This window comes from Anser anser, assembly GCF_964211835.1.
Source record: "Anser anser genome assembly, chromosome: 5".
NCBI lineage: Eukaryota > Metazoa > Chordata > Aves > Anseriformes > Anatidae > Anser > Anser anser.
Window position 1 is genome coordinate 14,737,588 of NC_139725.1, and position 144,179 is coordinate 14,881,766.

Below are 144,179 nucleotides of genomic sequence, written 5' to 3' on the forward strand. Positions count from 1 at the left end.
CGTGCAAAGAGCTTGGTGTGGCAGGGCAGGCGACAGTCAGCATTTGCTGTGACCCCACCGAGCCTGTGTGGCCAGACGGCAAACAGGGGCCCTACTTCTCTAACCTGATTAGGGAGGTACACATGGCGCTTTTTGCTACACGAGTGTGTGCATCCCTCCACAATTAGGGACCTCTACAGGTGCCGTTACGCCACCTGCTTGCACAGAAAACTCTTCCTCAGCTGACCCAACATGCAGCTACATCCCTGTGCCACGAGACAAGGCGCAGACCTTGCTGCATCTGCGGAGGGTGAGAGCAAGCGGGCCAGGAGATGCATCTGGCGTGTGGGCTGTAGATCGGCCACCCCGGTGTTAACACCTTGCTTACCTGAGTCACGTCCTGACCTTTCTCTCCCAGCAGCATTTGCAATCCAGGTGGAGAAGCAGGAGAGAAAGCAGATTGCAGATGCTGTACATGCTGATGATAAAAAATTCACTTTTTAGCAAGTGTTCTATATTCCCAAACAAGAGTCACTAGGCTGAAAGCCAAAACGAGCCTAGTCAGGCCTCAGCTTAGTCAGCAAGGCATGCTTTAGACAAGCCTCCAATTGGAAAGGTGAGGGAGAACAACTGTGCATGGTCTCTTCCGACACAAGAAACAGGAAACATCACTCGCAACTGGCAGGTTCAAAACAAACAGATGATTCTTCACTGCTACTTCTTCGAAAAGGAACCTGAACTCTGGAACTCCCTGCTGTGGCTGCTTATGGACGGGATGCTGAAATACCTGCAAGTTAGAAAATGGGCATACATCGTCACAGAAGGAGACCTGGCAGTGTCACACAGCTGCGTTTGAACGCAGCGCGCAGGCACCCCAGCCTGTCGTTGCGGTGGGCACGTCAGGCACCCCGCAGCACTGCCCTCGGCACCGGGGCGCTGCGCTGGGCTCCAGGGCTCTCCGTGCTTGTGCTCTTCCCCCAGCACCTGCCCCCGAGCTGGCTGGGGGAGCCGAGCCCCTCTTGCCCTCCCAATGGCATGGGGACTGATGGCACATCTGAACACACAGAGGGCTACACAGCACCCGCTAATGGCTTCTCGTATGTCCTTCTCCGACTTCTCCAGACAGCCAGAAGAAACCAACCACGCCATTCAGGGTACCTCTTTGTCCGGTCCTGCAGCCAGCAGCAGTCTTTTATGCTACAAAGGCTGACCCCTCGGCCTCCGCACTCCTACCTGGGGTTCTGAGAGATCCCCCTGCTCTTAGAGTCTCACCGCTAAAACCTGGTTTCTTTTCCCTGTTCCCACAGAACACTGTCCTACCTTAGCTCCTGGCGTGGCAGTTGGATAAAACTGGCATCCTCTGGGCTTCCACCATCCATTTATTTTGTTAAGATTGCGCCTGCCCATGAGTCAGTGTCTTTTAATGACTTTTAAATATTACTTCTTTGCCCCTCAGCAGCACACGGAGCACAAGACAGGCTACAGCAAAAGGCAGTCATAAGACATAATGGTAACTCATGCTATCGTACTGTAATTTGCAACTGCAGCAGCTCTGAGATTTATTTTTTTAAACTACAGTAGAATTAGATAATTATAGAGAGAGGACAAGACTGGATTTAGATCAAAAAAAAGAGTCAAAAATTTAGGTTGAAAGTTTTCCATTACTGTATTAGAACGACGACTGCTTGGCTTGGCAGACTGCTGTGTTCTGCACAGAGAAACGTGGATTGCTCAAAGTTTGAAAACAGCAGCGATGTCACCGTGACAGGACTAGAACCAGCAGATATGAATGAACAGCCATCTAAACCTTGACCGCGGAGTGAACTCCACAGGCAAAGGCTGTAACCATTGAAAGTTTACCGTGGGCCAACGTCTGTGACAGTGCTCTCTTCAGAACTGAGATTGTCTTGTCTGAAACACCTGGCCTGCTATGAGCACAAATAGATACAAATAGCAAAACTCTATTAGGCTAGAAATAACCCGATTCTGAAGGACCAAAAATGGAAGGAACAGTCTGAAACTAAATACAAAAATAAAAACCAGAACACCTGTCTTCAGACAATCCTCTTGAAAATGCCACAAGGCTAACTCACGAACACCTAAATTTGAAACTGTTCCTTCTGTGGCATGGTTATTGTTCCTCCTGTGGTACTATTGAACTTGGTTACTATTATTTTTGCTCTAAGACCCAAACACAGATAATTAGGATAAAAGGTTAAAAATCAACAGTTAACAGAAGTTGTGAGGGTTGCTGTTTCACGGGCTCAGCCTTACCTAAACGCTGTTCCAAATCAATCCTGCTCTTTTCCATACTACTTAAATCTGAGAAAAGCTTTAAGTACGAGAACCCTCTCATTTAATTCGGCAAGACTCCACAGTTAACGTTGTATGTACAGAATATAGGTTGTATCAATCTTGTCTAGATTTCCTAATAACAACGATAAAATGCATTTAAGCTCACTGCCTGGCCTTTCCTGTTCGTCGTCTGCAGGACAGCCTTCTGTTGGCTCTCACAGACGACCAGCCATCAGATGGCAACCAGAAAACCACAAATTGATAGCAAAGCTTCATAAGCCTCAGCATTCACAGACCCATTTGTTTTGTTTGAATCAATACTGGCATGCTTGAGTACATTTGGCAAATTAAAAGAGAAAATCAACAAGATCAACCCCCCAGGCAACAAACCTTACTCTTTGGGGACATTTCTTTGAAATGAGTCTCACTGGCCAGAACGTGGCCAGCTGGTCCTCTTAAGAAATCAAGGCAACCTGCAACACTCCAGAAGGACACCTCTAGTGATGCTTGAGATGGAAGGACCATCTTGAACCTTCCACGCAACATCCAGTAGTTCTGGAGATGAAAAGGAGCTTGCATTTTTCTGAATGCCAAAAGAAGTTCTTCTAAAGCATTTTCACTCTTTCAATGCTGATACAGAGACTATTAAAGTCTTCCCATTCCCCACTTCATAGGTCTCCACACAGTTGTTTTTAATTTGTGCTGTTACTATTTGTATTCCCTGGCACTACAACTGTTTCTCATACAAAGACATAAACAGCAGCGATTCCAGCTCCAAAAACCCCATATGTTCTAAAAAGACATCAGACAACGCGTGGGAGGCAGAGAGGTACAGCGAGGAGGGGAAATGCCTCGCCTAAAGCCATGCAGAAGGGCAGCGACACGGCTGGGAACATTACTGCTCGTGAAGCAGGTCTAAACACAGGGGGCTCTAATTTGCTAACCAGACAAGTTCATGGCAGCTACTGAAAGCCGCCCATAAGCAAAATGCCACGAGTCGCATCCCAGTTCTGTAGTAGAGCTAGTACAGCACCTTTGGCTACCGTACAATTGCTATGGAGAGGTTATGGGGCTTTGTTTTTATTCTCCTTCCTCTTAGTTAAGAGAGAAGGTAGGAGGGTTAGAGAATGGGGAAAAAAAGAAGGTTGTAAGCTCCATCAGAAAACTTTTCAGATTTGTATTTTCGGTCTATTACAAAAATTGGTCATCACAGGTGATGCAAGAAAACCACAGGCGATGGAAATTAAGATCCCAGCCTCTACTGCATTGTAAAACCTATTGTTTCAATGCAATGCTATGGTCACACTGGGTGCCACAGCACTTTGCATTTTTCTTCTTTGTAGGGGATCAGTGCAGCCCTGATCAGTACAGCTATGCCATCAATGGTGAATCAAAGCCACCACTCCATATACAGAAGCATCCGATTCTTTTCCTGCAAGTTGTGCTCTGAAAAGCCCTTTGATATCAGGCGCATGATGCCATCTGCAAACAAATGGAGACTTTTTCCCATCTGTACTTCAATTTCTGTGAACGCTCTGGAAACAACGGAGGGAAAAAATATATATTTTAGAAAAGAGGATTTTCCTGTTTACCTATGATTTTGTCATCTCTAAATTAGACTACTTGGGAGACACACTTGGCAGAGCTAGTCATTATGAAATAAGTCACTAAGTCTCATTAGAAATCATGTTTAAATTTAGTTGGTCAAAAGGTACTCAATGGAAAGGACTAGGCAGTTTGAACAGGCAATTTGTCACAGGGAGGGTGAATCACCCTCTGGAGATAATCATCTTCTCCATCTACTGAAGATGGAGCCCAGACAACTAGCTTAGCTAGCTTATTTTAAAATGGACTAAATGAAGATGGATTTCATCCTTAAATAGCTAGCTCATCCTGCAGAGGACCACACCTTTGCTCCATAAAATGCACTGGCTTCCCTTTCAACACGTTGTCCAACTTGTCTCCTGCTTCTAAGCTAAGCATAATTAGTTTTTGTTTGACTGACACTTGAACACAGTCAAACCAGTCAAACCCCCCATTCTTTGCATTTATGCAGGAGGGTTTCAGACACAGAAATGTGAAAGAAGAGCAATCCATCTGCCTTCTCCAAGGTGGGAGCCAGTGTTCCCCAGTAGATTCATCAGTGGGTGAAATTTTTAGGACACATGCTGTACTGCTGGCGTTAGCCCAAGTTTATGCTCAAGTAGATCTCTCTGCTTCTCTGCATCAATTTTATGCACTGCTTATGCACTGCAAGCAGCTGATGGAAATCATTATAACGCTTAAAAGAATTACCTAAAATTTATGAAAAGACAGTTAAGAGGGAAGCACGAGCTATTTCAAAATTAGTTGCACGGCAGATACAGCATAGAGTAGCCGATTAACAAGTGAACAGCTGTACAAACAACTTTAATGGGAGTAAGGCAGTACACGTTCCCTTAAAACACTTAACTAAGATTCAGAAAAAATACATGGAGCCAGACTACTGCAGTTCTGAAGAACCATTTATAAGGTGCGAGTTCTCTGAAAACGCACACAGATCAAGAAGATAAATAGCCTGCTACTCCTTAGTGGTAACACCAGTTTACAGTATGGCCATGCACACAGCAGTGTTCCTGCCTTTTGTATGACGTCTATATACAGTGCACCTCACTGCAATTCTAAAACAAACAAAAAAACCCAAGTGCAGTAAGCAAGATGTAAACTGACAAGAGTATTAATGGCTAATTTTAAGTGTGCACCAGTGCTGTCTATGAGCATAATACTCGTTGATCCAGAAGAGGTCTATTTTAATTCCATCTATTGACACAGCCAGTGTTGACCACCTGTGCCCCTCATATGGCTGCTTTAGGTTCTTATGGAGCTGCCTTACTCTTTACTTAAATCCTAACATTGCTCATCATCAGTGAGACAGATGCAGTAGAAAGCTCAGCATGTAGCAATCACTTGATTTGACCACGATACATTAGGAAACTTAAGCTGTAAGCTGGATCCTCTATCCCAAGTAAGAGAGGTTTGTGCATATTACGTTTTAAAACTAGCACATGAAACATAAAATTTGCCAAATACTCCCAAGGTTTTATCAACCACTATGAACGTAAAGCAGATCAGTAAAAAACAAAACAAAGAAGAATAAAATGCTGCCTCTCTTTGCATTTCTTTAGTTCAAGGAAAAGCCTTTTGCTTTAATATTTTTCTACCTCGAATGGAACTTGTTTCCCTTTACTTGCACCTACCTTACTAGGTTCTCCTCCCAAACATCTGTGAGAAGTCTCTGCAATTCATTAACCCAGTCCATGATTCTTTGGTGATGTATCAGACTTTCCAGAAAGTGATCTGCCTCCTCACACTAGAGTTTATATAGATGGATCTCCAGTCAACATTATGAGGCTTTTGAGTAGCCTTGGGAAGAGAATGAAATTTGATATGCTTTTGTCTCTGTTGACCATCAGAAATTCAACACATTGACCCATTTTTAATAAAAATCTACCCAACAGTAGCACTTGCTTATACCTCTTTGAGGCTTTCTAGATTAATAGAAATTACTTGCAGTAAAACAGAGGTAAACATTTGCCTTAGAACTGTTCATCTTCAATTATATATAAAAATATTCAGGATCCTTTTATGAAGTAATAAAGTAGATAAAAAAAAATATGTTGATGCCATAATTTCCACCACTGCCATACTTGCTCTTAATTTGCGTCACTGAACGAAGAAACATTAAAAAGGAGCCAGGCACAGAGGTACTGAGAATTTTCCATGGATATGTAGAAAATCATTATCTAAATCAAGGGTGTTAAAGGCCCTCCTGACTCCCAGCTCTGTTTGCTACCAAAGAAAGGCTGTAGTTCCCCAAGCCTAATCTCCTTCAAATGGCACATGACACACAGATTAGAGGAGACGCTGTGTTTTGTTCATAAACAATTTATTTTATTTCAAATATGTGCCCTTGTTGATTCAACAATGATGTCTGGAGAATCATGTCCTCCACCAAACAAAAAGAGAACTGATTTGGAAATCTTTCACCTGACTCATTTGCTGATGATACCTTGACACTGCCTCCCTGCTCCTTCTCAGCAGCTGAAAGTATGGCTCAGAGTGAGCATAAACTTGCACCTTACTCTGAAATGACTAGAAATACAATGAGCAAAGAACCAGTAAAAACAACCATTCAGGGAGGCAGAGGGCTATGAATATACAGACAAATAGAAAACATCTTATTGGGATTTTTACTGTTTTTTTTTTTCTGCAAGTAAGTTTAAAAACCACTTTAACTTTAGTGTCCTGCTGTTTTCCCCTCCTCATTTCCTCCTCATCCCCCAACAGAAATAATTCCAAAAATGCTAGATGTTCCTAACACCCCCCCCCCCTTTAAAAAGAAAAAACAAAAACGAACAAACAAACCATTTGAAATTCTGTCCCCCTCCTTCCAAAAAAGCAGGCAATGTGGGATGGAGTAAACAGGACTGGACAAAGCATGAGTTTCACATGGATGAACTGCTGATTATCTCTTCTTACTATTTGGTATGGGTGTTTGCTTTGCATTTCTATTGATGTAGATTATAAGACATGAAGCAAGTTATTTTGGATGCTGATGCCAATCTGAGCATTAAGGAAAAACTAATGATGCCTGGGTCCTGGCATAGGTGGTCATGGACTTATGGAAGTTCCTTGGTTTAATATTTACAAGGATGTTTTAAAATTATGGTCTGTGAAACATTTTCCGAAGATGTTCCTTTATCTGATAAAAAATAAAAGAACCCTTGATCCAAATCCCATCTCTTTTTAAAAGTCTTGTTAAAAATGTTGATTCATCAATTTATCTTAGCACACTTAAAAGCAGAATAGTGAATAATGACTTTAAAAAAAAAGAGAAACATGCTGATCTCTACGGAGACCGTCGCTCTTTTTTCATAAGTAAATGACACTGAATGGTGCGGATTCGATTCTTTGCTGGGGCAAACTCCGGCTGAAGTTTTAATGTTGACTCATACCATTTCATCGCCTTTTCAAACTCTTCCTATAAAGGAAGAACAAAGATCGCATTAAGTCAGATTCTAAAAACAGCGGACACTACCATTTTCTATTTCCTCCCGGTTCTAAGTAGTTAAGTAGCATGGTATACACAGAAGTAACCGAACCATCCTGGTGGTTTAGTGGTTTTTATTTTTTTTTCCTCCAAATAACTCTGATATTTTCTTGGGCTTATATGACCCAATTTTGCATAACCCATGGAAGAGAGTCAAATCACTGTTAAGCATTACTGACCAATTCTCTTACCTTTTTCCTTTTAATAGTAGATATATGCATTCTTACTGGGAGATAACTTTTAAAAAGCAGATTTCATCCAGAATTTACATAGATCAAAGCTTTACACACTCGTGTACACTGCAAAAATATCAACTTTGCTGAAAAAGGTAACTTTTTTTAAGAACAAACTTGAAATTAGTACTAAAAGAGTACTCAAATTAAGGAAATTAACAAAACAATCTAATAATTTAAAATCATACAGTAGCTAGACAATTTCAATTGATAACCTGGGACTCCAGAATGATAGTAAGAAGCATTCATGGTGTAGTAACATTTATTTTTATAGTACTGAAATCTAATTATCTACACCACCCCACTTTTTTTTATTTATTAACCAGGAAAACATGCCAACTTCCTATAATGAAGAAAAACACAAGAGGAAAAAAAACAGACATTGTGGGTTTTTCAGTCCATTTCTACATTTTTTCCTCCTCTTTTCTCCTTAAAGGAACTGAGATACTCCTATGACATATTTTTGGGACTGTGAACGAGAATTTATTTATTTTCCAAATCTACTAAAGGGAACTACTAAAAGAGCTTTAAAACAGATGCTGGACTTGGGTGGCTTTTCTCTTAAACAGCATATTCAGTATTTCCTAGGGCAAGACTATTGATGAACTACTGGTAAAGAGCTAAATTAACACTGCCGTGTGAAAGCAGACAGCACGCTGCACACTGCCTCTAGACTTTGAATTTATTTTCTTTCTAAGTTAAAGAAGACAGAAGTTTGGGAAGATTGCTGGTTCATACTTACAACTCCCAGGATCTCACTCTAAGCATTACCTCAACTTCAGTCGAGTTCTGTTTCTCAGTAACTATTTGTACAGTCCAGGTAACATTCATCTCTAGCCACTTTATAGTGGCTACCTAGATCAATGAGTTGTAAAGTTGTGATTTTAAAAAAGTGTATTTTAATACAGTTTCAACAGGAATTACATTGAATATCCCATATTAGTTTATGGGAGCACTGACAAACAAATGAAAACAAGAAATCAGATTTTTCTGTTTTTAGATGTAATCATTTCCTTGCTGTGATCTGATATTAATTTGAAGTTCCTTTAGATTTATTTCCCACAGCATTAGTTTCTATAGCATCCATCCAAAGTTCTCAGTCCTTATAATGGCCAACAGTTTCTGCTTTTTAAGGCACTTTGCTGAAAAGTCTTGCACATAAAGGAATATTGGCCTCTATAATGCTATACTATTAATTAACATGCTATCTTTTACAACCTGGTTGCCAGGGTCAGCTCTCAAATATAGTTTATTTTCTTCATATTTAGCCAGCTAACTTTTCTTTATATCAGTGTAAGCTGATCCAGAAGATAAGTTTGTCCTGTTGTTAGTCATTTTATATTATGAATATGCGGCTTCATTGAGAAATCTCTCATATCCAGGCGAATAAAGTTATTCTTAGGCCCTGTTCTAACTTGAAAAAGACATTCAAAACTCAAGCATCAAACTTCTACTTCATTTCTTTCTACTGTCAGAAGTAACACCTTAATAGAACAAAGTTGTTCCTTTCTTCACTTTGTTTGCACTGTATGTTTGACAGCACTGTGCATTCTGCTCTTTTGAACTCTGATAGCCACAATACATGACTACCTGCTCAACAGGTCCTGTCCTGCTCTATGACAAGTGCTAAAAACTGGCAGGGATACACAGGAACACACGTAATTGAACATACTTCTGAAACAGATGTAGGTATTAGCTATGTTTCAGTTTAATGGTGTCTCTCTTACCTTTCAAATATACCGGCCCTGTTAAAGATGAGAATAAAACGTGCAAGAACCAATCCAGCCTTTGATACGTAAAAAGAATGAACATTTTGCATTCACAGGAAATACTGAAAGCTGACTTGTAGATTAGAATATATAGGCAGTATGAAGAAATTTGAATTAAATCTGTAAACTATTCTGGGTGTTGATAGTTTAGATACTGAAGTTAAACACCCCTTGTGTTTGTTCACTGCAGCAGCAATCTGTGTTTTACTAATTATGTTAAACTAAGCTCTTCAGGATAAAAACTCAGCTTATCATTAATTTTCCAGTATTACAAAGATATCCTGTGTTTAGATGGGAAGACAACCAAAATTATCAACTGTTTGCTATTGTCTTAACAAAGCTTTGCAGACAGCATCCTGAAGCCAGCTTGTAAGAACACTGGCCTTCAAGAATTAAATGAGTAATAGAGAGCTTTGATGGTCTTAAAAGTACATTAAAAAAAATATATTCTCCTACTGATCCCTCCCTTATTTTTGAATGTTGCTCCATCAGAATTCCAACTTGTGGAAATAGGATTTGTATATATACTTTACCGAAGACAAGACATAGACAGGGGCAGCACACTCACCATTGCTACGTAGACATTTGCCAGCGTGAAATGATTAACCACAAAGTGCGGTGCTATTTCCACTGCCATGGTAGCTACGATGATGGCATCATTCCAAAGTCTGGCATTGTGGAAGATGTTTGCTAGGCTTATTAGTGGTACATCCTGGAAGAGAAAGCGATAAACAGTGAGGTTCCTTCCACTGAAATAGTTTCAGGATCAGGAAGACAGAAGGCTCCACCACCTGGCCACTCCACTACCTGATCACTTTTTGAAGGTGATGAATTAGACTTATTTTACTATAAAAAGGGCATTTCAACAAGAGTTATGAACAAACAAACAAACAAAAACCCCTCTAATAAACACATCTGCTTGCAAAAGTGACAAACATGACTGTTGCGTAGACAAGTGATTCGAAAACTAACTGACATTAAATGTCCTAGCACATACATTTAGTTTTTAGATGCTGCTGCATTAGTTTTCACCCAAAAGATGAGATGCAGTCTAAGAGACGAGAGAAGCTGTTAGTCTAACCCCCCTCCTTCAGCTGTTGCATAAAAGGGGAAGGAATAGGAATAAAAAGGGAAAGAAGGGACGTGAAAAAAAGGGTCTAACCATTAGTGCAGCTGACACACAGTTTTCTATCCTGCTTCTGGTAGAGAATTCCTGTAAGATGCTGAGTGACAGCTATAAGTAAAGTTTTCTCAGGTAGTCACTGATGTTTTTATTTTCTGAATTTCCAGACTGTGACCGTGTCTGACTGAAAAAATTGTGGAGCCCTGACAGCCATAACAAACTCTCTGGGAGCTTCACATCTACAAAGGACAAAATACTACTCAGAAGCAAGTCTTAGATGCCCTCAACGGAAGAATACAAAATTTTGGATGTATTTGATCCCTGCCACAGTTCTGATACTATACAGATACTATGGAAGTGAGAATCACAAAAGAAGCCCACAGGAAAATTAATTACTTTTTATTTAGATGAGAAAAGGTGAGATAAAGTAGAGAGAGCACATAAAGCCAAGGAGGAAGATTAAACAAAATAGTAAATAGCAATTCATTCAGTGTTAATTCTCACTGAGTTCAAGTTGCAGCTCAATCTTTACGAACAAGACCCCCAGTTTTCTCTGGAGGCATGGGGGCAACTTCAAAAGGACAAAAACAAAGCACAAATTTGGTGTGAGCCCATCCCAAGCAACACTGTATCACACCACTAGAAAACAGTCAGCCGTACCTACACCATAAAAGAAAGGTAAGTAAATAAAATAAACGAGCATGTTGTGTTAGACCTTGGCTCCAACCTTGTTCTAAGAAGACAACAGCAAAAAGACAGAATTACAGGAGACAAAAGACACTCAGGATGTGGAGTCGGAATAGATTAACATTTCTTAGCTGAGGTATTTCTGCTGTTAATGGCTAAACCTCCTAATAATACAGACCGTAAAACACTGTCTTCTGATTTTCAGAGAAGGATTTAAGACCAAGGTTCAAAAAGTGGTTTGCACTTTGCAGTGTTGCACAGTTTGTTGTTCAGGTCCCAGAGTGAAGTCTTCAACGTTGAGTTAGGGGCCTGACTGCATTTACCAGTTTGCAAGGGGGAGCCTGGCGTCTAAGAACAGACATCCCTGCTCAGCATCTCATGGGGCAGGGCCAAGGGTATACGAAGCACTTCAGTCAACTGTAACACTGAACAGGAGACTGTCCCAAATACTGCCTTTTTGGACTAAACCACAAAACTGCTGCACAAAGTCAGGCACTAGTCAGACAAAACACGCTTTAGGCATTTATATTATTCCTCTAGAACTTACCACTTCCCCCCTTTAAAAGCACAATGACAAGACATACTTCCCACATTTTAGGTTAGAAGACTTGTACAGGCAGAGGCTGACAACGATTCAGTCCTACATAACAGAGGGGAGTTCAAGCCTGTATTGCCCAGGGAGGCGTCAAACCCGCTGAATTGCAGGAAATTCCTCTTTTGCAGTTGCCCACACTCAACACATGGTGAGGGTCTTGAGGTTTCACCACAACTAGCTGATGTCCAACACATTACAGACACTTGATATGCACAATTCTGGCCTTAATAGTTTGTGAAAACTCCATATGGCTGTTACACAAGCAAAACATGATTTCATCCATGTAGCAGGCAGATGTGATGCGTACACACCTTCATGTGATGGGGTGCATAGTGCAGCGCTTGCCGTAAGCAGTCAATTGCCTTCTTTCCTTGGCCTTTCACCCTCCAGTAAAGAGCAGCCATGCTAGAGAGGACCCATGAAGTCTGATTCTGGCAAAAGAAGAACACAAAACCCAGTCATGCAAACACCTGTAGTGAACAGACTCCTTGTCTTTCACTGTTTGAATTTACTTGATATATTGAGGGTGGAGGGTGTTACACTTAACAACTGTTCACTGGAACAGGCTCCCCAGGAATGTAGTTAAGGCACCAAGCCTGTTGGGAGTTTAGGAAGCGTTTGGACTGCGCACTTAGTCACATGGTCTGAATTTTTGGGTAGACCTGCGTGGTACCAGGAGTTGGACTCAATGATCCTTGTGGGTCCCTTCCAACTCAGGATATTCTGTGATTCCATGTTTCTATTCCAAAGCGTCAGAATGAGTTTATCTAACACATATGCAGCAGCCAGATCAATGAGACTGCCATATGAAACACAAATTCCAAATGCAACATAATTTTCTTAAGGGAATAGCATCTTAATAGCTTTATACAGCAACAGCAGTTTCAGCAGTCACAACAGCTTCTAACCAGCTGCCAGGTGCTGAGCATTCAGATGTGTACATGCATTACCCTCTATAGATCAACACTCTTAGCTGTGTTAGCTGACTGGACTCCTTAGGCTCTCGGTAGTCACTGGAAAGAGAAAGGGTGCTCTGGGATGCAGCCCAGGGCAGACGCCTGTAAAGTCTAGCAGACTGAGTTGTTGCCTCTAGTTGGCTGACTCCCATGTCACGTGTCAGAAGGGAAAATACCATGCGCTTGAATTCTGTGGACTCAGACACTTTAAATGAATGTTTATGTTCACATATGCAATTAGATAAGTAGCCATCTTGATTTGTTTGATTAGCTCTTGTGAATAATGAATGAGACTGGTACACAGTAAAACTGCATTTTATTTGCAGCACAGCTAGCCTTAGTGAGAATTTAGTTCCTGGTCTGTTAGTACTAAATTTTCAGCTAATTTGGATAAAGCTTGCTGTCTGCAGGGGGAAGTGTAGCTTGTAAAAGAAAAGTTGGTATATCTGAAATCAAAAGGAACTAAGATTTATAATGCAAGCTTAAGGGTAACATCTTCACTTTCTGGGAACAACAAAGGTATACTGGCTTTAGTTTCAAAGCATATTAAGTTCTTTTGATGGCCTTCCAGAATAGACTAGGGGCACCAAGCTGTTTCGGTTGAACTCTCTTTTGTATGATAGTTTGGAACATCCTCCTTGCACTGTAAATACACAACAACAATCCCTACATCCCTATCCACCTTGTATATCCTGAGAAAAATATGTTCCTAATCATCTCTCCAGCAAGAACAGGAACTGCAGCCTCACACATGGTGCTATACCTCTGCCTGAAGGCATCTGACACTTCAGTTCAACACTGCATAAGGTAAAAGGAAATCAGTAAGAAAGAGAGGAAGTCCCTGCCTGTCAGCTGCCTGCCTGCCAGAAGTGCAACTGGAAGAGTTGAGCCATGGCTTAACTCTGACTTTCTATAAGCTCCAAGCCAATGTTGCATCAACAGAAAGAGGAGGATTAAGAAATGTTAAAATAGTTTAATAAATATCAGCAGCTAGCAATACGGCTCAAAGCAGGGCTGGTAATACACTGGGAAATACGATATGCTTATGTTTTAGTAGAAACGTAGGCAAGAGACCTGGCAGCGGGACTCCCATCTGTAAGCAGAGGATATAGCTCAAGAAAGTACCTGTGAGGGCCTTACAGAAGCTGAATAGACACAAATCTCTGGTCCGAATACTACTGCATTCCTTGACTGGAATGTCAGTCATACGGTTTGAGACTGCATAAACTGCACCCAGACATTATTCTTTTTCTCATTTACACGTACCTTTTCCAAAGCTTTGGCTATTCGAGTACCAACTTGTTCTAATGACTGTGGTGAGTACTGGTCTTTGCCAAGATTCTGTAACACCTGTGAAAGAGGAAAAACACATCCTGAGAGGATGGAACCTGGTAAGAGATGCCCTTCACTTGTCTGCTTGTTTGCTGCTTTTTTACCCAGCCTTTTACAAATGCTCTAACTTGTTCCATCCCAAATGTCACTGTTTATCTTGAGTTAGTACTACCTGTATCATCACATAGTGTTTTAACTCCATGCCACTGAATACCAGGAATGCTAGAAGTTTATTGCATGCTTAATTGATTTTTTCTACTATTAATTCATCAATACAGAGGCACTAATGGTGTTTTAGGATTTCCCTCAGCCCAAATCACAGAAGGCTAGGAAAACAGTCTGGTAAAATATTAGTTGCATTGTTCTTACAGTTTTATCCAGGCGTTCACTCACTGAAGATACTTTCAGAGACAGGGCACTGAACTAAATGTACCTTGAATCTGCCATGGTATGGCCATTTTTGTGTGAGAACCTTCACCTGTGGCATACCTCTTTAAGTTGACTTTCTCCAGTGTAATGCAAGCTTGCCCGACTAGAGACACCTTGCAGGTGGTCCAAAGTATGCATACTGGCTGGTAGGTTAGGGTTGCAAAGGGGCTCCATGGCTGGTTCTTGCAGCTGCGTTGCAAAATCGATGTGTTCTGTAATGCTACAAAGGTAATAAACTGAATCAGTCAGGAGAAGAAAGGGAAGAGTCATCACAAAGTTCCCCAGTGAGTGTAAACTGCCTAGAATCTGGCAGAATCTCCTTTGAGTAGCTGAAGAAGCAAGAGACACTGGATCTTCAGTCTGCAGTTGCACTTTTCTTTACAAGTGTATTAATGAAATAGCACATAATGTTTTCAAACTTCTTTGAAATTCTGATAGCTCTTAAAGAACTTTCAGTTAATATATACTTGAGGCCATACAACTGTCTTCCTTTGTGTGAGTGACTTGCAGTCCACATATCAGATACTTACTCAATGTTTTTAGCAGAAACAGCAAGCCACGTGCTGGCCACAGTGGTAAGCTCTACCCTACGGAGTTTCAGGCATTCATCAGGACTTGGCCAGCCAAGGCTACGATAGTCACGCTTTTTTCCTAAAAAGGGGTAAAAAAAACCAAACAAAAATTAAGAGAAATTCTCTTGAAGCAAAAAGACATTCTGCTTTAGTACAATGATTTACAAAATACTTCATAGCAGCAGATACATTCCCTACATTATAAAAGTCACAGTCCTGCAGCCAGATTTGTTTAAGAACAATCCCCAAACTAAATACACTTAATTCCACAGAATTGGATGCTATGGAAGACACATTTGTAGGTGAAGTCTCAAAAAAATGTTTTATTATAATTTTTCAATAGCTACAGATTAAGAACAATCACTGTTCTTGTTTACACAATGTCTCTACCTAAATGTCCTTAAAGGAAGTTCATAAGTGAGTCATCATTTATGTTCTACACCTACAGTAAGAACTAACAGAAGTTGAAAACTCCATCTTCTGACAATTCCAGGTGAAATATACTGCCATTTCTTATCACTGAATATTAGGACAGACACTAGCTTTTATTGCATTCTTACACTCAAGACAGCAACATTTCTGAAAACTACTAAGCAATTACACTCCAACTCTCCTGTTTTGCAAGAGTTAACCAAGGCAGGTAATGGTTAAATAATTTACTTTATGCTAGGAATCTGATTTTCAGATTTGATTCAAACCCTACTGAAATCTTCTCCTCACGCGTGGTGGATATGGTACCAGATCCTACAAACCTGGATCCTACGTGTTAAATGCTAGGAAACATTTTTCTCTTGCATCAGAAACATCTGAACTGTTTTGAAGGTAAGATTCATCGTAGCCATAAATTTTCAGAGTGGGAGGCCAAGTTCAACAACGTGCAGCTGTCTCACCAGGTACACAAGCAGTATTTCAGCACCTATTTGTGGTTACCTAAATTTTTGACCATTTGGATGCAAACCCTATTTACTTCAAAGAAAGTGTTTCTGTTTCACCATAATTTTGCAAAACAATGACAAAGCCTGCAATGCCATATCTTTTGTAAAATATTCTGACTAAAGGAAAACTAACTTTAACTTTGTGAAACACTGGGAAACCTCAGAAGGAACAGATCATTTCTTGTCATCAGCACCTTGCACTATCCGATTACAACTTAACTATGTGCATGAATGGCAAAAGACAGTGAGAGGTATGGAAATGCTACGCAGGGACAGATAAGTAATCAAAGCACTAGTCAGATACAGGACAGATAGCTTCCTTTCCCTGCTCTCCTAGGAACTCCCCAGGCAACCTCCGATGTGTTACTTAAACTTTCAGTGATTTAGTTCTCACGAAGAGGATGTCAGCAGACCTTGCCTCTCAGGGGTGCTAGGAAGTTAATGACTTTACAACTGAGGGATGCTATATAATATATGCATAAAAGTAGCTCGGGGAGAAAAAATACACTGAGGAGAGGGAAGGTGTGTGTTCACAAATGATAGTTTGTTTTCATGTAATCTTCCCTATTTAAATATTTAATTCAACAACTTACCTTTGTCAGCTGCTTAAAAAGGAGCGTGTTAAAGATTTAATGTAAAAGCCTTCAAAACGTGAACTCACATTCTAGCCAACAAACTGTCAATGACTAAAATGTAGCAGAGAACACATTTTCGCTTACACATCAACCCTACAGCATTAAGATTTTACGTCCTTTGAAATCAAGGTAAAATGAGAAGTATGGGGGAACCATTATTTTGGCTCTCCTAGTTGGCATCACCAGGTTCCAGAAGTTCCAAATTTTATTCTAAGTAACCATGTGCTGATGACTTCTACCCACCTCAACAGACCAATGGAACTAGCATGCATTACCTTAATAGCTCTCCTCTCTGGTACTGGTTACTTAAGTTGCAAAAATTCCACCTCTCTCTGCAAACCTCCTCACCTACGTTGGTGCAAAACTGTGCTCTTCTGTAGCTCCAGTCTTCTGGAAGACAGCATCTAAATTTTCTCTTCTAATATCACCAGATGAATCACAGCAGATGTAAAACTTCATATTATTTCTACTAGACCAAGTTCTCTGCCTTTTGATTTGCTTTTGTTATATTTATATTTTGTTATATTTAATCAATTAAAGATATCACCCTGTATCTGTCCCTGAAGGTCTCTCTCATCTGGTAAATAAAGTAACTTCTCTGCCCGTTCAGTTTTAGAGGAAAAAGTCATTACTTCCACCACCACCCCCTTACTACTTCTACTGACATTATCCACATCTTTCGTTCTCTACTTTTATCACTTCATCCCCAGAAGTTCTGGCAATTAACATTTTTCTTTCAGCCAATAAAGTTATGCTGTGCTTCATGAAGAAGGTGCTGATGGAAGAGATTTCTTAAAAATCCACATTCCCATCTAGAAGGTGTATTTCGCTATGTAGTATTTGTGATGCATATTTATGATAATAAACCAGTGTAATATAAAAGCTGCAAAGAAATAAACCACAGTATTCCGAAAGCTGCAAAGGACAGCTTTCTCTAGTTGCAGCAGGTTACCTATTGGTCCAGGAGAAGGTATCTTTGGTCCACTGATCTCCAGGGCAGTTTGGTAGAAGTTTTCATTTTCTCCGTTAGTCCCTTCTTCTCCGTTTCTCCCAACTGGCTCCTGGAGATCCAAACTATCAGCTTTTGGTTTCTTTAAACGTTTGACCTGAAAAGTGATCTACCAAAAAGACAACATTGTCAAGGTTAACATTAAGAAGCATGAACATTATCAGCTACAACACACTACCTGTTTTAGCCCAAAGATTTGATTTTGAAGATGTTACAGATTTCTTTCCCTTCCCATCTCACCCCATTCTCTAAGCCTGCTCATTATTCTCACCGCATCACACCACACAAGCACAGTACACAACTACTACCTCTAACATAGCAGAAACCAATTTAACTGCTGGAGAAGTGAAACGCATTTTTCATTTGTTTGTAACATGATGACAACAGGTATTGTGTCGTCTTCATGCTAACCAGAACTTTTGCTTAAAAACCTGTCGCCTTTGCAACTATAAGTAAGAAGTTTGAAGGCACCCAACATCATTCAACACCTAAGCTCTTGCTGTTGATAATTAACACCAATGACATCAGTTTTAGTGATGTGGAAGCCTTTCCTTTAAGAGAGATTGAAACTACTTGTTTATTTCACACAAACCAGCTCTCTCAGACCCACAGATGAAGATCATGAAGATTCCATCTAAACCAGTGTTAAAACCCACAAACTGTCCTAGTCTTTCTCTCCACAACAGTAAGTTGGTGCAAGACTTTTACAAACCGATCCAAACTTACCCATTCAGCTTCGTCATCGTCACCACAGTCCCCAAAACAGGAGCTAGCCAGTCCATCCTGAGCTCCCTTTTTTAGGACACGGATTCCCTGCAAGTCCATCCGACGACCTTTTACTTCCAGTGCCCCTTCAAAAGCTTCCTGAGGCCATGAGTTTTCAAACTCATCCACCAAAGCCAGCATCTCTTCAGACATGTGATCATCATCTAAACCCTCCATTCCTTCTGAATCGTTGCTTTCTGGAGTAACTGTGTCTAAAATGGAAAACCACAGAAATGTCAAAAATTCTTTACTTACTGCATCCATGAATTGTACAAAAAAGTTTTGTTTTTTTTTTTTTTTTCTGTGACCTATCTCTTCCACTTGCATCAACTGAATACTCACTGCATGCCGCAAATAGAGAATGGGACTGGAGAATGCAGACTTGCCCGATGCAAAAAAGCACCAACCGTTGCTTCAGAAATTAACACCTCTAGAGCACTTCCATCAGTTTCCTTTCCAGACCAAAGTTCTGCCCATTCAAGGGGGCAGACAGGAGATGATTTTTGACATATATGCATTAAACACCGAATAATGCTCTCTGTACCTTAACCACAGAGACTGCATTCCCTCACTACTGTCTGGCACAGCTGATACAGAATTTACTAAGGTACAACTTACATGTCTTTGTAGAGTCTTGCAGGAAACTATATCCTTTACCACGGAAAGCATCTTAACCTTTTATCTCATGCATTTTCATGCCAGGCTTGGATAAGAACAGTGAACAGAATGAAGTTTTAAGGGTTATTTTTCACTTGAGAAAAAACGTAGCTTTCTTGGAAGGCAGCTCTTTGAAAAATCTAGAAACTGATTCACCTGTCAGTACCAATTTTGTTATGCTGACTTACTTTCCAGTCTCAAGATGGAGGGTTCCCTTGCTGAACCCTGAGTAAGGACTTCTGGATCATCTGTACCTCCCTCAGAGTGTCCTTCTGCCACTGCTGTGACTGACTCATGGTGCTCGAAGTATTTCTCCTTGTCATGACTGCCATCTAGATTTTTCTCATGACAGTGACCTGAAAGAGAGGAATTTATTGATATACCACATAAAACTGCTCCTCTTAGACACAAGGTGCAGAAACTAGTCTTCTGGTTTTCTACATACAGATTAACAGTACAATTCCACAAGGTAGCAAAGACATTGCTGAGAAAAAACAAAACCAGAAAACCTGTTCTGCCTCTTCACAAGGCAGATCACCTGAAACAGTTACTGATAATGTATTTAGATATATACCGTGAATTACCAATGAAAGAAAACTCAGGTATCTTTTGACAGGAGGTGGCACAGTACCTAGGAAATCATTGTGTGTTGGTAGCAATTCCAGTGAGTGTTCCCAAAGCATATTTTCAGTGACACTGGACCATGGACCATACACAGGGGTTGCCTGCCGTGTGAACCTCGCTAGACACTATAATGCTCACAGTGCTTACGTTCAAGAGAAAAAGGGCCAATGCAGATTGATGTGGGATTGCCTGGCTCTGATCTCCTGGGCCAGCAGCCAACAGTAACTAGGTAAGAGTAGCTCATAAGCAGGCAGACAAAAGCCATTGGTACTAATCTGTACCAAAAATCAGCTGAACATTTAACTCAGCACCTAAGTCACCTGCAACTTTTTAACAAGATTTTTGATCTCAAAGCCATTTTAACTCCAGACCTCAGAATTTCCAACAGTAATTACTTGTCAGCCTTCCAGGTGGGGTTTTTAAAGAGCTGTTCCCCCCGTGACTCCCCCGGGGCTCCACAGGCACAGAAACGTGCATTCCCCCCGTGGGGCGAGGGGCAGGGAGGTGCCCCTCACTTTGTGGCACAACTACAGAGCGGACACACAGAGCAGGGGCCGTGTCTGCAGCCTCAGCCTGTCACCAAGGAGGAGAACAGATATTCTGAGCACTGAGCTGTTGCTGCTCTAAAATCCCTCCTTCCTCCTCTCCATCACCTGTGAGTGAAAATAGCTTCCATACACAAGTGAATTAAGAAGCACATAGTGAATCAAAGAGAGATTAAACTAAATGAAAGATTATCAAGTGTGTTCCCCGGTCTATCCTCACGAACTCTAACTGTATTGCTCAATTCATATGGAAAGCATTATTTTTCCAGCTGGCAGTGTGAACTACGAAGAATATGAATGAAGCAGATCAGTGACTCCTTTTTCCTCCACCCAGTGATCCCATGTTCTCGAAGAATGTTTTTAGGCCTCGCTCTTCATCAGGCCGGGAGGAAGAGAGGATGGCTGTAACTCTCAGGTAGATGTCACCTGTTCCACCGCCTCCCAGCGGAACCGAGCCGCAGCTTTTTACTGCATGTTCTGTACTTTTGCAGCTGCCAACACTCGGGTGACACCTCGGGAGGAGAAACAGACCGGTATATTCATAGGGTTATTACCAAAACCAAATATATACAACTGTACTCATAAATCCTCCGTGAAAACTATTTCTTGCCTTACCTTTTCTGCTATATATAAAAAGTCAAACAAGGCTATTAGATGAGTAAACGTTCAAAACAGAAGCTGTTAACTTCAGAAACTGTTCTAACATCTGCCATACAATTATACTGCCTTTCCTACTTATTCTATTAGTCACTGTCTCTTTCTTTAATCCTCTCCTTACCTCCCCCCCATGCTGTCAATAAAAAATTAATTGGTTTCATTAAAAAAAAAATCTCTCTTCAATATATGGAGATCCTCATGATTAATTCATGATGAATGGTGTGCACAGAACCCTGAAGATGAAGCTAGTCCTTCTGCCTGACATCAAAACCAGCCTGATTTTGATGCAAGTCAGGTGCTTCCCAGCAATGCGATGACCACCATTCCCTTTGCTGAAGGTCAGCTCATCACTGAGGTGTGTGTACGTGTGTGTGTGTGCGGGGGGCAGCAAAGGGGCTCGAATACAGTCAACTATTTTTAATTGAGATAAAAACACCAAAATGAGAAAAAAGCTGGAAATAGCAAGCAGGAGGAAAAAAAGATGCAGACGCTTAAAATTCTACTTAAGACTAACCTTGTTATTATTAATTTACAAACACTGACAGCTAAAAACAGATGATGGGAGTGCTGGCTTTCTTGGGATCTGAGAGCTGCTATATATAGAAACCTGAGTGGCCTAATTTTTCCAAATTACTGCTTCCAGTTGCCTGATGTCACAGGAGAACAAAAAAGAAAAAGCTGGTAGAAAAGACAATGGAAGTTTAAGATCTTTGATGAACTTACCATGAATCTGGTGGTACCAAAACATTGCAAATCAGAATTTTACAGCTTGTATCAGCTGCGTGCCTGGAGAACAACTGGGAAGAACACCAGGTACGAGTGTCAGACCAAGGGAACAACGCAGCCCTACACTCCAGAAACATTCCCTGGCGGCAAAGCATTGCTTGCGTCATTTCAACACTTAGTGCACACTAGCTGTGTGAAGGACAGCAGCAACTGCAACCCTAGAAATGCTCAGCTAAATAGGATTTATTCACATATATTCTGGTTATCCAAATGCGCACACGAATTTTGGCTGTAAAGTCCTGACATAGTGATTACAGGTACAAAATTTAAAGTCTACAACTACTTCACAGTAGCTGATCAATTCAGCTTACTCCATCCTGAAAACTTGCTAAAGAAGGATCACTTTCCTGCTTGTTTGTTTTCTGGGAGCAGCTGCTATAACTCTTTCCTGTTCATTGGAAAGAGCTAAGAAAGTTCAGATAAAAACAGAGGATCAGCCTCTGTTCTGCCTTGTGTATTACAAGATCTAGTTACTCCGGTCCAGTCAATGGAACAAAGATGCTAGAGACAGGACACAACACATATGTGGCTTTCTGCACCTTTATTCAACTGAAGGAAATGAGACAAATAGTTTGTGCCTGTCTAATGTAAAAACTGGAAGGAAAAAGTGAAAAAAGTTCCTAAGATACACAGCATATCCATTGGTTAGAAAAAACAAATACAGACTCTAGACTGACGCCTGGCATTTCTAAAGATGAAAAGCAGAAAACTCTATTATATATTAAAAGGTCTCTACCTCTCACGTCATTTTAGCCTGTAATTTTTTGGGCCAATGTGAAAGCACTTGGACAGCTACCACAGCATAGAATCATTGAACACTTTGGGTTGGAAGGGACCTTAAAGATCATCTAGTTCCAACCCCCCTGTCATAGGGGGGAAGGGTGTGTGTGTGCGCCTTACACTCTAAATCCAGAAAAGCTCTGCTAGATCTGCCTTTCCATCTAATATTAACCATCTGCTTGGTTTTCAGGACTGCTCTCGAATTTCCACCAAAGCTTTAGTACCTACTACAGCTAGTAAAGCTAAAAAAAACAAAAACAAAAAAACAAAGCAAGAAGTTTGAATTCACACTTGTTTTCTGGTGCACACTCAAACCTGTTATTCCGCCAAATGAAGTTTAGTAGGTGTTTTTTTTTTTTTTTAGTAGCAGGAATGACGTATCACTGAGCTCAATGGAGAGAGGTTTGATTCCCTGAATGCAGGTGAATAGCCTCATCTATAGACACTTCCAGTGCAGCGCACCAATAAGTAGTCTTCTTTTTACTTTTGCTAGTCACTGCTTATGCAGATGCAAAAAGACATGAGTCAAACAATTAAAGAGGGTGGTATATTATCACTTTAGCTATGAACATGAATAATAACTAATGCACTTATTAGATCATGTGAAAATTTTGGGGGTGCTTGCTGCTTGGGTGATACTACCTATTTATAATTAGACTAAAATACACCCATTAGAGAAATTGAACTGAAGAAACTGTCACCTATCACTTTTACAGGACAAGTCTTGTTCAGTGCTTCAAGTCCCAGGCAATACAATTCACCAGAATTTACAAAAATAATTTGGAATTAATAAACTCACCTACCAGAAGCCTTCATGTATCTAAAACTACTGGGATCTCAGTCACCAAAACGTGTGCCAAACTATCATGTGAGGAACTGTCTTAACGTCCTGCACCACTTCACTGGTGACTTCGCTGCAATATCACCTCCAGAAAGCCAGGGTAGTGTTATGGGGAAATGCTGTTTGAGGGACCATCCTTCAGTCAACATCTAAAACATGGGCTTTGACTTTCACAGCAATGTTAACTCTGGTGATTACACACCACACATCCCAATTACCTTGACGTTTCAAGGTGAACAGATCATTTTGTAAAGATCTTGTAAGCTATTAACAACCACCGTGTTATTCTGATCACATATGAGTGGATATTTGGTTGCAAAAGAAATTAACATTCTTTAGAATTACACATTTGCTAAGGGGAAAAAAACATGCCAGTTATTTTAAGATTACTTTTAAAAGCAATAGCATGAGCAGAAACTAAAAAAGAGACCTATCTTTAGCAGATCTTGCTGCTCTGCTCACTTTAATTATAACTTATTGTGCTTTTATTAAGATTTTTTTTGCTCTGAAGTTCATGCCTTCCTTTTCGTACTGTTTTGCTTTCTTTCTAATTACAGAAAAAATACATATTTGCACTTCAAAAAATAAAATCACGTAATTGAGCTTTGAAAGTGGAAACTGCAAACCACTTCTGACGGAACAAGACTGTCATCAGGAACCTGCCAGAGCTGCTCGAACTGCAGGACTGAACTACACTCCAGAAGCAGTATCAAAGTAAATTTTGTGCTTACCACACACAGGAGTGTAAAAATAACGAAACATAACAAAGGAGTTCTCAGTTTCTTTTTAGTAAAAATGATTAATAGTGACAATTGGAGCAGGGAATTAAAGACAGAAGAAAAGTAGAAGTTCTTAATTACAATTACCTCGCTACGCACTACTGACATGTGAACGTCTGATAGGTCTATATTTAACTGAGGAGAAATACACAAGTCTTGTGAGATATTCACTGTGTACTCCAGGGCTCAGAAAAGATACAAAGCAAAAGGACAGGCTACATCTGCAGAAGCAGAACAGAGAAGCCTTGCTGCAGACTCTAAAAGCAAGCCAGCCCACCAAGAGGTGAGTCTTGCTCCCCCTGAAGCCAGTAACTTGACCAGTAGTTTCAAAGCATGACTAGGCTTTGTAATAATAATACAAATGTACCTCCGATATCTTTTACAGTTGGAATGCACTGGGTAATCACTAAAAATCGCATCTGCTGCTCTCATACCATCATAGCTATTCTTTTAGAATAACAAAGGACAGAGTGTATTAAGTTCCCTCTCAAGCTTCAAGTATTTTTACTGGAAGAGAATGATGACTGTAGTGCCCTAAAATTTAGACTAAGATTTTGGTATGTTTTCTCCCCACATGAAAGCACTGCTCATTTTCAGCATTTTTCCTTTAATATAAACCCTCCTTTGCAAAACTAAAGGTTACAAGACAAAAACTAAACAAACGAAACAACAAAACCCACAAACAAACAAAAAAACAAGAACAAACATTTTCAGGGGCATACGGCAGGACATTTTTCTAACCAAAGAATTAAAGACCATGAATAATGAAAAGTAGTATCAAGCATTTTAAAAGTTTTCATACATTCCTACCTCATCTTAAATTCCTCCCTTAGATGAGCAGCCAATGGCAACTTCTTCAAAGATGATGAGGGGCACACTCGAAAGCAAGTAGGCATACAAGTTCACTACATAACAAGCTTTGGTTTGGTGCATAGCAAACAACAGTATGATTTGCATGGTCAAAATTTAGACTTAAGCACACAAAACGAAGCATACAAGAGTTCATTCTTTCATTATTTATTCCAACAACAGGTTTTCAATTAAGAGGATTATATTGTAAAACAACTGTTCTCACTTGTAGGGAAATAGTTTTTAATGTGATTTGTAGCCAAAAAGATGCCTCTAAATTGGCTTAGCTATAGATTTAAAGATTATCTATGTGTCTCATTACAGCAGTTGTGATTAAACCTTTTAAAACACAGATGCCAACCATTTATAGCCAGATTTCTTGTTCATATTAACAGACAGAAATGCCTCAGCATTGTGTAACAGACTAGTCCCTGACGCAGACTGACAAAAAAATTTCTCCTTACGAAATATTAGGAAGCGATAAATAAAACATGAAAAAAAAAGAGGCAGATAAACCTATCTAAATGTGAACACAGTGCAGGTTAATAAGGGACATGCATGCAAAACTTTCTGAATTCAGCAATACTGTATAGCAGCATAGAAATCTTAAAACAAAACAAAGCAAAAAAAAACCACAACAGAACAAACAACCCCCAAAACAGCTGTTCCATAATTAAAAACAAGGAGGGGAAAATCAAGGAGGTTGACTATCTGAAGCCTTCACCGTCCTCCTTCGTCGCCACCCACTACAATAGGAGGTTGTTTTATTATGACACGTGTCTAGAAGCAATAACTTGCTTTGTGATGCCTGGGAAGAGTGCCCAAAACATAGAAACATCTGAATTTAAATTCTCAAATCCTGCCAGCAGATAAGATAGACTAGAAATGTCTCTTTCAGGGTACTCTGGGACTACATATAGAGCAGCAAGGTAAGCAGCACTCCAGCCTGAATTTCAGTTTGTGCCTCAAAGATAGTTTTTTTTTTTTTTTTTTTTTTTAAAGTTTTTGTTCTGGAGAAAGACAGAAAGAAAGCAAGATAAACAAGCACACGTAAATTTCAAAGACAAAGGCTTGTCCTCAATGACTCCTCCAGCATGCTTGATTTTTTTCTCCCCTAACATCAGATAAAATACCTACTTAGTAATTTCTTAACATTGAATACCCGCCTACACTGGATTGCAGTATAATATATGCTGTGAAGATTGAATGGCTAGTATTTGGTTCCTTGACTTCACACAATACACTTCAGAAATATGTTTCTGATTAAGCCATGGGAATTCTTGCTCTAAGTACCACTATGAAAGTAAAGGCAACAGTGTCCCATGTTTGTTTCGCTTTTTTTTTTTTTATCTTCCCTCCATCATAAGCCCCATACCTCCTCCTATGCTAAACATTAAATATTCTGCAGGACTCAAGTTTAAAAGGGGCTAAATACAAAAGCAGCCCATTCATGAAAAACAAACCCTACAACAGCTAACACAATGGAGCTAGCTAACTTTCCATTTCTCTCAACATACACAGAGACGCTAGGAAGCCAAGTAATGACCTTATCTGTGTAGCTTTTGACCACAGTTGTCTGTAAGGTTTGTGCTATATGGGTGAATTTAAACGGTATTCTGCAGTGATCTGATTTTGTATATTTTTAAAGAAAATATTTTTGATAGCCTTTGTTTTACATTCATCTGTGTATCTCTTCGGTATATTATACTGCTGAGCCAGAGCAGATTAACAGTCAAAATTGATCCACAACAATTGTTAGATTTGTTTGGGACAAAGATTTGAGCAATATTCCTCCTAATTGAATACCAAAGCGAAGAGACACTGTCACAAACAGCAAAAGAACGTGTTAACTAGCCAGGTAGGTATGCCCCTTACTCATTTAAGATAGCTTTTAAGTGCTTAGTTGTTTGTCTGATGGGCTACATTTTACACAACACCATTAAAGAGCAGAGTTGTTCCTGTAGATAAAATAGACAAAAATCAATTCTAGTTTTGAGGGAGCAATGAAAAACAATCAAAATCTGGATTAGCCTTTTCTACAGCCCGGGTAGGGAACCCCTGCTGAAGGTTAGGTCAGGCAAGAATACTGCCAATCACCCTAGTTTAGGATTCAAGAGGAAAATACTCTCCTCCTGCTGCCAGCGTTGTACAAAGCTATAGAACAGCCCCTGCAAAAACGCATGGATTTTTGGAAGAACTTCCTATCTCTCCAAAACTGCTGCATTCAAGAAGCATCTATCCCTTCCTCTAGGGAAACTTTGAATTGTCCTAGTTTCGGTCACCAGTAGCCAGAATGGATGATATATTTCAAGCTTTGAGGACAGCCAGAGCACAGCAGATTCTCACATGAACCAGGCAACCAGCCTTAAAAGGAAAAACAAATCAATAAAGTAGACAGATCAGGGGTAGTTAAGTGCCTGGCACTCCATGGCTCAGCATGCAGTGCTCATTTTAATCTGAGCACATGGCATTGCATGCTGCTTTGAGACAATCTCAACATGACTCATTACAGGCTGAGGCTACACATCACCACTTTACAAGTTCTCAGATTCAAGCGAAGTGAGCACAGCGTTCAAGGTCTTGGCAAGTTGTTAATGAGACCAAACAACGTACTGTCAGTTCGCCCATACGTGGGGGCCACACGTTCTTTCTCTTCCAAATATGCTTTAACCAAATCACTAATTCGGTCTGCGCAGATTCACTACAAAGTTGTTTGTACAAATACAAGCCCGTCAAACATATGCAGTTGTTGGACCTTTTTAAAAAGGTCCAGCTCTGAGGAGAGCACACCATGCAGGATTAGTACGAAATTTTAGCAGCTATATGCAAGAAATCACCATCGGCAAAAACAGCCTCCTAAAAGAAGATGAAGACAGAAAATAGCAAGTGTGTCATTTTCTCTACATTCCTACCACAAAAATGGACCAGGAGCATTGCAGAGAAACGTTAAGACAGAAAGAGAACCTTCTCACTTCCATTCTAAACCCTGATGATCCTCCTATTACATATGTATGCTGAAGTAACTGAAAGATCCAGATATGTATCATGAAGAATCATTTGCACTACCAAGGCAGATACAAATGGGAATTGTCACACTATATTTAGTCTAATACTGTACTACTTTTCCTTTATACGTTAATAGTTTTGCATCAGTAAACTCTTGCTGAACTCTCCATCATGCTATCTCTGTCTCCTTAGCTCTCCCACAGCTGAGGCAATGCCTTCCTTCTCCTCCCTCTGCCAGCCTGTGGCCTTCTGATCCAGGGAAAAGACAGAATGAATACAGACCGCTAAATATTGCGGGTACACAGCTCTTAATCAAATACGGTACAAAGTGAGACTGATGACTTCTGGGAGCAGTTTTAGGTACACTGGCATGCTGTAAATAAGCAGAGTAAGTACATAAGCTAGCAAGACAGACCTTGTAGGATGTACAGAAACTATCTAATGTTAGCACAAAAGAAGGCTGCAGACCAAATTCACCCACACCACTAGCATGTTTGACAAATGCAAAAGAGACTGACATTTAAGGAGCACGGTTATTCTTAAAACAGCATGCTCAGAAACTTTTAAGATGCACCATGGCTTTCCAACAAGTGTAGCTTGGAAACAGCACGCATGAGCAGTGGGCTATGCAGACTTTGGAATACCGTTGTAGCTAAAAATGCAATGTTTAATGTAGCAGTACATTCTTTGATTCTAAATATCTTTGCACAGTTTTGAAAACAAGAATACATGGAGTGTGGAAAGGAAAGAAAGACGTGTTTCCAGGTGAACTTTGCAAGGCTTTTCACTTTCTTGTCAGGGCGAGATCATTCACTTTCAACTTTCTTCAGTAACTGGAGAAGCTAGACAAAGACTTTTCAGGGAAAGGTCTGATTTACACAGCAGGCACCAAATCTAATAGTAAAAAGTATCAAAAAGCCTACAAAGAGAAAACATGCTTCTTCATGCAACAGTTTATGAAGTTAGAAAAGCGTGTCATCCTCTGACAACAACATTTCTAGTTAACTATCTTCCAGCACTGAAACCGTACCAATGCTGTGATTATTGCAGCAAAGGTGGATGGTAGGAACTGCTTCTTCCCTGGCTGGGCTAGCAGAGCTGAAACTCTCACACAAAATTCGAGGAAAAATTGTGTCCCATTACTCCTGTAGAGCACATTCTCTTGTAGTATTTCCTGAAGATCTCCCAGTCCAAGGTGTGTCTGACAGTTTCAGACACCTCCACTACCTAGGAATGTCTGCCTCCAATAGGACAAAAAGCAGTCCTCCTCCCCTGTATCTCCTATCTGCCTGCATTAGGCAAGATGTTTTCATTCTACATAAGTACAATTTAACCTCCTCTTACTCCTTTAGCATTGCAGAGCCCGGGGAAGGTGACCTAGATTCCACCTGTGCAGCATCAACAGATCTTTCAGATGACCTGACACTGCATGATTTCCGTTGCCAGGGATTCGGGAAAGAATCCAGCTCAACTTTCAGCTCCCTGGTGAAACTCGCAGGATGGACAACGAGCTCACGTGGAAGAGATAGAGTGTGGGAATAAGCAACTCAACATTTCACTTCAAATGACAACAGTTATATTAACATTGCTACTGTTTAAGACAGAACTCGCTTTCTCTGTGGTGTTACCTGTTTATTAAATAACACAAACATTTGCCCTGATGTGTTTCCAAGAGCTCTGACAACCAGTTTGTGTGCTTGATGGAATTCTGCTTGTTTAAAAGACCCGCTTTGGGGACTATTCCTTTTGCACCAATGAACTTTCCTGTAAGGTAGTGGAGAGACAGTAAAAGCAACACGGAAATGAATCGTCACAGACCCAACCCTTTTCATTAATATACTCAAATAAATAAGAGCACTAACATTTCATGGTAGTCTGTTTCAGGAGCACTCAAGAATTCTGCCTTTACATGATAAACAAGACAAAGAAAGAAAAAGTTTAAACACGAGGTAGCGTTCAGGTCAGAATCCCATGCAATTAGTGTAGGTTCTGGACTAACACTGTAAGTGATGAGCATTCCTTGGGGCAGCAAGATAAGGCAGTTTCAGAAGGAAGCTAAAATGCCTGTGATAAAAATGTCTAAAAGGACCTCATGCTGTAGCAAACAGAAACAAAATTTAGCAGCCCCTTACCTGGGACCAGTCATTGCTGGCTGGGGATCAGTGAGTAAATGAAAGGTATGTTTAAGAATGTAAAGAGCAAGTATTTCACATCTCTGTGTTTTAACACACACTACTGTAAAGGAAATGTATGCTTGTTTTGTTGTATGGAGTGCTTTTGCTTAGTGTTTGAGTAGCTGAAATTGCTATAGGGAACTTGAAATGATTGTAGCTATTAAGTTAAAAGTCAGAGGCTTCAATTGTGATGTTGATTTAAGTAAGTAATTTAATCTGTCTGTAAAAATACTATCAGAATTTCAAGCAGAGAAATTCACCTTTCAGGTCAACCTTTCTTTTTCAGGTCAACTTACTTAAAGGTCTAAGCTTATTAGCTTTGTAAGAGTTTATGTGCTGGGGGAGAAAGGGAAATGTATACACTTATGAGTGTAAATACCTTTTCCCCATGTTTTATTTTAAGAGGAAGCAAATGAAGTAAACCAAGACTCTTGATTTCATGTGGTATGGGGTATTTGTACCACAAGAGGGCACTGGAACCATACTTAAAATGGATCATTATGCTACTGTGGAATGCATCACAGGACCAAATCAGAATATGAGGAAGTCTGCGCTGCTTTCACATACATACATACTTGCTACTTAGAAGCATTTGGAGATCTTGATACTACAGAGATATTCATAATGTACTCACACTGCCTATACCTCCAGAGGAGCAGCAGGAAGCTTTCTGTAAAAGCACTACCCTGCCAAGTAATAAGACAAGATACTTGAAGCTTAAAACATGTCATTCTTCACCTTTTGAATACCAATTTATTAATAAGTTTAAGATTTTGAATTTAGATCCTGTCTAGAAGAACACGAAGGGCACGAGCTCTTCTTATATGCATGAAGTGACTTGGGTTTGAAATAAAAAAATTCTACCTAAAACAGGTAGTTAGAAAAAACAGTATGAGGCAGCAGTATAGACAGGAACATAAAAGTAAGCATCCAAAAAAATCAGCACTAGTGTAGTGCACTTCCAAAGTCCTGTACTAATAGCAAGTGTCCCAACATGCTCAAAAAAATTCCAATCTCACCCATATGGAATACACGACACCCTGTAATCTAATACCAGGCTGTAAATGCAAAATTCTGATCCTATATTCCATGCACTGTACCATGCATACAACTGCCACTGACCATTTGCTGCCTTTTGCTGACATCTCATGGCAGCAGGGCAAGGAACTGTGTGTCTTGCTAGTTAGTGGGGTTCTCGTGAGGCTTTTGACAGGCCAAACAGACACACCTATCACAGAGGCCTACGGTCCCAAAGTAGGGCACAGGCAGCCCTGCTGCCATTGCTTTCAGAAATACTGAGGAAACGCTTGTCAAAGTAAGTTTAGTAAGAGGCAACATGTGACATTCCAATTTTTAGGTGAAATTTTCAGCATACCAGGTACCGCAGGATAGCTATTCTGTAGCTCTGACACTTCTCAAAAAAGATGGATGTAAATAGTTAACAACGTGCTATCAAGTGCATAACAAGAGGACTAAGTGCCAAGTTCCCCCAAGCAGGAACACACGATCTATGGGCCATGAAAATCTCCCAAATTAATACACTGGTGATCCTCGGATTGTCAAGCACACGTTTGAACCTAGTATTGACATATGAGCTGCACTAGCTCTGTATCTAAAGTCCCATTCAGAAAGGTGTGTGGAAGTATTGTTCGGATTGCATCTTGTTGTCAAAATGTGAATTCCGGTCTGTCACGGAACCAAACAAGAACAGATCAAGTTGCTCTATGAATCTTTCAAGTCTACATGATATGAACATACTAAGGAATGCTCTAAGTGCAACGGGGAACATTTAATATTAGCATCTAAATATAGTTTGCATTTTTTTGAATACTAAGTGGTTGAATAATTGCATGTACTAATAATAATCTTAGCAAAGGTTTGTATTAAGTATTTAAGGTAGAAATTCAAAGTTATCTCTTTTCAGTTGTTTTCTTTGGTCTGAAGGATGAACTGAAAACTCCAAAATTTCAGGATACTTGTAAGATTGAAGTGTGAGTTCTGTGTATGCATTCTTGAATTAATTCTGGTTTTGGAGACAACTTCACTTTCATGCAGCCTGTCAAGTTTCCTCTCAAGTCTGTTGAAGTTTACAGCAGGAGAAAAACATTTCCCCAAACCTTATGGAAATAAGATAAAAAGTGGAAAGGTAGATTTGCCTAACTCTGATTTTTGATTTAAACCACAAATCTTTATCAAAGTTGAATTAACCAGCATGTTTATTTTATGTTCTGCAGAAGAATGAACAAAGAACCTTTACACTGTCAGGTTCATGCTTTCAGGTTTCTTGCACTCAGATAGAAGACGACCTAAAGGGTATTACAGACAGAAATGGAAGAGAGAGAAATATTAAGACAGGAAGAGTCCCAGGAAAAGGCAAAAATACAGAGTAAAATACTTAAATACTAAAATTCTGACATATAATGATCAAATGAATATGCTAAGGCATATTCAGCTTTTTTTTTTTTGAATGACCAGCTTTACAGATTCCTTAATAAACAATAAAAAAACCACAACCTACCAGACAAATATATTCACGGTCACTTTGTTAATCTGTGGCCATGCTAGCAAAAAAAAGAAGGGTAACACTTCTTTTCATATGGGTTCCTCCTCACATTTGAGAAACACAAACTTCTTAAACTGCATATGCACTGATACTCATCTTCAAAATGAACATCATTATCATTGAAGATAGTCATCTTCAAAATGATCCTGGATCGTGAATTAACGCAAACAGAAGCTAAAAATCTGCCAAACTACAGGAGTACACTTTTAGGTATTACAATAAGATTTAAGGAAAAAAAGCACACAAAAGAAGAGAAGACTGTAAAAGATTACTTTGTGGTTCAAAACCAGCCATTGTTTGTTAGCTTCTCAGTTCTGTGAACGTATCTTTAAATTACTCTTTTGGCTAAATTCCAAAATAGAGTTGCTTTCATTGAGGTTTGACTAGAACAATTTTAACTTTGTGAGTTACAGGCATTTTTTTTTTTAAAGATCTTAATAAAAAGTAAACAGACACTGATTTTTTCTTCCACAATAGCAAAAGAGACTCTTGTGATGAGAAGTTCAAGTTCTACTACTTCCTGTGGTATCAGGATATTTAAGAGAAGGACAACGCAGTGTTAAGGGATGAAAGGTAGCAGTGTACAAGCTGATGTTACGGAAGTCAGTAAGAGACCCACCAGATGGGCCTTAATACCACTTCCTACACTACATTTAGCCAAACAGCATTCAGTTATCTGTACAACTGGTGTGCTGTCAATCAGCAAAAATGCAGAAGACCGTAAAAGATAGTATTATTCTGACCACATAGTCCTGGAATGTCAACTACACTGGAATCATCCATATCATATCAAGAGGTATGGATAGCCTCTGGTCTATGCTTAGACAGCGTAATTCTAGATGTTAAATCAGATCAGTTTTTTCCATGTTTTTCCACTAGAGGTGGAATTATAAATAAAATAAAATCATAAAAAAATAATCAGAGAAAGTCCTTGCAATACTAAAAATCAAAAGCATTATTGTCAAGTGAGGTTTTCATTTAAAAACAAAAGAAAGATTAGATGAAAAGATACCTTAGTGACAATTTAGGAGAAATCTGGGATACCAAACATGGTAAGTGCTTGTAAAGGGCTTATTCAAGTAGCCACTAACAACAAAGCACTGCATCTCAAATATTTTCCAATATTTTAGCTGGGAGAGATTAGGTTCTATGGTTCTATGTTAACATTCTTGGCAGATTTTTGGGGGGTGAAAAGCAGTGACCACAGATCCCATATAAACAAAACAATATTGACATTATACAGCCTATTCCATAAAGACTGAATACTAGAAAATGACATACAAAGTACTGAACACACTGAAATGGTAAGAATTAAAACTAGAGCTGCTCTTTACCAATTTCTTTAGCTTTAAGAAAACAAATCCATCCAACTGTAAAATTTGAAGGGATGTACAAAGGGGCCCTTGAGTAGCCTAGCAGTAGCAGCTGTGCACTTCCATAAATATTCAGTCCAGCATTCCCCATTTACCAGTAAGAGATATCAATCAGGCTGTTAAGGTATTACTGACATACTCAGGAAGTAATTTGCACTCAGTGGTAGCTTTCTAGATATTTAAGAAGTCATCCTCAAGCACTTCTTAATGGACCATAACTTTTCCGTTAAAAGTAGTGCCTCAACCCTGGTCCTCATGGGGAAAATACACTACAAAGCAAAAGGGAGGATCCTTGGAGAAACAGCACAGTAATCAGGAATTTCAGGTGCAACACTCACGACAAAAGGACACTATTTCATTTGTGGTCCATCTTTCAGCAGTTGCTTACCGCTGCATACAGAAGAGGTGATGTTGTAAAGAAAAGGATAAAACTGCAAACAACGGATCATCTTCAGGCTGCTTTCACACTCCAGACACTTGGTAGTCAAATCCAGTGCATGTCTGAAGGCCTGCAGGGCTCCACTGATGTTGTTCAGGGCCAGATAAGCATTTCCTAGGCTCAAAAACGTCAGAGGCTACAAAGAGAAAAGCAATATACCTCAGCGTAAGTATGTTCACCATTTAAAATAGAAGCCGACTAGGAAAAACCCCTGTCAATCCACACCCTCCCAAACTTGGTACACTTTCTCAATAGGGATTGCCTATTCCTCGAATGGAGAGCTAACAGCTTGATGCACTGGTGCTAAACAAAGCTGTTCTGACATAAGGTTGTATTCAGGATTCCAATTTTCAACAAAAACTGCTGTTAAATACACACTGAGATGAACCATCATGAACAACGCTCACTGCACAGAGTAATAAAGAACTAAACTGAAACATCTGAGGATGTTTTAGAATGATTAAAAGTCAGCACAAACATAAAAATATTACTACCATTCCAGTAGTACAGATAAATTTGATTTGTCAACAATGTTCAGCATTTACTCGAGCAGACAGAGGTTACTGAAAACACCCATTTCATATTAGCTTAGGGATGTACATTTATTTTCAGTTCTTTTTAAAAGCTAGTGTTTTTGTCCATTGCTTTTGGCCAGTCTCCATATAATATGTATTTTTAAAGCACAAATCGAACACCTTTATTACTGGTTAGAACTGAATCAGCAAATACAGGCACATACTAAAGCATTACTTTTTCTTTGACTGAAAACAGTCCTGGTACTTACACAAAGAAATTTGCTACAATTAATATAATACGAGAATAATTACTATAATATTGTGACATGGCAGTCATTTTCGCCCCTTTTGAGGTAATTTTACGTACATTATCTGAAAATTTGGAGATTCACCAATAGCATCAGATTTTTCAAACTCTCCTTGCATTATTAAGCATCATTCAGAAAAAGTTGAGCAACTGGATTCAAAAGTTTAAGCTTTTGCTCTCATAGCACATGCTTAACTCCCTGTAGCTGTAATTCAGTTTGATTTATATTTACTTCCCATTGTACTCCAGAAAGTTTCATGTAAGCACAATTTTTCCTGCCAAATTTTTTTTTTTGAAACAATAATCACTACAGGACTGTAAATGCCTGAAAAAATAGGAGCAGGCATTGTTGTACTGAGGCAGGACTCACCAATACTGTTGAAGAAAAGTCCTAATCCATGCAGTGTGGTCCTAGGTTAACCTTCATGGCTGTGTTTTCAATTGTTCTTCTTAAGGCATGTCACTTACGTGTAGTTCTTTGCATAATTTGTTTTTGCACTTTTACCTGTGACCCACATTGGCCAGATTCTTTTCCAACAAGTGCAAAATTGTTGCTGAATGTTCTATTAAAAAAGCTTATTCTGCTTCTTGCTTTAAGTGCTAGGTGACTGGTAGCCTGGCAGGTGTAAGCCCTCTGTCTTATCTAACTACAGAGGTGCAAGCACAGGAAAAAGTTATTTCAGCTTCTTACTGAAGCATTGCAAATTTAACTTCTAATACTGAAGCATTGCAAATTTAACAATCTAACTTCACGTCCCATCTCATTTTAACTCTTTTTCCCCCTCCTTTCCTTTTCACAATTGTTCTGGCTAGCTCAGTAGTTTAAACAGCTTATAGAGTGACTTTTCCCCTTAGATAGGTGACAATCTACAAAACATTTATAATGTTACCATTCAGAAATGCAAAAACTGTTTTAAATCTATGGTTGGAAGTGAAGTCAAAATAACTAAAACACAGGTTCACATCCAGGTATGTACATTAAATCTAGGGACAAATAAAACAGTATATAGAAAAAGCAAAAACAAACAAACAAGTGGCACAGGAAGATGTTCACACAGTTGAAGACCTTACTGACATGTCTGCTATTTAAAGGGTTTAAAAATCAAGATAGAATGACAACAGCATTACGAATCTCTCTTTTAGATGACAATGTTGCCAAAATATCAGGAACTGGATTCCTTGAAGCAACTGGAGACACAGGCTTTGGGAAGCAAAAGTCTGTCATCTATTCCAGAAGCATTTCTGTTCCAGATGCCTACATTCTTAGCAACCAGCATCACCAAGCTAGATCAAGAATGCAAATGAAAACTAACATCCAATCCAAACCACAGGTTGGAAGCTGAGCTGCATGCTTCAGGTAAGTAAGCATAAATACCTAACATTCCTGATCGAGTATAGGAAAGGACAGCCACTACTGAACCAACACAAAAAAAATCTTACCTCAGAGGCATTGATGGCCAAAGCCTGCAGCAAGAGCCTGCTGGCATCCAAATGAAGACCATAATGAATCAAGAGGTTAGCAAGATTGACCAGAGGGATATCCTGATATTCATGTGGAGCCAAATTAAATGCTTTTTGCAAACAGGTGATAGCAAAGGTGCTATTTCCAACTGCACGCCAGTACAATCCAGCTTCATTAAGCACAAGCCATAGAGAATCTTCAGGCTATAGGAGAGTCAGGGAATAGGTTGAAAATATCCACAAAAAAGGTGTCTCAGGGAGACAGAAGGGCTCAGTTTGGTGAAAAACAAACAAAACTCACCCTTGCATACTATCTTACTAGATAGATACACATCACACTTCACTCTGCTCACACATTGAGTTTTATCAGTGCACAGCAGATTGAACAAACTGATCTGCACTGTAATTTAGTAGGAGCTGTTGCTCACACACTTTACTCATATGTCTGCCTTATGACATGGCAACAAAATCCCTTAAAATATGCAACTGATAATGCTTAGCTCACTTCAGAGCCTTAAAATTACACCAACACAGTTCTATGTAAAAACGTTACCAATTTGAAGGTCAGGCAGTTTCCAGCCACTAGTTAGATGTCCTTCCTCGTCCTATACCCAACATCAAGACTGTCAATTTAAGGTTTCAGAATTGCTTTTTCTTAGTTATCTATTTATGTTTTATGAATAGATGACAAGGTGACAAGATGATGCATGAGATGCTGTTTAAAGATTATAAAACAGCAAGCAACAAGTGAGGGCATGTGGAATAACGGAGGAAGTGTCAAATACACCTTAAATATTCCTTCCTCCTCTTTCACCTAGAACAGAAAAAACAAACACTCATCCTAGAGGAAAAATAGCAACATTTTAAAATCCTGTCAAGTGGGCAGACCTAAGTAAAACATCCTCTTTCAGATGGAGCAGATGGAAATGCTTTAGAAACATCTATGTTCTAGTTTTTTAGTATTTTCAGTGCTACCCAGTTATATGAAGAGCTTAAAGTATAAAAGCATCAACTAAAATTAATGTTTGTTCCAACCTACATGTCTGAAGCTCAAATCCACACGTGAATAGGAAACATGCAGCTAGGATTAAAGAAGCAAAACAGATAGGGATGTTTACAGTAGCGTTGTATTAACAATACAGCTGGCATTACAGAAATGTGTTGAAAAAGTTAACTGATACAAAGATTTTCTTCAAAATTTTAAAGACAACCTCACACAGAAGGGCTTTTCCTATGGTTCAAGATGTACAGGAAGATATCAACAGGATATATCAACATAATAGCCTATAATTGTGAGATTATTTATCACCCTCATTTTGCAATGCACATAATTACTTGCATGTTATTAGTGCTGAACTCCTCACTGAACCACTCTCCATACACAGGTCTTAAAGTCCTTTAACTAAATCCTTAACAAGTTATTAACACTTTGTCTGTCCCAATACAAAGATACCAGCTGTGGCATTCGTGCTCTAGAAAGCTGATCATTAGCAGAATAGGCGTGACATAACACTGTTCATGCATCAGCATATAACTGATGAAGAAGTTCAGACTTTTAGCATGAAGGCAACAGAATACAACAGTAAAAAACAAAATAGGTACACACTGCAGCAGTAAGATATTAGACATATATAGGTTTGTTCCGAACAGCATAACAACAGGAATCTACTCCTACCTTTAATTTTTCTACTTCTGTAAGACAGATGCACATAGTAAATTGTACTGATTTTAGACTAAAACCAATACATACATACACTGCCTTGACACAACTCATACGAGAGAGTTAATTTGAGAAATAATCAGCTTGAGATGTCAAAAAGAGCCAACCCCTATCTCAATGCTTCCTGTCATTTGACTTATGATGACTCTCAAAGGCCCCACGCAAGATGGAGGTGGCATTCTACAGGGTGTTATACAGATGTACACGCTTTGCCCCAGAGTGCTAATTATCCTGACAGAAGACTGGCAGTGGGTTGGTTGTCTTTTTGGGGGTGGGGAGGGTGGGGGCAGGCTAGTGGGGAGGAGGAGGAAGAGCAAGAGGCAGACATGCAGGAAGGGGTGAAAGATCAAACACTACCAAGTTACTTTGTTCATTTAAATTAACGTCTGCCAGGATTGGCTAATATGTTGCTGCTCAGTGTCCTGCAGTCACAACAAGAACAAATAACTACACCCAGCTAAACGAAATGGCTTTTCTCTTTATGTCTGTGCTTCTCTTACAAGCCTGGATTTTCAAGTTAGTTCCATCTCACTCACAGGCACAGCAAATAACCTTACTTCTTGAACGTCTCTGACTGACTTCATTAAAAGTACAGAAACAAGCCTCAAGTAAGAATTCTTCATTTATCTCATGCTATAGTTTTTGACATACCTTTTTCATGGCATGATCAAGAAATGCTCCCATATTTTCCTGTGTAATAGTTTGATTGTTGATACGAGAATGCAAGATCTAGACAAAGAGAATTTTTTATTTTTAAAAGAGAAAATACTTCAATGACCCATGTAGCTATATATTGTAAAATTTCAAAGGATTTGAAATTTAGTTAAAAATTTAGTTAAAAAAAAGACAAAATGTCTAAATTAATCATTACATTTTCACATTATTTACATAATTTAAGCAGCCAATCGACAGAAAGCAATACGATGGACTAATCTCAGCCTAAAGTTACCAACTTGGTAGAATACAGCAGTTACTGGAAATCTCAAGAAGATGAATCATTTCAAGTGACTTAGAAGTTTTAAAATAAAATAGTAATTTAAAATAGTAAATTATTTTTCTTATTCTATGTGCAGCATTTAAGGGAGGTCAGACAATAGCCTTATGCTGAATGACAAACTCTCCCTTTCTCCAGCAGTATTAGGAAGCACTTGCTTTCCTTTTTTGGACATGTGGTATCAAGTCATCTTTTAAATATCAGAACCTTTGATGTCCTGAATAAGGATTTTAAGGCAAAAAAGAGATGAAATTTAAAACAGAAGAGAACCACTGAGAACGCATCTCTTACTTGTCTTGCTTGATCATCTGGCATCTTAAATTTCAAATCTAGATTACTGTTTAGTTCTTTGACCAGTAGGAACAGAGATTCATTGTTACGAGCATCGGTAATGGAAGAACAGTCTGGTGCCTGGGTTTCTCCATGCCCAACAGATTCTCTTGCGGTATTTAGGATTGACTGGACTCTAGGAATAAAGAGATCCAAGACAAATCAATAGCACATGCTGCATATCACTGATAAATAAATGTAACAATCAGCTATGAATCAACTGACAAGTCTTCTCTGTGGACTGGAAATGATCTAGAAATGATAAGAGTTCAAGCACCATCCTCCCTTGACAAGCATTAATGGATGAGGTTTTTATTTCCAACTTTTAAGCTCATAATACCTGTAAACAATGAACTATTCAGTAGAGTCTAAGACACAGAAGGTCCTAATATTATGCTAACAAGGGCTGTATGAAGTTTAGGATTAAATAGGTAAGTGACAAGAAAATGCAAAATTATTTTATAACTAAAGTTTTATTTTGAAAACATCATCAAGAAGTAGCCAGATTATTTCAAAAGAACATTCTATTTAAGGTAACACCATTTTTCCAAAGGAAGCTTCAGGGCATTTGTGGATGGGAACCTCTGCTTTAACAAACGCTCAATACTAGAATCATACTGACTAGGAGAAAAAAAGCATCCCAAGTATCAACACTGTAATGTTAAGTGAATAGAATATTATGAAATTACCTTGACCCACATAAGATAAGCAGCGTAGACACACTTGTTTTACCCTATTTAATAACAAATACTGTTGGCTATTCCATAACTAAGCTGGTTTTGTACCTCTGTCCCAAAGGAATAATCCAAGGCTTTCCACTCCTAATTTTCTGGTCTACACAGCTTGCCATTAACTAAAGCTAAGAGGATGTCCGCAACCTACAACAGTTAATTATGCTTATTAGATAGAGAGAACAGACTTTTTTCTCTTTCTCTTAAAATATACTCTAGAATATGTTCATACCTGCACTTAAACCTTCATTCTTTTAGTAACACCGTAGATAATTCACGTATTCACCTTGCACTAAAAAAAATGAAGGATGGAATTTGGTCTGTTACAGTTACAGCAAAAAAACAGTAAAGGAAAATCACTCATTCACTTGGACAGCCAAAGGAAGAGATCTGAATACATCTGTACCGTTGATTACTAATTGTATCCGTCCTCTCCAGAGAAAAAATGGCCATTCATTAAAACTTTGTGTCAAAATTTATAAATGTGAATTTTTAAAATCAACACTTGCCTGAATCCCCTGTTTTCTGGTGGCAGGAAATAAGATGGCAGCTCTTCTGGATCAGGAATTTTGGGGAAAGATTTCATGCACTCTGATCGCTGAGGCCAAAGAATATGCTGTTTGTCCTAAGGGGAAAAGGCATTATTTTGATTATTTGATCAACATTTTTAACATTCTAATTAACAATCTAATAAGAAATAAGGAATAATCTGGAGGAAGAGTAGAGATCTTCAGAACTATGATTTTTTATCTTTTCTGGAACAGCATCTCAGTTTCTATTTTTACTCAGCTGTACTGCTTTACTTGCACTAGATTTTTGCAAAGGTAGTGAATAACAACCACCCCCCTCTGCACTGTAGTAGAGTTTTAAATTACTGGAAACTGGTATGCAGAAACCATATAGGCATAGCATAATAAAGAAATGCTACAAATTTTCACACAATCAAGGACAAGATGAGATGCACACTTTCAAAACTCCTCTTTGAAGCAGCAAAACTTATCCTGTTCACTTACTCTATTGGATTCTACACTCCACACTGAAACGATGGAACGAGCAACAGGGGAAGACCGCAAGGACTGGCTGTGATCAGTCTGGTTTGTATCAAGATCGAAATTCAGAGATGTCATACTAGAAGTTGAAGAGTCCTCACCAAACTAGAAACAGAAAAAAACCAGTATTTCATAAGGAGAAGAGATGTTATATTATTGGCTGAATTTCTATGCGTTTTTTCCCCACTACTTTATGTAATTAATCTTACTGATGATCTGAAATTGAGTAGCAGAAAAAAATGGAAATTCAAGTTTCTTGATCCACACACACCACGGAAAAAGCAATATCCATGGTGTAAGTCAGTAATGAAAATACAACTACAAATCACCAAATAATGCTAAAAGGTATCAAGCCAACATTTCTAATAGACCACAAGCTATATGTACAGATATAGACCACGTATCTCTAGTTCAGGTCAGAATTCATGGCTTGCAAAACAACCTTAATAACCTGAATAGGAAAAACATCCAAGAAGAAAACATTGCATAGTTAAAAATTATTATTCCTGTTTTCTTAAATTAGTTAAGAAGCTCCAGAACACATTCCACATTACAAAATACATTAAAGGATAATCTTTATCTGTAGTTCTAACACATCAGCACGGCTGCTTGGGTTTTCAGTGTTAGCATATGCTCTGCTTCCAGCACTTCTCATTATTCCTGTATCAAATTTCCTTAGTGCACTGTCTAGTTCAAGATACACAATTAGCAAATGCTCATGAAACCAGGCTAACACATTATTTTACGGCTGCTAACACACTATTTTAGTGCAAAAAGCACACACTAGATTCACCACAAATGAGCTCTACTCTTCTATCTGTTAATTGGGTATTGCAGTTTTGTGCTCCTTCTGGCAGGAAAAAAACAAAACAATAAATTTGAAGGAACATGCAAAAGTTACATAGTTTGAGTCATATTGATAGCACAATAAACAAAAGAAATTTCAATTCACGGAGGCTGTAGAGACAAATGATTAATACAATATTAAACATATTTTTGAACTATTTTAATGGAAAGTATATTCCTATATAGCGTAATTCTCATTCCATATACCACTTGTACACTTGAAAAGAAAACTTGGAAATCTTTGCCTCTTCATTAACTAATACTTTTCTTGTCCTCTTTGATGGATAATGAATTGGAAAATTCAACTTGTTACGCTCCTACTAGCATTCCTGAAATGTAGTATATTTAAGTGACAGAAAGCTGTAATTCCTCAAGTTAGGAATTTCTGTATTTCCTAGAAATAAATGGCTGTCTGTTCTATGCAGGCTGAAAAAGCGAAGGAGACTACAGAAGTGGCTAGTACCTCACACAAAACTAAGACTTGGGAAAAAAATAATGCATTTAAATTTAAATAACTCTAATAGTTCTCTTTTCTAAGTAAAACAAAGCCTTATTTAATAACAACTCTACAATTCTATAATCCACTGTTGATCTCAGCTTGTATTACTAGCAAAAGAAACTAACATTTAGTACTTTAAACTCTCGTAAGGGGACTAAGCTATTCCTCACTATAATTATGACACCCCAAAGATACCTCCCTTTGTTAAACCTCTCGAAGAAAAAATAGAACAAAAGAACTGCAGGTTAGAACAGTGGTATCAATTCATAAACAAACCTGAACATATTCCACATTTTCAAAAATGTCTCCACGGTGATAGCGAACAGGCTGGTCCCACTGGCAGTGCAAGCTATGCTGCTGGTTGCCCAGTCTACAAATCTGATGGTTCCCTGCAGAGCACAAAACATGTTGCTCTACAATGTAAATGAGGTTTTCAAGAAGAGGAGAAGAGTATACAGTCAAAAAAAAAACAAACCGAAACAAAAAAAAAACACAGAAAAACCCACCTTCAACCTCTACCACTTTTTTTAAACCAGCTCAAAAATTTCATCTTTTAAAAGACTCAAAAAACACCTACTCAAGAACAGGTCATAATCACTGGTTTAACAGGTGAAACAGAACAGCCACTAAAGGCCATCAAAATATACAAATAAGTTATGCCCTGACATTAGTCTGAATGCATGCAATTCTTCATTGCTATAATCAAGATTAACTCTAAAAAATTGTACCTAATTGAGCTTCTTTAGCCATCTGGGTCTCATGAATGATGTTCCTCAGGATCTGTTCCTCCTGGATGAGCTTGTACTTGTCTAAAACATCTTGTTGCCTAAGGTAATGGTCATGCTGCTTCTGATATTCCTTCAATTCATTCAAGGTTCGCTGAAGTGATCTTGAAAATTTAACAGTAGAAAAAAATTACTTTTATTGCTTTTTAAAATATAATTTTTCCTATAATACTGTACATTTTCAGCTTTGTTCTGGATTGCCTTAAGTATTCTTATGAATAACTTCAGCAAATAGACAAAGAAATGTAGAAATTAAAAACACTTATTCTATTTGAAATGTAACGAAATGCTGCAGCAGGACAATAAATTGAGATTGCATGAACTTCCACTAGGGTGCTTCTTCTGTTACCTATGTTGAGCTTCCAGTTTTTGCTCAAGTTTCTGCTGACATAGGACAGCATGCTTCCTTTTCACAGCTTGCTCAAAACCTGGCTTGGCCTGTAGAGCATGATCATAACACAGGACTGAGTGGTTGTACTCCCCAAGCATCTAAAGAATGATGAAGAGACAACGAATTAGCCATTGTTCTGTAATATTTTATCTTTTTAAAAATTATTTTTAAAGAAATCATTAACTCAGATTTTAACCTGTGGTAACAAGCAGCCTATCTTTTCAGAAACTCAAGCCACTATATTTGTTAAAGGGAGGCTGTAGGATGAAAATATTTTCATCCTACACACTTAAACATTAAGTGTGTAATGCATGTGGAACACAGGAACACAAGATACACTGTAGAAGACTAAAGCATTACAGGTCAAGCCAGAAAGATTAAATATTTGATTTCCTATGAGTCTTGAAAAATAAAGATAATATTTACTGCGTATATATTTCCCAAAGTGTAGTAGCTGGTAAAGAAGTCGCTGTAATCCAGAGCTGCGTGGACCACAATAGCTGCATCTGCAGAGAAGTGAGCTCGGTGCAGAATATTTGCCAAATTTACCAATGCAATATCTTTATTTTGCCTAAAAACAAACAAACAAACAAAAAGCAAAACCAAAAAAAGGAAAGGAAAAAAAAAAGATTAAAAGAAGGTTAGGCTGTATAAGAATCATGCAGAAGAACACACTCATTCTTCAGTCACATATTAAATATGCAATTTGAAAGAAGAATCAAGTGTCTGAATTACATACATGCCTCATTTAGCACATAAAAACTAAGAACAAGTTAAATTCTTGTTACTTGTTTATTTCCTAGGATACAGTCTTAAAAATTAAAATTTGTTTAGTAATTAGGATGACTAGAAAAACAATCTGAAAAAAATCTTTGTCAGCAATTCTCACCTTGAAGAAAAATGAAGGGCACGCATGGCACATTCAACTACTTGGTATGGTTCGTTTTTTATTCGCCAGTAAAAAGAAGCCATATTATAAAGTACCCAGGAAGAAGAGTTCTGCAGTAAAGAGAAATGCACGAACTATACAATCAACTAAGACATGAACTAAAAGGTCATTCAGGGCTTTAATTACTATGGGATAGAAAACTGAGCACTGATAACTCTAAGTTATCCTTTTCCTCTGGAAACCTGTCATTTGGCCATAGTTGTGAATCTTCAGGAGGAATGAATCAGCATGTAAGTGTATGAAAGAAACAGAACTTCTGCCTTTCATACAGGTAAAAATTCAAAGTGAGATGAAATATGAAGGGACAGACAGCTTGAGTTGAAAGAGTTCCTGTATTTTGCAGGAAGACATTTAAAAATTTCAGACATTTCGGTACTACATTTAAGACATTGCAGTACTACCGTTTGTTCTCTAAGTACCCGCATTTTTGTTTAAAAGCTCTTGTTACTTTGACAGGGCAACGTACGTGGCTTGATAGACCACAAAAATAGATGAGTCATTAAAGATGACAGTAAGTATGTACTTACTGGCTTTGCTGAAGCTTTCACCTGCCTCTGCTTACCTAGCAGAAAATGTTTTTGCTCTGCCTTTTGTAACTGAAATGTAAAACCAAAATATATGTGCAAAACTAGTACTGGATCTGACTGCATGTAGTAGGCATATCTTATATTCTGAGACCTTTTTAGCACTCTTTTTGAGTGTACAAGTTTACAGTTTCATACCTTCATTAGTCCATCATAAATACGATGTCCTATTTCTTCTATACTTCTTCCCAGCCTCCGCGACAAGTATGTGAAGATTGGATCTTCTTTAGGTAACAAGGGCGCAGAAAGATTGACTCGTTCTTGGACTCCCTAAAATAAAAATTGAAGATAGGTGTTTGCTGACACTTTAACTAAAAACTAGAGAAATATACACAAGAACATGTGTATATTTTCCTTCCAGGAAAATTTACAGTTTATTTTGCATTCTTATGATACTTTCGTATCAAGATCTTCAAAACTTGACAGGATATTACATCTTCGACATATGAATAATATATATTACTATGGATTGGCAAACACTTGAGCAGTCATTAATATCTTTTCTTCTAAAAGCACCCTCTGCTTGAGGAACGCTACAGGGTAAGTACCAACTCCTGGTAGCTTTGCACATTTGATAGCTACTGATTTCACTAATGACCACTGAGGCACTTAACTCACACTTGTCATGTTACGTGCTATGGAATTACTTGCTTTTCTTTCCTTTCTTCTTTTCTGAACAAAAAAGGTACTTGTTTCCAAATTACACACAAACCCAGAATAGAACTAGAAAACTTGTGTTTCCGTTTTCTTCATAAGAAAATCCTTACTTGTAGATGAAAAATTGTTCTCAAGACTTGTAATAAAAGAAATATCAAGAAATCTGGGTCTGCATTAGAAAATGTGTTCATACATTATTGTTAACAACAGCAATTTTTGCACCACACTTCTGTAACCATTCTAAAGAGATGAACTACTAAAGAACAATCATCTCATCCTCTGGGTTAGAGTTTGGCATTCAGATATCAAAGGTACGGGCAGGTATGTTATGAACGACTGACAAACATGCAAACCATTTTCTGACCATGAATCTTTGCACATCTTAATGAGGCTGCTTAGCGCTCCCCAATTTTCAACTGAAACAATTTACAAGATATAAGCATTTCCAATGAAAACTGTCATTTTACTGACAAAACATGTTATGAAAACAAACGCCTGAAAATGCTCTCTAAAATAAGAGAAGAAATAACAAAAGACAATTGTATCTGACAGAAGCATCCTCCTACAAACAGGTCCTTCAAGCAGGGTAAAACTGTGGTTCAAAGAAGTCTCAGACAGTCTCAAAAAATTATATTACCTTTCAACCTTGACTGAGAACTGCCAGTAGGAGTTTTCTGATCCTCTTCCTGATGGGGACAAAAATAAAATAACATACTTCCATTTGCTCGCTTACCCGTAAGTGCTGAAAAGCATGAATGCTGTATGGAAGATCTAGAACTTTTGTACAGTCTGGCTGCTGCAGGTCTGGAGGCACTGGTGACTTTGTGTCTATATAGTCTTCAGGGCTGAGGACATAACATAGTGGACTCCAGATTAAAATACTGTTAAAGTCCATAAAATACAATATTGTAGTTGACAGACATAATATTCTGATTTGACTGTTACAAAGCCTCTGTGTTTGAGTTCATAACACCATTTCTGATGTCTCCCCTGATTTCAGTTGTCTAAAGATGTCATCACTATAAAGTAAATAAATTACTATCTGCTTTTAAAAAGATATCAACATTTGGATAGCCTCCAAAATGCATCACCATCAACCTACTGTATCGCTAGTATGATTAATGATTTATATGCTCATCAAATAACAACGCATGCAGACTAGAAGGCTCAACTGGACACCCCCAGAACAAAACAAAACAAAACATCCCCACAACCACACAACAACAAAGTAGTTAAAAGCCCAAACGAAGGTATCTCAGGATAAAATTAACCTTTTTCCACCTCCCATACTCATCTGATTATGTTCAAAAAATAAAAACAAAAAAACAAAACAGTCTTCCCTGAAGATGAATTACCAATGAAGCTGAATGTCAGACTTCTACACATCCTTTATTTGCTAAATGCATGGGATAAAATTTCACCAGGAAGTATAACATCTTGGTCATAAACAGAATTTCATTTAAAATTAAGTCAAGAGAATTCCCACTACAAGAAGTATATCTAGCTCAAAAAAACCGAAAGCACTCAAGCAAATTTGACCCCCTTCTGCATGAAACACTTCAGTTTAATTCATGTGTGCTCTTGTCATTAGGATTACCTTGGTAAAACTGACAGGGAGTCTGGGAGAAGAAATGAGAAGTGTTAGGGTAGTCTCAACAAGTAACATGGATGAGTTTTGGGAGGAGACAGTAGTTCTGAACTGTACCCTTTTGTAATTAGGGACAGGTGTTGTTTCAATGTTAGTTCATGTTAACATAAAATAAAACGACTCATCTAAAAGAACAGTCACACGACAGTGTTTTTCTTTTTAATTGCACTAAGAGATTTTTTTTTCCATTCAGAAAAGATCTTAAAATATAAAGCATCTTATTACCGGATATCTTTGCTCTCTAAGGTGATATATGTGCCATCATATAGATCTAGGTCCCCCAAGGGCACCTTTGCTTTAATGCAGTCTGGGTCCTCTTTATTGTGCCGTTGTTCCAGCCCTGTGTCTCTGTCCTCATTTTCCTCTATATGAATCTTTTGAGCAACTAACTGTTTCTGTAGGAATAGAAAAAAAAACACAGAAAAATGTATCCTGATGAAAGCAAAGTGTATAGTAACTAGCAGTTGAACAATCCAGTTATTTCCTTAAAACAAAGTCAATTTGAAGAACATGTAAAATTTTCTCTTAATATTCTGGGAATCTTTCATGATATTTTGTAACATATGTAGGACATTTTTTGGTTTAGATAGAAGATGAATACTTTCAGCACAGATAATACAACATGAACAGGCCTTTATTTCTCCTGCTGTAGCTAAAAAGAAGGCTTATAGCATTTCAATTTCATTGGTGGCCATTCAGAAAAAGAAGAAATAGTAGTTAACAATAAACCAACTTTTCATATTCAGACCCTTTTTCTCCACTTTAGGACATCACAAAATTAGTATCAGAGAGTGCAAACAACATGAACTGTTAGCCATTCAGCATGCAAAGTATAACTGAGGCAGCAGGCCAACAAGAATCGAGACAGAACAATTTTTGTTATGTCAGCTTATGACATGCCTTTGGGGCTACCCTTCACCCCAGAAAGAATGTTATTATGAATAGTCAATGGACTAATCATCTATCCTAGGACATTATGCTATATTTAATTCTCACCTAGATCTGCAAACTGAAAACCCACTAAATATCAGAAGGATTTGTACGTGTGAAAAGAAAATTTGCATTTTTAAAGCCAAATGTATTTGATAACACACTATTATGCAATACTTGAGATATATGCAGTAATAGCATCTTCTGCAAGATCTTAAAATAAATTATTTCTGCTGAAAGTCATTTGTATGACACAAATTTTACATTAGTGATTTACAAACCACAAACCACGTCCTGAGGAGCTTAAAATTATTTTTTCCACAATAGCTAAAATGCCCACTACCACAAAAATAAGTACACCTCAGTGAAAAAGATCAGCCAAATATAATCACATATGGGACAGTCCTGCTTTTTTCTTCCGGTATTCCTCTCTTATTTTCCTGAAGTTATCTCTGGTGTTCATTTAACTTCTCAGTTAGCTAGTTACAATAATCTGACAAAATGAAATCTGGCACAAGAGAAAGAGGAGTGAATGTGTGGCCAAAAGAAAGGCTGAGAGCTATTTGTGTGCCCATCCTTATCATATTTAAACTTGTACAGGTATAGGTTGCCCAGAGGGGTCATAGTCTCCCTCCTTGAAGATCTTCAAAAGCCACCTGGACACGGTCCTGGAAAAATTGCTCTGGGCGGCCCTGCTTGAGCAGGGGTTGGATCAGATGGACCCAGAGGTCCCTGCCAGCCTCAGCCATTCTGTGATTCTGTAATAAAGGGGCTTGAAATAAACCAGTGGTGACCTCCTCTCTGATTTGTCCTAGACAGAGCTACGAAAAGAAGAATGGCCTGAAAAAAACAGTGAGGAGTACAGGGAAAATCACGGTCTACAGGATGTACTCTCAATAGCAGCTACAACAAATCTAAGACAACACCTCTATAAATAGTTCTGGAAAACAGTAGTCAGCAACAAAATCAAGTACATAAATGATTTGTCTTTACTTAAAAGCATTAGGCTTTATGGATAACAACTGGTAAAGAGATGCATCTGGGAAAAATGATAACCAGTTGAGCAAACTTGAGGCACAAAGATCCTGAAATCTGAATAATTCTTCATCCATTCGGTTAAGCAGAACTATGCCAGCAATAACTCTTGTTCCCTGTCTAGATATATCACTAAAACCCCTATGAAATAAAAGTTGTACCTTCAGCAATTTGTAAGTACTTAAAGTTTTGTTTTACCTCCAGTTCTTTGAGGTAGTTAACTGTTGTTTCTTGTCTCATTAGTATTACCAAATCATGTGGGTTCCTCAAGTTCATCGGTGAATCAACCTGCAAGACAATTCAACACTCCAGGTAAGACATTTTCTAAATTAGAGTGATTTTAAAAGATAGGAAGTTATGCTCATTCAACTACAGTTTGTCATTTCAGAGATTTTATGTCCACTCACCATTCATAATATTCCTATATTTTTAATCTGTATTTCCAACAACATTGTAATTGGAGAGTCCAACCCATGCTTTAACTTCAAACCTACTTTGGTTTATTCAGGTGCACAAATTCTAAGCATAAGAGGCAAGTAAAATACCAAAGCATTGCTAGGAGTACTTATTGCTGAAGTACTAAAGTACTAGATAAACTGAAAGTGCTACTGCAAAAATCTGTTCTCTCTTACAGCTTTAAAATTCCTCCATCCAGTTCCTCAAGAGGTATAAAGTATTTCAGCTTCAAGTGAACTCTTCCACACAACCAATTTAACACACAAGCCCAGTATTAAGCCTTTCAAAGATCTATTGCCTTCAGGATGAAGAAGTAAATGAACGAAATCAAGAGGTAAGCAGACAAAGATTGAAAACTTTATTATAGAGACTTTGCCACAGCTTCCATAGCTATGCACAAGAACTGGTAGCTCGATAAATTCCAACATTATGGGCAAGTCACAGACACGAGTGGTCACATGCTGACTTTTACTGGTTCCTAAATGGTTTCAGTAAGCTATGGCACTTCCTTCCACAGCTGAAATATTCCAGCCCTGTCCTCACGCCAAGCCAACTCTAGTGCCTGACTGGGTGGGGGAAAGTGACTCCAGTGTTGAAGGCGCGCTGTGGGTCCCACCCCCAGGCTTCCAGTCCTGTTTCCCCGTTCTGTCACTGCGGTAAGTTAATACCTCGTCACCTCTGGTGACTACCTGGCTCTCCTGAGCTAAGTAAAACTCGATAGTTCAACAGGATGTCACCTGCTGCTATTTGTTGCTCTACCTGAGCTAGTAAGTTAAAATTAGCTCATTGAAGATCCAATGAGAATGAGAACAGAAGCAAGGAAATGGCCAGGGGGATGTGATGACAGGATGAGGAAGGAGGGTGAGAAGAACAGCAAGATCTCCCCTTTCTACCATTAATTTTTAATGTTGATGAGTTCACCCATTTCATGGAACTGTACCTCAGGCTGTTATGGTAGATGATCTACGGCAAGATATCCCTGGATCTGCTCAGTTTACATTCAAATTTACAGAAAATGGAACCAACTACTGCATAAAGACACAAACACTAACTGTGTGTTAGCACTGATACCTCCCCTACAAGGGCTGCCCACCGCTTTCTGCCTTAATCTGTTTCTATTTTTTAAATTTACTGAAGTAATGGGAGCATTCTATGCCAGGTGTGATTGCTTTGCTGCCTTTATTTAGTCTATACAAACGTGGTGACATTATAATTTAATGGAAGAGCCTACCACATATAGCAGCAGAGCCTCTGAGCTCCTGCTTTTCTTTTTTTCCAACTTTCCAAACAACTTGGACATATTTCTGGACCTCTTATTGCAGGGAATTGCAGCTCCAGCAGGAGAAGAGCAAATTGATGCTCATTTTTAATGTGACCTCTCAACAGATCAAGCCTCGAGCCAGGTTCTCCTGGCTCTAAGTCAAAGAAGAAGCTCAAATCTACATTTTCTGGACTACTGACCATTAGGCCCACCTTCCTTACAAACCTCCCTACTAAGCAAGGACTCAATCTCCTAAGCAAAACCAAGTATTTGTGTGTTCCTGTGTTCCCTCCACCTCAAAACCAAACAAAGAAAAAAAAACAAACAACCTACAAGGTTGCTCTTCGCTAAATTTGGCTAAATTTTCCTTTTCAAATCACAAGCTGAACTACTTCTCTCAGCATGCAGACTTTTTGGAGGGTGGCTATCTGCACACTCATCTTCTTCCCCAGTGAATTATTATATCACCAGATGAAGAGAAAGTAATAATTAATTGATACCAGTTACCCTATGAATTTGGAGATTATGGATTTAACTGTTGCCAGCAAAGGGCAATAGAGTATCCACAATAATCCAGAGAAGCACAGAAAATGCAGTAGCAAAAACACCCACAACAAACAATGCTGTTAGTTGAAGTATTAAAGTCCACAGCATTTTACTTACAGTTATATGCCATATTTCCTCCTATGGGCCCCACCTCACTTTGACCATGTTACTCATAAAACAGAGTTATGTAGTGAATGTAGAACTTGTTCGTACCTCATTTGCTGGAGAAATTATCATGGTATGTGCAAGTGAATGAGGTATGAGTTTGCAAAGAAAACAAAGGTAAATTTTACTATTTAAAGCCCTTAATCATGCATTCCAAAACAGCACTGTTCCTCTGACTACTAAAGGCTGTTTGCACAATATCACACTGTCACTAAGAGCAAAGTCAACTACGAGCTCCACTTTCAGTGACTAACTGCATCTGGGGAGTGTTTTTTTTTTGCAGAATATTATGCAGGCATCACTGTTAAGACAGGCTGAGGGAGCTGGGGTTGTTCAGCCTGGAGGAGAGAAGGCTCCGAGGAGACCTCATTGCAGCCTTCCAGTACCTAAAAAAGGGGGCTTACAAGAAAGCAGGAGATAAACTCTTTGTCAGGGAGTGTACTGATAGGACAAGGAGTAATGACTTTAAACTAAAAAATATTAGATTTAGATAAGATATAAGGAAGAAGTTCTTTACTCAGAGGGTGGTGAGGCACAGGCTGCCCAGAGAAGGTGTGGATGCCCCATCCCAGAAAGTGCTCAAGGCCAGGCTGGATGGGGATTTGAGCAACCTGGCCTGGTGGGAAGCGTCCCTGCCCTTGGCAGGTGGGTTGTAATGAGATGATCTTTTCTAAAAACCTTATTCCGAAAGTTGAATGATTTCAGGTGACCATTCATTCAGAAGCAGAGTCATACTAAGAGACAGCTTCTGTTTAACTGAGTGGCTCCAAATTCCTATCAACTATCACCTGGCAGCAGAAATCACAAGCAACAAAAGCAGCCGAACAGCAACACCCTTGAATTCACTCATAAAGTTACGTCAATCCACCAGGAAATTATATCATGTTTAGCAGCTTCAGCAGCATGCATGATCTTATTTAGTCTTCAGGTTTTCAACTCCAGATCTGACCTCAGTCCGTCACAAAATGAAGACTTTCTAATGATAGCAAAACCCTTCAACTTAGTAGAAAGTTATTATTTAATAATCTTAGCAGTTATTGTCTCCAAGACCAATGCAAAGCCTGAAAAAAAAGCTCTAAAATAAAAAAACTTAGTACTGTCAATCCAACGTTGCATTTAGATTTCATCATTTCTGACAATGAAACCTCAAGACTTCCATTGTAAGAAATTATTAAAGACTTCACTGTTAGGTCCCAGATATAAAAATCCACTTAGATCCAATAACTTCTGAACAACAATTTGAATGGGAAAAAAATAAGTAGCAACACTGGTCAAAAATACAAGATTTGGAAAGGAAACTTGATCCAACACAACCAAAGTATTCAAAGCATTTTTGGTAGCTCATAAAAGTGAGCTGAATGCAGCGTACTGCTTCTTGTTCTCTTCAGCTTGCACATCTACAGTACAAAGGCATTGTATGATTTTAACCAAGGAAATAAAAAGCATTCAGACCTACAGAGTAATGCCGTATGACACAAAGGAAAACAGACTCTTAACTGAAATCTACAGGAGATCTTATGATATGATGCCTACAAATGAGAAAAATAATGTCAACCTGGCCCTCAGCAGGCATCAGCCTGGAGGACGATGCCACAGAATCTGAAGTGCAGTTTTCTGAGCTGCTAGGGCTGATCCAAAATATCACCGGGCTGCCAAGTGGGGACATCTTCCCTTTTCTTACTATCTATATTCTTAGAGCTCCACTGAGAAACAGCTCATTCAAACCAGGTAAGAAATAACTCAAAAAGACTGTACCATTAGTACTGAGGCAGACCAGCACACCAGCCCGAACTGGCCTCAGGTGAGCAGCTCTCATCTCGGGGCTAACCCCTGACAACCACAGGCCTCTGCAACTGCCACCAGACAGGCAACCTCCTCTCAGACCCAGCCCAGAGTACTATCAGGACTTGGGGTTTGTTATCCACCATTCTACACCATCCTCTTCCTGGATGGAACACATTTTAGTTTTACAATGCCAACTGTAAAAAGCTGGAAAAAAACAAGAGCTGACCTACTCGGCTGTGAAGATCACCCGTACTACCTCTGACACCAAGGGTGTCAATTCCACCTCACCATGAATTTACCACAGTGAGCAGGTAGTAAACGAAGCTTTAATGTCAGCATAACCTACACAGCAGAGGTAACAGTATCAACAGTGGTAAAGGTAGGTGGGTAACAGCACCTGCTAAAAACAAGCACTCAGCTCTGACTCCTGCAGGGCCTGTGACCCAGGTTCTCCACCTTTACTGCGTCCTCGCTGCTGGTGCTGCCTGTGCCAGGCTCGCCCACCACCTTTTCACTTTTCTGTGCAGTCATATCCCCAAAATTGGACAACAGTACACTGAACACAAACTTAAGAGAGGATAGAGCTTTTCTGTGGGCTGAAAAAATAAAAATTGAAGAGATGGCAACACAAACAGGAGATTCAGAAAAGCCCTCACGGTTTCACTCATTTGTCAAAGAATTCTTTAGTCTGAAAAGCTACAGTCCAAATATGTATTTAATGGGTACCTGGAGGACTGTTCTGGATTACATCTCTTTCTCCCCACTAGAAAGACACTCTAAAAGACTTTAGGTAGATTTTAGAATATACTGGTTTCATTCAGGCTCATGTCCTGTTTGTGCTTTTACAGACGCTTGATTCCTCTACTTAGTAGTCACCTAGCAGGCCGATCTCACTGTGGAAATGCCTCTAATTTCAAGAAAATATCTAAAACAAAAAAAATAGGAGGGAGACTGGCTCCACCAGGAAGCTTTCCATAAAACATCACCTTATTTTTCTTTTCATCATGTCTCTTGTCTTTGCACAGTTGAACTAAATCTTCGTGGCATCCACTAGAGAAAATATTTCTTTAGACAGAAAACAGCAGTGGTACTGGAACAGTTTGAAGAAAGAGCACATCACATCCATATAGGTGTAGATTCTACAATTGCGTATGATCTCACAGTGCACAGGGCATGCATCCACTAACTTACAGCCATAGCTTCCTTCTTGACAGTACAGGTATTTGCAAATAACTGTACTGAAAGCCTCCTGTTGCGAAATAAAAGGTGTAGGTGACCCCTGTCTCACTGAGCTTCACCAGACTTGCTGATGGCACAGCCCTAGAATGGCTGTAATGAACACAAGTTTGTATTTCTTCGAAGCACTGTTAAAGATGTGTGTGGCACAGAGTTTGCATTTAACGCCAATTTTTATACATTTAACTAACAGGGAAAGCAAAACAAAAAACTTTACTCTGGAAACTAATCTAGAACTGACTACAACCACTAGAACTTTATTAGAGAGCAGGTATTATATCAGAAGCAGTCATGTATTTCAACACTGCAGCAGGTACAATCCAATACCCGTGTGCTAGGCTGCTTCTTTTTATCTTAGGATTGAACCTTTTACTGTGCCAAGACTTGGTTTCACTTAGAGTGTCACACTTCCCCTTGTCAAACAGAAAGTTGCAGATACGTCCACCCACCAGCCAAGAGTTAAAATTCATAACATCTCATGCTTGCTGCCTTGTTTTAGACAAGAGCTGAGGTTGTTACCATAAATTCAAACAGCACTGGAAATGGTAGCTTCACTTTCTTGCAATATGGGACCATGGCCTGCCAACACTACAGATCCTTTACCCTTTCAAAGTCTACATCTGATGTGCCTTATCATCTCAACAGGGCACTCAGAAGAGGAAAAAAAATAATAAAAAAAATAAAAAACAGATATTTAGATTTAGCTAATCTTTTACAAAATTTAAGGAACTCCCCAGAATGCTCTTTCAGGTGGAAAAAAAATGGAAGTCAACCTGCAGAACACATACAACAGCCTCACGGTTAGAAGGGACTCTTGCACCAGAACAGATGCTTGATCCAATTATTTACTTTTAACTCAAAGTGCTTGGCTGATGGCAAAGCACCATGTTCATTTACTCCTTCTCTAAAGTGCTGAAACTGTGCCATCCAAGATGAACTGCTTGAAATGCAAGAAACTGACTTTGATTCAAGCATAGTAAACAGGAAAAAAATGGTGCTGAAAAGCCTGCCTTGAAACTCTAATGGCTCCTACAGCTACACTGCAGAAAGTCTGCCAGGAAACCACTTTTAAATTTTGTTCTCCGTTCAACTTTGCCCAAAGGTGAAAGTTTCTTTATAAAGCACAGTTCAAGTTTATTCATCTTCACGAAGTACAGCAAGAACCTGATTCAGCAAGACGCTGAATTTATGCAACAAAAAAAAGACAAGAGCTGAATCAAACCCTGAAGTCCTAGAGTCTCCTGTGTTACCTGCAGGTATCAAAGCCTCTGAATACTTAGACCTTTGCCAAATCTTCCAGTGTATTTTTTCCCTCACAGTTCAATTACATACACCAGGAATTATTATTATTAAAAAAAGAGGGCAAATGAATACCTCAATCAACTATTTTTAGGTTACACTTTTCCTTCTTCCTTTTTTTTTTTTAAAGTAACATGGAAATCTCACTACTAATTGAGGTACAGGACTACCAGTTTCAGAACAGCTGTTAGTGCCTGTGCATGTCCTAAAAGCTACGACATGCAGAAGGCAGATTATGACAGGAAGATGCTGGAAGATGCACTACATTAATGTATGGTATGCAACAAAATGGGCTCCTTGTACTTGTTTTATAGACTGTAAATACTGAATTTTTGCCACTTCACTTAGAAATTAAGGCGATTCCCACTAGACTAGAATCCTTTGCAGTCTCAAGTAGGAGAGAAGGATCTAAAAACTGCTGCTTGCCTTTCGGTATATTCTTGCCATCTCAAGATACTCTACGCTAACGTGATACTAACATGGCATTTCTGAAAAAGCTGCAGAAATTTCTGTATAGGCTTCAGTGTAAGACAAGCTACTGAAGTGGAAAATAAACTCTCGGGCTTATCCAAATGATGAGCAGAGAGCGTCAGCAGATACTTGTTCCAACGGATGTCACAAAGGTTCACCTAGAAAAATGATGCTGAATTGAGTTTCTATATTAAATATTCAGCTACTTGAAAGCTTACAGCTGCAGGTTCTGTTAAAAAGCAGCATTAACCATTTTGATATTGTTAAAAAGAGCTGAGCTGCAGGGAAAAGAAATTTTAAATGCCTGCAGCACTTCAAACATAAAACCTGACAAAGTTTCTGTATTATCCAATAGCCCAACTGAGATCACTTCAACAGAGCACAGTGGCTATGAGTATCGTAGACAACAGATCTAAACACAAAGGAAAACAGCACTTGATTCGTAACACCAATTGTATGCAGCGTATTGGTGGCCACATTTACTGGTACAAAACAAATTTCCAATGTGTATATTCTAGCTGAGGTTTATTTTCGACAGTAGCCAAATATGTATCAGCTGTACACTCAGCCAAATCAAAACAAGAGATGGAGATCACCAATACAAATCTGCAATAAACAAGAATTTGTTTTCAGAAAGGCAGACTGCTTCCTGCTGCCCAGGCGCTGCCAAATCCTAAAAACACTGTGTTCTATTATTCAAACTACAGAAAAAGATAAATACTCTCACAAGATACCTAAAAATGTTAGTATTGAGCAGTAATTTCTTCAGCAAATAGTGACAACCCACACACAACCCATTAGGTATTTCTGGTTAATGAACAACTTTATCCTATGCTATATTTTTAGGGCAGGCACTTTATAGCATGGTTTTCATTTCTCAACTGGCTTGTTAAAAACAGGTAGGGATTCAGCTTTACATGCAAAAAAAAAAAAAAGGAAATTCAGCTACATGAAAAGCCAGTGGATCGTACAGTCTTGCTGACATTGCTCTTCTGGCTTTCCCTGGGCCTTTCTGCACACATGTGCTTGGGCAGCTTCCAGGCTGCCCTTTTGCTATGAAGCTCCTGCTATGGGGGAAAGCTTGTCAGGCATCAGGCAGAGCCTCCACCACACAACAATCGGGTTCGAACAGTTGATTGGCATCACCTTGTCAGTCCGCCTTACTCTTAAAGCTGACACAAAACAGGGTAACAGGCCAGGATGCCAAATCATGAGGATACCAGGAGAAAGGAGATCAAGGAACCAGACGCAGCTTAGGGGACAAAAGCCACATGGAAACACTAAAATCAGAGAGGGACGGGGCCTGCGCTGGCAAACCAGAACTGATGGGGCTTGCAGGCTGAACCCCCTCAGTGCCTACTGCTACGTTCGGACGCCTGTGTCAGAGCTCTGCTGTCAGCAGCCAAGCTCTGGCCTAAGGGTTGGCGTTGGCCGACGCGTGAGGCGCGGGGCCGCTACAGGCCCTACCCCAGTGGCCTGCCCAGCCTGCGCCTCCGCTGCAGACCTCTCGCAGCCCAGCTGACAGCAGTTACACCTACTTATCCTCCACCACTGCCCCACAGAATAAAAGATCCACATTTCTGACTGCACTGCACGTGCAGGCTAACACGAGGACTACTTTTATTGAGTTCTGATCAGCCACGACCTTCGCGGTGACACAAAAACCCGTGCTTCGCTCCTCAGCGGGCACGCAGCGCTGGCAAAGCGCAGTTCTAGGCCAGGAGCACCTGATCTGGGACAACGAAGTAAACTTCTCAGACATCCAGCACACGGGTCCCAGCTTTCCACAGATTCTCATGAGAAGGCAAAAAAATAAAGTGAAGGAGTTACTTTTATTTATTTTTATTTTTTTCCCCACTAAAGAAAGGCGAAAATCCTACAGTGCTTTGGTGTTTAAGCAAGAAGTTTTAAAACAAAACAAGCGTCCCTTTTCAACAAGGATAAGCTGACCTACACTTCAATAACATCACGCTTCAGGTCGTCATCCTGAGGTTGGATGACAACTCCCGAACTTGGGCAGATTCACACCGATCTCCAGCCGAGGTCTCTCTGTACATGCTCATCCAGAGGCACGCATGCTGGAGACTGCTTTGAGGAAGGCGCTCTGTTACACACACCAGCAATAAAGAGCAATTTGTTTTGTTTAGCACACAGCAGACTTAGCAGAATTAGAAATTCAGTCAAGAAAAAGGTCAGATGGCCAAGAAAACCAACCTTTAGAGAAGTAGCAAAGCAAACATCCACCTGTCATTTTCAAGATGAGACTGAGCAACTGCTTAACATATCACAGAAGATGCTCTGCAAACAGAAAATAGGTTTTTGTTTGCCTGCACTAGATTTTCAGTTTTCCTTGGCTTTGGGTGGCTGCTTTTTCTCTAGTCTGAGTGTATGCATAGACTGTTGTTTTCATCTCAACCTGCTGGTGTACCATGCAGTCAGGCGGCAGTCAGACTGATGGCAGTAGTGCACTCACTAACTTTAAAGCCATCTGTGAATCATTGTGCCTTGCCGCCACTTGGGACACACTCACATTCAAATCCATCACCAAATGAAAACCTATTAGGTAACGCTTCTCTTCTTGTACTAAGCAGGAATCAAACACGATGTCTCTCTCCATGAAATTCGGATGTTGCTTACTGAGGGGCTAGTCTTCTCAGCGCAGGACAGGCTAAAAGCCTTGCTCCTTCACACTGTTCTTCTGGTCATCTCTTAACAAATTTCAGCACATTAAAACAAAACAACTTTCTGCCAGCTCAGATTCCTTGCCTGAGGCTCTCTGCTCCTGGCAACGCTTCCTCAGCCCTGCTTTGAACCATCTGTCTGGGAGCTCTTTGCTACTTTCGTTTAGTTACTCTGGACTGACTTTTTCAGTGTTTATAGCAGTCCACATAAAGGCAGTTTTTGGAGTCCAGCACAACGTGCTTGGCTGTAATTGTCTCCACCAAGCCCAAATGTGACCTCTGTGAAGACCCTACCTCAGCTGTGGTATGTCAGGTCTCTGGTGCATGACAGCAGCTAGTGTCCACCAGCAAAGCCACGAATGAGTATGAAAGCTGTTGGCTGCACCTTATTTAGTCTGTCCTCCCTATGCCGAGTTTCTCTGGTCTCTTGAAGTACACTAGTGCTTCTGTAGAGTAGCCAGTTTCCCTACAATCATAAAAGCACAGTCTAAAATTGGTTATATATTAGTCTGAACTTTACACTGGGAGTTGTGAAACAAAAAGGTTTATAAACATGCACTACGCAGATATAATTTCATCAAAGAGATACAATGACTTGGTCCCTGACTTCGCAGGAACACACAACTGAAGGAGGACTCACACCAAAAAAAGAACAGGAACCAACTCAGAGAAAGATGTATGTGACCTGAAAACAGCTACTAGAGCAACAGATACAACTCGATAACTTTTCTTGTGATGGTGTACTGAGACAACGAAACGTTACATGCAGTGCTGGGAATTAACTTGCTTCATCATTCAGAAATACTCGCCAGAAACTGGAACAGCAGGGCCTACTTAGCAAGCATTCCCATTTACTAGACGAGATCTTGGTGATACACTGCAAGTTGTTAGGTTTGCCTTAGTTTTGCCACTTGTCAGGCTGCTCTACCACCAGGAACTCCATATGAAATCTCAGTCAGCAAGCTGTCTTATGCCACAGACAAGTCAATCTCACTCCAATGTAGTCTCATACTAGAGGCTTACACTCTTACTGCACTACAAGGAGAACATGACTAGTGGAGATCTTAGGGCCATAATATAAAACCCCTTCCCCCAAACAGATCCAGGCTGTTGGATTTTGTATAGAGGTCAGGATCTGTAACTTCTGCTTTCAGCTCCTCATCCACAGTGCACTTTGGTAACAAGGAAAACAAATTTCACTGCAGCAAACTACGAGCTGCAGGGAAGTCACTTGTCACTGGTACTTATCTGAACATCTACAGCTAGTGAATCATTTAACAGGGCAAATGGCTGCCTTTTACTATCACTTGAGCTTTCTGCCCATATCTTTACCAATTACATGGGCTTCCTTCAGATAAACCTACGTAGTCCAAGTGAAGATTAAGCCCTTCCTGCTCCAAAAAGGTGACAATTTTAAAATGCATTTCAGAGTTTGAGAAAGCTAATACTTCTAAAATTAAGCAATACAAAAGCTACCACAACTCTTAGTCACCAGACAGCGCTAGCCACTTCCAGTTGAAGGCTGCTGTGCTGGAAGGGTTGCGATCAGCAGTGCAAAGTCCAGCAGTGGCTGGTCACGAGCAGCATTCGCAGGGATCAATAGCGGGGCCAACACTGTTTAGTGTCTTCATGAACACTGTGGAAAAAAGACCTCAGCAAGCCTAGTGTCCTCTGCAAATGTGGGGCGGGGGCGGCAGGGCAGAGGGCAGGGCTGCTCTAAGAGGGACAGCTGCAGAAACCATCGGGCCATTCAGCAAAGGCAAGCACAAAGCCAGCGCCTTTGGAAGTCTCCTGCTCCGGGAAATGCTGGTGCTGGCCAAACACAAAACAGCTTTGCAGAAAAGGACATCTGGGTTCTGATATGGGAAAAAAATAATGATGATTTGTCAGCAGCATTCACTTCTGCAGCAATTAAGGTCAACTGCACGCTGGGCTGCAGTGGCAAGACTGGAACCAGCAGGGTGAGGAAAGCAAAAGCACTTGGGAGAATAAATCAGCTTCAGCTTTCAGTCCCTGGCATGAGACAGACACCGACGTACCTGAGCACGGCCAGCAAAGCCCGTTCAAGGCAGCCAGGGGCCTGGAGCACATAGCACACAGAGGGGCTGAGAGAACCAGGCTGACTCAGCCTCGAGGAGGACAGGGGGGCATTGCTGCTGTTTTCAGCTTCCTCATGGGAGAGTACAGAGAAGACACAGCCAGACTCCTCTGAGGTGCCACAGTGAGAGGCATCAGACACTGGCTGCTACAAGTGAAATTCTAATTAGAAAAGATGAAAAATAATTTCACTCTGAAAACAGTCAGCCACTGGACCAGGTGTCCAACGGCCCAACAAAGCTAAAGCTGTTGGATCTCCATCCTCAGACGCTAAATTCAGGTGGGCAGGGCCCTCAGCGACCTGCCCGAGCTGGCCCTGCTTTGAGCTGCAGGGCAGGCAGTATTACTCTACGATCCTCTTCAGGTTACTGTGCTCAAACCAGCAGCAGCTGAAGCTTGTTCCAAACGTGAGCCTTCACTTACACAGCTGTCTTCTGGAAGATAAGGTTCTCCAAAACTCAAACATGGGCTGCCACAGAAACAGCAAGAATGAATCGTTACTTTGAAGTTCTAAGGAGAAGTCTAGAGTACTACAGAGAAACCTGGTGTGACAATATCTTTTGACAAAACAGCAGCAGATTAATTAGAAGGACTAAAAGAAAGGTAAGGTGACAGGTAGCACACCACATACATTGAGAAGCTGAAACTCCAGACACCGCAGAGAAACACAAAAAGCTGCACAGCCCTATGGCTTGCAAGATGAATGTAAAGGAAAGCGGAAAGCCCCACTGAAAACACACAAAATTAAAAAAAATAATAAATCAGTCATTCTTTCTGGCTAAACAGTACTGGTAAAAAGACAACTTCTCATAATAAATATCAATTTAATGAAGAGTAACACCCTGAAAAACTAAAACAAAAGGATGCTCTGAGGGGAAATTTTAGGCTTATGCTTTGTTAATAAGTATTTAGGTCTTGGTATTAAGAGAACAGCCCTAATATTTTGGAATTCAATGGTACTATCAATGAATTGATAATAAATCAATTACAAATCATCCTATTACCAATGCACAGAAGACAATTCCTCCTTGCTGGACAACTGAAGTACTCTGCTATGATTCAACAGTTAGCAGCAAAAAATAATAATTATATTTTGGCATTTAAAACAACATTCAAGTTCATTCTAGAAAATACCCAGGCTTCTCATTCCCCAAAATACAAATAAGTGGGACAAAGTGAAATTCAGAGGTGCTCTGCAGGGCTGGCAATGGCAACACCCAAAAATTTGTTTCTTCTTCTCAAACACCAGAAGGAAAACAGTAAGGGATGCTGAAACACACCTTACTCCAAAAAAAACTCACTGGACAATTGGCAGCACTTCGTGAAGAAGCACTGTCCCCCAGCTACTGAAGATGAATGCAGCTCCTCACGTTCCAAGTACCACCGTATGTAGAATCTGAGTTTCCTTGCTTGTACTGGGTGGACTCATTTTGACTGCGCACGCTAAAAAAACAGAAGTTACCTTGTTCTGCAGACGCTATTCCATCACATCAGCTCTAGCATTTGAGTACTTGACATGAGGAACACGGGAACGTTCTGGCTGCTCCCCCGCGGCTCTGGGGCCAGCAGAGCTCCACACCCACCCCCAGGCCCCTTTCCCCCAGCTCGCCTCCCGCTGCAGGGAGGCCCGGGGCAGGCTGGGGCTGCACTGAGCGGTGGGTGGCACGGGCAGGGGCTCTCCTTAGAGGGCGCAGCTAATTGTGATTGAACAGCTTCCTGCACAGCAATCGTACAGTGGAAGCTTCTACACGTCCCATCAGTTAACTGACAGCATAAAAAGCCACTTCCTAAAATCAGTGCTGCATTTAGCTAATTAGATTTTTCAAGTCATGTTAGCTAATTAGATTTTTCCAAGTCACAGCTGCTTTTCATGCAATAATCAAAATCAACACTTCACCCAAATTTGATAATATACAATTAATATACACATGCAGATGCTTCCACACCATCATCATACACTCTCATCACTTCTCCACTATGTAAAGTGGAAAAGGGAGGAAAAATAACACTGGAAATGTTGTCATTCATTAATTTGTGATTAACTAGGGTGAGAGAGTGCTTAGACCTGTGTAGACAACTTAAGACCCATAAGACGGCGCCTCAGATTGATGAAGACAGCAGGAGGTTCCTTTACGGGAAGCCGGTTCCACCTGTCTCGGGACTGTAAATGCTTTCTGATAAGAGACCCCACCAAAAGTGCCTCAAAAGGAAAGTGATGTTTACAGACACTCATCACTCCCTACTGCTCTATTTTTGATAAAAATTACTGGGGGAAGACCACGCAGCTTCCTGTAGAGGCTGCTTCTTCCACTCCAGCTACAAACAGACGCGGTAGCAATGTTTATGCCCATATCAGACCTGCCATGATACCACATTTCTGGTGCTGTTCCTCTTGCAACAGAGAGGGATCGAAGCCAGGTAGAGAGGACCCAAACACAAATACGCGTTGACTCTTTCAGCCGCTTAGTGCATGTGAAGTACAGCCCGGTACCAAAACGGGACGCTTTTGACTGCAGCCACAAAATTACTGCCGAAGGAGGCAAGCACACAGTCCTGCACCACGGCTGACATAAGATCCTTTCTCCTTCTTCCAGAAGAAATGGGAAGCAGCTGGGTGGGCGTGGTGGGGATGGGAAAAATCGCAAACTCATTCATAAGCCAGCCCATGACGCTCCCATCGCAGCCTGCTTCCAGGACCAGCGGGGGTCTCTGGGGGTGGACACCGGCCGTGAGGAGAAGGGCAGCGCAGCGAGTGCCTACAGCAGGAGAACCCCTGCCTTCACCGGCAGGGCACGGCCGAGGGTCCAGGCCCTGCTGGCTTTGGGAGCACGGCAGGACCCAGGAGGCGGCCTGGGCGCCTAAAGACTGCGGAAAAGCCGCAGGTAAGCACCTGCCCGGACCCAACCCCCCAGCCGCCCCTCGCCGCTCGCCCCCCGCCGCGGGGAGGCCGTGCCGGAGGGGTCCCCTCACCTGCTGCTGGATCTTCCCGTCCTCGGTGACCACCCAGTGCGTGGTGGCGGCGGCGGGCCGCGGCCCCGAGGCCAGCAGCGAGCAGAGGCCGAGCGCCCAGCCGGAGAAGACCCACGCCCGCCCCAGCCCACCCCGCCCGGACGCCGCAGCCGCCGCCATCTTCCCCAATCCCGGCCTGCCCGCGCCACCCGGAACCGGATCCGCCCGCGCCGCCATTTTGGGAGGGGGAGCGGGGCGGGGCGGGGCGGGGCGCGCCTCCCGCTGAGGCCCTCCCGGCTCCCCTCAGGCGGGGCCGAGGACGCCCGAGCTGCTTCTGTCCTACCCCGGGCGACTGCGTCCACATCACCGTGAGAAGTACCCGCCCTGCAGCAGCCACACCTTGTCCCAGCCCCAACTAGGATCTTCCTAATTCGCTTTTGCTTATTCTGCTTTACTGTTAAGTTCGCAATTGAGCTGCTAGTGGTTCTGTTTCTTAAAGAGACCAGACTTCCCAGAGCCTGTTAAACAGTAGAACTCGTCTGTAACAGAAACCCACTGCATATAGTTAAGATGAAACTCTACACATGCAGTCACAGTGATTAGCTAAGGCAAGGGCTTGTGTTTCATTAAGGATATCGAATAGGTTCTCACAAATACAAGTTACTTACTGCTGCCGAAGTTTTCACCATAGCACATTGCTCATTTCACCGAATAAAAGAGGTTGTTACTCCAAGCCACTATTGCTCTATCATAAGATACTAATAAATTTTATTGCACTGTCAACATCTAGGAGATAGAATAAGACAATGTCTCCTTTTCACATGATACATTCCCAAATAAAATATAATAAGTCTATTAGACATGCAACTTCTGAATATTTAAATTACTGTCCATAATTTTGCATTTAAGTTGAATTATTCAGAAATTGAAACAGCTAACACAGTGTTGGTAAGTATTTCTTGGTGGTAAACAGCTCAATACATCTATAGCAATCTAAGGAGTAAGTCACTAAAACAAAAGGTACCACAGTACCCTTTTACTAAGCCACCACAACACGTTGTAGAGTAACTGTGAAACAATGAGCCAAACAAAATTACAAAATGAATTTATTCCAAAAGCGTAAGGGAACATTTACAATTCAACAAGATGGTAAACAGGTGTCTCCACAAGAACTCACTGCATTAAAATTAAATATGAAACTAGGGAAGAAATTTCTAACTACTTCTGAAACTACAAGAACTTTGCACATCACCTCTGAAAAACAGGAATCCTGTAAAGGAAACTCACTCAAAACTCAGTGAAAGAACAAGCTGCTAGTACCTGGTTATTAGTCTAAACACAAGCTACGCTTAGGCTTTGCGATAACATTCTTAAATCCCCTCAAAACACAAATTATAGCAACAAGTGCAAAATGTCTTTTTTTTTTTCTTCTTCTTCTTCAGTGGAAGCCTATTACCTATCCATTGCCTGTTTTCAGAGGGACACTTTGATCTCTTGAATTTGTACTTGAAAACTCTCTGCCAAGTTTGTTGGTTTTAGTGACAAATCTGAGTTCAGCAGCTGGCATGTAATCAGAAACAAAGTAAGCTCATATGTCCTGGAATGTCCAAAGTTTGCTGCCTACTGCTCCAGAGTTGAGCCAAAACAGACTTCAAATTTAGTCAACAACTTCTCTAACTTCGACACAGTTTTGGTATTCTGTCCTTTTGACTGCAGTGATAAATGTCAATGTTAATGAAGACACCTGAATCAGATTTACAAGCAAATACAAATGGAACTAGGTGGCAGAACATCACTTTCAGGCATTTGTGTGTGGATATCAAATGGCTGCAGGAAAAAAAAGGAGAATCAGAAAATTCTTCATCCTTCTAAAGCCTAAGCTATTTTACATCAACACGCCCTGGAACACTTTTTAAAAATTGTCTTCCTCTGCCCCAACTTCTTTTTACTACCAGCTAACCCCTTTACAATGTTGAGTGACCTGAGAAGTAAAAATTTTAAGTGGTGAGAATAAAAAAAAAGCATTGTGCTCTTACATTGTATTTTCTGGGTGTATACCAGTAAATAAGAATCCCAAGTTGCTATGAAAAAAAATAGCATGGAATTGTTAATTTTTCCACTTAAATTTAACTACATGCTGGAATTTTTCAATGTTACCCAAAATACAATTTTATTTATATATTTTTAAATGCAACTGTATTGGTAAAAAGACAAAACAAAACTGAAAAACAATCCTTGAGTGCCAACTAACCCAGAAATCGGCAAAACACAGAAAAGAGCCAGGTACTGCTACAGTCCAGCTCCAGTCTATGAAGCTTAATCACTGCATCAATCTCTATCCATTCCTGAAATAATTCTACTCATTTATTATTTTTTTTCCTGTTCATTTACTGTAATTTCATGGCATAAGTATATGCACATATTCATATTCAACATTAAAAGTTCCTTTGCAAAACACCACTTTTGCATTACAATGCACGGAGAAGAGTAAGATGTGCAAAACAAAAAAAACACCACATTCTCCACATCTCTAAGGAAAAGGACTGCTTCATGCTACAAGCAAAATAGATTTCCAATCATGCTGCAAACTTCAGAAAACCAGCATGTCTCTCAGTCAAGTCCATTATAATAAGTAAATAAAATCAAATTTAACAATAGTACTCTTCTCCACATATTGCAAAATATGGTTACAGATGAGGAAAGGATTACTTCAGCTGCTAAGCTTATCTGACATGTATCTCTGTAATCATGCCTTTCCTGTCCATTACTTAATACATGAACTCAATTACGTAGTTTGTTATGCAGTAGCTGATTTTTAGGTTAATATACAAACAATTAAGATGTAGCTTTTGATAAGACATCTATGCTCTTTTCCAATTTTGAATAAATCCTGAAGACACTTCAAAAATAAGAACCCAAAACTGCTGACTGTAAGCATCCAAAAATACAGCTGTAGTTTCACTATGGACAAGTTGTAGTCCGTTAGAAAAGTAGATCATACATACAAAGGTATAAAGAACATTTAAGTCAGTCCTAGTGGAAGGCAGTCCTTGAAGGAAACAATATTCCAAGCAATCTTTTGCTGAGTAGTACTTTTACGTTAGCCCATTGGGGCTGGGGAAGATACAACGGTCTACTCAGTAGATTCTTCCTCGACTACGATTGCCACGTCCTCCCCAGCCTCTTCCTCGTCCACCCCGGAAACCACCTCTTTGCTCTGAAACAGAAATTAAAACTTTGTTCATGCATGCTGATCAAAATTAAACAGTAATAACTGCAGGCTGACTTAAGTCTCTGAGGTTAATCTTGCTTATTACAAGATCTCAGAGTTGCACCCTGATGGGCAACAGACCCTACTTAACGTAAAACAATGTCAACAGAGCTAGCCTCTCTAAGCTAAACGCAGTCTTCCTGTATACTAGGATACAGGGCTGTCCTATTATTTCAGAAGCACTTTTGAACAAATCCGTCTTCACAGAATTGAAAATTGAGCTGTAAATAACTTCAGTAGCTCATCCTTCTGTCCAATAACACCACATTGATCTTCACATTTGCCTGACTCACTCCTAGTGATTTTATAAAAATGATGGCAAACCACAACTTCGTCAGTCTGTCGTTTCCTATCCTTAAGTTACATCAGCGTACTTAAGTTTCTTCGTTGGGCTGGTATCTCACTATATACAAATTGAGGATCTTAAGCATAGCTGGATACCACACGAACTATTTGTATACTGTGGAAAATTTTTGTTTCTCTTTGTCAAAAACAAATTTGATCAGAGTGAAAAAAGCACAAAACATTTTGTTAAAGTTTCTTGGGATTTGTTTGAAAGTATTATCAAACTCTCTCATTCCCCGTCCATGATTTTTCTTCACGTACAGCCTTAAAATACAGGTCATATTAATCTACAAATAGAACCATGGGAACAACTCTGACTAGAAAAAGTTTTTCCAAGCTGCTTAACTTACCGTAAGAAAAACTACCCAGGTTGCTACTGTATTTTCCACTGGGAGGATTATATATCTGCCTGGCATCCCTTTTTGGTCCTGCCGAAGCTTTCTTTGGAGGTGAACTTGAGGTTGTATCTTCACTTGTTCTTTTTTGACTGATGGAAGAAAACAAAAACAGATCATTTCACCCCTGTGGCAACAAGTACAGCAACAGTAGCTGTTCAGCCTCAAAGACCAACAGTTGTAAACGAGCGACAGCTAATGAAGATGCCCTGAATAATACTTCAGAATAGGAAGTAAACTAATCTCCAGTCGATTCAGTCTATTGCATCCCTAAAGCAAGAGTAAGATATCATACCACAGCCTTAATTCCTTTCAGGATGGGTGTTATTTTTGGTTGTGAAACTTTTAGCTCATGCACCGTATACGTTATCCATACGCAGCTTGAGATATTTATCTTGCGAACAGCAAAAGTTAACACACCTTTTTTCATTTTATCTATATATTTATATATATAAATATTGTATTTTTCATGAAAAACCTCTTACCTTGCATCTGCCTTCTGTACTGGTTTCCAGGACAGTGTGACTGTACTTTTGTAAGAAGGAGGAATGTGGAAGAGATCCTGTGGAGACAAAATTGGACAGTTTATTTTACAGTTAAACCCATGTCAACTGTACTCCAAAATTTTAGGTATCTGTAGAGGCTCCAGAATAGCACTTATCTTCCAACAATTTTAAAACCAAAACCTTTTAACTCCTATGGCACAGTAAGAAGGCAACAGTAGCTAACTGTCTTACCTTGCTGTCTTAGTTCCATATACTTTAGTAGGAAATTCAAATGAAATTTATGTTACCAGAATAGTAATTGCAATTACTTATACTGCAACTACACAGTCTTTCTCTACCTCTGCATGTAAAACATCTTTTAATGAACTACGATGGCTATACATCTGATATCCCAGCTAACGTAGTTAAAAATAAAAAAGGCTTCTCGAAAGCATAGGCAATATTTAGTTTATGGTCCCATATTGAAGATAGGAGATGAGAAACGAAGCAATACAGGCCACCTAGGGAAATCAGTGGAGTTCTTAAAGGGTGGCTAGAAGAAATCAGAAGGTTTCAGGGGCTATGCACAGAAATGGCTTTCTACAGCCCATCTCTCCTAAACTCTTTGGAGAAAAGAGCTCTGTATAGGAGGCTTGCTTTGCCTCCTCCTTCCATCTGCTTATACCTCTTTGAACTTGCGTCTCCCTACCATGGCAGAAAAGGGAAATAAAAGGGAAAGACAACTCAGCCAGAATCCAGAGACCCCTAAAGCAAGGTTTTCTGCTCCGGCTCCTAACTGCTGATGCTAAGAAGGGCCTTGACACCCTCTACCAACAGCAGCAAAGGCTCAGAAGTTTGCTTAAACAGCATGTCCATTTCTGCTTCAGGTACGGTGAAGCAGACAGCATCCTGAGCTGAATAACAAAGACTAATTTATTAATACAAGTTGATTCAAATCTATTCCTTTTTTCTCTGTAGGTTTCTCTACTGTGTGAATTTACTCCATCATGTTAATACTTACCTTGATTAAAACATTGATGTTATTGGTTATTTTCAAAGCAACCACTTTGATCTTGTTCTGTAAAAAAAAATAAAAATAAATTAAAAATACAAGAACACCACTACTGAATACCTTCTATTCTATTACTTTAAATTATATCAACTGCATTTCATGAAGTTATAACATTAAACTGACTGCTATTCAGTGAACTACCGTAGCAATAGTGAAAGGTGTGCACACTTCCAAGAATACGTGACAACTGTTTTTTAGGCTTCCAGCAGTTCTATACTAGCTAGTGGCTTGTAACGTTCCACTCTCAATTTTTCCCAACATATAAAACTTCCTCCTTCAAAGCAAAACACAGAGCACAGCTAAGTGAAATACATATGGTTGTGCAGAGTGGCTTAACAAAATTACCAAAAACTAACAGATCTTTTTAGCTTGCAGAACTCAGCATCAGTTATGACGCAGCTGCACATGAAGTTTTCCTCACTCCCTCCTCCAGAAGTGGCACACTGACAATGACATCACCAGTGATGGGGCCACAACACACACTGATCTGACATCCACTCAGGTCTATAGAACAATGGACAAACAAGAGTGCAATTTAAACACAGTTTAATACTAGCAGTTCAAACACATTTTTCTGTAGGCAAACTCACTTTTTGGTATTTTCAACACACAAGGCACTGTCCAGCAACACAACAGTGTCAATACCCACAGGCACTAACACTTAACTGTGTTACTTCCAGCTCAACGCTTGTTCAGAAATCTACAACTAACACTGCAACTTTCCTGCTTAGAAATTTAAAAGACTGCTGCATGAAATCAGGAATAACAAGTGCATACTTCTGCTATCAGGCTGCAGTTACATCATTATGAACCACTTTAAAAAATAGCAAGAGTAATGCTCAGGAAAGCTCTGACTGTTCAGTGTAAGGAATAATCCAACCAGATACTCAATCATTATCTCAACCGCAGCCTTAATAGAGCTTCAGTATTATTCAAAGCCTTCCTGATGATCTGGAACCTAACCAATCTGCAGAACTCACCCCAAGTTGAAGGGGATGAGGTGTCAAGTTTTTAATCACAGTCCCCAATACCTAGCAACGTTTTCAGCTTCTCTGAATGATAACCCGTAATCTCTTACTTCAGATCTGACAGCATCCAGAAACACAAAGTTCAGGAGTTTGGTATTAATGTTAACTGAATTTTAGTAATTAACTATAAGCGTACATGCAGAAAAATAAAAAACACATCTTTGAAGTAATACTAGTGCACAAGCTGAGTTCTTATCAGTCGTCCAAAATATCGACAACTTAAGTATGTTTAAATGGAAAATGGTAATGATGTTAAAGTATTATTCCCTTAATCTGTTTGCATGCTTACAACAGATGTTAGCCTGTTAATTTGCACCAACGGTTACTTCTGTAGGCTCAATCAGAAAATCAGAATTCTTACACAATACTTACCTCCTCTGTTTTCAAGGCCTCTCCTGTTTTTCCTTGGAGCGCTAGACGAAGCTGTCGAATATACACCTGCAACCCTCGAGCAAAATACTGTAGCCTAAAAAGTTTAAGAACAAGATGTTATTTGCATATATTCCTATTAAGAAAAAAAAGCATAACCAAAGAAAGTTGTAATCTTTTTTTCTTCCCTTGAAGAAAAATGGTGAGAAGAGTCTTCTACCAATCTGATTTGTGCTTCTGTACCATCCAGACACTAATAATTCATAAATTCATACTTCCTAACAGAACTCAAACACCCACCCCTAGACAATTACCTGATTTTAAAGTCTTTCAATTTCTCTGCATTCAACTTGGCTGTGAGGAAGTCTGGAAGTTTACGACCTAACTGATGGAAGCTATACAGCAGACACTCCACATAACTGAACTGCAACTTGGGCTCTTCATTGCTAGCATTTTCCCCGTTCTCTGCTTCCTCTGGAGGAAGTGGCATATACTCCTAATGAACAGAAAGAAGAAACAAATAGATGAGGCACCCTTACATGGACTGGCGGTTCTCCTGCAGTGTACATACTGCTGGCTTTATTCCTGCCGACAATTCAAGAAGTATTCCCAGTATTCCCCATCCTTGTACTAACAGGATCAGGTGCTGCACAAAATCCTGGTGCAGGTGGTTTGCCTACACTCACGCCACTTCACACCCCCTGACTAGGAGGAAATACGGTAGTGCTGCTACCACAGAAAGCAACAAAGGACTGCACCAGTGCTTCTGAAAGAGTGCTGCCTTTGCTTATGATGAGCAGCACAGGTACAGTGTTTGATGCAATCCAGCATGAGTCTCATCGGTTTAGAATTTAAAAAGTAACAAAACCACAAGCATACTGAACAAAAACCATTATGCAGCTAACAGCATACCTTCCTCTATATCTAGAAGGGCTCTGAATTGCAAATTATGTTTTTCCTCGAATCATGGACAACACTATTTGTGATACAGCCACATTCAAAAAAGGATAAATAGATTAACGGATAAAAATAACTTGTTTTGATGTTCATTTTAGTCTTTTACCTAAGTAAAATTGAATTAGTCTTACCAGTAATTTATCAAACAACTTCTTCAAGTTTGATTCAAGCTTTTCCATGTCTCCACAAAATGAACTCATTTCCGCAAGAAGCTTCAAAACCTAGACATAAGGATAGCTGTTTTTTTTAATGTGTTAAAAGATATGTATGGAGGCTTAACTTCCAAACTAAAAAGAGATTATTATATCATTACGGCTGGCATAGAAGAGGTCAGCTATTAAAAAACCCTAATCCTCAGGAAAGAATACAAGGAAGAACATGCCTAGTCTGTTCTCCACGTCTCCAGACATGATTAAACCCCGGAAACATGGGTGTCGCTGTCTAATCCCAACAAGCACCATTAATCAACAAGCGAACAAAAACCTTGACAACTCATGCCTGCAGCATAGCTCACCTTCGCAGTGAGACTCACAAAGATCGAACCGCAGCTGCAGCAATGATTAACGTAACCAAAATTGCAGACATTAAACCACTCCCTTAGGAGACTAAATTAGCACAAGCCATGCAACAATCATTTCAGTAAATGCTACATGCTTAAAAAAAATTGACGGTAATATAAAGATGATTACACTGCTCTACTTATTCTAGCTGTGTCTCAAAAGCCTGGGACAAACGACGCATGCTTTAAAAGGCAATGCTCAGTCATGCCTCAATACAGCAAACATCTTTTTCTAGTGTAGCTGGTTCTCCTCCAGTACAGATGCGTATTTCTTAGGATTGAAAAGGACTGTAACCTTCGCTTACCTCTAACTGGATATCAACACCCTCCACCGGAGTAGTCAAAGAACCGAGGTTCGGAAGCACGTGCTCACAGAAGTAAGTAACAAATTTTGTGGAATGAACGTTCTTCTGCAAAAAACACCACGCTTTATTCAGGCTGCTCTGAGTTTGAGTGAGTTAAATGTTCTTCCCCCATTACTCTCCCAACCTCGTAAATGCCCACCACGCAGCTATACCTTAAGGCTTTATTAAACTTCTCTTTAACTCTGAAATGCAGAGACCCTGCCAGGTAGCTTAAGCTCAGAGGCAGTCTGCAACGGGGGCTGAAAAGATTGCCTAAAACCTGAAAATAGACCTTTACATGCTGCAATTGCCTGGCACTGGACTTGTATTACTCAAACATACATACATGAACCTAGTGTGAGAATCTTGTCATAATTAACTATGACGTCTTAAATTTGAAAGAAGATGTTGAAGACAAGAGAATACACAAAAGCTCTTTGTATTCACAGGCGTAAAGGGTGCTTTCTAACAATCTAATACATTAAAAGGTAAAGGTGGAGAAGTACTGGTACACTGTCACTGTAACATAAACATTCAGAACACTGAAGAGAGAGGAGCTACAGCTATTAACTTTCCACAATATTCCTCACACAAAACAAATAAATACATACTGAGAAGAGCGGCACTGCCTGCCGAGTACACTGTAGAAGTCTGTCCACGCAGTCTGGGTCAGAGGGATTGAATGTTTGCTCCAGGTCAGCTTGTTCGGCTACCAGCTCCACTAGTTGCTGCCTCCCACTTACTGTCTGTAAGCTTTTCAATCCAGACAGTATTTTCATGAACAGAACAAATTCCTCGCCTGTCACATCTTCCAGCACCTTAGCAAAACACCAGAAAACATAATTCCATTGTGGTAATTTGCAAACCTCCAAGTCAAACCTACTTGATTTGAAAAGATAAAGTGTGCGGTTGTGTAATATTTAAATTATCTCCTAGTTATTTAAAAACAAAAGGTTAAAGGAACTCAGGAAAACATCCAGTATGATTGTACACATCTCCAAATTAAATAACTGCCATCACATCGTGCATAGATAACATTTTTCTTCAACAGTAACCTTAGGACAAATTTTCTTATCTAACAAAATTGTATGTTTCAAGCAGAATAAATCTTAAATGAGTATCTACTTGACTGACTGTCTTAATACTTTCTGCATTTTTTCAGCTTAGGGAATGCACTGGAATCTCATGAAATCCAAAAAGGACAAATGCCAAGTCCCGCATGTGGGATGAACCAACTTCCCTGCATCTGCACCTGCAGGGAACGGGCTGTCTGTGGAACTGCCCGGCTGCAAAGGCCCTGAGCATCCTGGGGACTGGAGGCTGATGAACACTGTCCTGGACCGTGACAAAGCCACAGCCAATAGATTGAGGGAATCAAGCAGATTGAGGATTCTCCTTCACTAGGCTCTCATTAGACCAAACCGAGAACACTACACCTAGTCGTGGGTCTTCTGCCATGAGGAAGTTGTTGATAAGCTTCGGAATTTCAGCCATGAAGATATCAGTGTCTGGAGCACACGACCTATAAGGAGAACTGAAGGGAACTGGGCTTTTTCAGCCTACAGGGAAAAAGTTGTGATGGGGAGATGAGGTACCTGACAGCAATATTCCAATACTTCAGAGAACATGACCAAGACTACAAACCAGGCTCTTTACTGAGGTGCATGGGGAGAGAAAAAGACAACGGTACAGAACTGAAATGGGAGGCTCTAACTGGATAAAAAAAATTTCACTTCAGGGACAATTGAACATTAGTATTAATTGCCCAAGAAGGTTGGAAAATCTCCATCCTTAGAGATGTTCAACACCCAGCTGGACAAAGCACTGAGAAATCTGATCTGAATTAACTAAGCAGGATTCACAGAAATGACTCATCTTTCCAGTGTGCATGATTCTATGATTCTAATAAAAGTGGCTTTTACAAAATGAGAAAAATCTAGTATTATTTTATTGTCCCCACAAAAAACATTTCAAACTTTGAACTGTAGCAGAACAGGAAAACTAGACAATTGTAATTTATACAATGCTCAACCCTATGTGTGATTTTAAACAAACAGACCTCCAAAATATCACCAGTGATAAAAGATTGTTTAATAATACTTAAGTTTATAGTAAAATAAGACACTCACCTTCTTTGATTCGGATAATATGAACTCTTCGACCTCCTTTGTCAACACCTCCTCAGGCAGGGTTTTCAGTTTTGTAGAGAGGAACTTGATAGCCCTCTCTCTCACAATATCCTCCCCCTGAAGAATTTGACTGAATAAGCCTCCCAACGTCCCTGAACAGAGAACAAATCAGGTAACACAAATTATTTTAAAAGTTAGGAGCTGAGCCTTCAACACATTAGAAAGCAATTTCCTACTGTAAGACTCCATGAAACATTTTAAGATAATTTTCACGTCTTTTGACCTAAGAAACTGCAGTCTTTTATTGGTCCGCATAATTCAGATCCACAACTGTTGAGAATTTCAGTATCATTTGCAAAACAAACCAATGAGTACGTCTCTAACTTTTGCATTGTACTAAGATACAAATTTGGGTCCTGCTCTCATCCCATGAGACTGGGAAGTATTAATAAAAGACATTGAAAGAAAAATGTGTCCTTTACCTTTAGCATCCATCTTAAAGATACTGAGCAATGCATTGTTGACCAAATTGAATTCTGCAGAATCATCTGAAGAGAAAAAAAAAACTCACATACATATCCTTGAAAGGCAAACATAGAAAACCAGAAAGATTTCTGGTATCATACAAGAAGAATTCTATCTTCAGCGTTATTAACAACATAACTTGTGCTCAAACTACTATTAGACTGAGGAAGTAGAAACCCACGATTACGAAAGCTGGAAGCCAAAGAAAAACCTATCTGTCATTTCATCTTCCTCCTCTTGCCCCCATAGCTTCAATATTACAAACTTGATAGGACTGAAAACCTAAAGCAAAGTTTTAATTCCATTTGTTTGGTCATTGTAAGGAACAGTTGAATAAACAAGCTCACTTTTACTAGATTAAAGTAAATCAGTTAACTTCTTTTTAATCTACAGAATTCCTAGATGGAAGAAACAATTCTCCTTGAACTAAATGGAGAAATGTACATGTTCCTAAAAACTATGTTTCTTCTGAGGAGCAAATCTGTAGAGACGTAAGCATGCATTTTTAATATAATTTGGAACATGTAATATTTAGCACTTCAAAAGCATACTGAAATATAAAAAATACATACTGTATATTAAATTCTGAACTAAGTATTTTGTACAAAAAATGTACTGCATCAAAGAAAATGCCTTTTTTTTTTTTAAGGTTCCTGAATTAGAAATCCAATAGCTCTCAGTTGGAAGGCAGTTTCCTGTAGACTACAACTGCGTATTTTTTTTGTCTACAAACGCTTTTAGGCAACTTGAATGAAAATAAAAGTCTGAGATATAAAAAAAAGATTTTCAATTTAGATTCGATTAATTAGCGAAACTAGTAGCATAATTGGACAGCAAACATAAAAGAGGAGAGAAAGAACAGAAGCAGGACATGAAATCCACTGGGACAGGCAGCTTTGTAACAAACTAATGAATCAACAAAAAATGTTTTACAGAACAAAACTGCATACATTTCTAGGCGTGCACAAGTAGATCAGCCAAGACACTACCGATGTCTCCTACCTGACTGTAGAAGCTGGGTCAGTATGTCTGCTACCCGGGGAAGATTATCTCCGGTGGCAAACTGAGGCAATTCCTTAATTGCCTGGCGCCGGATCTGTTGAAATTGTCAGTAGCATGAAAAGAAAAATGAAAAAATGATTACAAAAAAATCAGGCAATTCAACTGCCATATGAAGTTTGACAAAAACAAACAAACAAACCACCAACAACAAAAACAGAGAAAGACCACATTTTTTTAACAACCCTATGATTTTCAGGTGCAAATGAAATTTTCTTGTCTCTAGCAAGATTTATTAGAATCCGTTACCATGAAGTGCTTTGAAAGGAAAAATGTAAGATATTCAAAGAAACCATATCTCAGCTTTTTTTTTCCCTGCAGAGATAGTCCATTGATCAATGATGGGGGTGCAAAGTCAAATGAAAACGGATTTATCTTCCCATACCATCACACAGTAGATTTTTCTATTGCAGGAATACACTAACAGTCTTGTATCTTTCAGTCTTCCAAAGACCAACCTTCCTCTCCCTCTCCAAAGACACAGGTTAAGGAAAAACAAAACAAAACTAAAAAGCAAACAACAACAACAAAAAAAGGAATAGCAAAATATAAATCAACATATCAACTCTCTACAAGGTTCCAGTCCTTATTCTTACAGAAACATCTTCATCCTCACAGAGGTCCAACTGGGCATTGATAGCTGAGTCAGCTAATTCAGGAAAATGCTTGAAGAACTTAGGAATGAACTGGGCTGCAAGTCTCTTTTCCTTGGCACCTCCTTTCACACCATCCAAGATCGCCTGGTAAGCATCCTTATGCTAAAAGAGGAAAAACAGAACACACAAATAGAAAAATCTTGGGGTAATCTCAAGACAAAGAAATTTTTTTTCTCTCCCGTTTACTGCGTCTGTTTAAGTGAACTATATTATACAAGTTTTATACAAAGAAATATATTTCTCTCAGAGCAATTTCTCTCATTAATCTAGTAAAATTCGCCTCGACTGACTGTACTGTTATTCGGTTTCTCTATCTGTTCAAGTGCTTACTGTTCAAACTGTTAGGGCTAACAGCTCTTGCACACCACTTGTGATTAGATTAGTGTAGACTAAAGGAATTACACGATCACCTTCTTCACTGAGCTTAGGCATTTTTTCAAGGAGTTTTTGCCTTCTGTCTGCTCTTTTATTGTTTCTTAAGCAAAGGCTACCTCTCCCAGCAAGCGTACTGGAACAAATCATGAGTGATTTTTAACACATACTGCTCTAAAGCATCTTTGGCATGTTTGAGCAGTTGACTTGAATTGAGGTAAGGGAGTTCTTAACACATCTGTTAACCGAAACTGGATGCAATAAATAAGTAAACAACAAAAAATGAATCTCCAGTTGAATTGCAGAAATAAACACTTCAGCAAAAGAGTAGAAAAATCTCTAGCAGCTCCAACTAGAAATGCACAGGCATTTCTGATTTTGTGCGTGCAGGACTTGAGACTTCTGAATAAATTCAATATTTGTTGTGGTTACAGATGTGCTTCATAGAATCACAGAGTGGTTTGGATTAGAAGGAACCTTAAAGATCATCTAGTTCTACCCCCCTGCCATAGGTAGGGATACCTCCCACTAGAAATAAAAGTCAGTGTTGTTAGGATGCTGGCAGAAATCAGAACATTCTACCATTAATTTTCCTCATCGTTGTGAAAGAAATGTTTTAGACAATGTGTCCCAACTGGAACAGAAGCATCAACAACACAGGATGCTTTCCTTTATTTGCACCAAATTTCCCAGAGCCACATGTATCGCACCCCCATTCCACATAAAAGTTCACTCACAGCAAGTGAAGACACTGATTTACAAAGCAGTATGCTGCACTAATTCCCTTTACAGTAAGCTGCATTGTAATGTTCAGTACCAGTGCTGCTGAAACACTCCCTACACCATTCTGGCACCTATCTGTGGAGCCAGTTCTGAACTGGATTGGGGCACTGATCTGGAAGAAAAATAATTGAGGATAAAAATGGTTGGTTTTCAGCTCATCCACACCCGCATCCAGTTTGCTCTGTAGCCGTGCCTTCACGGCACGCTCAACAGCATGGGCAGGAATGCGCCAGCACAAACTAGCAATGAAATACATATTGTCATGGCTACTGGTTCTGAGGCTGCACATTAAGAATGACCTTTTGGGGAACAAATTACTTAAACCTAATACGTACTTAAAAAGTGTCCAAACAGCAACTGAAATTGAGTAGCCTGGAGTACCCTGTGTTCCATTAATTCATATTACTGCACACTCATTGTTCCTAAGACACAGTTCAGGCAGAAGTTTGTTTTACCTTATACTTAGCAGCAATGAATGGTCAAGAAGAAAAGTAGGCAAGTGCAGAAAATGAGCGATCCTTTATTTTTTGCACATTTCCTCCCAATCTGTAACATATGAATGTCCTAAGCCCAGAGTCCAGACCCTTATTTTTAATAACTAAAAATTGACCTCTCATCCATTTATTACTCTAGATCAGCTCTTTGACTGATTTATACTCTATAACACCCCATGACAAGTTTAACAAGGTGTTATAAAGTATGTCTTCCTCATTATTCTAAACCACTTCCTGGTAGTTTTTTTTTTTTTTTTTGACGTCACCTTCATTCTGCCATTGAGGTATACTCATCCTACCTTTGTTCTTTTCTCAACCAAAACACTTTTAGGAGCTGAGTATTTCTGGTGTTTTAAATTATTCCACTTAATGTCATAGTTCCAGTTGTCCCCTTGCCCTTCTCATGTTCAAAGTTTCCTTTCTGAGGCAACGTGACTATGATTTTTTACAGTGAGAAATCACATTTATAAGGATATTAAAAGATAATAAAATCGTAAGTGGGATAAAATCAACGAATAAGGAACAATTACTCATGGCTTCTCAAAATGCAAAAATTAGACATCAAATAAGATTACGAAATGACAAGTTCAAAGAAGGTAATTTCTTCACAAAGGTTAATGAAATAACAGAACATTTTGGCACAGAACATTCATATGCCAGAAATATAACCAGATAAAAGAAGTGCCAGAGAAGTTTGCTGAAGAACAATCTAGCATGAACGCAAGGGGTCTCTCCCTGACTCTGGAAGCCCGTAAGCTGTAAAGAAATAAAAGCCAGGAGAGCACACCAGGAACCATCATTCTAAACTTGCCCTGCTCTTACCCTGAGAGGTTCGGAGACACCTGGCATTGATCCCTGCCACGAGCAGCATTCTCAGCTCTCCTGGAGCTCATCTATCTCACACTCCTATTCCTATCTTATGAGAGTTACCCATACTCATGAAAATGATGAGGGACTACACATTTGTAAAAGAGCACGCTAACAGCACCTATTTTATTCTGCATCTCTCCCCACAGATCTCAGCATTTTAGTTCAATTTTTTGGTTGCCTCTAAGCTGCTGTTTTTGTTGGACTGCCTGCAGTGTTGGGGGAAAGTCACACAAAGTGAGCAGACCTGAATTAAGACTAAACTAACTTTAAAAGCAACCAACCAACAACAAAGCCTTATTATTTGTTTTCTTAAAGAACTGTCCACATAACCTTGTGTACTAGTATGTGGTCGACAATCCACTGCTAGATAAAAAAAAAAACAAAACCCAAACTCCTTCCCTACCTATGTACATTATGACAAAAACGTAATGATAAAAAAACACTTCTACTACTTTTTTGGATAACCATTAAATAGCATGAGCGCCTCATGCAATTAAAAAATTAGTTTTAATTAAGGAAAATATTTTGGAATTGTTAATATACTAAGGCATCCCCGTGTTTGGTGAATTCAATATCGGTGGCGCTGAGCCGCAGCTCTTGCTAGGATTTTACCAGTCTCCTTCGGTGGTGAGAACCATTCTTAAGTGAAAACAAGGCTGCGAGGAGCTACCACCCGGTAACGCCTTCACCTTCCCCCCCCAGTTTAGTTCCTTCAGGAGCCCTTTAGCGGAATCGCCGCCGCCCCAGCCCCGCACGGCCCCCGCTCCCCCGCAAGGCCGGACCCCGGCGGGCCGAGCTCGCCGCCCCGGCGAGCAGCACCCTGCGGCCACCCCGCCGCCACCTGCCCGTCCCCACCCCGCAGGGCCGCCCCCGCAAGCCGTGCCGAGGCCCTGCAGGCGGGCAGCCCCCGGCCCTGCCCGGCCCGGCCCGGCCCGCGGCGCCACTCGAGCCCCAGGCCCGGCGAGGCCCTGCAGGCCGCATCCCCGCCGCACCTGCCCCGCCGTCTCGGTGGCGTCGGCCAGGATGCCGTAGTTGCGGTAGAGCTCCTCGACGGTGGGCATGGCGCGGCGGGCACGGGGAAGGGGCACAGCCGCCGCTGACACCGAGGCCGCCGCTGACACCGAGGCCGCCGCCGCCGCTCCGCGCAGGCCGCCGCCGTCAGCACCAGCGAGGAGGGAGGCGCAGAGCGGCCGCGGTGGCGGGGGCCGCGCGGCGCCCCCTGCAGGACCGGCGTAATAAAACGAAATAATAAAATAAAATAAAATAAAATAAAATAAAATAAAACCGGCTGGGGGGAGCTCGGCTTGAACGAGGACGTTTTGTATACAGTCATAAAATATACATGCGTATGTTCATAAAATCGGCGGTGCCCAACATATCACACCGACTCCAGAAGGGGGCGTCAAGAGCGCTTGATTAGACCCCAAAGGGGCATAATTAAGAAACTGGTCTCAGGGAAAGAGCGACTGGCAAGGGTCTGGGAGTGACACAAAGGAGACTCGGTGTCCCAGGTTGGGCCCGGGGTGCTGTGGCAGCAGGTTGCAGCACCCTGCGAAGGTGGTGGGTGTTGTGGGTGTGCAGCCTCGTGGGGCTCCAGCAAAGCTTCAGCCTGCTTGAGGAGGAAGGAAAGCAAATGACTGGGGGACTTGTGGCATGGGAAGCTTCTCTGAGAGAGAAATCCATTCTGGGTAGAAATCAGACCCATTTGTATCATGCAGACCTAAGAGGGTGTATGGCACCACCACTCTGGCATCCTGTAGGTGCTGTTAATTTTGGTCTTCCTGCTGAGAGAGCCAACAGATAATGATGTTTCTTGGTTTCCTTTATTTTTTGTAAAGAAAAAAAAAAAGATTTCTCACATCAGTTCCCACCTTTGCAGCCACTTCCCTCTTTCCCAGACTATTTTTCACTTTCTCCATAGATAAGCTGCCCCTCAGTTTCCCATTTTATCTTCCTGGGAGCTCCCTTCAGGCTGTCCCCGGCCCTCAGGTGCCTAGCTGCAGCCCCAGGGATGCCCTGTGTCCCCAGCCAGCCCCTCCAGGCCATGGGCATCAGTCTCTGCACCTGCTGCCAGCTGGGCAGCCATTTTCCTCTCTCAGTGTTTTGCCGCCATTTTGTGAGGCCTGCCTGGCCCTGGTCTCAGTCAGCAGCCGGGGCACCCTGCTCCTTTTCTGGGTGTGCATTCTTGCTCAGGAACCTCTTGTTTACCTTTTGCAGCCTTTCTTTTTTTCTGTATTATTTCACTTTTCTTCTCCTCATTTTTCTGATTTCTCTTTTCCCACAGTTACCCTTAGGATCGTAGAATCACGGAATCATTAAGGTTGGAAAAGACCTCCAAGATCATCTGGTCCAACCATCACCCTAAGCACCCTAAGCATCAACCATGTCCCTAAGCTCCATGTCCAACCTTTCCTTAAACAACCCCAGGGACGGTGACTCCACCACCTCTCTGGGCAACCTGTTCCAATGCCGGACAACTCTTTCTTTTCTGAGGAGAAGTCTCCTCATTTCCAACCTAAACCTCCCCTGGTGCAACTTGAGGCCATTCCCTCTAGGCCTATCACTAGTTATCTGTGAGAAGAGGCCAACCCCAGTGCTGCAGAACGTCCTTGTTAGTTGTAGAGAGTTGTAGAGGTAGTTGTAGAGAGCATTACGGTCTCCCCTGAGCCTCCTCTTCTTCAGACTATACCATCCCAGTTCCCTCAGCCGCTCCTCATAGGACTTGTGTTCCAGGCCCCTCACCAGCTTTGTAGCCCTTATCTGGATATGTTCCAGGGCCTTGGTGTCCTTCTTGTACTGAGGGGCCCAAAACTGAACACGGTACTCGAGGTACACAGTACTCTACTCACCAGAGCAGAGCACGGGGGACAATCACCTCCCTGGTGCTGCTGGCTACACTATTCCTGATAGAGCCAGGATGCTGTTGGCCTTGTTGGCCACCGGGGCACACTGCCGGCTCGTGTTCAGGTGAGCATCAGTCAGCACCCCCAGATCCTTTCCTCTGCACAGCTTTCCAGCCACTCTGCCCCAGGCTTGTAGCGCTGCAGGGGGTTGTTGTGGCCAAAGGTCAGGAAATGGAACTTAGCCATGTTGAACCTCATCCTAGCACATAGAAACCAAAGTACCTGCAATGACTGGCCCTGTAGGCAATGGAGGGAGGATGCACATGGTGAGCTCAAATGACCTAAAAATGTGACAAAAAGTAAAACCACTCTAGCAGCAGCTTCCCCTTGTCACAAGGTGCATTAGCATCTTGGTGGTTTCACCAGCACTTGATGTGACCAAGAACTCCATGAGACTGTGATGCTGTCAGACCCAGGCCTGGCCCTGGTGTGTTTGTGAAAATATCGTTCATCCAAAGCTATCTTCTTAATATCTTGGTTAATCTTAGCAGACAGAAGAAAATGTAATATCGGAGAAAGAGACATTTTTCAGCATCAAGAGAGCTGCATGCATGCACAGCTTACCCGAACCTTTCATTTTCTGTGGTAAGACAGCTTGTTCAGGCAGCTGGACAGATATTGGGAGATGTCCATCTCTTGCCCTCAAACATCTTGCAGTCAGCATCTCCGCTGAATGCAGAGTTGAAAACTCTTTATAGTCTATTTTATTGGCACTACCATGGCAAGCTTTACACCTTGGTCCAAAAGGAGGAAAGATAAACCTCACATTTAGTTGCTTTTTAACCCCCCTGAAATATTTATGTAGATGGAGGTGCCTCATTATCTCTTTTTCTTCCTTGATTCCTCAACACATGCTGTTAGATGGTGATTACATTCTACAGTAACCATCAATAATCAGACCAATATGTAGCATTTGTACATTATTGTATGAGAGCTGTGGGGGAAAAATAGAGAAGTAGGTATGGATGACTGTGGATGAGAGAGGGGCTGTGTGCATGCTGGGAAAGATAGGCACCTTGCGGCACAGCAGAGCAGGTGCTGGAGAGGGGTGGGAAAGAGTGGTGGGTTGAACTATTCATCCTCGGCTTCACTAGAGGGAGATTAATGAGTAGGGTGGGATGTTAAGCAATTTCAAAATACTATAATACCATTGTATAATGTGCTATATACACATACATACAATATTTTAATCACAGTTATACATATTGCATTGTAATAGGTATTATATGCATTGGAATTATATTATATTACCTTATCTGACAACAATCCATTCAGCTGGGATCAGTGACTCTAAAAAAGAACATGCAGAAGGGAAAGGGACATTCAGAGCCACATTAAGAACACATTTTCTGCAGTGTTTATTCTATTTCTGTCCTTGTTCTTCTTCCACGCATCACCTTTTTTTTCTCACCTACTTTCTTGTTGATTCACATCATTCTTCTCTTAATTTTTCTCTCCTTACAGAAATTTCCATCTTCCAGTCTCTAGTTTTCATCTTACTCATACATGATTTTTTTTTTATTATGATTATTATTATAATGAAACCTTAAAATTAGTTACCATTAGTCTTCAGCATTAATATGGAAGGAATATGAATGAAGAGTGTTACAAATCTAGGACACATTGTTTGAAATTATTTTTAAAAGTTAATCAGGTATCTCTTGGTCTGTTAAAGCTGGGATATTTTTGGAAATGCATCTGTAGAAACTCAAAAGCTTCAAATGCGTATCTGTGAATGGCAATATAGCTTGCAACAGACTGTGCGGTGCAAGCGTCCTGGTTTCACAGAATATGATTAATGTGGCCATCAGTTAGGATTTTCATCTCCTCTTTCTTCTCTATCTCATGCCAATTCATGTGGTGATAACCCTATGGTAAGTTACTGAGTCATTCGCTAATGGACTGCTACCATTGTACATTTGACTTCCATCCCTGCGTACTGGCCACTAATCCCCATACATTGGCATCACTGCTGATCTCCACACAATTTTCAGTAGGTTCTCCAGAGGAAGAAACTTGTGAAATTTACTTGTGAAATCATTGAAATTTGCTTCTTTTCTTGGATGAATAAAACATACTGTTCATGTCTCAGAATTGTCTTGCTCATTGGTGAAGGATAGACCATATGCAGCTGTGTACAGTGGAAGTAATAGGCTTATATTTTGACCACATGGAGACAGAAAGAGAAGACATGCTTAACAAAAACATCTCACAGGCACAGTGGTTTAATCACGTGAATCCTCAGGTACCAGGGCTGAAAGGTTTCTGTGGGACAGATACCTGGTGGATAATAAAGTGTCTGAAATTGAGTCCATTAGTCAAATTGTGCCAGATGAGCAATAAATCCCAAATTCTTCTAATTTTCTGTTTCTCACTCTGTAGAATCAGACTCGAATCACTAAGCCTAGTTTTACAAATGAAGGGATATAGCAATTATCCCCATTCCATCCTAAACATTGCATAGTGTTTCTCAGAAAAAGGTCTTTGGGTATCATGGGGGAACACAGTGAATGTGTAAAATTGGTTAGCGATGTAATGCCTTTTGTTGGCACACATTCGACGCAGCTTGCGTGGTTATAAGCCTCTGTTGTCACGATCTGCTGTCTTCAGCCTTGGCTCTATCTAGCCATTAAAATTTTTATTTATTTTTTTATTTTTATTTTATTATTTTATTTTATTTTATTATTTTATTTTATTTTATTTATTTTATTTTATTTTATTTTATTTTATTTTATTTTATTTTATTTTATTTATTTTATTTATTTTATTTTTATATTTTTATCACTTTAGTATTTACTTCGTCTTTCTCAGTATGCTCTGACCGAGCTGCAGGTGCTCTCCACGGTGCGGCTGTGTCACATGAAGGCGTTTTCAGCCTCACCTCGCTTTCTCCGGGTCCCCTGTCGCGTACTCGGGGCCGTTTTGCTGGTGGCGGCCGGCCCGCAGCCGGCAGGCGGCACTCCGCGACCGCGAATGGAGCCGGGCGTCCCCGCCTCTGCTCCTGTCGGGACTGAGACGCCGACAGAAGCCCGGCTTTGCAGGCTGGGAAGAGAGGCTGTGTCATCACGCCGCATCTGCGTCCCCAAACAGAGCAGGACTGAGTCTCTATTGAATGACTGCTGTGCAGGGTTGAGAATCAGCCTGCGTTTCTGTCTGAAAAAGCGGTACAATAGGCAGTTCCGAGTGACATTGCCAAACTCAGCAGAAGAACAAGATAAGAGAAATAAAGGTTTTTATTGTCGTTGTTTTTTCCAATTTTTTTCGTGTTGCTGACTTCGTACGTGTGATAGCAGTCTGATTGTATCGGTCCTACTGTTTACCCCACTGCAGTGTGTAGCAATTGCAGAGTATCCTTTCGAATGATTTGTGAGCCAGACAGTAAGCCTCATTCTCTTCTATAACTCAGAAGACTCAAAGACCTGACAAAGCATTTGTGCCTTGCATGTTAACTATAGTTAACTGGCACTATTATTTGGAGCCCATAATGTGTGCCTTTCCACATTGGAAAGGTTGTTTAAAGATTGAAAACTCCAGACTTGCCAGAGTCAATTTGATTCTCTTGCTAGTGTGGACTATTCATACAGCAATAATAGAGGGGAAACATCTCAAAGTGCAGAAAAAAGTGACTGTGAAATTCAATGTGTGGCAAGACAAAAATGGAGACAGCAGTTATGGATTATTCAGCTCAAAGGGCATCTATGGAAGGGAGGCAGATGACTGGTTTATTGTGGGTTTATTCTACCTACATTGAAAAGATCCACATTTATACAATGCTGCTTAGGGCACATTAGTGGGACAGATAATGAGTCCTCCATCCTCCTTTTGAAAAGATATAAAATGGTAATTTGCTGCAGGCTAAAGCCTGGATTAAACATTAGGATAGTTGAAAAGTTGTAGTAATATTTTGAGGAAAATTTCAAAAAGAAAGTGCCATAAAATATGTTTTCCAAACATTGGAGTGTGACTAGTCATGAAACTTCTCATGTAATCTCATATGAATATTAATGTTTTATTTCATGAAATATTCCCTGCCATTCTGATGAAGTATTTCTGCAACTTGAATAAGACATAACCCTGAAATCACACAAACCAGACCATACAAAATACTCATCTAGTATTTTGTGAAATATTTCATGAAACTACATAAAATATTTGTGCTACCATCCATGAAGTATTCTCTCTTGACGCCTTGTTAAATTCTGCAACATCAATGGAATGTTACACAAAGCGAAAAGAAAGCAATACAGCCCCAAGCTTAATGAAACATAAGGGTAAAATCAACTTGTGTCCTCAAAGAAGGCATCCCTGAGTATGTGTCCCAAGCAACTGTAAGTTTGGAGAAGGAATTACACACTGCTACCTCCCAGTGCTCAGGGAGCATTTCCACCTTGTTCTCACTACATGTTGGGCAAAACTCAGTGCTTCTGCCACCAGCAGGCAGTTCTTTGCAGCCTTTCCATTTAGTGAGAGGCAGTAATGTTTATCCTTTTGGCACTTGAATACTTTCTAACATGATCCTGTAGCTACAAATGATTAAGCAACTCTTTTCTAGCATGTTATTAAGTAAAAGATTTAATCACACATGAAGGATGAGCAGGTCTTTGCAATTATAGGGAGAATGCAAACACCATTTGTCTGTTACGGTGATAGGAACAAATCACCAGTTTTGTTGAATATGAGTTTGCAAATTCCTGGGAATATCTGAATCACGAAGGTTTCTAGACCATCTGCATTCACAGTAGTAAGTCTGCCATTGTGCTCATCCAGGTATGGCAGCCCAATGCAATGGTACCCATTTCTGCTAACAGGCTCTGACACCTTGTGTGGGAAAAAGAGCAAACGGTCATCCAACATATCTTATTTCAGACTCTGAACCATGTGTGCACAAAGCCCTCAATAAACTCTGAACAGTGGCAAACCTCGTAACATCTGCTGACACTACCTTTCCTCGCTGCCCACCTCCAGCAGAGTTCAATCTGTCTGCACCAAACTGAGCCGAGGAGAACAGGGACAGCATGCTTACCTGCAGGAACTCCAGTCCTCAGGTAGGCGTATAGACTTTGAGCCAAATCCTCCACAGACATCCAAAAATTTGGCCTGTTGTATCCAGAAACCCAGCAGATGCTGATGGTTGTCCCAGGACCTTCCCCACCACTTGCATCCTGTCTGATAAATTCAGAAGCAGCATTTCAGCCATGGATGGTGACTCACCCTCCTTGCTGAGCTGCCTGCCCTCCTGGGCCTTCCAGTGCTCCTGAGGCTGCTGCTGCTGAGACAGCTGTTGTAACCGCTTCCAAGACCGTGAGAGCTGTTCCACAGTGGGGTGGCAGGTTGGCAGAGCAAAGGCCACGTGGCAGCAAGCTGTGAGAACATCTCCACAACTTGTGTCTATTTGCAGTGGCATTTGCAATGGCGCAGAGCACTGTTTTCATCTGTGCTGGGTGGTGAGAGTGTGAAAATGGTGCAGGCTGCTCAGGAGGAGATGGACGGTGACAGAAGAGAGAGCAGAATCAGGAGTATTTGAGGTTCATTTTTAGCTAGCTTTGGCAATGTTCTCCACAGGTACTTCCGCAAAATTTAAGCATATGGGATTGAATACCTGAAATACTTGGAATATCTGTTCAAAATAGCACTCAATACTTTGTAAAAGGTTTCTACCATCTTGATGAAATACTTTGGGCTGCAGCAGGCTGTATAAACATGGCTACAGAAACCACAGCCTGCAGCAATTACTGTGCTCTAATTTGTAGTTTGAAATAGGATCTGTGAGTAGCCACTCCCAGACAAAAGTTTGGATCTTGACTAGATTTGAGTTAAATAATATCACTCTAACACTCTGAGCCACTCTAGTGAGAAAAATCATCCTAAATAGATTCGAGCCTTTATTACATTGGAAAAAGTTTGATGGTAATTTGTATTTCCAATTACTCTTAAAAAAGGAAAATGTTATTTTCCTTTCTCTCATTTCTTGAACTAGAGAAATTAGACTGCCAAGGAATTTTTTTCTGGCATAGCTCTAAGACTTTTATTGTCATGGGGATGTCAATTAATGTGCTAGATTGCTATGTTCTTAACTTAGCTGTGCCAGCAAAAGTTTTGCATGTAGAACAGGTTTTATACTAATCTGAAAACTCAGAAAAACAACAACAACCAGGAACAGGACTTTGTTTAATAAATTGTTTTCTGAAGTCTCCACTGTACTCCTTAATGCTTTTTTCCTTGTAACCATACTGTATTAAGTAAATGAATGTACAGGCATGTATTGCATGTGTACAGTTTTAAAGATGTAATACTATACCACACAGGTTTTGTTATTGCATTTAGAATCGTAGAGTCATAGAATATCCCAAGCTGGAAAGGACCCACAAAGATCATCAAGTCCAACTCCTGGCTCTGCACAGGGCCACCCAAAAATGTCTGAGAGTGTTGTCCAAGCACTTCTTAGGATCATGGAATCATTAAGGTTGGAAAAGGCCTCCAGGATCATCTTGTCCAACCGCCCCCCTACCCATGAAACCATGTTGCTAAGCACCACGTCCAGCCTTTCCTTAAACACCCCTTATTCTTGAACTCCAGCAGTCTTGGTGCTGTGATCACTGCCCGGGGGGGGCTGTCCCAGTGCCCGACCACTCTCTCCATGAAGAACCTTTTCTTAACTCCCAGCCTGACCCTCCCCTGTCCCAGCTCCATGCCGTTCCCTCGGGTCCTGTCGCTGTCCCCAGAGAGCAGAGCTCAGCGCCTGCTCCTCTGCTCCCCTCGTGAGGGAGCTGCAGGCCGCCATGAGGCCTCCCCTCAGCCTGCTCTGCTCTGGGCTGGACAATCCAAGGGACCTCAGCCGCTCCTCATACGTCTTGACCTCCAGACCCTTCACCATCTTCGTAGCCCCCCTTTGGACACTCTCTAATAGTTTTATGTCCTTCTTATACTCTTGTGCCCTAAACTGCACACAGTACTTGAGGTGAGGTTGTGCCAGCGCAAGGCAGTGCAGGACAGTCACGTCGCTTGACCAGCTAGCTGTGCTGTGCCTGATGCACCCCGGGATATAGTTGGCCATTTTGGCTGCCAGGGCACACTGTTGACTCATATTCAATTTGCCATCGACCAAAACCCCCAGACCGCTTTCTGAGGGGCTGGTCTCCATCCTCTCATTCCCCAGACTGTACGTGTAACTAGGGTTGCCCCATCCCAGGTGCAGAATCTGGCACTTGCTCTTGTTAAATTTCATATTGTTGGTGATTGCTGAGCTCTTTAGTTTGTCAAGATTTCTCTGCAAGACTCTCTATCCTTGAAGGAGTCAGTATTATCCATAAACTAACTTAGCAGGTGTGGATCTGCATCCAGATCATTTATGAAAACATTGAAGAGAACTGGCCCTAAAATGGAACCCTGGGGAACCCTGCTAGTGACTGGGTGGCAGCCTGATGTAACCCCATTTACCATAACCATTTGAGCCCAATATATTTGTAGGTATAACTAATTTAAAATTTACTAGAGAGGCTGGTGGTGAGTAGATCCTGCAAATGCATGTTGTAAGCTGCAAGCTGTTCCTTATGAACAATATTATTTCATATTTTTTTTGGTAAATACAAAGTGTTTTATTCTTTGTAAACTCATTTGTCATACTCTACAAAAGTGTATATAACTCCACGAAAAGATTTTAGCCTATGCAATATAATGCTTATGTGACTTAAAGACTGTAAAGCATACTTGTGAACAAATCTAATAATACTGCATTGGTAATTCTACCTTTTCCTTTAGAAATATTTTAATATATTTAGTAGAGTTCTCTCTTGCTTACCAGGGAATTTAGGATTGCTCAAGGACTTCAAAAAAACCCGGAGAGGAACAGACTTTATAGCATTTTGCTAGATGCTTTGCACTGGAGCTCTGCAGCTGTCTCCTCTGCCCCAAGAATCTGTGCTCCTTGGAGCACATGAATATTCTGTGCTGAGTCAAAACCCTTGCTGTCTGCCAGAAAAATGTTGACAGTGCCTTTGTTGGCTTCCCTTGGGACTTCACGCAAAGCACTTCAGAAATACAACAAACCATAGGATCCCTAAATGCTTCTAAACAAGACCAAATTAGAAAAAGGCTTCACATTGAAAACATAATTTTCAATTAGTGTCTATTCAGTGGGAATGGGAATGGGGCGGGGGAGAACTGGCATGTGAGATAAGCTGGATTTGTGAACATGCTTTGAAAATGCTTGCTGGCTAGCAGGCCTTTTTCCCCTTGTAAATGCTCACCTTGCTGTAATTTGGTGACATTTCCACAGTTGCAATATGCTCTGCTCTTGTACTTCAGGCAGAAGGGAACTCTGCCCAGCAGGAGGTAGACTTGCGACAGCCATCAGCAGACTGTGTATGTGTGTTGTATACACAGGTGAGAGTTGCTGCACAGGATGAAAGCTAGGAAAGAAACAAGTCATTTCTCTCCTCAGTCCAACTCTATTAGTATCAACCAGTGCATTTATGAGAGCACTGAGCAGGGAAGCTGATGACTGAATGGGCCAGAGACAAAAGTGACATCTCATTCCATCCAGAACAGCACAGCATGACTCTGGTGTAACTGATGTAGGGAGTAGTTTTTCCATGGACAGATGACGCCAGTCAGCAGGAAAAGCACTGAGGACCCTTCACTGCCTGAGTGCATTTTGTCAGTGTTCTTCTCTCTTGGCAGAGGAAGAGGAGAAGTTAGTTGCTGGTGCAGCTGTAATTAGTGGAGGGAGAGGCATGAAGTACATCACTTCAAAACTAACTACTGTTTCTTTTACCCCTTATTCTTTCATTCTGTCTACTCCCCAGCTTGTGGCAGCATTGAGTGTTTGTCCTAGTTTTATGAATATGTGCGAATGTACCTAGTTTTATGAATATGTGTGAATGTACCTGAATATGTGTGAATGGTTCGTTTCTCCCTTCTTTGGTTTTCTTGTTTACAGTACGTTGTCTTGGACCTCCTTTAGAAGACCTCATTTTCTGTTTTGCCCCTCACTTTGCTTTGTTTCCTGTTGTTGCTGTTAGAAATCATTCCCTGCCTTTAATCTCAGGAAATAGCAGCCATCAAAATATATCAGCCTTGCCATCTTTTCCCAGGGCTGTGCCATGCATGGTACTTTGCCCAGTGTATGGAGTCCTGTCCCCACTCATACATGCTGCGTAGTTTATATGCCCTCTCTCACACCTTTCAAGGCGCTTTGCTGGAGATGCTCCTTCACATCTATCTGTGCATGCCTGGGACCTCGGGAACTCATCAGATTAGTAGTGCCTTTCAGCTCATCACCTGGCCAGCCTGCTCAGTCCCCGCTCAGCTCACCACAGCCTGCCACAGAGATGAGGAGCGCTGCCTTTGGTCTGCATCGTGCACTTCCTTGTCTTCAGTTTCTGTTCTGACATGAGGGAGTGAGATATTGATGGCATTTCTAATGACCAGAAGAACCATCACAGGACTTCTTAAAACTAAAATCTGAAAATTCCTTTACTGAAGCTAAGGCCAACTAACATCTGGACAGTTATTGCCTGCGTATTTGTGTGAAAACATGGAAGCTACAGGATGCTCACTTTCTAGTTACACTCACTGTGGTGAAAGTGTGAAGATTTTGTGATACTGTTATGAATACTGTACTGGTTGAGCTTCTTTGCTTTTTCAAATGGAAAGAAGTAATTAGGACATGAAAATAAGCAAGTGACAGGGAAAAGTGGGGAAGATACATCAGATGTTAATGAGAGAGTGAAAGGACTTCTGTGTGCTGACAGATACACTTTGGTGAAGAGGATGCCTTAACTTTTAATAATGGAAACGAGAACAAAAGAACCTTACAATGAAAAGTTTTTAAGAAAGTACTTCCAACTTTTGGAAACTTAAAAAAACTTCTGAAGAAGGACATGAAGTTGTACTTTAAGTATTTCTTAAAGAAATGTGACTATTTAGAAGTCTTCCTGGCTGATGAAGCCTCTCCAATTTGCCATGTGCATTTGCACTCAGGTGTTCTTTCTGCAGTCAGATTGAGAAAACCACGCTATTTTTCTTTAGAAATATTTGCCCGTGTGCTTTTCACCTCTGAATTTCTTGATCTCCCTTAAAAGAGCATGCTCTCTGTGCATGACCAGTTTGGGTCTATTTTGTGGGGGCCATAGAAAGAGGCAAGGGAATTGTTACCTCTCTTTCCAGTTTATCCCTATGAGAAAATACACTAAAATATAACTTTCAAAAGTAGCCAGGTATGCAGCAGAAAGGTTAGTCTCCTGAGTATAAATATCAACAAATTACTGTGATACACATACACAGAAATACCAACATTCTATATTTTGAGTAAGGTAAGTATAAGAGATCTTTCCTGGTAAGCCAAGCCATTACTGGAACACTCCAAATAAATTTAGCACTAAGCTTAATTTTCCCTACTTCTTTTATTCAATTCCATCATTTTCCTTGGCATGTATGCCCTATAAAAGCTGCTGAAACCAGACTAGAAGTGGTTCACTTATCATTTTCTGCCAATGCTTTAACTCTTAATTTACTTCTCACGTATTTTCTTTGTTTCTCTCATCTATTTTCCAAGCTTCAGAGGCCAGAGAAGCTCATTATGTACACCCTCTTGTTATCTTTAATATCTCTGGCAGAATGGTACCTCAACTTTATAAACTGGACATTTTTCTCTTTCCCTCAACATTTCATCTGCAACATATTCCAAACAAGCATCAGCTCCTTGATATAGTGCCACTTTTCTCTCTGTGCCCTTTAGAAAATCCCAAGCAACTGGTTTTGTAGTTTAAGTTATATCCTTTCATAATGGAAATCTGCAATCACGATATGTCTTACAAATGAAAGAGAAAACTGAGTATAATGCATAGATAAAATCCAATATTCACTTCAGAATGTTACAGCTATCATGTTATCTCACAACAGTTTGGAAGGGCTCAGTTGGAGGGGATTAACCTCAGTTCCCTCTTTGTCCTTTTAAAAAGGTGTGAACCAGTGACTAGTGAAGGTATCTGAGCATGAGCATTCACCGGCAAAGTTTGTGGACTGGCTAAACCTTTCCCCTTACCTTCTCACTTTTCTTTCTGCACTGAATTTACAACAGGATGCCATTGAATTCTCAGCCCTTACCTGGTACTGACCAAAACAACTACTTCTCAGTTCAGACTGAACAAGCTTGATGAGGAGATGATCCACAGATGTGTAGCCCTTTTCCTCTTCCTTGGTTGTTTGATGCAGCACTGAGAACTGCCTCCTGGAGGGAATGAGCAGGCAGCAGCTCTCTCTAGCTCAGGGAACAATCTGAGCTTCTGCTTCTGGCAGAATGGGTTCAAATGTCTTGATTATTTACTGCTCATGGTTTGGCTAATAATACATGCTGGAGCATGAAGAGCTCTGAAAGAGAGACCTATGCTTCCCTTTATGTAGACATAAATATTGGCCACTGGCAAGGAAACAGCAAAAGGTTAAACTGCTTAATGTGCACTTGACAGAAGTGAACAATGCAGACTGTTTCCTCATTAGTTTTATCGGTCCCAGCAAGCAGTTCCAACTAATCCCTTTCTCTTGCCATTGAATTTGGCCCTTCTGGAAGCTAAATCAACTGGTAACGGGTTATTTATATGTAGCTTGCAAAAGAGCAAGACAAAATTAAATGTCTGAATCACAAATTAAATAGAAACTTGGGGAAGACCTGTGTTTTTCTCAGAACTCTACATAGATGAATGTCTCTGATATCCTGTGTAAAACAGCGATTAAGGACCTGGCATATTCTCCCTACTGGATTTGGTTAGCCTTTCCTGGAGCCAACAGACAAACTAGTCAAATGTCATGTTCATTATGCCTCAAGTGCTATGTACAGTGGAATATTCAACCAGTGTTGATTATTCATGATCCATGGACAATCTTTGACCACACTGCTGCTCAAACCAACTCTCACTTCTCATAGACCCTCCTTATAAGTGAAAGAGGAACATGAATGTCCTGCATCAGATATTCACATGCAACACTTTCGCACCTGACAGAAAAGTTTGGTGTCAGAGATAAACTAAACCAACCTTTTTGGTTCATCCCTATTAAAACCCTGTATGACTTCAATTAAATATTTTATTGTAAACAGACTGTGGGTTTTTCTATGCTCTACTGAACAGCTGCAGTGTTCTCCCCTGTGTTTGCTGCATTTCATTGGCAAGTCAAAGGATTTATGAGAAGGATTATATGACATGGTTGCCTGTGATAGCAGGGGACTGGACTCAATGACCTAGGCAGTCCCTGCCAATCCTATGTCCCTATCTATTTTCCTGTGATTCCTGTAGAGTATGTCAATTATATTAGGATTGCTGGCATGAAAACCACAATGCTAATCTGTTTTATTATTGCCTTATCCATTTTGAGCTGGCATATCCGTATCACAGCATTTGATTTTCTGTTGTCTTGCCGCTTATGCTGTCATTTAAACTTACCCATAAAGGGTGTTGAAACTCAACTGAATCAGAGTGGAAAAGCTTGAAGCTCATTTTGCACAGATGTAAAATGATTGCTCAGGCAGGGGGATATCAGCCCCCCGCGTATATGTTGATACACCAAAGCTCCGAAGCCATTTTTAGCCTGTTGGTCTGTGAAGTGTCCTCTTTCAACAGTTTAACACTACAAAGTGTAGACACCCCTATGCAAACAGAGGATCAGGGTGTTCCAAGCAGAGGATTATGAATGCAGGAGAACTTTCTTGCAGTGAAGGGTTTCTTTGCAGGAGATTTACCATGGTAAATAAACACATAGTTATGAGAGCAAAGGAACTAATGAAGTCTGATTTCTGATGGTTTTGTGTACTGTTGTTTTTTCTAATACTCAGTAGGGCACAGGCTGCAGGTGAGGATTTTCAGACAGTTTTCTTAATGTAGGCTATCTAATGTAGAGTGAGGATGATCATATCTCAAAAATCCTTGTTTTCTCAGATAGGAAAAACACCAGTTAAGAATGATATTTACTTTCCAGCGTTGCTGCTGGGCAGGCTAACCGTGAGAAAGAAGCAGCAGCCTTTCCTATGACCTGTCCATTAAGATGGCCTGGTACAGTGCACTGTCATACTATTCAGGAGCAAAAGTGCTGCCATGTAGCCCATATACATGCACCATGGTCAGTTCTGCAGCTGTTCAGCTGGGAGGAACTATTAATTTAAAGATAGGGCTGCACATACTTTCCATGAGATGTTGGCTGCTTTTACAAGTGCTATTATAAAGCTGGTTGCTTTCAGTCACTGTGGAACTCCTCATCAAAGAATAAGCTTTTTTTTTTGTTTTGTTTTGTTTTGTTTTTTTTGTTATGATGAGGGTATAATAAAGCACCCATGACCCACTCAAACATGTGAATCTTCAATGTGTCTCTAAGTAACTCTTCAGCTCTTTCATTATATTAAGGCTCCAAAGTGAGCATTTTGTTGTCCTCTGTGGAGTAGAGAAAATTAGATTGCTTTATACTGCATGGTTATTATATTATAATAAATGAATTGGAGATTGAGCTCTTTAATTAATATCTGTAAAAGAAAGGGAAGGATCCACTATCGAAGCTGCTGGGCTGCTTCAAGGAGAGTTAGAAGGAGCCAGAGAAAAAGAAATAAAACAGCTTCCTGAAGGACATACTCATCTTATGTGCAAGCACCATGGGGAGCAGGATGCCTTTTCAGTGGAGGTCACATCTCAGGACCATCACAGAGAGAAAATGATGGTGTCATTTGGGTCAGCATCATCTTTTGTCTAAGTCAATTTCTCTGAGGGTTCCCAAAGCAACTGAACAGTGTCAGTTTAGCCTTCTTGCCCTCTGGGGATGTGTGTGTAAGTATTGTGTTTTTTTTCTATGTGGCAAAGTGAAGCACCACAAACTGACAGAGCAAGGTGACAGCAAAGAGGTCAACAGATTCTGAAAACAATGTTCCTGTACCCTCTCTGCTTCTGCCCATGGTGAAAATGCAGTTTGCCAGTTATTTGTATTTGTAGATTTATAAAAAAGTTTACCCTGTTTTTGCTGGAGGACCAAAAAAGTAGACTGGCAGCTTTCACAGTTCCATGTAAAGGTTGGGAGGTGTTATACTTCTAACACACAACCTTTCTTCCAGCCTGGGTGGCCAGTACCAGCGTAGGCCTCTTAAGTTGTAACGCAAAACTGGCTCAAACACACAGAAAACTGTGAAGATTAAATACCTCCAAGTTGAAACCTCGACAATCAATACTTCCCTTGTAAACATTGAATCTGAATATAAAATAGAAGCTTAAAGGAAGAAAGGACACAGCTATTCTTTGGTAAAATGCAACAAATCAGATCAAGAACATTTGAATGATAAATACAACTCAAAGTCTTCAGTCTCTTTGGCAGCTCATTCATCTTCCCAATATGCCAGCATGAATGCTCAACATTCAAAAGAATCTTTTATGTCATTTTTGCCCTTTCTGCTGCTGTGTCCACTTACAGCTTGATTTCAGATATTAGCAACGTTAAGGGATGCACTCTGGTCAGTTCAGCTTGAGCTCAGATGAAAAATGGTGCCTGACTTTCATGAGTAGATATTTCGGTGTCTTTTGGTGTCACTAGCATCTAGCCAACTTTTGCACATCCTAAGACGGCAGGTTTAAATCTGTGTTGCCTCTACTGCTGCCTCGGTCGTAATGAATTCAGCTATTATTGATTCACTGGGCTGGAAGAATCCACCTCCGTGTCACTGGCTCTAGAAGTGTTCCCATACCAGCTCAAGAGATGTTTCTCTGAAAGAGCCCAAATGTAGCTTGGCTACATTTAAGGTAGATTCAAGCAAAAATGTTCAGGTTGCCAGGCTGGGAGAAGGTTAAAAGGGCTATGATCCAGACCCACAAAACTACTTCAGTGAGCTGTTCCAAGGACTCATTCACACCTGGGAAAGTAGGCTTGTCCCTCCATCATGGACAGTGCAGGAAAATGGCACAACAGCTGCCACGTCTTTTTTCCAAACCTGTTCAAAGACAGGCTTGAGGAGGGGCAGGAAACTCAGGGCTGACTTGAAGCAGAATCCTTTGGTAATTAAGATCTGACTGGCTGGATGACTCTGACAAACTTCTGAAGCATTGAACTGGAGGACCAGGAGCAGATTCTTTTTTGGCATGCTAATACAAGCCTGTGCTGTGAGTGGCTCCAAAGAACCATGTAAATGTAAATGAAGCCAGAAGATGAGTTTGTGGAACAAATACCAAGTTTGTCTCTGATTCTCTTTGCTTTGATGTCTGCTACCAATTAAAAGATAAAAAACTTTTACAGTACATATAAGTCCAATTAGATCTTGTAATGAAATCCTCAAGTGCTACTGAGGTGGAACTTGCAATAATTAGTTTTGATACATAAATAAAATTTCCAGATGGAATTTGTTCTTTTAAGCTCATGTTCTTTTAGTTCATAGCATCTTATTATTTCACTGATATGTGAGAAGTGGCGTCCAATGTTTCTGTTCCCTTGGTTCTTACAGACTCTATGCTAATGCGTTAAAAAGAACTAGAATTAATGACAAATTTAATAAGTAATTGTTCTAGAGGCAATGCAATGAACTGGCTTTCTAACTTTAAGAACAGGTGGAAAACATCCATAACTCCTTAGTTCCATCCCTTCGTCTATCCAGGGAAGGGCAAAGAAACTACTGATCATCGAGGCACTGAAAGCATGACATAGATTTTGCAAGTGAAACTAAACTACAGGCATAAAATCGTGTCTACTGAAAGGCTCCTTATTCATGATGTGGGAATAATAATATTTACGTAACTTATAGCTGTGCTGTGAGACCAAATACATGAATATTTATAAGAAATATACAGAAATCCAGATAAGAGTTGGTTTAGCCTTTGTTAAACAGGAATGTTTTAGAGTGTCTGTACCAGGGTACTGGGAAGTCACTGACAGTATACAAAAGATAAGGAGGTGCTAATTACTACTGCCGTCTGGCTTACCTTCAACATCCCTAGAAGTTCAAAGGGCAGGGGCTCTCAGGCTTTTGCAGGATTCAATGCTTAGTATTGCAGATGTTACCAGGTCTGGCTGTTCTAAAAATTTCTGTGCCAGGCTGCTGCTTTTCCACCTCAAAAGTCACTTCTCTGGACCGGAGCCTTGGCTGCCTTATTGGTGTACTTCTCATGCTGTCTTCTTGCTTTCTCCTGACTGACATCCTGGGCAAGTAATTTTAGCTCTGTCAAAATAATTTAATGCTACATCCTTGCTGCATGTCTCAGGTTTTATCATTGCTGCCATAAAGGGAAACTCAAGAAAGGTTTGGGCATGTACACTTCAGATCTAAGCCAGTGCAGACAGCAGAAGAGGGAAAGGCCAGGCTTATCAGCCCACAACACAGCCTGTGGCCACAAGAAACCTTTCTGAGAAGCAATCCATCACCTGCAAGGGGCTGGGAGTTGGTGGAGATGATACAACAGTGTGCCTTATACTTCATGATAGCCTCAGGTGATTATAACACCTTCCTGCCCCAAATACCATGGAAGTCCCTACAAAGGACTGCTCACTGGACTGGTTCTCTAAATACATTTCAAGTTAATACAGGATGGTTAAGCCACTTCTGGCCCAGTCATAATGTTTATTCCAATGGGAATATTTTCAGCTTCCCAAACTGTGGATCTAGGCCGTTTGCCCACCTTCACAATCTCACCACAAAATTGCTAATTTAATATCTTTGACCACATGATTGTATCAGCTCTTGGTGGAGAAGAGGGATGTGCACAACTGGCTTCATTCCATCTCACCCGAGGTGTGTAAGTCAGGTACCTCCGCTGGTGATTGAGATATACCAAGATATCCATAATCAAGGGAAAGAAAGAGGCATCTCCAGAGGATAACGCAGATTTAGCTAGTGAAAGGCAGTTTTGTAGGAACATCCCTTAAATTAACAGGACATGACAGCTAACTGAAGTAACACCTGTAGTCCGGAAGCCATACAGACGCATTAACATGGCTCTGTATCCCCCATTTCCAACAAAAGCGGCTCTCTGAAATGTGGTGGGTTTGAATGATACACACTGTTTATGCACTTCTTCCAAAGCACAGCTGGAACCAAGCCAATTTACAATGTTGTTTCAGTATCTGGCAAATAACTGTCAGTGAATTCCCAGCTCAGAATACAGCTGATAGCAACGCGGATACAAAAGTCTGCTTTTCTCACAGCCAGCAGACAACAGGCATTTTTCATTCCAGGACTGTTTAGGCAGTGAAAATATCAGCCATTTGATGAGATGCTCCTTAGAGCAATTTGAAATAAATTAGTGAAAACAAAAGACAAAACTTGCTTACGATCACTCTCGGCAATCATGACCACAATAAAAGGCCATTTATAAAACAAATCAATCAAAATTTCATTTCTTAGAGGGCAAAAGAAATATCCAAGTACAAAAGATACTGAATCTCATAAAAAACACGGGCTAAGGACATGTTACAACCTACCATTTACAGGATAAGCAAGTTCAGTTACCTTAAGAATTGCAGGGTACTTAAAAATTCTCTGCATGTCATCCTCAACGAGGATGCATTTTCATTCAGCAAAAACAGGTGAAATGCCTTCTCCAAAACCACAGTCAGGGGTAAGGCTTGTTTCAGCAAGGCAGCAATCCAGGGCGCCTGCTCTCGGTGCTTATTAGGAAGTCTACAAAAGCAGCCCAGCAGTGATGGCTGGGCCAGTGCCCTCAGCTCCAGTGGCCAGCAGGGACTCGGGGTGGATCGTGCCCCTGGACCTGCCAACCCAAAGCAGGTGTTCCTCAGCTGGGAACAGGAGGTAAAACAGCGGTGGGCATTGCCAGGGTTTCCAAGGAGAAAGAGGGACCTGGATGGTCATTTCCTAGAGCAGACAGACTCTTTTTCTTTTTTTTTCTTCTCACTTTTACAGCTGGCTTACACCTGTCACAACACACTTTATCCGTCCCTAATGAGGTCCTTAGAGAATGATAAGCTGGGTGACAGAAGGCACCGGGAGCAACAGCACGTTCAGCCCTCGGGTGACACTCCTGTTGCAGCAACAGCAAAGCCCCCAGCTCACGCTTGACTTCCCCGTGTCCTTGGCAGGGTGGTACAGACACTGTGCTGCAGAGGAGCTGGGCATCACGCTTCCAGCCCACAACGGCGTGCTGTGCTGCCCTATCCCCTTGGTCAAATAATGACAGAACTAAAGCAGGAGCGGAGGTGTTAGCGCACACAAAAAATAAGACTTTCTTCTTCACACACATGGAGCTCTTCCTTCTCCCTCATCATAGAGATTTGCTCAAAACTGCAAACACACTTTTAATTGAAGAGTCTAAATCATCAATCATGAAAAAGAGCTTGCCACATTCTGTGCTGCCTACCACCTGCTTACAAGGAAAAAATAGAAAGTACCAAACGAGCATATGAATTGAATTGTATTGAAAATTTACTCAGTCAATCTTTCGGGACCAATTCTTGTCTCTCAGAACTGATTTCACTGCACTATTTGTCTTGGTAATATAACCAGAAGTGCTTTCTTCCTTCTGGGAATTGAAATGCCTGTTGCTTTAACCTCTCCTGCACAGCAGCTGAAAACACAGGGGCTGTATTACCTACTGGGCAAATTCTTAGCTGTTAAAACCTCTCTTCTTCATCATGGCCCACTTTAAGGTACCCTCTGTTCTTTACAGAAAAGACAGCCGTCGGGCACATTAAACCTTTCCTTCAGAGACACTCAGTCCAGCGTGCGCCAGCTCTAACTGGCGCTGCTGTCCAGCAGTGGACAGCAATACGATCCTTACGGGTCATGAAATAGCATCCTCTCCATGGAGTTAGATCAACATAGCCAATTAAATACTGCAGATGTTTTCCTTTGTTCCTGAAGGAAAAAATGATTTATTTGTAGCCAAAGCCTCTAGTAAGAAACACAGTACCCAAATGCCAGACTTTTGGTTGCTGCTAAAGAAGAGCCATGTACATAATGGGAACTGCTGGCGTGCTGTCAAATGTCAGTGTGGTGCCTCAGTCAGACTGAACCCAGCTCCGTGGACTCGGAGAGCAGTAACCTGAAGATTGCATTCCTATATCTAAGCAGAATGGGCCTCTTGGATCTCAGGGCCACTCTCATGGGCTGTTGTAAATTGTATTTGTAGCAACTGCTCTGCTAGTTTATGAGTGCGGAAGGGAGGCTGGATCAGCTCATAGCACTGAGGAAATGTCCTGCACAAGAAGAATCACGTTTTACTGATGAATATAGCCTTGGTGTGGCAAAGAGAGAGTCAGCAGAGAGGAGGAAGGGGCAAGGGTGAGTTGGTCAGAACACAGGAGCAATATTGAGATACGCCTTGTGTGGACCAGAGGATGCAGTTGTTTGAGATACTAGCAAGAAAGTCATTAATACAAAGAGGTCCTGGTGTGCAGCCACGTGACATTTTTCAGTTACCTCTCAGCTACCAATAATTTTGCAAAGACATATCTTCTAGCATATTTCTATTGATCTTTGCAGTACAAGAAAATCCTTATGCCAAGAACCAGGCTTTCCTCCTGTCTTAATATTTCCCTCAGAGAGTCTGTTCCCAAATATCCTTGGTATCATCTCTTGCCTTTTCCTGACACTTCTTCCGAGTCTTATTCTCCAAGACTGATCTGTCTGTAGTGTGAATGGGAAATCCTCACATGTCCACTCTACACCAGCCTCTAGTCCAAGCAATTTCTCACCTGCCGCTGCTGTGATCTATGGGAACAATATATATTGATTAGTGGCTGGACATGAAACTGTGCAAGGCTGAAGGACGCTTCTTTTATTGAGAACCAATTCCCTGCTTGCTCCATTTTCCTGTTATGAGCTCCAGAAGCAAAGATTAATGGCAGCCGTTCCACTTGTTTAAACAGCTGATGTCTCAGGCCCAGGTCCCACCTGGGGCTCCCTTCTGGGCAATAACAACAGACCATTACTGTGCTAAGCAAAAAGCCACCATAAAAATAGCAAAGTTTTAGCTTCCAAGTAAGCAAAGAAAATAATTTCTTCAGGAGCAGAAAACCCATTGAAGGACAGAAAACAAGATCCACTACGGACGGCAACAGAATTTTTACTATTGTCCATTGCTATTGTATTTTCGTAGATGCAGATTGCAAAATGCAGACATTGCTCGGATGAGATGCAGCTGTTGAATATGAAGAGACACAATTGCCGTAAGTGCATGATGGATGTGCTCACAGTATGAATGAAATGTAGGAATGTAGAAAATGGCAGGGTCAATGATAATAGATGCATAGATACAGGGGAAGAAGCTAGAAGAATGTAACAGCAAGAAGAGCAGGAAAAAAAAGCCTATGGAGCTGTTTTGGGCACCTATAGCAAGTGCTTTCGACACAGAGAATAAACACAGCATAGATAACAGGCCAGCAGAGCTGGATCGTGGGTTAACATGCTGCATTTAAGAGAGGCAACTTAAAGAGAAGGAGCAAGCCTGTCCACTCCATACCCAAAGACCTGGCTGAAGATGTATGTGGCCCAGGACAAAGGATACAGGTTGTTTTACTGCTTCTTGGCACTGAAGGAAAGAAGAAAACAATAATAATGAAAGATGGTGCGGTGGTTTTACCGTGCTAGGCAGCTGAACACCACAACCGCTCTCTCACTCCCCCTCCTTCGATGAGGAGGGGAAGAAGTAAAGAACAACTCACGGGTTGAGATAAGGATGATTTAATTAAAGGGAAGAAAAAAAATTATTAAGGAAAGATTATTATTAATTAAACAATTTAACTAAACAATTTAACTAAACAATTAACAATTTAACTAAAGGGGAAAAAAAGGAAAGGGGAACAGGGAGGGGGAAAGGGAAAACTAAACAAAACAAGTAAAGGCTGTGTGGAAGTGCAGAGGAAAGAAATTACTCTCTACTTCCTACAAACGAGCGATGCTTGACCACATCCTTGAAGCAGGGCCTCAATGCACGTAGCCGGTGTTTGGGAAGAGGACAGACGTTTTCACAACAAGAGCCCACCCCTCCCCTCTTCCTCCTTTTTCCACCTTTTATTGCTGAGTGTGACATCATATGGTATGGAATATCCCTTTGGTTGGTTTAGGTCAGCTGCCCTGGTGATGTTTCTTTTCTCACAACTTTGTCCACCCCTAGGGGGGTTAGAGAGAGTCCTGATGCTGTGCCAGCACTGCTCAGCAGCAGACACAACGCTGGTGTGATACCATTGCTCTTTTAGGTACGAGTGCAGAGCACAGCATTGTATGGGCTGCGGCAGGGAAGGTTAACATCCCAGCCCGACCCAGTACAGATGGAGAGATTGTGTTGCTGCTGCATGTGCTTTGTTTATTCTCTGGTTAGAGGACTTTAGGGTTCCAAGATCCTTGCTCTGTTACTTTTCACCAGTACAAAATTAATTTACTGGAAATAAAGTGGTCAAGAATATAAGTTGATTAAGAGAACTACTTGTAATACTTCTACAGGTGAGTACTGGGGGTTCATTGCTTTCTGTTTCTTTAAAAGCTCCACAGTCAGGGGTATTGCACCCTTTCTACAACATATTTTGGTATGCAAAATTTCACACGTAGGTCTCAGGTACAATCAGAGAAATGAGAAATTGGGCTCAAGCAGCCACCAAGCCTTCCCATTATATTTTCTTGCCTCATTCCACATGAAAAATATCAGCTGAGCCTTGAGTTGCACTGCAAACCATTGAGCTAATGAATATTACATCTTGTAGCTGCCATTAACTTGTGGAGAAGGGGGAGTTTGGAGGGTGTTACTTGGCTGCCATTTGTTTGACTAAGGAGCAAAAGAGGAAAGGAAATACTGCACCCTCCACCCCTGCCATCACCACTCTGTCTATCTCCATCTGTCATGCACGTTGGCTCTGAGTGATGAAATTCATAAGCACTTTCAGACACGTTGAGGGAGTACTGCTGAATCAGGAGAATCACAGTCTGCTCTTAGCATGTGTTTCTTTCAAGCATCGAGTTAATCTTTTAAGCCTCACATTAGCTAAAAGGACTTTTATGGGTCCTTGGTAAAACCCATCTGTCGCTTTCTGAGAACTTGTAAGCACCAGAGCAGAGGACCTAGGTCTTAGATCCCAGCTCCTGCACTATGGCCCTGGGGGAGGAGGGGTGAAGCAAGTGTGATTTCTCAGCAGTGACTTGTCCACTGCCTTTTCCTTGTCTTGGGCTAAAGGAAAGCTGCTGAATCTCACCAAGGAGATTCAGGATGGGCTGGCTTTGTGTGGCCCATCTGCAGTGTTCAAAATGACAAACAGAGACTCTGGAGGGCTCTTATTCTGCACGGTACTCTACAGGGCAGTGTGTAATCACTGGTATCGGTGACTGCCACTGCCTAGACAACCTGGGAGACAAATAAAGATGGGACCGTCTCCCTGGAAATGTGGCGTTTATTTATATCTCAAAGAAAACCCCGGGTTTTATGCTTACTTAACACTGTTGCTATGGGCCTCTTTGTAACCATCAGGCTTCTGTGTGTACCTTGATGCACCAAAAAGGTCGCCTTGTAAAAAAAATACCCTGAAAGGCTGAAACTTTGAGACACCAGTTAAAGGGTTTTAAGGAGAGAAGACGGTAGCAAGTTGCATAAAATCCACATGTATTCTGCTGAGAATGAGCTTGAGAGCAATTTCAGGTAAAGCAATCTTGCTTCTCAAGTTGGGACTATATGAAATAAAGCTCTGTTGATCCCTCCTGAATCATCTCGCTAAATCTAGTCCGACTCTTCAAATAGCACTCTTCAAATAGCTCCTGATAAAAGGGAGACTAAGCATCCAATGCCAGTCTTTTACCCACCCCTTTCCTTCTGCAAACAACACATAAATGTCAGAGTGGTTTTACTGACCTCTATAAATGCTAGCGGGCAGGCAAAGATGATCCCAGATACTGCCAATAGGATGCTGTTAAGATTCACGTTATGTTTCCACAGCCCCTGTCAGCTGGGAGGGCCTCTAAGATTTTACAGCCTACAGGCAAGGTCCAGTGTTCAGGCAAGTGCCTGGGGCTGGGGGGAGCATGGGGGGAAGGACGGGGGGTTGCCTGCCTGCCTTCCCTGTCTGGGAAGGGGTGAGCAGCGCTCAGCGGGCAGCTCCCATGCAGCCAGAGGGGATGGTGACTGGAAAAAAGCCAGGTGAGACGGTGAAGGTGCAGAGATATTTTTCTGCTTCCTACTCTGTGCCAGCTAGCAGATTCTGCTGGCTGCATGGGTGAGAAGAGAGTGCTCTGCCCCGGGAAGGAGTTTAGGAGCAGGCTTGTTTCCTTGCACCATGCCAGAATGCTTTGACTGCTTACTTTTGAGTCCTGAGGGGCAAATTTATCTCTAGCATGAGTCAATGGATTTCCACTAGAGGTGAATAAGCTCCACTCTCTTTGTAAGAGGAATAGAAATGTTTTCAGCAGCCAAGTTAAAAAAAAAAAGAGGAAAAAAAAAAAAAAAGCTTACGCTAGCTCTGAAATCAAGCAAACACCTGGTAAATTGCTTCAGAGTGGCAGATACAAGCTTCTTTCCCCTGCTCTCTCCAACAGTTTCCTACCCAGAGGACTTTCCAGGTATGGAGCTCCCATATGTTACAAAAACCCTCTTGTGGTAGACAACGAGGCAGCAGAGCAGCACGTCGGTACTGCAGGGACGAGGGGTGTGCTCTGGGACGTGTGGCTGGGGAGCTCTGCGGCTGCGACTGCAAGTGCTCTGGGGCAATGAAGAGTGGATCAGGCGTGGGCGTATGGCATCCAGTGCCACCTGGCCGTGTTCCCTCCCTCCCTTTAGGCAGAACCTTGGGGCATTTTTTCCCTGCCCTGTAGCATTCGTTACTTGCCCAGTTCCCTGGTGCTCTCTTTCAAAGTCTCCTCAGGAGGACTTTCCTTTGTTAGTCTGTTTCTAGCATTGCTCTCTCATTTTGGATTTCCTACTGTACTTCACGTAGAAGAGCAGAAGGAAGGATGAGCAGAAGATGAGAAAACAGATTGCCTGCTCTCATTTCTTCGTCAAAGAGAAGGTCTGACCTCAGCTGGAGAGCAGTGACTCATGTAGAGGGACAGCGTATGAACATTGATGCTTCAGAAACCTCAGATTATTTTTGTTTTCTGTCCCGAGAACAGAAATCACAGTGGAGGCTCTCTCCAAAGATGCTGGATGTGCCCAGAATTGGCACATGCATTTACAATGGAAGACATTTTGACCAGCACTAAATGAAGCTGGGTTCTGCACTCAGTTACAGCAGCAAAAACTGGCATACTCATTCAGATGCCAATGGCATAACATTTTTTTTTTCTTTTCCTGAGCACTGAGCCAGTCCCTGGCCCTCCATCCTCCCTCCTTTACATTCATGGGAACCTTCTACTGAGCGTGTATATTAGTTTGTATCTCTTTTCATCTTCCTTTCAGCATGTAAAACGCTAGCCTAGAAGTAACAACTTAGATGTAGTAATCAGGAAGCAGATGGATCCAAAGGAGGTACAGAACTCAAAGGCTGATATTCTCTGTACAGATCTCAGCATACAAATGCCACCAAACTTGGTGAATGTTCTTTCCAAGTTTATTTCAAAGGCTTCCAGTACTCTCTGGAAAGCTGGCTTTGGCCATCCCTTCCTCCTTACACTTCCTCTGCTGTCCTTTGAAATCCTTCACTCTTTCACAGGAGCTTTTCTAAGACACTATTTTTGCATTTTTGAACAGAGCGTGGACAAAGCAGAAACAACTGCCCCTTCTTCTTTCAGTATCAGAGTGCAGTTTACTCTCTAAGCAGCTGCACTTTGCTAGCCAGGCTGTGCGTTTGGCAGTCCTGAGGAGTGGAGTTCCCTGGGGAGCAGAGCTCTGTGTTAAAAAGCAATGACTCTTCAGAAACCTGTAAAAAAAAGCATTTCCAGAGAGGCTTTCTCTCACTGCATCTCATCTTTCAGGGAACTCCAGGTATTTTATGTTTTATCCTTTCTCATTTTTTTTTCTTTTTCCTTATCTCTCCTTTTTTATTTTATTTTATTTTATTTTATTTTATTTTATTTTATTTTATTTTATTTTATTTTATTTTATTTTATTTTATTTTATTTTATTTTATTTTATTTTATTTTATTTTATTTTATTTTATTTATTCCAGAGGGCAACTGCTTTGGAGGAGGCATCTACTTTTTTATGTTTAAACCTAATTAAAGTTAACCCCCTGATCGCAACACACAGATGATGTCATGTTTGATGTATGCTCACTTCAGGTTGTTTCCAAATACTTAGAGTATTTTTAGAAACATTTGTTTTAGCCACATATAACCCCCTATTCTTTTCCTTTATACTTTTTCCTTTGTTTCTCTACAATTCTTAAATCTTTTTCATTGTCCCTTTCTGTGTAATACTGCCCCCGTGGCCACTGTTGTCAAATCCCATAATCATCTTTTTTTTGAATCTCTTTGTAGGTTTTGTACCTCAGCCTCTCCAGCTCTGTCTAAATGACTTTAATAAAGTCATTCATGTATGGAAATGTGCTAACAGATTTACCTCAGCAGCGTTATGCAGCTGCAGCCTTTCCTCCCTTCTCCCAGAGAGAGTCCCCAGCCAACAATCCCAGGAGGGCTACGGGCAGCTGAAAAAATAACCTAGTTCCTTGGGAATGTGAATGGATGGAATTTTATGAGCATGTTCCTCATGGGGAATGTTGTTGGGACTTTGGGATCTATCTATATTTTAATTAATTTGGTTGTCCTACATTTTCTTCTGGGAAGAAGGGCAAAAGAAAAGAATTTTAATGAGATCCCATAGGTTTTTGCCAGGTAAGTGATAATATCCAAAGACAAAATTCAATGAATTAGGTTCAGGGCATCATGAGAAAATGTCTGGATAATGGATATAGTTTTGCATAACAGGGAGCACAGTTGTAGCTGATACATTTGAAGAAACCGTGGTAGAACTTTAAAGCTGGAAAGATTGCTTTTTATCAGGCCTGAAAGGCACTCTAGCTGTAGTGGGAAAAAGAGATATCAAAATGAGAGTAGGAGGTGCAAATGAAGGGAAATGTAAGAGAGTTTTCAGTGATGAGACCAAGAAGATTGGAAGTCATGAAAAGGGAATGGTCATGAACTGAATGAACTCGTAATAAGCTCTGGAGATGAGAAAAGCAGGAGTGAAATTGATGTAAAGAAGGAGAATTAAGGTTGATGAAAAGCACCATCTGTTTTTCGTATTTCAGTTACTTGAAACACATATTCACAGAATTTTCAGTTTATGTTTACCTTTGATTTTGTAAGGTAAAATATTTTTCAACAGAAATTGGAACAGAATGTTTTTCTTTAAAAAATATACTCCTTTTAGCTGAAAAAAAGAACTTATATGTAAACATTGCCACTACAAACAATATGGACATAATTTTCCAACCTGTTTGAGTAGACAGGAAGGAGATAAAGGATTTTAAGTCCAGAAATAATTAAACCTTCCAAAAGACTGAAGAAGAGTGCCTTTGGTATACAAAGGAAGAGAAAACTTGGGACACTAGAAGTGGGACTTTGTCCTGGATATTGGGCATATGTATATGCACTTGCTGACTGGAATCACTCATTCAGAAATCCTTGTTTTTGATGGCATGGGGACAGAGGTGACTCTGTTATTCAGTAGGTCACTTTGGAAAAATTCATGATTTGGAACCAATGTCTGTCTGTGCATGCTTTGGTTACCAAAGGGGTTAACCAAATCCAAGTTTTGACAACTGGTTTTACGCTTAAAGAGCAAAAAATGATGCACATCCTACTACATCTTAAGGTGATTGCTCTAACAGTAATTTAAATATATAGAAAGTAAGGAAGCTGAGATCTATATGCTATTGATCATTTAATCTGAAGCAGGAGTTGGGAGAATCCCTTTGGCAAAGTAATAACCCATTCAAATGAGTAAGTTGTACCAAGGTGAAGGATCAAGAGCATAATTCATACATTAATTTGTGGGGTTTTCTTTAAAAAACATCCTATTTTAGTCCTTAAGGTTCTGTATAAAATGTGATAGATTTTGAAGTCAACTTTGCTTTACTCTTTATTTCTGTTTACTAAAACAAAGCCCAAAATGTCAATGAATGGTTTTAATTTAGAGAGAAACTCAGCTGTTTTAGTCTGAAAGAAACTTAGCTTAAGCACAGGAGTGAGACTTGGCAAAGTTGTGAATGGAAAATAAGGTGTTAACATTTTCACCTGCTGACAAGCTCTTCAATAGGAGGAAAATATTTGGTGTGTCTCTGTTCACTTTAAAAATGGAAAGGCAATGGCTGCAAAATGCAAGATGTTGAGAGCCTTGGAAGTGAAGGTGGGGGGCTGTTCTGGAGACCAACCAAGGAACATGGAGGTCTCCATCAGCATTTGCTGGACTTGCCCTTTACCTTCCTTCCTAATGTTTAAACAGAACTCCACAGTACACAAATTAAATTGTAAGACACATTTTTTTTTTTTTTCTGAGGCAAACTGGTTGTCTGGAAGATTTGCAGTGCCACCATTTCAAACCCATAATATATGATTGATTTTCTTTCCTATGGAGCTTTTTCCACAAATGACATAAGATAATAGAAAGGTCAACATTTTCAGAATTTAAATGTTGTTGCTCATTCCTTGCTTCACTTCTGGATAGACTGATTTTTTATTTCCCCTTTCTGACCTTCTTTCCTCCATTTCCTCCTATAATTTCTACAGCTGTTGTGATTTGTTTTATAAACCATCTCTGTATGGTCTGCTTCTGTCCTGAGTGCATTTTGTTTTGGGCTGATGTGTTGCCTAAATTGTTCCCTATTCTTTGATGATATTAACAAATTGAGTTGCCTCTCTGGATTGACTTTTCCCCTCATTTATTTCAGAGAGCCTTTTGGATTGAAATCTCCAAACCCATCACAACTGCCATTGTAAATCAAGCTGACAGTCAATTACAAGATGGACTATGTATTTGAACATGACCAGCTTTGAGAGCCCAGCCGTCTCTAATATACTTACGGACCTGCAAATGCTCTTCATTTGCAGGACAGAGGGGTGACCACTGCACATGAACAGCTGGTGCCAGGGTGTGGTATAAGTAAGAACTGTAAGAGATCTCAGAGGATTTTAGTTGAAATGATAAGAAAAGTGTTATCTGCCTCCCAAGGAATAAGCCTCAGTTGGTGGGGGTGCTATTTTTGATGAAGCTTTATTGTATCTGACGCGTTAACACTTTCACTACTGACAGATACTAGCCAGATTCAGACACACCACATTTCAAAAACAGCAGGGCACATATTACAAAAACAAAGGCATTTGAGTGCATAGGAATCTTGTAATCCATGAAGAAATGCACAATAATGCCTCTTGCACCACTTTCAGGTTTAGTGGAAAAATATTGCAGCAAGACAATTTGTGATATGGGCGTATGTGTCTGTGAGTAAACTCCAGATAGCACTTGGCACAGTTTAATTCCTCTCCATTTGGCAAATCATCTGGTATTCTCCCTTCTGTTCCATATCCCAGAATAAAATGAAGAAGCTGATTCAAAGTGTACAAAAAGAGTGAGCTTAGGCTGCAAAACTACCGTATTTCTAATGCATCAGAAACTAAGGTAATTCTGCTTGATTTACCATGCTGTTAGTGTCATCAAAAATCTGCAGAGATGTGGAAAGAGCACCAGCTGGGTAATTGCTGCAGAAAACATGCCATGGTATTCAGGATGGGCTTTCCTCATGAGAACTGCTCCAATGGGGTGGTGTGTACAACTTTGTATAACCATGCACTGAAAAAGGGCTGACAAAAGCAAGAAATCCAGCTCTTAGTTCAGGGAGAATGCAGTCAGACCAGCCCAAGCATGGTGGAACATATGAAATGCACACTCTGTGCAAGTCTCTCTGTCAATCTTTCATTTTATGTTGCCAGTGAGTCTGTTGCCTTGATATGAACAGTAATGAGAATATATTAAAAATCTAAAGAGAGACTGAACAAGTGAGCTGATGGAAGAAATAGAAGATTCAGATTTCAAAAGCATGACTTTTGAAGCAGTTGAGGAATATGTTCTTGCTTTGAGAATTAACACATATTCTATGATTCAGGGAGCTGGACTAGAAATAAAAACAAAAGTCACAACTCACATGCTGTGCTAGTGTTACAAGCAATCCTCTCTCCCTTGCCTGCAGGAATTTTAACAGCAAAAGGCAAAGCATGGGAGATGATGTGGCGCACGAGTGTATCAGGACTGGGGAGGGACAGGCCTGTCCCCGTCTTCTTCTTTGCCCCCTGCAGGTTTGCAGGAACATCCTGTCCCTGCCTGGGCTTTGGCTGGGGTGGAACAAAAAAGAAAGAAATACACAATGTCGAAACTTGATTTACTGCTGTAGCCGCAGATAGAGGAATGGCCAAGGTGCTTCTGTTGACTCTTCATTGGCATTGCAGCATTATGTTCAATTGATTGGTTTGAGCATGTCATGTTAAACGGCAGCGGACTTCAGAGAGCTCTGTTGTACTTTTCTCTTCTACTCATTCTATCCTGATTTTCCCTTCATGCTCCGTCTTGCTCCTAACCCACTGTTTTCCTGCTATTCTTTTGTTAAGTTATTGTGACCTCCCTCGTGGGCCAGAATAATGTGACATTTAGCGGGATACATAGTTCTTCTCCTGTGTGAATCCTGTTTCACGTGGCAGCCAAACCCACTTCAGCTGCATTTAAAAAAGAAACTTCGAAATGTCTTCTATTGCTCAGATGAATGGCAAAATCAGCCACTGTAAACGGTACAGTACCAAAGAGTGAATTTGTTCTTTTGCAGAGAGCCACTGGAAGGTTTATGTACCACTCAAGTCCCATGTGACACTGCTGAAGAATTAGCTGAGACTTAAGCAGACAGAAAAGTGAAATTCATCTACAGTCTTTTTTTTTTTTGGCTGTCAGATTTCAGCATGCAGGAGTGAGAGCTACACAGCAGCCACAAGCATGACCAGGAATTCAGGAAAATAAGAGCCTTCACGTTTAGCTAGCACCACTCCTGGTGCTGTGGCATGGCTGTAACATGACTGCTGCAAACTGCTGCATTGCCAGGTGGGATATAAGGATGGTCGATTCGTCCTTTATGCCAGCTTCTGAGCTTCCTGAGCCCTCCTTTCAATCTACCTTTACAGTGCTCCCTTAAGTCAAACTGCATGGCTGGTTTACTCTTAATATCATGCTGGAGAGGGGTACTCAGTGAAAACAGTGGTAATTTTGCAAATTTAATCTAAGGTTTCAGTCAGTTTGTAATTTGGACTATCTGACATGCCTGCTAGGGGATTATGTCAAGTGCTTTTGATTTATAGACCTCTCTGGTGTCTAAATGTTGCACGAGTTAAGCTCCTTTAAACACAAGAGGACATTTACAGATAATCTAGTGCTTAAAACGAGCCAGTGTACAACAGCACCCTATAATGGCATTTTATTTCTTAGAAACCAAATTATCTACACATCTAGAGTTTTAAAAGGTCTTTCTGAAAAGGGATAGGGAGGTTACAGGCCCAAACTTCTACTTTCCCCATTCTGGGTCATTTTTTCCACTTCCCACTATCTTTTCCACATTAATAACATTAATGAATACAAAACAACTATCATTTCATAAATTGTGCAATTTCTGACTAACCTTCATGGAATGGTGACCTCAAATTCTTGGTAACTTCTATTTCCTCCCTTCTATTTCTGTGCAGCACCTTGTTTTGCAGAAGTGTGTGTGTCTGGTGGGTAAAGCACGGGTGCTGCCCATGGTGTTGGGGTGGGGGACCAACTGGTAAAGGCGGTAGTGAGAAGAAGATGAGTTCAGAGAAGGAAGAAACAAAATGAAACAAAACAGAACAAAAGAAAAGGAAAAGAAAGAAAAACTGAAAACTGATATTCCAAACACTTGGAAAAAATGGTGGACGATTTCTTAATGAAGTTGTTCTCTATCTCTTTAATTATTTCATTTCAGAGGTATGGGAAGATCAAAAATGTCTGTTGTAGTCTTCAGCTATCATGCTTAATGGAAGTAAGGCCTGTTTTTCTTTTATACTTTTTACAGAGCTATTTTGGCTGAAAGAAGTGAGATATGCTATGCTTTGATATTAAGTATCCCTTGAAGGACTTGGCTGCTCTAAAGATCAGGAAGTTAATGATTTTTTGTCTCGCAGCAGGGTGACTTTTTAATGTATACTTTAGATAATACAGCAGTTCAGTGATAATATTGTAGATTATTGCACATTTCCTTCCTGAGGGTTTATATTAAATGGCTAAATATTTCTGGGCAAGCAAAGCTTTCTTTTTCAAAGTTTTTTTCTCCTTTTCCTTTATGCCAATGCATTTCTATTAGAGGGGCTTTTGTGATTTTTTTTTTTTTTTTTCTGGCTTATGTTGAGGACAATTCCTCCCTGTGGCGACAGCTAGCATAAAATCTCTGTGCCCCACCTCGGAAAATGAAGTAAGATGTAGGCCTTGAGCTTTGCATATGGAGCTATAAGAGAATTAACTTAATCTTCCACTCCCCAGAACAGCAACATCTCAATTTTAGCAACTGAGTCAAACAGCCTTGTAAGTCTGAACACAGTAGCTGCTTGTGCAGAGTAGTTTTGTATCAGTGTGCACCTGTTATTTAATAGGCAGTTTCTTCCCTATAGACTTGGAAGGTCATGTCCCAAAGGATGGACAGACAGATGATATATGGTAGAATTCCTGTTCTGAACCCAGTTCATCCTTCCTATAACACCACTTTTAAGATTCAGCCACTTCCAGTGACAAGCAGCTAGGGCAGTAGCTGTACTGTCTATGACCCAGGAAAGCTTGAATGTAAAGTGACTGATGAGCCTCATCAGGAGAGGCAAAAGAGATGCACTAAATGTCTATGCACTAAAAGTCTATGCTGCCAGACTTCACTTTGGACAAAAACTGACTCACTTGACATGGTTACAGATGCTTTTCACTGAGAACATAAGCAACATAAGTCTCATCTACATTGTCTTGGAGCATGAGCTGTGGTCTCTGCGTAACCACTGAGCAGGCTGGTACTTATATGTAGGGCAAGAGCCCTGTCTGGAGATACTGGCTTTTGTCCTGACAGCAGCATGACCAGCTTAGCAAGAAGCTCAGGGTGAGTTGTAGCTAATTCTCTCTGGAACTGTGCTGGACTGTCCCACCTGGGGAGCTCTTTTCATGTGTGTGCTCTGATGTGTGGTGCAATGCAGTCACGATGACAAGAAACTGTATAAACGAGTAACACCTTTCAACCTGTGCTCAGAGATAAATTTGATCTATTACAGAGATGGTCTGTTTGTGAAATTCCTGATCATTCTTCCCAAACTTCTGAAGTGTCTTATTCATGGATATGGCAGAGAAGTTAGATACCACCTAGCATATAGAGACCAAGGCTCCTGATGAGCAGGAGACCTAAAATCTCCTCCTAAAAAAGGTGAGGATTTTGCACTGTCATCTTGGGTCCTGAACGTGCACGCAGCCTGGCACACTCCCAGCCCTAGTGCAGGTAGGGTGCTGAGGAGAAGCAAGGGTACTCTCACGGTATCACATATCTGGCATGCTTCCTTGTAAAAGACCACCGAAATTATCCTGTGCTTTGAAAGGATACATGCTAACAGTCTGCACTAAAGAAATGATTTACCTATCTGAGCAGATAACAGCAAATGCTTGGCACAGAGCCAGACACCTCCAGGTCTAAAGATTCAGAAGCTGTAATAGAGGGATGAAAATGCATGAGGTATGTTAATTGAGCAATAACTGAAATGTATGATTAAATGAAGAGGTAACCTTTGTAAGGTAGTCCCTCCTAACACATATTACTTTGCATTATGCCATTGGGTTTTTCTAGGCTAGAAAAAATGAGCATAAATAAGGTTATGTTGGGTTCGGTTAACTCTGACCTAAAGATGACCGCTTTGCTAGCGTAGTTGTGCTGCGATGTTTTTACCTAAATTGAGCAGGTCAAGAGGTAGCCTTGACTCCCTGCAGACGCAGTGTTGTTCATAGCAGTGCTGTTTTCTATCACCTGCATAGCAGTGCTTTTTTCTCCTGCTTTACCCACTCCTCGTACCGCCACTGCCCACCCGATCGCGACAGGCGTCAGGTGCTTGGGGGAAGCATGTGAGTGCGAGCAAAAAGAGCGGGTGGTCAATTCACACTACATTTCTCCCATGGGAATTGGGGCATGGCTAGGAATCTACACGGCAATCCCAGGTCTTGTTCTCCCTACTGAAGCTCAGAAAAAGTTTATGAAAGTTGGCAACTGGAAAGCTACATGCATGCCCAGAACACAATGCAGGAGGTTGACTAAGTATTCTTGAGGATGGCCTGATGTTACAGGCATCAGGAGGGTGTGTTTTTGTGGCAGACAGTTGTCACAAGGTTTTCTGAGTCCACCTTATATTGCTTGTAAAGGTGGCTGTGTAAAGACACTTTTGTCGTTTGTTGTTGAGGCTTAATTTGGATAATGCAATGCCCTTACATGGACCACTGATAGCATGTGCTTTTCTCCCTAGTTCACAAGGGATTTTTCTTCTCTCTCCTGGTTCTTCCTAAATGTCTGTGCTGACACGCTACAAAGGTGGTCCATGGGAAGACTGAGGAGGATTCAGGTAATTCATTCTGAAAATCCAGTTGTGATGCCGAGGAGGCATCTAGCCGGGTAAGCACAGCAGTGTCTTCATTGCTCTGTGACATGAGGCATGCACCCTTTGTAGCTCATTTAAAGACATTGATTGCACTTAGTTGGTGGGGCCACTGCTTCATGCTGATAAACACTCCGGTCTTGCACCTGCATGAGGACTGGTATATGATCTCTCTGCTTCATGAATCGCAGGTGCATTCATCCTGCCTCGCCTTTGCAGTGTTACATACCCAGGCATGCTCTTTTGCCTTGCCAGGTGTGGACCCACTTGGAAGCAGTAGGTAGCAAAGGGGTGCTCAGAGCACGAGTGTGATGGATTCTGCTATGACCAGTCGTGTGGACCTCACTGACTTCTACTGCCTGCTGTGCCTCTGATTTGTGCTGCACCAAGGTGAGTCTGGATAGCTCAGCTGGATAGTGAGGGAGGGCAGACTGAAGGCAGTAAAAACAGAGGTGTCCATTGAGTGTATATATATGAGGAATTTAATTTACAGCCAGTAAGTGGAGCTAAAGTTCCATGAGAGGTCGTTTCTTTAGAAAACATATGGTTAAAAATTGCTGATGGAACTTTTTTCTTCCCATTTCCTTGTATTTATTTAGTCCTTTTGTTGCACATAAACAGTCATGCTGCTCGGAGCTCATGGTGTGAGCTCTTAACTTTTCTATTTCATTCCTTGAGTCACAGACAGAACACAGGATCTTTGCCGCATTGACTGTGCAGTTAGCACTTTCCCATGCTATTTGTTTATTTTGCAATAGTTCTTCTCTTTGCTAATTTCACACACAAATCTCTCCTTTCTGCTAAACACAAAATAATTACATGTGTGTATGTGAGTGGTTATGTTTTCAAAGGGGACCTTCATATTCCTATTAGTCTAATTCTATTAATATCCTCAGTGGTAGTGTTGTGGCCAAGCATTTGGGGAAAACTGTCCTTCTCTTGCATTGTTTCTCAATACTGTACTTCATGTACGACATCCAATATGCACATCCAGAGATTCAGCTTGCATCCCTTTGGTGTCTCTCTACTTTCTTCCTCAATTGGAAACACTTTGCAATTACATTTGATGGTCTCCATTTCTGTCTGGCATGGATCGTTTTCTGCTTTTATTCAGCTTGTCTTCTCTTTATAAATGTTAGCTCTTCATTTGGAGGATTTAGGCAGGAAAGTACTTATATGTGCGTCTACCTTAAAACATTTGAGCTGTGCAATTGATTCCAATGGGACTAGTTATAGCACCAAAGTTAGGGATGTGATTGAGTGCTTGCTTGGACCCAAACCACTAATAGCTCACCTTCACTTATATGGCTAAGAACACAGCTCAGGAGTGGATAACTGGAGAGACTTGGGCAATTCTCAGAATTTATTCTTTTTTCCCCCCCAAAAATGGCAATAATACAACATGGCAATAATATAATATGGCAATATTGCCAATATAAATGGGAATGATACAACCGCAAGTCCTTTGTTGAATAAAAACAAACATTTTTTTCTAAACTGGGCTATCCCTTGGAACAATAGAACCTATACGATTGAGCTTGGCTCCCAAAGTGTTGGACATTCCCGATTGATTTTGACAACCTCGCATTTCATTACCACTGTGGCTAGCCATTTAACTCAAGTTCTTGGCCTGTAGCCTGGGAAAAAGAAGATCACGGAATAGCCCAGATCTAGTATGTGCTTTTAGAGCAATTCGTGTCTGTTGTTAGCAGATCCACAGCACATTGAATCTGGCCTTTAATTTATTAAATCTGTAAAATGAGCAGCTGCTATTATGCAAAGGTTCAGTACAATCCATTAAGCACATTTTGCTGACATGGGTTGGGAAGGAGAGGGCTGTGGAGTGTTCAAGAAGAGAATATCTGGCAGGTACTTTTTTCTTTCAAGGTGACTAATTCATCAGTTCTAGAAGATGTTCCGCATCCTCCCCTTCCCGGTGCCTTTCCACTGACAAGGGGGGAAATATTCCAAGAATTGTTACACACACGAGCACACAAACATGCACACTTGCTTCTCTAAAATCTCTATGACATGAGTGAGTGTTTTGGCATCATAATAACACTGGAGAGAGCACCACAGCTGTTAGAGAAGTGGGGGATGGAAGGGAAGATTGACACTGCAGGGTGAGGTTCTGCCAGAGACATTTTTATACCGAGATATTTTTCTGCCCAGCAAAATTCAGCATTAAATCAAATCAGAACATGCCCATCCCTGCTGTATACTCCATCCACAGCTGTGTCTATAGCAGCATAGCTCTTCCCTCAAACAGATGAAGGATACTAGTGGGCATCTGTTCCTTTGCCATATGCTGGAGAGGGCTCCACAGTGACAACTGGAGGAGCTCAGTGGAGATGGCAGCAGTTCCAGGAACTCCTTGCCAGAGTCAACAGGAGCACTAAAATAGTTTTGCAAGACCCTGTTTTGATGCAACTCTGTAGGGTCTATGTGGCAATGGTTTGGTAGCAGAGGTGCTGCAGGATGGCCTCTGTGAGCAGAGCGCAGCAGAGGGAAGGTGTTTTTGGATTGCTTTTAGTTTCTCATTTCTCTAGTCTGCTAGTGATAGGCAATAAATTATAATAATCTCCCTACACTGAGTCTGTTTTGCCCGTGATGACAATTGGTGAGCAATCTCTCTGTCCTTACCTCAACCCTTGCACCCTTTTCCATCTTATTTTCTCCCCCTCCTACTTTGAGGAGGGGGAGTGAGAGAGTGATGTGCTGGAATTCAGCTGCTGAGCAGTGTGAAACCAGCACAGACTCTCCCAGAAAGTGATCTTTCTGGGTAATCAGGTCAAACACTGAGTTGTTCTAGAAAAATAAATAATAGTAATAGTATTTGGGACACTATGATCTGAAATTTTCATAGGCTGATCAGAAAATATAATTTTATTTTGAGATTTTTTTTTCCCCTCTCAGTTATGTCAGTTCTACAGGCTGGCATAACCAAAATGATGCAGGGCTTGGACTTCATGGAAACATGGAGTTATACCAGGTATGAAACTTTTTAAATGCTTGTTTTATTCTCCAAATAGAGGTTTAAACTCATGCGTGTGCTCTCAGTGCCTTCCAGATATATTGCATTTTCCCCTAGAAATTTCTAATAAAAGCAATGGTTATTAATGATTTTTTTAAAATAAATTTTGTCTTGTTCAGTACCCCCATTAGCCCTCAAACAAAACCTTTTTGTTCCAGAATAGTTTTTTTCTCCTATAGAATGACTGTGCATTTAAATGTTTTCCAACAAGAAAAGATGATCACAGCATCATCTGATTGTCATTTCCATCATGCAGTCGTATGCACTCAGAGCACTCAAAACATTCTGCCAGCTCTGGACTGGTATTTCTTTTGCTTCTAATAGCTGTTTGGGCAGACATCAAACCCATTTCTTAAGCTGCTGCTCCCACGCCATGAACCTTTGTCCATTTTCAGACCATTTCACTGAAATCCAAGCAAAGGACCGATTACTACAAAGCAGGAGACAAGTGCAACATGTACTCGTAACAAGTGAGCATCTGTACGAAGTGGCAGGCAAAATGTCACTAGCCTCCAATGACTGGTGTTTACTCTGCCAAGACAAGCCACATACAGCCAAAGTTATTTGCTGCCTTACAAGCAAAGGTTATGCTTTTGCAAGCGCTAGGCATACGCTGGAACATTTGTTCTCAGCCTGACGTTGGATGTTAGTTGTCTAGGGCTGGGGAATCACAGCGCCGTTGCACTCATCCAGTGAGGAAGCGATACGCAGCAGCAGAGGTCGGAAGGCGCTAGGATCTGGCAGAGTGCGATCGGAGCAGCTGGCCACCACGTGGAAGGTTCTGAGGGAGGCTCCGTGCACAAGGACTGCTGAACCTTACCAGCAGCAGGCTGAAAGGCAGTTCAACAGCCGGGCTTGTGACACTGGATGGAAAGATGATGCTAACGGTACACTCTGATTTTGTACAAACAGCCTCTCTCCTAAATATTTCTAACCTGCTGTCGCTGTGAGACAAAACACTTTACACTGCCAGGCAAAATACTGCCTTTTTCCCCTATGGATAAAATCCTCTGGATTCAGTTGCCCCAGTGGGTGCTGAGGCATAATTATTACCTCCTATTTCTGTGATAAGAATTTGGAGACCCCTGAGCCCCTAGGCCACTTTCTATTCTCTCCTCAATGAATGCACTGACCCCAGAGAAGGTATAAAGGAAAACACAGATAACGGAGGACAAGAGGAACAGAAACCTTTGATTCTAGCCGCCAGCAGCAGGCAGAGTTTTAAATATTAAATGTTAAAGTTTTAAAATGAATTTAAACAAGGTTTTGTTTGCTCTCTATCCTGCATACAGTGATGCTTGAAGAGATATCTGTGAGATGCTTCAGTATCTGTAGGATGTCTCTTCAAGCAGGAGAAAAATGTAATGATTTTATGGATTGGGTCAAGGTCCTTAGGAGCAGGTTGGCAGGCTTGGTGGGTTGTCATTCTCATGAAGGCCTTGCCGCCACAGAATAACTTGCTTGTCATCTGACACTCTTGGGTAACAGATTTTTGGAGGAAAGCTTGAGACTTTACACAAACCAGGAAGAACAGCCTGTCAATTCAACTAGCTAAAAAAAAAAACAGGAAATGCCATATTGAGAAAGGTTATGTTTTTATATTAGATCAGGGGCCTAGGTGACACTTAAGTCCAAACAAGCTGATTTCTGTGTTGTATTGTGTTCATTCACCTTTTCATTCTTGATCATTAAACCAGCTGGCGACATAAGTAGGACGGTTTGGATAACGGGGCTTAGCCCCAGCAAGAAAAGTAGATGTAACCAAACTTGCCCTTGAAATCTTGTCTGTCCTCTTATGTTTTAGGACATACTCTTTGATGACTCAGTGGCAAACCTTTTCTCATGGAATCTCATTCACAGCACAGCATGGGCCCTGCTTGCAGGCTGAGTCAGGCTTACACAGGGCACAAAATCATTTCATGTAAGGTGCCTCTGTTATATGTCAGAGATGTTAACCAAGGTGCAGGCAATAAGACAAGGAGTGTCAGGAAGAAAAGAAAATTCTTACGAATTGGCAGCTGACTGACATAGAAGTAGAATCTATGCTTGTTCCTCCATTTCTTCATCTATTGTGAAAAATTCTTCACAGGATATTTCTATTATGAAGTTGGCAAATCATTTAAACGATTTTTTTTTCAAACACAGCATGTGTATTTCTCATTTTCTGGATGCCTAGCTTCTAGCTTATTTTGGCCTCAAGCCATTGAACATGTTGAGGATAGAGACTGAGAAAAGGAACTTAATTCCATGTCCTCTGGGACGCTAGAATACACAGCTGAAGTCTGGTAGGTGTATTTGCCATAACCCCTGTAGCTGAGGTAATGTACTGTGGCTTTCTTTACTAGCTGGATTTTCCTAAGAAGCACTGTGAGAGTTTGGCATCTGAGACTGAGGAGTTTTCTTTTTCTATGCACAGCTTTGACCAAATGGGCTTTTATATCAGTAGCCTAAGGTGCCTGCACCATAACAGCGTAATCCATGCACAGTGCCATCTGTTGGCCTAACTTGCTTGAATTCAACTTCAACCACCTGTTTTCATCCATAAGCCTTGGTTGGACACAGGAAGGAGAATCAGAGCTTTTCCTCTGATTATTGCTGACAGTGACGGATCTTTTTGTGTTGTTTAAACTCTCCCTGAAGCACTTGAGCAAATGCATAAACATGCTGGATACTTCCCAAAAGGTACTGCAGTGCTCCTTAGTGCTGTACCCAGCTTTTCGTATCTTTGTGGAGAAGATGAAGGAAACTGATAGTTCATTTTAGCGAGTGGAGGGAGGAGGAACTAATTATTCTGACCGAAGCAATGGAGGTGGTTTCTCTTTGAGACTGAAGAGAAGGTTGCAGCCTGAATGTGCAATGTGATGGGAGTTATTCTGCCTTTACTTGAGGACTCAAAGACACAAAATAGATGGACCCCAATCTGAGTTGGCTTTCCCCAGGCTGAGTCTGATTTCACCTCTAATTTTGCAGCCCTATGTTATATTCACAAGACATATACTCAACACAGTAGCTTGCAGTTAATGCTAAGTAAACACCTATAAATATTAATTTGGTACTTCAACACTGTACAGTAATTTCTAATTTAAGTAAAATTAAATGTGAACTAAAGCATGGATATCTATGGATGATATGAAATATTTTCCACAGGCATGTTTAAATTGCTCTGGCCAGCTTTCCAGCCACCCAGTTGAATATACTTCTTTAGCAATAGGGCAAGTACTGTCAGCTTTATTATTCCTGTGGTTAATTCCTCTCCATCCCCAGGACCGAACAGCTTTGGGTAGCACAGTGAATGTTCCTTCTGTAATCTTTGATACTGCCAGTGATAAGTTGGGTTTTGTTTGCTTGGTCTTTCACTTGAGATTCTGCTCACAACCAGCAGCTGGGTGCTTTTCTGTGTATCATATGATTGCTCCAGGCTGTTCAGAGGCCAATATTTCAACACCATGAATGCTGATCCCCCACTAGTCTTTCCCTTATGAGCAGCTGAAGCATCTCTTTTGCTGTTAGTGAAACATAATCTGAGCTATTGGTTTTGATCATCATATTAACAGAGGCAGCTGGTACACAGAGAGGTCCCATGTTAACTAACCAGGAAGTTCAAGTCAACACCAAGTTTGCTTAAATTGGGAAGAGGAGTGGAGTTGAGGTGCAGAATTGCTTTTGATGGATTTTTTTCCTTTGAATTACTGTCAAACATAATGAAAAAAAGCAATGAGGGAAAAGTTTTTATACAAGCGGGAGCTTGATCCTGACTCTACTGCAGTAAGAGCTTCCAGATGAGCTGAATGGCGCTGTTGCTGTAACAACTTTTTCTTGACTTTTTCTCAGCTTTAACACAGAGGTGAGTCTGGAGCTAGTGTTTGATGTTTGATGTTTTGCATTTGGCCTCATATTTCTCTGATGCCCCAAAGGATGGCACATTGTCTCTGTGAGCGAGAGCACATTGTCTCTTGACAAGACCCCTAGGCTGGGAGTGTGTATGGATGTAATGCTACAGACACACAAGTGCAGTCTGAGACTGTGGCCCTGCCCCAAGGCCGAGAGTGGATCTAAGGGGCGGAACTGGATGCTGGGACTTTCCGTCACTGACTCACTGTCAGGAAAAGGGTCGTTTGGTGACAAAGGCCTACTATGACAGGAATGAGACTTATTAGTTACCTTTTATGTAGGGTGTGGGGGATAACTCAATAAAAGTTATCAATGTCCTTTGAGATTTTCTGAGGAAGGATGAAGTGAATGCAATGAATGGATGCACTATCCTTGTGTGAACTGGTTGGCCAGTGCTGCATCATGCAGGCGCTCTTGGTTCTGGCTCATCTGTGTATCCTTGCTCTTCTGACTCACCTTGTAGGTGCAAAGACAAGAGTTGAAGTTACTACTGAGCCACTTTCTGCAGTTCTGCCAAAAATACAGGAGCTTGAAGGTTCATCACAGTGGGGAAGTAAAAGGGCACTAAATATTTAATACCAAAAAGTTAAATATTATCATAAAAGTAATTTAATATAAATGGCTTTCAGCAAATCCTTATCCATATTTCATGACTGAAATGGGTGGCTGGTTTCTAATGTTTGCATGCAATTAATTTTAATGGGTGCAGCACATTACTTCCAATCCTTTGTCCCACAGAGACCCTGGCCCCATCAAGAAAAGCAAATAGCAGGACATCAAATGTCAGTGACACAGAGGGTGATGCAGCGCCCTGTGTGTAGATCTGGAAATGACAAGTTAATAGGCTATTGATAGTTCCTGAAGTGTATCGAGAATAATTATTCTATGTATCTGGGGGTAAATGAGGAATGACAGGAACTCCACAAGGTAAAGATAAATGAAAATATGAATATATATTAGGGACATATAAAACTTCCATTTTGCATGCCTTTGTAAGGTGTGATCTGAAGTCCATTTAAATAGGTGACAGTCTTCCCACTGATTTTACACAGTTTAGAAGAGCTCTTCAGAGAACTTTGTGTTTATGGATATCATAAGCAGCTTTGTTTGGGTGAAGCCAAAGAAAATTTCTCTGATCCTCCAAACTCATTCATACCCACTAAGATCTGTTGTGAAGGAGGAAGCTACAAGAGGAAACAGAATATGGGGTTTCAGGAAGCTTTAAAATGTGGAGTTTGCTGGTTGTTCACAAGTGTCACTCCAACTTCCATTAACTAAAAGATGTGTAAGGTGTCTGATGATCTTTGAAAACAATAGCTGAGATTTTAAAATTTAACCAAATATATCTCAGACCATGAAGTTGGACAGAGGAGAAGTCTGGCACAATTGATTCCAGAAGAAATTTCTGAAATGGTAAAACCAAAAAGAAACTGCCAGTGCAATACACATTCTAATTCTAAAACTGACTTCATTATGGGTTTCTAGGGTTGAAAGTCTCCAGCTTTAATTAGCATTAAGCTTAACTCTCTTCTGTTTCAACCCTGAATATTAATTAGTGATGCCCTTGGGGTAATCAGCCCTTGTGGATATCTGAGAAAAATGAACTGCTTAGTAGATTGACCTTGACAGTTCCTAGGGAGGAAGCTGAAAATACAGACTGTTCGACTATGCTGCACTGTAAGCTTAACTTTGAGTAATCTAGTGTACTGGGAAGCCCAGAGGAAGAATGAGGAAAACTTAATGAGGAGGGTAGTTGCCGTTCATTTTTCCATTTGAAAATGCAAGTCTTTTTTTGCATTCAAGCCCTGAATGGAAGTTAAATGGCTAGACATGTGTAGTCCTTCAGTGCTTACATATCCATTTTATTTAACCAATACTCATCATCTATTATCTGAGCTCTGGCAACTTGAACTTAGAATATTTGTAAATATTTTCAGAAGATTCCCACACTAATTATATGTAGTCCATGAGATATTCCTCTGAATCTCACTTCAATCATTTCAAGTTTACTTGTTGTTTCTTATCAACAAGCAGTTAATGTTTTCAGGAAACAGAGGAGATTTTGGAATAAATGGAAAGAGACCCAGTGTATGACACTCCATTTGGAGTCAAGGAATTTTACACGTAACTCCCTCACAGATTCCTCTTTGCTGGGTTCCTCTTCTACCTTTGTCAGTGGTTGTGCAGTCCTGGACAAATAAAATATATCTGCTTGCCTTTCCTGAGTATGAATGAGGAATAATAATCTCCATTGTCTAAGATACCTTGTGATCTATTGCTCTGAGATGCTCAGAGTGAAAAGGATAAGGACTTTAAAATTTTCCTATCCCTTTACAACCTTTTGTATTAAACTTTGTTGCTTCTCCTTCCTATAGCCTCTTTCTTATCAGATGATTTGCCCTTGGATAAGTGTGTTATGCCATTTCCTACTATCTTGTTTTCCAAGGGCATTTTGCAACATGGTCCTTTGTCTTTCCTGTGCCATTCAAACCTCCTGAAGCCCCAGCTAAGAATTAAGCTGCATGGCACAAGACCCAAAGTTGTCATTCAAATATATCAATGCTTTTCAGGTTTAATTTCCCAAAAGTGATCAGAAGATGTGAAAGAGTTATTATTATGAAACCATAGGTTTGTATTTCAAAGCACATTTGAAGCTAGATAAGCTGCAAAAAATACTTCAGGCAATGAAAGAATCTCAGTCTTACACTGAAAAATAGAGAAGATAAGTAATGATGTGCTCTTGGCATGCAGCTAGGTGGTCTGGATTTTAGTTTTATTGTTATTGTGGGCTAAAAATCAGATAGTATCATACGTGCATTCCCTAATAGAGATCGCTAATATAGGACCCACAGAGATGCTGACGGGTAGATAACAGAATTCTAAACTCTGCAAAACTCATTGATGTCATCTTACCCCTAAGAACAAGCCAAACAAAGGCATCTACTACACAATACTTTGACAAAATTTGATGCTAATTGAAGGCGCTAATTTTTTTGAAATCCATGGAGACTCACATTTGCAGTTTATCAGGGCATAGGTACAGCAGCCTGCCAGGGTGCCTAGAAGAGCATCTGCTAAAGGAGAACGGTTGTTCATGCTGCGTGGCACTCAGAAGTAGAAAGCTCCAATGTAACTGCCAGCAAGGGAATTGGTTAGTGTCAGTTTCTTTTAATGAATCAGTGCAAACAGCATATGTATGTTCAGCAAGGCTTGTTGGCAGTAACAACAGAAATGTCTGCTGCTGAATGTGCCAGAGGCCCAAGTCAGACCTAGGGTCAGACTACACCCTGGTCAGGCTGTAGCATTGCACAAGGAACACGAAACGATCTTAAAGAGGTGCTGGAGGTAGATCAGGAACCAAAAGACAGGCAGCAGTATAGGCTGCAAATTGCTGGGACTGGCAAATAGCCATGTCCCATTATTGATCTGGGAGGTGGCTCCTCCAGTTGCAGGTCACTCCCTACCAGCAGCCTTTTCCTCTATTTCTTTGGAGGCAAAACCCTGCCTAGTGAGGGCTCTCCAACAGACATTTTTATCTAGCTCTCCCTGGCCCAATATCCTCCTTCCTGTAAAGTTCTTTTTTCTTTTTTTTTTTTTTTCTTTATTTTTCTTTCTTTCTTTTTTTTTTTTTTTTTCTTTTTCTTTTTTCCCCTCTGTAAGTTTGCTGCATCAGAAAGATAATTCCTACTGGAGCAAGGATTGCCTGGGTAAAGTGCGAACTAGTTTAAATGGAGACCAGTGTTGCCGTAGCTGGGCTATTTGTGGTACCTAAGGTAGTTGGTTTTAAAGCCAGCTCAGGTTTCTCTATGCTACACTGAATTCTGCAGACAACAAACATCCCTGCCATGTCATTAGAACTAGATTTAGCCTATCAGAATGTATTGAACATTCTGGGGTGTTGATTTTAGTCCTCTGTACCACTCACTGACTGTCTGCCAAATTCAGACTTAATGTTAGTCCACCCCATTGCGTAACATTAGTAAGTTAGAAATAAGCTAAATAGGCTGGTTGAGAGAACGTAATTAACATTTTAAATTGCATTTTAAATTCTCTTTGCTTCTCAATGTTATATGTCTTCCTGCTTGTAAGTGTTTTTGGAGAGAAGTTGCATTTTTGTGTGACATAAATGCAGGGAATCCAAAACCACTGGGATCCCTCGTGGAAGTGCTGAAGGACTTTTGGCGTATAAACAAATACAACACTTTCAGACAGAGCCATCCAGACTGCTAAAACTGACAGCACTCTGGGAGGGATGTGGGGCCCGGGGCACCAGAAGCTGCTGTAAAGAGATCAGTAGAGCAGTAAGGGTGGCTTGTGACTAAAAAGCCAAGCTGTGGAGGAGCACAGTTCCGTTCATTGATCGGCTTGGGTGTGCCTGAGTAAAATTTAAGAAAGAAATGCTTATGGACTGCAGGAAAATGAGAAAGTATCTAATTCTAGCTAGTATTATTGTATTTCCTTATTTCAACCAGCATTTAATGGTTTATTCATTTGGAAATAAATGTGCATTTTGCTAAAAATCTGAAGGAAATAAAGTGCAAGCCCCAGTGATTTTCTCTTAAAGCACTATTTCCTTTAATTTCTTGATGGCAAAGGTCCAGATTACTACATATTATGGCAATTGCTACTGTGAAATTTGCTTGTGCTTAGCTGTAGTTAAAGTAAACCCATCTGTTACAAGAATGCTGACAAGCATTTACGTTTACAATGGACAATGGACGTGGACGTGGACCCACGTTGGACGTGGGACTAAGAAGCAACTGAAATCAGGAGGCCTGGAAGACTCCCCTGGACTGAAGGGGGCTGCAGGAGGTCTGCAGCCTGCAGGTGCAGGCTGGGCTCATTGCAGTGGGTGCTCAGCACCGTCCTGAGGTTCTTCTGTTACCAGGAGAGTCAGACACTGCAGGCTCTTTCATGGATTTCATGGGTTGTGCACCTAGGGCAGGATTTTAATTTCATACCAGCTGGTGTCATAGTCTGGATCTGGCTTTCATTCTGTTCCTAAAAGCCATCATCACTTTTAGGATACAGGGTTTCTCTGAACCTCCACCTGGATCAGCCTTTCTAAAATTTCCTGTTCCTCTAAAGCTTCAACCCTTGGGAATTCATTTTCTGTCTCTCTCTGTCTCTCTCTCCATCTCTTCCCTCTCTTCCTCTTTTCCTTTCTTTCTCTCTTCCTTTCTCTATTTCTTTTTATCTTTCCAATTGTTATGTTGGAAATTTTTCAAGGCAATGCTTCTTCTGGTGCTAGGGGATTCTGTAAAGAAGTAGATGGCTACTCCATTAAAGGTAGCTATATTAGGAAAAATGCCAAGCCATCAGTTTCAAACCATGTAGCGAAGGAGTCCTCATATGCCATAAGAGTCCCCAGCTCTGAAGCAGCATTTAGGACAACAGCGGGCAGGCTGGCTGCTTCTGCACTGTCTTCTTGCAGGTTAACAATTAGTTAATTGGTGCTGCTCATTACAGTGTTCATTAAGCAATCCCAGGTGGCAGGTTTACCCTCCCTATCCATATCATTGAAATATTCTGAATAGGATTTCATGCACAAGCGGAGGCAATGGCACTTTCTGTTTCTCTCGCATGCAAACATACCGCATAAGTGATATTCAGCCTCCCATGTTAAGTACTACAGCTACATCTGGGATTACTTCCTGGCCTCATTTCAAAGAGAAGAAGAACTGTGTTCTTCTGCTATAGAAATGCTACCTTATTTTCCTTATTAATTTCTACATACTTTGCCCAGGAGAATAAAGACATTTAGTTTCTTAGGGATGATACCATTAATAATGCATGGGACTTACAACGAAAGAGTGATTTACATTGCCCACATACTGTTAAGTCATAAGATTTTGTATCAGCATAATCTCAGAAATAAAATCCTGGAAGGATGTATGGAATCCATAAAATCAGTCCTTTCCATGTTGCTTTGCAGGTGGCTGTAACTACTGGTTCAAACCAAATTACCTGAGTAGCTAAAGGTTGTTTCACAGATGCCCCACTGACTCCCATTCCTCAAGACACCAATTAACATTTCTGGACTTCAGGGTTTTTTGTACATGGCTATCTCATCTTCTCCCCAAGTAAGCCAAATACAATAGGCGTTTTCTCCAAGATTCTGCTTTGTGTCTGTCTGCCTAGTTGATTCTGTATCTTTGTTCACATTTCAGTTGAAAATCCCCTGCTTTTTTTCTATGCTTTTATCTCTTCAGCTCTATTTTTTTCCTCACTTCTGCTTTAACTTCAAGGTGACATAACACATTGTTTAGAAGCACTGGCTGTATCTGTGGATTGTATTGCTGACTGAGTTACTTTGGAGTGAAAGGAACAAGGCATCCTTGCCTTAGTTTCCCAGTCCATAAAAAGGGGCAATTGTCACTTAAAAGGCACCTTGTACATACGGAGTAGCATTATCCACTTGTACAACTCTTCTATAGATCTCTATAAATATTCAGTTGAATTGTTTCTGTTACTATTGGCATGATTTGTTTAATTCTCTGGATGTTCTTCAGTCTGTAAAACTTTTTTGTGATAAGTGATGCTACATGACACTACAAGTGTTCTATGATTCTATGAATTTTATGATGATGATTTCAATAAAAATGTGACAATGCACTACATGGACTGGCCTGTGGGACACACACACTACTTTTCCTTTCATGTATGTAGATGCCTTCATTTTACAAACACAGAATCACAGAATCACAGAATTATAGGCGTTGGAAGGGACCTCGAAAGATCATCGGGTCCAACCCCCCTGCTAAAGCAGATTCCTTAGAGCAGGCTGCCCAGGTAGGCGTCCAGACGGGCCTTGAATATCTCCAGAGAAGGAGACTCCACAACCTCCCTGGGCAGCCTGTTCCAGTGCTCCGTCACCCTCACCGGGAAGAAGTTCTTTCTCATGTTGGTCCGGAACTTCCTGTGTTCCATCTTCTGGCCATTACCCCTTGTCCTGTCCCCACACACCACTGAGAAGAGGTTGGCCAAATCCCTCTGTCTCCCACACCTCAGTATTTGTACACATTGATGAGGTCCCCTCTCAGTCTTCTTTTCTCAATGCTGAACAGACCCAGGTCTCTCAGGCTTTCCTCATAGGGAAGATGCTCCAGGCCCCGTATCACCTTTGTGGCCCTCCGCTGGAGTCTTTCCAGGAGATCCCTGTCTTTTTTGTACCGGGGAGCCCAGAACTGGACACAGTACTCCAGGTGAGGCCTGACCAGGGCAGAGTAGAGGGGGAGGATCACCTCCCTTGACCTGCTGGCCACGCTTCTTTTAATGCACGCCAGGATCCCATTGGCCTTCTTGGCCACGAGGGCACACTGCTGGCTCATGGTCAACCTGTCGTCCACCAGGACCCCCAGGTCCTTCTCCTCAGAGCTCCTCTCCAGCAGGTCGTCCCCCAGCCTGTGCTGATACGTCCGGTTGTTCCTTCCCAGGTGCAGGACTCTACACTTGCTCTTATTAAACCTCATTTGGTTTCTTCCTGCCCATCTCTCCAGCCGGTCCAGGTCTCGCTGAATGGCAGCACAGCCTTCTGGTGTGTCGGCCACTCCTCCCAGCTTTGTGTTATCAGTGTACTTGCTGAGGGCAGACACTATTCCCTCATCAAGGTTGTTGATGAAGATGTTGAACAAGACCGGACCCAGCACCGACCCCTGGGGAACACCATTAGTCACAGGTCTCCAGCCGGACTCTGTGCCACCGATCACCACCATCTGAGCTCGGCCAGTCAGCCAGTTCTCAACCCACCTTACTGTCCACTCCTCTATCCCACACTTTCTCAGCTTTGCTAGCAGGATGTCATGAGAAACAGCATCAAAAGCCTTGCTGAAGTCAAGGTAGATGACAAAGGAAAAGGCCATGTGTTTTCCAAGTGCTGTGCACACTATTCACTCTCCCTGAAGCCTGGGTTAGTTATCTAAATGAAATATTCATGCCATAAAGGTGAACATTGTGCAGCCAAAGTTCATTTTGAACATATTGTAAAAAGAACTTTTAACAAAGCCTCTCAGATGATGCCTAAAAGAAATTGTGTAAACAGCTATTACATTTAGAAGGTGGTGTACAAATTCATAGCTGATCTCTGCCAAGTGTATCATATGAATGTTTGTATATAGATAATTCTGGAAGGGCAACCAAAATGTAACCCAGCTAAAAGTAGGTGGTTTATCAAAACTCTGAAGCCTTCTTTCTCTTTGATTCTTTACAGTACACTCCCACAATGTTTTAGCTCTTTTTCAGACTCTTCTGGAAACTGGTGAAAAAAGCTCTTGAAGAAGACTCGCCAGGAAATGATGACTCTCCTGCCAAGTATTTTTAATATGTTCTTTATAAGACATTGACTAGAACAGTTATTCTAGTGTCTCAGTGCACTTCTGGACAGTCACAGAGAGCTACAGGCAGAGGCAGCTGGAATCAATTGCTGTGTGGTACAAGTGTGTGGTATTAGCGTATGGTATTAGTATATGGTTCAGCTGTAAAGTGCTGAACCGTATCACTTTGAGTTCAGGAGGTCTTGCTTTGGGCTGGGCTCTGAACCACAAGAGGCACCAAACATTCTCAGCACGTTGGCCTCCAGAGGAGATTCTCCGGGTTTGGCCAGGACATCTTGTCTTGATGAAAGGAGTCTTTTTTTTCCTGGAGTTTCAAAGTATTTGTCCCCCCACAACCATTCTCCTTTTAATTGGCTTTTTTTCTTGGTGTTTCAGATGAACTTTCATTTCTCTTTTAGCAGGTTTTTAATTATCCTGGTGCCATACTGAGTTGTGGCTGAGATGGAAACTCCAGCCGTGTTTGAGTCACATCTGCAGATCACGTAGGTATAATCTCTATGGTAACTGACCCATGTTGGTTGGAAGGAAAAGAAGCTCAGAACTAAAGGTTAATTACTGTTTCATTTATACATGTTTTGTGCAATTCCAGTGTTGCAAATTGAGTATCTAATTAGAACGAGATTATTAACAGATTGAGCATCTTTTTTGTTACTTGGATGTCTGAAAAACTACTTGAAATGTTTTAGAAATAGTGACTCCTTTTTTGCACATTCTCATGCATGGGAAATCCTGGCCAGCCCCCTCCTCCCCCTCCCACCTTTTTTTTTTTAGTGGGGCGGAGAAAGGTACTTGCCACTGCAGAGGGAAACCACTTTCTTCTGTATCATAGAAAAGATCTATCTGTCATTCTTTCCCTATCCAGGATAAGAATAGCTTTGTGTGATCATTGCCCTAGGAGTCTGTATAGGTTAATTTTGCAGTGTCAAGTATTTAACTCTTTAACACATGGAAAAAGCAGCTAACTAAACAAATCAATACACAAAGATTGTCCAAAATTTCCCCAACAAATCAGAATACCTAACATTCTGTAGAAGGGTTTGGAAATTCTTTTGGTACCCAACCTGTACCACACTTGGAGGTCTGATAATTTGCAATACACCCGTCTGCAAATGACAGAGATATTAATAAAATAGCTAAGATCTTAAAGAAGCCAAAGTTTCTAATTTTTCCATTGGGGAATTCCCCAGATTCATGTAAGAGCTAAAACCAAGAGAATTTAAATGAAAATAAAAGTGAATATGTGTTGACTAGTTTTCTCTCCTTACAATCTTCATTGGTTCTGGAAACATCCTTAAAAATACACTGGAGAATAACTATCTAACAGAAATATATATAAATATATATATATATTTTCTTTTTAGTTTTCATAGTCGATTGTTATGTCACTGTTAGAGACAGATATATTTGTGATGAAATATTTGTTATAATTCATTGAAATACTGAGGCAGCTGGTAATTATGGATTACAATCATCCTAAAGGTGGGACAGACTAATCTGGATTATCACTTTATCAAGCATGCACATTTGGGTTTACTGCTCATGAAGATAATCTGTTTCTTTCTCTCCAGTAATGCCATCTTATTTATTAAGATAATTGAGACTGATCTTTTTGGCTTTCCATGCACCCAACATAACCTGCTTAGCCAAAAAAAAAAAATAAAAATCATTGCATTTATACTGAGCAAAGTGACTCTCTTTTCAGTAAGATTTGATATCCTTCAAAATGAGCATGCAAATTCCTAGTAATTTTTCTTTATTTTATTTATTCTATTGGAAGAAGCATTTCCACATGATCTTTTGCAATTAAAATTCGTCCAACAGTTCTTACAGAACTCCAGGGATCTCTATTTTCTCTTGGATCTCAGCAGAGTGAACTAATCTACATTCAAACAAAATTAGAGATGTAATTACTTGATAACCTTTAAAAGGATGATTATGTTCCTAACACAATCATCCATGTTTTGGGGACCCTATTGTGAAGACTTCTGGCTTCTCTTACAGACTTTCTTCTTTTCCTCATACTCACTAATTTTGTGATCTGAACAGAACAGATAGGCTTTCAGGTGCCTTGGGTGAAAACTGATGACATGCGGGCTCAGAGTGTAACATTGGTATTTCTTGCTCTTCTGCGCTTATCATTTGGGAATTGAAACTTAGAACCTATGGGTAGCATTCTGAACGCAGGAACTCTGCTTAAATTGGATGAAGAAACCATCACTGGGGATGCTTAGGATGTTTAATAGTTTTCTAAACTGTAAAATATCTGCCATTTGTCTGTAACTCAATAAAAGCTGAAATATTATGATGCACTCGGGTGGTTCAAAAATATTCCCTTTCTGCATACATTCATGAAAAATGTCATAAAATGTCACGTTGGAGTTGTGTATTTATTGCCTTTCTGTATTTCCAAATTAAATCTGCTCATCTGACAAATGCAAAAAATGCTCTACTTTAAAACTAAATCTTAGATCTGGTACTTGTCTGCATGCTACTAACCAGAAGAACTCTACTTTTTTTGTGCAGCAATATTATTGATGATCTATGTGCTAGCTTCCTCACAAACTGTTTTACTCCTTCAAGATTACCAAGAATAAAATATAACTAACAGTTTCAGTTTGCAAAATCAGCAAAATGATGCATATCTGTGTTAGAAGTGCAGAAAAGTAGAACTGAAATGCAAATGGTGTCCTAATTTGTATGCCAATGAATAACCATTATACTATTTACATAATGCCAGTAAATGTTCTGATTATCAGAATTTAGGTTTAACAAATTCAGTGTGGAATACATTTTAGGAATACTGTTAAATCTTTCCTACCTGTTTTTGGTATTTCTGTGCATTAGTATGCAAATGTTTAAAAGTCTTAAAACGACTAAAGATGTACAGGAAGGGTATCTGAGATTTTAAAGAAACATCACAAATATTATCAGTATGATACTATGTATGTAGACAAATACATACATACATACAATCAGAAGATATTATATAGGTAAAATGCTTGATTACTAGGAAAAGGCACTACATCTCAAACAGTAATATAGAGCTTGGTCACATAGGTATCAAATGGATAAAAAATATGCTATGAGCCGCCCAGCTGACTCATCTCACAGGTGCTGGAGATGTCCATAAGCTATCAGTTGGACACTCTGAGCTATCTGATCCACCAGGCTGGAGAGAGTCATTGAGGTTCCTGAACTGAGGTCCAGACAGAAACTTGGTTCTCCTACAAGAGGAGCCGATGTTCATAAATACAGAACATGAAGCCTTTTTGTCTGATCAGGTGTATGACAGGGTTAAAGAAATCTACATCAGTAAAAAGACTTAAATCCATGTTTACTATCCATCTAGGACCTATTTCAAATTTGTTAAAGTCAGAAGAAGGAGCTTGAGAGATTATTTTGCTTGTAATGCAACAGTCAAAAGTTACTTTTGAAGACTGTGGAAAAAGAATGTCTCAACGTCTGAAGAAAAATGAAACTGCCTAATCAAACTCTGGTAGTAACTACCACAGGTGACCACTTTCTGCCTTGAGCAATCACATTATTGGTACATATTTAATGGTTGCAGAACCTCATACAAAGAAAAGGGGAAGGTATTTGTGCAGATGGATATGCCTTTGAAGATCTTTTGGGATGAAAGACATCATAAAAGCTAAAGCATCGATATTTCAATATATCCAGCAGGACCACTGAAAATAAAGAAATGAAACATTTTCTCAGCAGTAGACTTTAATGAGTAAATGAGTAGGTGATTTCACCTCTGCACTTTATCGCTAGTTGACTCTTCTAAATACTTACTGCTGCCGAGGTGTTTTTGTGTAATACATATCAGGTTGGTACCTGACTACTTGCCTAATGCTCTAAACACAGAAAATAAGAAATAAAGGCCTTGCTTCTGCTTACCCCATCTATTTCTCTCTCTAGTAGAAAAGCTCCCTAGTGTATGTGGCATGTTACAAATATGCCAGTTGCCTCCCAGTTGTCTATTCCTAATCTTCATAAGCATTCACTGAGAAATGCTAAAGAAATTAGGGGAAAGCCATATGGCCCTTTTCTTACTTTATTAAGAGCTGCAGGAGAGAGAGCTTTAAAATTATTATAAAGATGGAAGAGTAAGGTGTTAGGTATCCTGGTCACATATTGTCTGAGTTGATGGTTTGTGTCATTGAATCATTTTGTAGAGAAACATACATTCTCAGTCATTTAATAAAGAAAATGATTTTGTTGCCAGTGCATGTCGTACAAAGTGGAGTCAAATACATGCCTGCTAAATATGTGACTTGCAAATGAAGTTTGGCCAGGCTGCCTAGGTAGATGACTGTCTGTTTGCCTCTCTGCTTTCTTTCAGCTTTTTCTTGGTATTGTGGCTGTATTTTCAATTCATAATGAAATCAGTCTTTGCTGGCTGTTAATAGTACTGCATTTCTACGTTGCTTTTATTTAAGGGTACAAACACACAAAACATTTATTATGGCTTAAAACATGAAGTAATCAAGTGTAGGGCTGATGATACATTGGAGGAAAGAGAGGCTCAGGAAGATCAGGGTGCCATGCAGTGATAGTTCTTGGCCTTGAGGTTGCCAGTTCCTTTAATTTTCCTGTTCTGAAGAAGAGTCATGTTCTGAGTGTGTTCCTTCCCGTACACGTTGTGGTTACTGTACCACCTTGTGGCAGGATTCAGGATGAGAAGAATAATTTTCTACCGCTACTGACTGATACTCTGAACTTCTTTGACTATAGATCTTTGCCATGTGTTGTCTATACACAGCCTTGTACTAATAACAGAACAGCATAGCAATATATGATATGGGAAAATTTCTTGAGCATTCAGTTTACTTTACAGTAGGCTCTTCAGTTTCACTTTTGTCCATGTGGGATAAGAATCCAAATGTAAAATATTTAGTCACATCTTAATTAGTATGCTGCTTCCTCTGCTGTATCCATGCATTCAGAATGATTTACTGCTTATGAGATTAATTGCAGACATAATTTATCCTTGTTCCAAAATAATCAAACTAAGGAATGTTTAAGTATTCCTTAGGAGAGCAAAAACCAACCAACCAACCAAAAACAACAAAGAAACAAACAAACAAAAAAAACCCTGGGAGTCTAGGCATATGCAATCTCATGGAAAAATTGCTGGAAAGTGAAAGGATATCTCCAATTTTGAATTTTCAGATTTTCAGTCCATGGGAAAATCATGGAATAAGTCTCTTGAAACACATTTCTGGGCTCATGAAGGAGATGAAGGTGCCTGGAATAAGTTGGCATCAATTTACCAAGGGCAAATCATATCAGAACAACCTGATTGCCTTTTATCATCAAATAACTAGATTTACGGATGAAGGGAGAGCTGTGGATGTCATTTACTTGAGCTTTTGCAAGGCTTTCAATGTAGTCTCACACAATATGCTTGTATCCAGTTAACTTGACTGTTATCACAAAGAAATTGAACATATGCAGTTTCATTGATGGATTCCTAGGCTCATCTGCTATAGGTCCAGTCTCTATTTGATGGATAATCATCAGCGGTGATATTCCCACCAAGAGGTATGGGAAACATAGCCCTAAGAAAACTAATGGGAACTGTCTCCCTTGTTTCACAGCGAAGTCTTAGATCCCTGGGAAAGATTCATGCTTGGGCCTAGTCTACAACTGATGGCATGATATGAAGGACATCTGGAAAAAGGCTTTGTTTTCATAGTTTTCCCATATAATACAACTTTGTTTAATTTTGGTGCTGGGCAACCTCAAACACTGAGTTTGACAGGGGTTGACACCGTGATTGGTGCCCTGGATATCTTTTCTTATCTCAAAGTAAAAGTAGAAGGAAGTGGGATAGACATGTGTGATTTACTTCTCAGAGGGTGCCATGGTCTCCTCACATAAATACAACCACAGAAGCATTTATCCGGCGATAAAACATTTTATGCTGCTAGTGTGCAGGTTGGAAGCAACAGCTCTGGGTAGTTCAGATGTTCTGTAATTTATTAAGGGTTGCAGCTAGAGTGGACATTTTAAAATACTGGTCTGTTCATCACTGTGAAGGATTTATAGTGAGATTTTTATGTGGAAATGATCTTGGATCTATTCACCAATATTTAGCGTCCCCTTGACTGTTAGGTCAAATACAAAAATATTGTTTCTCCAGAGAACCAAGTGTGGAAAGCAGACATCTACTTACATCCCACTCCTGCAGAGCTGGGCACAGCCACAAGCTAAAGAGATTATCACTAAGGGCTTTGCTTGACTGGATAAAGCTAGTATACTGGGGCTCTATGGCTGCAGCTCCTAAAGGCTATGGCAACAGAAAGAAATAGTAGCTTGTTGAATAATAATGATATTGCTGTTAACAGGAATGATAATGATAATGATGATGATAATAATAATGATGATGATGATAGTAATAATAATAATGATGGTTTATCTGCATGTATTGCATAAGTGCAGCCCACAGCAACAAGTCTCAAGAAGCATGGCAGCAAAACTCAAGGGATGGAGTCCATTAGCTACATTTTGAATAGGGTTTGACTGGCAAAGTGTACAAGTCAGGATGGATCAGCCTGCCTAGGAAAGAAGTGGAAAAGTGGGATGCTAGTTTTATTCTTTCTTCTCTTGTTTTAAAAACTGCAGATAGCCAGATGCTTTTTCTTCACTGATTGGCTTTTGTTTTTTTCCAGCTGTTCTTTCTGAGGAGTACTTGCCTTAATGGACATAATTCAGTTGGTGATCTGCTTAGGTTGTTCATAACAATTATTCCTTAGAGCAATCACTACAGAGAGTTCACAGTTTTCACTGCCTGTCTGGTTGCCTGAGTTATATTATATGGTTTCTATTTTCTGTGGGTCATACAGAACAATAAAACTTTATACATTGCAGCTTTTCACAAATTTTCATTCATGCAAATTTGCCTATATTTGCAAAAATATAGGCTCTTAACAAAGCAAATGGAATTCAGCTGTTCAAATCTTCACAGAAGTGAAGCTGAAAACATGATCAGAGCAACACACGTATCCCCACAGCTCACTTAGGTATGCATTTACAGAACTGAATATGTGGTGAGAGAACTGGGGCAAAAAATGGAGAGCAAGCTTGTGGACAGATGCGTTGTAAGAGCTGTAGTGGGGCCGCAGGAAATACAGAGGTACCAGGAGGTGCTACGATACCTGATGTGATAGGAAAATTTTACCTCCTCTGTGATGCTCTCTGCAGCATAGCCCTGACCTGGTCCCTAGAAGGGACACGGGTACACCCCAGCATGCTGAGGGCTCTTGTTTCTTTGCAGGAAAACTCACAGACAAAGGCTGGGAAGGCTCTTCAGTGTACGTCACTTGGAGCACATAGCAACCTATTCTGCAGTGCCAGTGCTACCATTAGGATGAAGGTACAACAGAGAAGAGCATTGGCAGAAGCTGCTGAAATCTAAATATATTACAGGCTATTTGCCCAAATACTAAGAAATGTCTAAAGTGCTGTAACACAACAACATGAAGAGTCAGCTGAGGTACAGTATAATGCTGGACATACCCATAACAGCTAAAGATAGCTTCAATGCTGGAAGTAGGAACAACATCAAAATTGTAAGTATGTGGGAAACAACAAAAGGCAGATGAGTTTTGACAGCGGTGGTTAGTTAAATATCCAGTGTGGACAATGGCAACATTAGTGCACCTTTGCACTAAATATGCAGTGCTTGGCACTTTCTGGACATAAAGTTAATTCTGTGTTTATTGAAACAGATGGGTATATGAGCTTCCAGATGCAGAGAACTCATCTAGGGGAAAAGATGAAAAGAACTCAAATTCATATAGAGATCAAATAAGACTACAGAAGATTTCTAATCATAGAATTCTTTGGATTGCAAGGTAGATCTCTTGGGTCTGTTCCCACATACAAGAGCTATTGATCTAAAGTTTTAATTTTGTTTCTGTTTATACATATTTTCCTGGAGAAACTTAATTAGGATTTTCACAAAAAGGGCAAATATTGGTGCAAACTAGTTTTTCAAGAGATCCTGCATTAAAGAGGAAGAAGCAGGACAGACTTAATCTTGTCCTTTCATTCTTCTGTCCATCATGTTTTCTTCCTTGCACTCACAGCTCTAATTTATGTAGGGGACTACAGAGTGTGATAGCATCATGCAACATGTGAGCATCTGCTGTACTGCTGCTTTCAGATGGAACAGTAACCTCTACATAGTCTATCCTTTCTGGTATATCCAGCACTGGATGCTTCAAAGGAAAGGGATAAGTGTTCATTTACAAAGCCATGAACAATATGTCTTTGGATTTCTGTCCTGACCCTTTTATCTCACTAGGCTCACTGTTGTGGTAATGTTTTGTAAGCCTCCCTGTGCAGACACATAATGCAATGCAATAGGATCCACATTTTACGATGAGTTTATTTGTAATAGTGTGACATCTAGATACAAAGACATAACATTGGTTTGTTACCCTGACATAAATGTCTCAGAATGAAGGCGGCCTTTTGTTTCAAGACAGGCAAAAACAGGTTAACAATGAGGTCTCCATTCCCTGCCTTATTCTGTCCTTCAGCTCCTTTATTGATCTCCCAATAAAATACTGTTGCATTTGCTCATGAGAGTTATGTGTATAAGGAGGCACCTGCTGTCCTCTCTCACCATTTGAAAGCAGCTCTTTAATGCAGCACCACTTTCTCTATCTCCCTAACAAATTTATAGAGAAACTCTCCACTGGTTGTCTTAGGGAGAGCCTTGTTCCATTATGAGGCTGACAGAGAATCTGTTAATAGGACAAATTCAAAAACTAAACAAACTGATCAATGAGAAAGAGTTTTAACGCTTTCACAGTGAAGTGCAGGTTAACTCTGTCAGAGTGATGTAAAACTGGGATGTTCTGACTTAGTGGGTTGGTGCATATGTGGTCACATCAACACTTAGTAGAAATCCCTTGGTTTTTGAGCTTTTTTTTTTTTTTTTTCTTCTTAAAAACAATTAGAACTGTAGTGAGTCCAAATGATCATATTTGGAAGATAGAGTGGCACTCAAACAGTTGTGTTTATATGATTACAACTGCTAAAAATAAATTTTTTACAAGTGGGATGTTTTAGAGATGAGGGATATTTAGAACATATCTGACCAGCCCAGACAATGTGTTGCAAAGACTAGCACTGTGATATAAGTATTATATCTATATGTACAAGCTTATGCAGCCACTAGGAGTAGATGATTATAGGAGAGTATCAGAGTCCTCCACTCCGACGCTTCCAGTCCCACCAGGAAAATTCAATCTGTCTGAGCCAGAAAACAGTTCTAGTAGCCTGAAGGTTGCTGGGTTTCTGTTCCATTTGATACCCTCTTCAGAGTGACTCTGTAGCTTTCTCCCCTTGGCCCAAGCTGGCATTTAAAAATAAAAAGAAATGTGCCTTATGTCTTAAAAAATATATGGTTTCTTTATTGTAACAGTGCTAGGCAGCATGTGAGGTTTGAAAGGAACAAACAGGCCATTCCTCCTTCCTGGCTCTCATTTCAGGTAATTTCTGGTAAGAATGGGTTGGACTAAAGAGTGTGATGCCTGAGATGGCAGCACCAATAAATTGCTTGCATGCAATGTATTAACAGGTTTAGAATGTAAAATCTGCATATGCCCAGCACTTTTCACCTTGTTCAGATTTAAGTGTGTATAAAAACGTGAAACAGCTCACTAATTTTAAATCATTCTGCATGGTCAAGGCCTTAAATACCAGTTGGTCCAAAACAGAAAGCCCTGCACAATGATTTATGATACATAGGGGGATAACATTTTCTTTCTTTCTTATGCTCCAGTTTTTACAGGGAATAAAACTGCATAATTGAGTCTGGATGGCTTAAACTCAGTGCAATAAGACAGAGCCTTCCTTCTCATTACTGCTGGTTCAGCTTCATCCAAGGCTAACAGTAATTAGGTGTGTTGTTGTATTATGGCTGTTTGGTACCATCTGAAATGATTTTTATGGGAGCTCCCATCTCATAAAATAAATCAAAACTGTACCTTACTTACCAGGTTTTGCTCTCAAGTCAACAACTCAGTCTACACAGAGACTGAATTTCCTTCTCATGCTTCGAGTAAGACCTGTTGTGCACTGGAGGTCCTATTACATGAAGAAATCTTGTTTCACTACTGACACAACTAAGAGGGTTTCTTCTTGCATAAAACATCTTTGTTTTCTATGGAACCCAATGCCAGAACTTTTTGTTGGGTTGTACAGTACTTAGATTTCTGTGATGATGACAATAAATGGTTCATGAAATAAAAAGTACTGTAATGCATCTGCAGATGGTGGAGTTAGGAAGGCCTTTGGGCTCCCCTTGTAGCTGAGCAGGTTGTTTCATCTTAGTGCAGACCATGATTACGACCTATAGACACACTTGTTCTTGATACTTTCCCTCTCATTGTTTTCTCTCACATTTTGTCTCATTTATAGGGAAATGTTCTGACTTGTTTGAAAATCAGATGAACATGACATAGAACATGAATCTGTTTCCCTATCTGAATGTTCCTGACTTGAATGCTTCTAAAATTGTACTGAGACGAGTGCAGGCAGAGTCTGCTGAGTAAAACTGTATGAACAATGCTTCCATCAGCCCCTTAGAGCAGATAAGGCCATGAATAATTCAGCACAGGCGAGTGCCTGGCTCTTTTCTGGTAGCTTCACAGTAGGTCACAAGTGACTAAGCTCAGAAGAGGATGTGTCCTCAGTATAATTAGTCTTCCTTTAAAACTACTGAATTAGCACTTCTGTTTTATTGTATCCTAAAGCTAAAATGGTTATTAGGTTATAGAACAAGCAAATAATTGCAAAATGCCTTGGGCAGATTACTCAATAGCTTCTGACTATCACTTTATTAACCAAATTTTTCGTCATCAGAAAAGCTTAAGCTGTGATAATTACTAAAAAGAAAAGTGCTACCTTAAAAATACAAAAGATGGCTGAAGAGGTAAGAGAGAGAAACAGTGCTTGTGTTAAGGAGTGGACTAAGTTTCAAATTTGGGGCCTACAGATGTGTGTATGGACATGTACATTATGTGGCATGAACATAACGCATTAGCCATTGTACTATGTCATAACTGCTCAAACTGTCTATTTAAGATAGCTTTTTCAATACAAGATGATCAAAAAAAGGTAAAATTTAACATTTAACATTGAATATAATTTGAATATTGAATATATTTGTTAACATTTAACTTGAATATAATTTGAAAAATTGCAACAAAATCCCTATTCTGAGGCTCTGTGTTGCTCCCCAAAAGTCCTATATATTGCACAAAGCTTATTTAGTACAGACAACCAAGAGACTATTTTCCTGGAGCAATTTCATAGCTAAATTACTCTCTCTAACCTTGCTTAGACATTTTGGAAGGAGCTTTTGTTGCTTGACCAGTTCTTCCTGTTGCTGCCTTCCAGGTGCAGCCCCCAAACAGAGGTGCCTTGGCTGCGATCACTACACGTAGGTCTTTAGGAGCCTTCCAGTATCTGGGGTGGAGAGTTATGATGTGGTCCCAGGTACGCATTTTACAGGTGTTTTTTTCCTGATCCGGTTTATAGTGCAGGCACTCCAAAAGCTGTGTCAAGGTAACTGAATTCCCCAAGGGGATCATGGGGTGGGGTGGGAAATGAGCAGCAGTTCTTAAAAGTGAAATTGCAGCCGAGCTATAGCATTGGGAAATTAGTGTATGTCACCCTGGCACATAGCCCGCCTGCCTTAGCACCCACAGGTACCTCTCCTGGGTCCTTAAACCTGCTCTCAAGCTCCTCTGAGCCACTGCTACCTCCCACTCTCTCTGCCATCTCCTTTCTACTCCATCAGCTGGAAGGGAGTGAGCAGAGTCCTGATATAGAGGATGGAGATGGTACAGGCTGGATCAAGTGCAGAAGTGGAGGGGCAGTGCCTGAGGAC

General features: G+C 40.6%; 2 protein-coding genes across 2 annotated transcripts; both read right to left on the bottom strand.

The window, feature by feature from the left end:
• Window positions 1–6,182: 6,182 nt before the first annotated feature.
• On the bottom strand, window positions 6,183–65,105 carry TTC17 (tetratricopeptide repeat domain 17). Its single transcript, XM_083837236.1, has 25 exons — window positions 64,875–65,105; window positions 50,106–50,195; window positions 48,168–48,337; window positions 47,028–47,139; window positions 45,776–45,907; window positions 44,994–45,103; window positions 44,531–44,675; window positions 44,063–44,202; window positions 43,657–43,817; window positions 43,205–43,317; window positions 41,548–41,688; window positions 41,044–41,159; window positions 39,765–39,939; window positions 39,131–39,208; window positions 36,739–36,963; window positions 34,426–34,612; window positions 19,249–19,416; window positions 18,365–18,615; window positions 17,582–17,747; window positions 15,018–15,138; window positions 14,548–14,707; window positions 13,993–14,076; window positions 12,082–12,201; window positions 9,934–10,077; window positions 6,183–7,294 (listed from the first exon to the last, which is right to left on the bottom strand). The coding sequence occupies exons 1-25, from the start codon at window positions 65,088–65,090 to the stop codon at window positions 7,163–7,165; spliced, it is 3,657 nt and encodes a 1,218-aa protein (XP_083693362.1). The 5' UTR covers window positions 65,091–65,105; the 3' UTR covers window positions 6,183–7,162.
• Window positions 65,106–65,942: 837 nt separating this feature from the next.
• Window positions 65,943–81,772, bottom strand: API5 (apoptosis inhibitor 5). Its single transcript, XM_083837250.1, has 14 exons — window positions 81,559–81,772; window positions 77,988–78,149; window positions 77,335–77,428; window positions 76,290–76,355; window positions 75,808–75,959; window positions 74,290–74,496; window positions 73,640–73,744; window positions 72,907–72,996; window positions 72,133–72,314; window positions 71,822–71,915; window positions 70,371–70,427; window positions 69,350–69,426; window positions 68,820–68,956; window positions 65,943–68,070 (listed from the first exon to the last, which is right to left on the bottom strand). Exons 1-14 carry the CDS (start codon window positions 81,625–81,627, stop codon window positions 67,991–67,993), a joined length of 1,572 nt encoding a protein of 523 aa, XP_083693376.1. The 5' UTR covers window positions 81,628–81,772; the 3' UTR covers window positions 65,943–67,990.
• Window positions 81,773–144,179: the final 62,407 nt, after the last annotated feature.

Bases quoted from the DNA above. Each gene is read 5' to 3' on its own strand.
- TTC17 (XM_083837236.1), bottom strand. From the start codon at position 65,090: ATGGCGGCGCGGGCGGATCCGGTTCCGGGTGGCGCGGGCAGGCCGGGA. The intron at 44,203-44,530 runs GTAAATATTATC...ATCATTCTTTAG, and splicing joins CTTTGGGAAATATATACGCA to ATGCTTGGGGAGTACAACCA. The intron at 12,202-13,992 runs GTACGTGTAAAT...TTCTTTTGCCAG, and splicing joins TAGCCAAAGCTTTGGAAAAG to AATCAGACTTCATGGGTCCT.
- API5 (XM_083837250.1), bottom strand. From the start codon at position 81,627: ATGCCCACCGTCGAGGAGCTCTACCGCAACTACGGCATCCTGGCCGAC. The intron at 69,427-70,370 runs GTAAGTATTAAC...TTGTCTCCACAG, and splicing joins ACATCAATGTTTTAATCAAG to GATCTCTTCCACATTCCTCC. The intron at 68,071-68,819 runs GTAAGTTAAGCA...TTTCTGTTTCAG, and splicing joins CCTGGGTAGTTTTTCTTACG to AGCAAAGAGGTGGTTTCCGG.